Raw genomic sequence first — 144,179 nt, forward strand, 5'->3', positions numbered from 1 at the left:
AACAAGAACGAACCGTGAAGTGACAAAGATTGTTAATACATAATCATATAACTTCCCCCAGAGTCTGCCGTAAAAACTTTTATTATGAAAGTAATTAATTTAGAAGAATGCTAATTTTTCTTTTATCGCTTCTTTAGCGCCGCAACTTTTATCTACTTTGAATTACTTGGTCCCAAGCAGTTCGTGGCAAGTTTTCGGAATAATTTCAGACCTAGTAAATTGCACCACTTTTAATTAGAAAATCTCTCCTTCACCTTTAAGATTCATGATCTTTTGTTTCGGTGCAGATTTTATATTCACACTTTTTTTGGTCCCGTCATAGACGTGGTAAGTACACGTTTTGGTGTAACTAATTCAACTGCGGTGTTATTGCCATGGCAATTTTATTTAAAACTAGCTGTGCCCGCGACTTCGTATGCGTCAAAATATTTTGAATAATATTTCCCGTTTTTGCAACATTTTTCTTTACTGCTCCATCCCTATTGGCTGTAGGGTGATGTTATTATAAGTCTTCTTCGATAATGGGCTATCCAACACAAAAACAATTGGACCTGTTCCTGAGATTAGCGCGTTCAAGTAACAAACAAACTCTTCAGCTTTATAACATAACATTAGTAATTAGTATAGAAGTAATAAATAGATAAATACTTATAAATAAATGTTTTGCAATGAATTTTTACCACTTCCAACTAAAGTGAATTAAATAATGCAGTCATAGTTAACCAAGTTTTAATTAGTAACACAAACGCGTTCCAGGCAGCTAAATTGCAGTCCGTAGTAAAAAGGACTGCGTCACTTTTTATGTTACGGCATCCAGTGCATCTCGTTTGAAACGGAATCAGTGATGTGCCCAATTGGACCCGTGACTACTCAATGCAGATCAAATATGGGCCAAATTGGATCAGTCCACGGCACCCTCAAAAAGGGTAAGACTAAAATATTCTGATGTAACAAAAAGTTTTTGTGGTTGAAATCCACTATGCAAGGACTTTCCATTGATTTTCTATAGCAGCAGATTTTTGTCAAGTATTATTTTCTTTAATTTTTACAAAGAACTATGTAATAGAAAACGAGTTTTTGCTGGGGGAAACTCCCAATTATCTCAAGGAAATATCGGCAAGACAAGGGAAGTTTAAATAATAAAAATTGACACGGCCAACAATCTATCGAATAAGTAAAAACAAAAGAAAATTCGCTACATTACAGAACTGTAAGTTTTATTGCGCAAATGCTAATACGGTCCTTAATGAACCCAAGCAAGTTCAACGAACGAAATCGCATAAAAGGCAAAACGATAAACAATTAGGGCGAATCGCAACGCGAGCGCAAAGCAGACGCGAAATTATTCCGTACTCAACAGCCACAAAGCCTCATAGACGAGATGAGAAATTAAACCGTATGGAAACTCGGAAACGCTGCTTTAGCTTGCGTTCCACCAAAGCTATGTGACTGTCTAATGGAGAAAATATATTAAAGTCAATACTTTCTTTATTGTCCTGATTTTTTTTGTAAGAAATTTTAAAATAATAAAAGTACTCAGTAAATGACGTCTTTACAATCTTTTTGCTCATTTTGAGTTGAGACCAATAAACAATTTTGGCTAGTGCCAAGTGTGTCACCAAGTAATTTTCATAGTCTCGAGTCTCGATCCAATGTAGTGATCTGATGGAAGGAAACTCTTGGTAATTAAGGAAGCTGTTAGTACGTTGTGTTAAGTACTTTTTCACGCAGCTTCTACGGCACTTCACATAAGAATTCAAACCATTCTTCACTCATGTTCGATGGAAACAGATTTGTAAATAAGGTACTCCTCCATAAAATGCTCAGATATAAAGCCCATTTCTGGTGGAAATTCAGCCTTATCGTTACGTTTCTATACAATATGTAGTTTCAAATAAATACATGGATTTATGAGACTAACAGGCAGATCATGAGTTTTATAAATCAAGTGACCAACTTTTCCTAGCAACATAGATTAACTATTCTTCTTACCCATAAAATTGATGATAAATAAGAGGAATAAAATGAATGGAACATCAAAGTAGCTTATTCTTTTGATTTTGATGTTGATTTCATAGTACTTTTTCATCAACAGTTGAATAGGTCTTTTCCTGGAATTTGTTTAGCCCGCAACATTGCTTTGAATTTTGGTTTCACAAAAGTTTGAAGATTTATCTTGATCAAAATCACGGGACTATTGACCTCGTCGCTTAATCTTAATCTAAATTATAATTATTGTAGACTATAAAATTTCATGAGAGCGTAAACAAGAATTTCTATGTCCTATGCAATCTTCTTTATTAATAGCGTTTATAAAAGCGCAAACGCCCAATCTACTTTATACCTTAATAAATTTAAACAAACATAAGTAGTTATCTATTATGACCTTAGCATTTATAGGTACGTACCTATAAAATAATGTAGAAGTACTTAGGTAATACCTCCGTATTGGTCTAAATATTATCTAACTTTATTACACTTACTTAGGTAAATTCTGTTTCAAATGAAGTTGAAATTAAGTAAGATGCGAAAACCACGTAGTATCTATTGTGTAGTCAATTCTGACGAATATTCCCCGGCACGGCCATGGGTTGTTAGCTAAGACCACATTCTGAAATTCTGAATTTGCCCAAACTTTTAATGGACCACATTCAGTTTGCTCTATGCAAAACTGCCTCCTACATGTACAGCCGACTGCACATCAAGGTACTGACATCTTATGTAGTTGCAATAAGTACTATATTGCAATAAAAATGTAAAGCCCGATGTGCTAGCTGTACAAATATTAAATCTTGACGTAGGTAACGTTTTCGTCATTGAGGGAATTGTGCGGAATTTCCGGGAAGTTTGTAATTGTTACTGAAAATTTCCGTCTACACCGTTACCGCATTCATATCTTAATATCATATTACACTAACAAGCGGAACTCGTAGTGAACTCTGAATTTCTCAGAAAACTTATTTAGATGTAGGTACGTTTCCACTAAAAAGATTATCTTGAGTAACATAGAGACGTAAGATTATTTTTCAAGCATGTTTATTTCTCTTTAGTCTGGATTAATTTTCTTTCGAATTTTCAACTTTTCGTTATTGAAATGTTGTTTGTATAAATAAATACGTTAAATAATGTCTGTTAGCAACGAATATTTCGGTATTCATTATAACATAGCGCAAACTGCCACTTACTGTTTTTCAGAAGATTTTGCGAATTTCAAACTATAAATTTTGATTTGTGGAGAAAACAATGCTTCATACTGCCAGACCACAGAGCCGGACCGAGCGCGCCATCCTGAGATCCATAAATATTCGCTAATTTCTACTAAGCGCTGTTCCTAGTATCTATCATCGAGACCAAAATAGGAAACGTCTTGAGTAAATAAGCTTTACCAAGCAAAGGAGTAAGCTATGGAGTGGGGCTTCAGATTTCGAGGTTTGTAGGAAACTTAAGTAGGTACCTAATTAGGCACTTAAAAAATTCTAACTATTTTTATCAAAAAATCTACTTTTGCCAGATGGACACTGTCTTCTTTTTACCTAGCTACTGTAGCATTGGCAATGAGTATGAAACGGGCAATGTAGGTAATTTCAGAGGCAATAATCTCCGATTTAACGATAACTGGTTCGTTTTTGACCTTACAGAAAAATAACCTTTATTTTCTAAGATCGAACAAACGTTCATAGATGCTTTTACGAAAAACAAAGCTACAGAAGAAAATAGAACAACTATTGTTTCCAACTGATTGGGGTAACAAACTACACTAGTAGATTCCCAATACAGTCTAAGCTGGAACTGTTACGCTGTTTTAGTTTCAAGTTTTGTTAATTACAAGTTCTAGTTTAGTTCATAATGCCGATATACCTACCATCGTAATGGTAATAACACCTATACTAAACCTATTTAAAACTCACAGCTTTATTTATAAGCCGGCATTAGCTGTTAGTTAGATGATCACACCTCCAAACTTAGTGCAAAGTTCTGTAACAAAGTAGACAAGCTAACAACTAAGTGACTTCATATTTCTAGAGCCAAGCTACAAGCTAGAAGTTTTTTCAGCCCCGTGTAATTATCCAGCGCTGAAAATGGTAAACTTTGGATACTATTTGGCACACTTTCAAACTCCACCGTGCTTGCCATGGGCCATGTGGATTTTCCCCTCTTTTTGCAGTTCGATTAAAACATGCAGTCGCTCTTTCCGCTCTATTCATATGTGCGATACACTTGAATGAATTTCCAGAAAGGTGTGTGGCAAATAGTATACACCGGGAGCTTCCACTCTCACACAACGAAAATAGCGGCAAAAAATATCGTAAATATTATCGTTCCGAACCAGCAAAGACTTAATAAAAATAATAAACTCGCTCTACTTGCTTGAAAATAATGAAACTATAAAACTGAATTTTACTGCACGACCCGCACATTCGATTCTGCGGCTCTTCGGAAATGAAGCTAGCTCTGTGACTGCATTATCAAGACCATTCGGCAAAACGTAAAATATACGCTTGTCTAGTGTCTAAGTATACGGCGCGGCACTAATGTTTGTATAATCGCACTTACCTGCCTCTCCATACAGCGTTATGTGTTTTGAATGCCGAGCCAAATTGACTCCATTAAAAGTTTTGAAAGCGCTCGTAGCTTAGATAATTTACTAGGAGAGTTATGCCGTCTATAAAAGCATGCACGCGGCCCACTGAAAACTAATGAATTTCAGTTCGTGTTTATCTTATCGGCTTTGTATTCATGAATAAACTAAGTAAGTAGGTAAGTAGAGAGGAGAGACTTTATTCAATGCTATTTGAAAACAACTTTTATGATAAATGAAAGAAATATTTATCTTTTCCTCTTATCAACAGCTATTTATTAGAGGAACTTTGTGAAAGCTGTATTTTTTTTTTTTTTTTTTTTTTTTTTTTTATGCATAACAAGGCAGGTATTTGACCACAATCGCACCTGATGTTAAGTGTTTATATTATTAAAAAAAGGTAAACAATGAACTTATGGTTTATCTCACTGTCTTAATCTTAACATAACCATCCTGTATGCTCACTTGTTGTGACTGTCATTTATTGTTCCCCAAACCCACATGCGCCATCAAATCGAAGTTCCAATTTCATTTGGCTAACGATTTTCTGCTTGTTGATACCGCATAATTGTATCGGCAAAGTTTGCCTTTGAAAATAGGCGGTTGTGGTCTCGCAAGGGACAGTCCTATAATTGATAAGAGAAGACCGGCAGGACGCAGTAATTAGGAAGGGGAAGCAATTACGACTTTAATAGGACTGCGATGCCTGCGGCTGGAGATACTTGTGCTCTCCTTAACAATGTTACATGTTTTGTAACAGGTAAATTTAATACAGGGTGTCCTTGAATTAGATGAATCATTTTTTATGAAGGTAGCTTGATTGATCAATACAGGATGTCCTTCAAATAGAATCAAATTGTTATAAGCTTGATTGATGGCTTGATAGAACATATTTAAAACATTTTATTAATACTTAGGTAAGTACTATAACTTTTTTTTACCAGAAATTAGATGAAATTAAACTATTTATTTGAAAAAAACTCTTCATCATCATCACTATTGGCGACATTGTCTCTTTGATGGTTACCTATTATTAATACAGGAGTAACGTAAAATAATAAAGTAGTCCAGTCATTAGTCATAGTTCAAGGTACCCACTTCAGGAGCACGAAGACCGTGACCATGACCATTATCAGCTGCATCGTGATTGTAACACGACACGAACAAAAATTTATGTTTGATAAATTGGATTGTGGAAGCCTGATGTCAGAGCCGGATTAACCATCTCGGGGCCCCTAGGCACAGCTCGTTTCGGGCCCCCCCTTTTTTTGTCGCGGAGGAAATGCTTTGCGCACTTTCACCACTGCCGGGGGACAGGGTGGTGTGTGGGACTCCCGGCGCCCTAAAAAGTGAAAAGGACGGGGTATACCCACTAAAACCTCCGCGGCGTTCCGTCGTAGCCCGAGTGGGGGTGTCGTGAGTATCCGGCCGTAGCCTTAGACTTCCGCGACACCACGCTGCAGCGACAGCTCGCCTACACGGCGGACCCTACACACCCCCCTTGTGGGGGTCCGACGGGAATGCCCGAAACGCCAAGCCGTTCCCGTCAGACGAAGGTGAAAAGGGTACCCCCGCACCCCCGGCCTGCTGGCCGCCACCTGGGGGCAGAGTAGAACGGTCGTACAACCGCCTTCTCCCGCCCCCTTCTCCGCCTGCGGAGCGATGAGGCGAGAGGATCCTTCTGAAGGATGACCTCTTCGCAAAAGGAGGCGACCGCCTTCCAGCATCCTTCGTTTCCCAGCATGGCGTTGACCAGGTTTGGAAGCGAAAGATCCCGGCAGTGAGGACACGGCGCTGCTCCTCCCAGCCGGGCAGCCTGTGCAGCCCGCGAGGGTGTGCTGCACCGTGTCATCCGCCGCGCCGCGCATTTGTGGCACACGGGGATTCCTCTCACCCGGTTCTATGCAGGTACGAACCGAAGCAGCCATGCCTGGTCAGCACCTGCGCCAGACTTGGAATTTTTTCATAAATTATTTTAAGTTTTCAAAACGTTTAATTATCAAAATCCTTGAGATTATGTATTCGCAACTTTATTACTAATATTATGTAATATTAAAGAGGCAATAGAGCGAAACCAAAGCTCCAATTAATGTTCGCTAGATACAACTCTAATGGGCGAAGCCAGCTGAAGACAGCGGATGATAGTGTAAATTCAACAAAAGCTGAGGGTTCTGGGCGATATCGAAAAGTTTTTATGGACAGCTATACAGGGTGTTGATTTCAATACTCGCCATATTTAGGGAGTTGATTAAGTAGCTTATTCTGATCACGAATCAGTAAAAAAATTGACTTGGAAATTTTTTTTAAACGAACTTTAACTTTAGTTATTCAAAGAAAAATACCTATTTACACTACCTACTTTACGTTGCTTCCTTCAGTAGGTTATCCGACATGATAAGCGAGCGATCCGCGTAGCTCAATGGTGCCGCAAATGAAAACTATTGCAGTAATCCGAGCCACAGTACAGTTAATTTCGCACGGAAAATATTCGCTAAAAATTCCACTTTAGTTTGTAATTTTTTTGGTGGATAATGCGTTTATATAAGTCATAATAGATCATCTAAATAAATATGGCGAGGATTGAAATCAACATCCTGTATTATACCTCGGTCACCAAACCTGTTAATAGCTCAGCCACAGGACAGTTCCAAGAGCTCAGCTAACTCGACACTATACCGAAGATATCCCGGACATCAGCCCTTACGAGATTAGGATGGCTCTCAAACTGCTAAAGAACAACAAGGCACCGGGTGATGACGGAATAACCTCGGAGCTTCTGAACGCGGCGGGTGAAAAGCCGATACTGAAAGTCCTTCAGAGACTGTAACTCCGTCTTACTCCAGGCAATAATGCCAGAGGCACGGAACAAGACTTGGTGGTGTTTTTCTTCAAGAAAGGGGTAAAAGCCTTATTAAGGAATCACAAACACATCTGGGTTCTGGCTCTGTGTCATGTCTACAAGCTGTTTTTGAGAGCCATCACGAATAGTCTCGCGCGTAGGTTCGATGCCTCTCGAGGAAGCCGGTTATCGAAAAGTTTCACTTACTTATATGCCTGGCGTTCTTAGACTATGAGAAGGTCTATGCCTGGCTGAGCACGAGGGCAATTCCTCTGCAGCGAGCTGTGAGGCAAGGAGATGTAATAATACGTCAAATTCAACTCGGCTGGGCAGCATTTGGGAAACTACATAACATCTTTTCGACCAAAACACCTCAGTGCCTAAAGACGAAAGTCTACAATCAGTGTGTGTTACCAGTAGATTACATACGGTTCTGAAACGTGGCCTTACTATAGGCCTTATAATAAGCTGCAAAATTGCACACCATGGTATGGAGAGTGCTATGCTTGGTGTTTCTTTTCGAGATCGAACCAGAAATCAGGAGATTCGTAAACAAACTAAAGTCGCCTGACATTATTATTATAGCGATCGGATTATCAAGCTAAAGTGGCAATCGAAAGGACACATAGTAGTACGTAGAACAGCAAGGTTCTGAAGTGGAGGCCACATACGTATACGTGTTTGTCTGGAGGCGCTTTCTTTTTTTAACCAACTCCGGAACTAGAACCGGAATTCCGGAGTTGAGTGCCCAATATCTGAAATCAGTTCCGGAGTTGAAAACTATCCGATATTGCAAGCCCTAGGCCCGCTGGGGTCTGCGCAGAAGGGCAGCATTCTCTCTCTTATTAAGTGCTCTCTCGCAGATTGGAGCGCCATACAGCGCCATGCTCCTCAGAACGCCGGCATAAAGTCGACGACACCTCGTTTGTGGCCCTCCCAAATTCGGGAGAAGCCAACTCAGTGCGCCGGCTGCCTTGAGAAAGCGTGGCGCTAGCCCGTTGAAGTGCGGGCTAAAATGCCACCTCCCGTCAAGCGTGAGGCCCAGATATTTCATATGGCTTTTGACGTCAATCCTAACGTCCTCAACGCGTCGGGAGGGGCGCGCTGGCGAGGCCCCGGAAAGAAGAGGGCCTCAATTTTCTCCAGCGCGACTTTCAGGCCGAGGCAACGTATTCTGCGAGCGACTAATGTGCCGCCCGCCGACGCCAGCCGTGCCGCGGCCCCAAATGTCTTCCCCGGGCAGTGACCAGAGTGTCATCCGCATAGCATATGACACTCATGCCCGCGAGTAGGACGCCCCGCAGGAGCCAGTTGAAGCCTAGGTTCCACAAGTGGACCGAGCACCGAACCCTGCGGAATCCCGCGGGCTACGCCGTGCCGTTTGAGCTGGCCGTCTCTGTTAACATACAGGACTTCGCGGTTCCGTGAGTAATCGGCCAGCAGCGCTCAAAGGTACTGAGGCACTCTGTGATGTCGAAGTGCCTAGAGTATAGTGGAATGAATCAGGTTCCACTATATCGAAATATGACGATTGAATGTGTAAACCAAAATAAGGCGAAGTTTTGAGGTGGTTTGAGTTTTGTTGCATAAAAATAATCTTTAACAATTTTTTTTTAATTTTTTTATCGGGAGTGCTGGGCCCTTGGTCATAGTGGGCCCCTGGCCATAGTGGGCCCCTAGGCACTGGCCTAAAGTGCCTTATGGATAATACGGCACTGCCTGATGTCCTCGTTTAAAATTGCCTTTCCACGGGAAGAGATTACGATAAACTAACTAGATCCTTACCTATCAGAAAACTCTCTGAAAATGTATTTATGCTTGGCTAAACTGGCTGGAATCTTAGGCTGGGTTGCACCATCTTACTTTAACTTTAACAAACGTCAAAAATTTGTCAAATTCCATACAAAATACATCGGATTACGTTATAATTACCGTCAAAGTTGTGTGTGCAACTCAGCATTTAGGTATAATTTCATTTGAAAAATGTAGCTAATTAGTTAATTACCTACTAGGTAGTAAATTAATTATTAGTTGTTATGGATTTACTTCAATTATTGAAATTCGGCCAATCCATGCTGGAATTTGAATCCGATTTGATAAAAGGTGTTACATTACTTAAAGGTCCAAAATTAATTTACTTATTCGATCATTCGATTCGGTCGTTTGCGTTGTGGAAATCCTTTGATGCCTTTGTCCAGCAGTCGACGTCATTTGGCTGAAACAAACAAACGAACGAATAATTTTATTAGATGTAACGCTTAATTTCTGAAAGATCAAACAATATTAGGTATCAATCGCAAACTACCTACTGCAAAGTGCACAATAACATAAATTATTTACGAGCTGAGTGTTGTTGCAACATACACTATGATGGCTGTGATGATAGTGTTTGTTCAAGTCAGTCAACTTAATGATTTTACTAATTACTGCCATCTAGTATCAAAAACCAAAGTTTTGTTGATATTAAATGCTACTAGTTTTGATAAAATGATAAATAGATGGCGTTGTTTATGGCCAATTGATTCCAGGCTGAGCTGCAATTTAAGAAAAAAGAATGACAGATGTCATATTGCCAACATTAAGACAAAAAAAAGGGATGTGACAGAATCTTACGAAAGAATTTTGTCGATATCGATTCTTTAAAATCATGTAGCATATTATTATTATTAGCATTGCCAATCAAAGTACTTGATTGAAACTAAACTAAATAAAAGTTTGACAATAGTTCAAACAAATTTCTTTTCTGCTCAACCCAAAGGTAAACTGGTCGAGAATGCTTTAGTGCATTAAGTTCGCCTTATGTACAAATTTATTTTGGCATTAAAGTTTAAATAAATAAATAGTTCAAACGTTTGTCGATTGAAACGAGCATGGATCTGTAGGTAAATCAATATTTTGTTGAGTAAGATAATATAGTTTGAGGTCTGATAGCGCGGTGTCATAAAACCTAATTTCTAAAATGACTGGAATCCTTATGGAAACCATGAAATAAAAGTAGATCTACTAATCATAAATCATCAAATGTTTCAATAAAGGTCATCATGTACTTGTTTAAATATCGATATGTATGATAAAGTATTTTTTCTGGGCATCCCTATTCGGTTACTTATGTTGGCAGCAATGACGCTTAATGTCAAAATGTCTGTCAGTTTTTTTTCGCGGTCGATTGCTTGCTGAAGAAAATTTGTAAACAGTCGCCTTTTTGTTATTATTTTACCATTTAATTTTAATACTATTCAGATAAATATCCCGCCGCTATGTACGGGAAGATACATCGGTTCCTTTTGCGATCAATAGCTAGTCGCGGTGTAATAACACTAACTGATGCTCAACAAATTCTCACTACTTTTACCGGTAAGTAAACAGAAAATACTTTGCATTTCAATCCTTTCTTGTGTATACTTTACCCAGCTTTAATTTTACATCTAGATGAAGAATTGTCTTCAGTCCAAGACCTCGTAAAAGAAATAAATGACGAAATCAGACCTCTGCAACAAGCCATCAAAATAACGAACGATGAATTGACCAACGAAGAAGTGGTTATATTTCTTTCTCTGGGCTATGATGATGCTACAAAATCCCAGAATATATTTAACGCCACGGAGCTGGAGTACTTCAGGGTGCTAATTGAGCAGATCATGACGACAGAAGCGAGACAGATAACTGGTATACATGCTATCAATTTGGTTGGAGGTATGAAAGCCTCTTTTACTAAAACTGATGCCCAAGTAAGTGTACAATGTGATTCATTTTTATTAACTTACTTATCAATTGAAATTCTGGACATAAATCAGCTAATAACATAGACAATACTCTTGAACCAGAAGTAGGTAGGATTAATTATCTATTCATCATTCTGTTACCTGCCACTTCCATATCCCTATACCTTGGAGAAGGCTAATTTTGGCCCTAAAAATAAAACAGAGTGAAATATGGTAAGCTTGATATGAAAACTTTATTATTGTTACCACTCACATGACAGATACTAACTATTCAGACTAATGTTCATTTATTTACAAATGAAACATAACCATTGCATTTAAATCTCAAATAAAGTTCTGATAATTCCAGAAACTTCTCAACACTTGGTGTAGAATGAGATACCTGGACAAGGACCAGAATAACTATGCTTTAGGAGTGCGAGCAATCCACGAGTTTGAAGGTTACCTTCGTCAGAACATGCCAGATACAATCGAGGAGTGCTGTCTTTGCAAACAAATTGTTTTTAGAGTAAGTACTTACCCTATTATGTTACATAAGACAAGGTCCAAAGGGTACCAAATTCCCAAATCAAAAAGTCACTGATGCAGATTGTATATGTCAACATGAAATTGTAAACTCTGTCAGTTTATAATATAACGCGTTAGATTGTAAACTAACAGTGGGTTAGGTTAGGTTAGATTGTAATTTAACTACGTCAGATTATAATCTGACGGAATTCACAATTTTACGGTGACATATACAGTCGTGGTCAACTAATTAGGGACGTTATATGACTTAAACACAAGACCGTCTCTCCAGTCCGAAAAAAAATAATCTTCACGAGGCTTTGTAGCTTGTGCCTATTAATAACAAGTAAGGACAATGGGCAAAATGGTACCCGGCTCCAATAGATATGTGTCTAGTATCGTTTGAAAGGTCTTACCAAGATGAACAACTTTTACTATGACCACCAGCCCCAGATCTGGTTGTGTACGAAGATATACATACTTTTTTGCAGAATGGTACCCGGCTCCAATAGTTATGTTTGTAGTGTCATTTGAAAGGTCTTACCGAGACGAACAACATTTACTATGGCCACCAGCCTCAGATCTGGTTGCGTTCGATGATAAAGATACTTTTTGTGTAACCTAAGTATCATACAGTATGGAAGGCAGACGCGCTCGGGGCAGGGCACCGACGAGATGGTCGGACGCGGTGAGGAAGACGGTGGGCGGGAGTTTGCATCGTGCGGTCCACACAGCTTATGACCGCAGTCTGTGGAGGAACACTATCTGTGGTCGCGATCCTCATCAGTGAGGGACCGAGGAAGAAGAAGAAGAAGTATCATACGTGTCCATCGTATGGTACTTAGGTTATGCGAGGCAGGAAGGGTTTACTGCTCCAGCATCCTTCCTTAACTCTATTATTATTAATGGGGATAATTGTGAAATAAATATGTTTATTTAAAGAAGTACTACCCCCTTATTAATAAAAAGTTACACCTAGGAAGAAACTTGAATTAAAATGACATTTCCATACCAAATGACAATTTAAGCCAGAGTTCAACTAGGGTGTAACTTTTATTAATAAAGGGGTTAAAGTTTTATTACTTCTTAAGGGTTTTATTATGGTTTGCTAAAGCGAACAAACCCACAAGACCCAATAAGTTCACCCACAAGATGGACCGACGACCTCATAAAGGTAGCGGGAAGGCGCTGGATGCAGGTCGCCACCAACCGGCCATTGTGGAAATCATTGGGGGAGGCCTATGTTCAACTGGACGTCCTATGGCTAAAATGATCATGATGATGATGATGAAAGCGAATAAAGGGCTAATAGCTTGGGTAGTTCATCCTAGGTATAATCCTTTCCTTTTCAAAGCTTCTTTTAGTTATATTAATAGATTGTAGTCATAATACATACTCGTATACATGGATGATTGTGTTATACTTTCATTATAATACTTAGTGGAATTACTGCTTTCAAAACGTGAATTAGAACTGGCCCCATAGCAGACATTTTCCTACATCTAAAGGCCTTTTAAAATATATATTGGTTATGGCTATTGGAGCGGGTACCACTTTCCATACATTTGTGCCCATCATCCTTTGGCTAGTATTCTAAATATTTAAAGGCCAGAAAAGAAACTAGCTAGTTGCGATCAATATTTTTAAAATAAATAAATCATTGCCACCTACACATTTATTGACCTAGGGATGGACAACTAATTAGGGACACGTAACACTTTCACTGTAAATGTAAATAAATTGGAAATTATTTAAGTGTTTATTACATAAAAAGTTTTCATTAATAAATATAGAATACAAAACAAAATCATCAAACGTATTTTTATAACCAATATGGTTGGTTTTGTTGGTTATAACCATTTGACATCGGCGCGGCATGGATGCAATCAAATCATTACAGGTTTCTAAAGAAATATTATTCCAAACACCATTAAATGCCACGAAAAGCTGATTTTTAGTGCCAGTACGTTGAGCTGCAACTTTTTCCTTCGTTTCATACCATAAGCTCTATAGGGCTTAAGTCTGAGTTGTTTTCGGGCCAATCTAGTACCGTCACTGACTGTTGCGCTAGGAACGATAAAACAGAGTACGCGGTATGTTTTGGGTCGTTATCGTGTTGAAATGTTCATGAGACTGGTAAGACTTCTTCAGCATACGATAGCATCGTTTTCTCCAATATTTATTTGTAGTGGAATTGCTCAAGTTTAACTTCAGTTCTTTTTATACGTTACACTCTATGTCCAGAAAAACAGCCCCAGATTTTTATATTGCCGCCTGTATGTTTCACCTGCTTCTTCGTTTACTTTGGTATCATTTCGGACTTTACAGGTCGTCGCACGTATTGTCTGTCATCGGATGAAATAAGATTTATCTTGATCTCATCAGAAAACAGCACATTTATCCATTGAGCAAAAGCCTAATGTCCATACTTTCTTGCAAACGCCAATCTTGCTTCTTTGTGTTCCATCTTCAGTAGTGGAACTTTTCGAGGAACTCTTCCTACAAGCTTTGCCTCCACCAGTCGCCTTCTGACGGTCCACGCAGATACTCCAGCAGTCGGTTCTGGTCCAAAAATCTCGCTCTTGATCAGAACGAAACCCTTAAAGGGATCTCTCTTTGCGAGGGTGACCATTCTGCGATCATCTTGTGGGGTTGTTTTTATTGGCCTCTTCCTTCTAGTCATACTTTCTGTGGTTTCATGATTTTGAAATAAGCCACTGCATCGTAGATTCATGTTTTTGGAACATTTCAGATGATCTGCAATTTACCGGTATGGCCAACCACACTGAAAAAGATTGATTATAACTTAGCGCATTGTTGCTTTTCTTTCAGCCCATTACCTTTAATAATTTGATGAGTTTTTAACTCGCAAGATAAGAATATCGCTTTTCAAATTGACGCCGAAATTACAAATGAACAGAATAAAAGTTATTACTTTTTATTTTTTTTAATTTAGAAGGAAAAACTTAAGCGTCCCTAATTAGGTGGCCAGACCGTCCGTACCATAATTACCGATTCATGTGATTTGATTAAGATTTTTTATTAAGTTAGTAAGTTTTTTTGTTGTTATTGTATTCTGTTAAATAGAGTACTTGATAGTCAATATGTTTACAAAGTAACAGCCAGTAATATTGAATGAAGCTCACAATAATAGGATATGAACACTTAGTATTGCTTAGTATTCTATCTGTCCCTAATTAGTTGACCACGACTGTATATTACTATTTTACCTCCCTTCCATTATTAGAAAAGAATGGAGCTTTAAAACTATAGGCCAACTATATTTGTAATAAAGTTGTTATAAGATTATGCAGAATATGATTGTTCTTGTTTTAGGCCTCAGCCTCGAACTTAGCGGGCAGCGGGGCGGGAGCGGCGGCGGCGCTGGAGCGGGGCGGGCAACGCAGACCCGTTCTCGAAACAAGCGGGCAGCTCGCGCGGCGCTTTAGCGGCGAAGTGTTGTGTTCGGGGTTGTGTTGTCGAGATATTTGTTTTTATTCGCAAACGAAATGTCTGAACAACGGCGACAATTTTATTTCGATTCAAATTTATTCCTAACGCTCGATTTATTGTGGGCATAAGAAGGAGTGCGCTCTGCCCGCTCGTTGCCCGCTCCCTCGCCGCTGCCCGCTCGTTGCCCGCTGCCGCCCCGCTGCCGCGCCGCTGTTTTCGAGAACCGGTCTATTTGATTTTACGCATAAGATCCTGCCGCTCCCGCGCCGCCGCCGCCGCCGCCCCGCTGCCCGCTAAGTTCGAGGCTGAGGCCTTAGGTGTTGTTCTATCTATCCAATCCTTAGCATTTGCTATAATTATGTTATTAATATTTCTACTTAAAAACTTTCAGGGTTGCAACTGCTTATCCTGTGGGCAAGCAGTACACACCAGGTGCCTCAACAAGTATTTGGAAAAAGTGGAGAAATGGCCGTGCTGTAAAGCTGACTTCAGTGCTGAACAGTTAGAGCAACTTCGTTGTGCGGAGGTGTAAGTAAAAGTGTATTCTTTAAATTTTATCAATTTCTCTATGATTAAAGTCTGTGGAGGAACACTATCTGTGGTCGCAATCCTTATCAGTGAGGGACCGAGGAAGAAGAAGAAGATTAAAGCAATATTGCCAGTTTATATGACTTGACATTGATTAATGTTTCCTAGAATTGTATTTCATGAAATTGATATTCTAATTGGTACTCAAAATTGGTTTTGCTTAGTGTGGGACTAAATGGTGCTACGTTTAATGTTCAAGGATTAATAGATATTTACTATCAGTTCCAGGTTGTCACAGACTCAGCAGATTGATTTGACTCAACAAAATGAGGAAAATTCAACAATGCTACAATCACAGCAGTCTACGGAAGATATAACAACCCAAGATATTATCCCGGAGATATCCCAGAGGGTTACCAGGAAGAGAAAGAGGCACTGTGAGTGATAATCGCTACCTTTGAAGTAGTTAGTGTTGTAGAATGCTACTGATTTATGTGTTGATTATTCTGATACTTCGTTGAATACTCATGTACCTAATTGTGATTTAAGCGCCTAAGAAAACAATGTTGATTTTAATAAGTGATAGGTTAAAGTACAAATAAAACTTCTTTAATTTTTCCAAAAATACTTATTTCATTTTATAGTATTTTAAGAACTAAAAACTAAAATAAACTACTCATATTCTTAAATTAAAACAAACCATTTGTCTAAATTGCTAAATAGACATTTTCAACTTTCTTTTTTACAATTTTCGCTGATCTGGGATAGAAATCCAGCAAATACTTCCATTGTTCAAGCTTCAAATACACAATATCGACCACAGTCCTAGCTCGGAATGAGAAATGGTGAGCCACACCTACATAAAGTCCCTGAAATTATACATTTTATATCAATTTTACAAACTCAGGAGCAGATAAAGATCAGTCACAGTTTAAAAAGTAACTTCTAAACTTATAACCAAATTAAATTGAATAGGTGCAGTAACACTTAGACTTGTGGTTAAATACCTGTGCTACTCCAAAACTGTCTTCAGGGCCTAAAATATCGTAAATTGATTCAGTCAAATTGGGATGAACAGTTAGAACTTCGACCTGTTAAAACAAATTTAAATCAGTTTAAAAATAGGAAACTGAATTTAAATGTATCTCTATTACAACTCACTTTGAAGATACACTCTAGAGCATTGGTTCCCAAAGTAGGGGGCGCGCCCCCCAGGGGAGGCGCAAAGACCTTTATAAAAAAATTCATAAAACTAATTTATTTGCTTAAAAAAAGCACTTTTAAAGGGGGGCGGGGGCCATCTGTGTACTTAAGTATAAAAAACCTGCGGTCACTGAGATAATGCATTCCAGACTGCTCGATACGACAAATAAATAATCTTGACTGGAGGAGGGGGGACGCGGAATTTTTTGTAAGGTCGAAAGGGGGCGCGTCTTAAATAACTTTGAGAACCAATGCTCTAGAGCGTAAGAAATCGTTACAGTATTTAGTTCTTAGAAAGCTCAGAGCTATATGTATAATCTCAAACTAAAACTTCTCCATACCTCGCCTCTATGTATGAAGTAGATGCACTGGTCGGAATCCCCGCATTGGACGATATAATTCCCCGGGAAAAACACGCAATGTTTCATCCACATGGACAGCATCCTCTTGAAATCGTCGTCCGCTTTACTGAATATAATGGACTCTCTTATGTGAGACCCGTATAGTGCTTGCATAATTTGACAGCGCAGTCGGAATGGTAGTTGAAATACTAGTTCAGGCATCTGGGAAGATTATTTTAGGTTGATGGCAGGACGTCAAGACACCAGTATTGTTGACTGTACATTATACCTCATGACGTGGTAGTATTGTGATTCTAACAGGTGCTTTATTTTTTAGGAAAAAAATATAGTCTGATGTCATGTCCACTGTTATCAATTAAGTTCATTTTAATTCTCAGCAAGAATGCTTCTTGCCTTAACTTTGATATTGATACAGTTTATCCAACATAGAGAAAGAGGTAGGACTTTAAAATTATACTTCATATCATAATGTAAAATAAAATTATTATTAGACATACGCCTGCGACAAAAGGTGGACAGATGTAAGGAATAAAGGTAGGAAGCCACTGGATGTAAGGCGCCCTGAACTATACACCTACCTGCCGGCCTTGCTGTCTGTTCCACAGTTCACGAACGTAGTCCCACATCTTGTTCATTTGGTGGTCACTTAGGTCCATGTCTCGAAGCCCATCTCTTAGCTCGTTTATACCATAATCATAAGCGATCCGCGAAGACGAATGCGCTGTGATCATCGCTGACATTTCTGATATTAGAAGTCCTGAAAAAAGTATACTGTATTGATGATAAGTTAAAATGTTTTAAATAACGTAGGTAAAGCACTGCCACTGTTGAATAATTGTACAGTTGGGCCTTCAAAATAGAGGCGTTAGGAAGCGATGCAGTAGCGCGCTTGTCGCACCACTACTAGTTTTCATAACAAAATTGTATGAAAACTAATAATGGTGCGGCAAGCGCGCTACAGTGGCGCCACTGTAGCGTTACGTCACTCATCTAATATTAAGACACCCTTAGGCTAGCCATTGTGAAAAATACAACAGTTTATTAATTTAGAAAATAAGATAGAAAATACCTGTACAAAACTTGATTATAATAATGACAATGATAGTTTCTATAGCTTCAAAGTCATTTTGTGATGAGACGTCGCCGGTTCCAGTGATCGTTAGTAAGTTTATCATGTACCACAGAGCCGCCACGTAGATTGAGAAATAATTTGCCTGTAAATATATGCTTATAAAATAACTAATTTGCCTTGATTATTGTTTGACCGCAAGAGATATCGCTTGACTAGACACTTTCTAGATTTTTCAGTTCATGTGCGAAGTTAGGCTAAGAACTCATGGCGCGATTTTCACCCGCGCCCGCGGCGGTTGCGGGCCCGCAGCTTCTGTAGACAGCAGATGCTTCTGTAAAAACTAATGCACAACTCACGACGCGGTTTCAAACTAGGGTCTATCGTTTTATCTTTGCCAGTGGCACCAACTTGTGAGAAAAAAATGCAATAGTCCTAGTTTCAATAATTTTAATGCGTACCAAGTGCAAGAACGGTTCAGACCTTGAAGTCAAGTAATATTAGAATAACTGTATTTGCTTAAGTTACCTGTATGTATTTGGATCGTAAATTAAGTTCGTTTTTTGACATCCAGTTAGCCGAAGTACAGTGCACTGGAGTTAGACATGACAGTTTGAAAAATAGACATGCGTTTACGTGAGCCAGTATTGATGCCCATATTCCTATTGACCTGAAATAAAACATTAGGCCTATAAATAAGAGAGGCTTCAGTTCAGTTATATTGATGTAGGTAGTAGAATTAAGATGTAAATTGATAGGATACACTAGGACTACTCCTTAACACCCCTTTTGAATTTTGGAATCTATTTGTGCTGCTTCATTTATTAGATGCTAAATGCAGTAGCTTAAAACATAGTGTACCTACGTGAACATAAGAAACCCAGTGATTTAAGTTTTTTTTTTTCTAAATTCGATGGTCATTTTCAGTAATTTACAATTTAATGTAAACTTTATAATTTAATAAAGAAACTTCTCGATTAATTTAACAGAATTGTCATCAATCAAAAGTAAAAATAGCAGATTTATACCCACGTTAGTTTGAATAAAAGATTAGCCGAGCTGATGTTGTTTTTCCTTGCCGAGTGTACTCTGTAGGTGAACAGGTATGAGACTCTAAACAACTGGGGAGAGCGTAGGTAGACGAAAAATGCGAGTTGTATGGGCGGAAGCAAGGGCAAGCCGAATGCTAAGTAGCAAATAGGTATGTTCGCAAGGAAATCACGCCTCCGTAGGTATACTTTTGAGAAGTACCTGCAATTTCAACATCGATGTTACAACAATATTTTTTTTACTCTACAAAAATGTTTCGTTACGTACTTCCGCGAAAATATATTTTAGCGAAAAGACACTTGCGCGAACGGCATTATCGTGAAAGAAAAAAAATAAGTAATCGTTTGCGCTATGTGTTTTCGCGATCGTGTCTTTCGCGCAAACATTAATTTCCGTTTGTCCGTAGGCGCAAGCAAATGGCTTTTCGCACTTGTGTATTCACGCAAATGTCTTTCGCACAAGTGTCCTGATACGGACAAAAGCAATATAGGCCAAATACATATCAACATAATGAATCTTATTTAAAATAGAAGTTACAGTGAACTCACATCTCCCTAACTTTCTTCGGATTCAAAATATAATCGCCGTATCTGTTCATAAACCCGCTGTGCATGTCGAGAAATAGTTTGTACCAAAATATTACATCCAATGTCACACAGATGTATAAAAAGTAAGGGATTGAGAGAAATGCCATTTGATATACGAGCAACATGAAGTCAACATAGGCAAGAATCAGCGTAAATTGATCTGCAAACATTAATGGAATTATGTCATCGGTTTAGTCAACAATGTAGGTATCTAATAAAACTGAAGATGTATGAAGAACGTAAGTTGTAAATCAGAATTTCACTTTTCTAAATTCCTACTGGGTGATCCAGTATTCCTGTATCAGAGGTTTTGCTATTATAGACAGGAATTACCAATAGATACGAAAAAGGATTTACCCATGAACATGACCAATTTGCAGTCTGGCAAAATACTGCTACGAAACCACCTGCAAATAAGCAATAGGTAAGTATTAAAATGAGTATTAGCATTGAAAGCAAATCAAAAAGGTACTCTCAAAATGTAATAGGCAGGCGGGTAATATTTCAATTATTTGCTATTTAAATTGTTTGTTGTTGTTTTGACAAGGTGTATTATTATTTTGAGTGACCCCTACAATAGTATTGCATGACAGCAGAAAACTAGTTTTCTGTGGTAGAATAAGTAGAAAAATCTGTAGTACACTTGCGATAGTAAATATGCATTGACGTAGATTAATCTTCGTAGATAAGGTATATCTATATTAAATGATTTCCGCATGGTTTTTATACGTTTATCCTTATGCCCAGGTGTGAAAACTGATACAGTATTTTGTCTCACGAATGTTTTAAGACGGAGATAATAGAATGAAACCTGTGTGGTTTTAAAATCAGGAATGTAGCTCCAACGTAGTCTACATTTCCTGCTGATGTGATAGATCTTGAGCCATGGGATTCGGCTATACTCTTTTCTGGACTCTGGAAGTTGACAAATCTCATTAAAGCCCAAAGGCTTTGATCTGAAGTGAAAGGTGATCTGAAGTATTATACGAATGATGGAAGGAAACATACTTCTACAAACATGCTGAAGTCAAGATCGTCGAGTCCATCGTCTTCTTCATCGTCACCAGCTTCGTATGAAAGAGGGTATGTCTCAACCTGTATTTAAATTGTATTATTAATTTTGAAATACAGCCGGCTTCTTAATTGAAATGCAGAGCTTGAGAATTCTCATTCTCTACCTAAGTATGAACTTAAGCCTATTTTCGTTTCTGAATTGATTTGAGATTACTTAAGCTATTCTCAAAGTTGAATCTCTCAATTCAGAACAATTAAAAATGAGCACGCATTAGCTAAGAATTCTAATTCAGAATCTAGGGAATAATCTTAATAATTCTATTGTGTTTTACTCACCTCCAAACTTGGTCTTCCAGACGTGGTGGTAGGAAGAACGTAGTCTTTTGCTGCCGAGTCGACCGACTGTTTAACTTTCCTAAGTACGGACGGATAGCTCTGAAAGAACATGAACAAACATAAGTACTGGTTATTTGGTAAGTATGTAAATATTGTTTAATTTATGTAGATGACATGATTATTGCAAAATTAAGCTATCAAGAAACCTTTAGGAGAGCGTAGAAATCGTGTCCTTTAATACACAACAAATCGATGTTTCTCGATGCGATGACGTTTGACATGGTCAAATACTTGGATGCACCTCTGATATTTCCAAATATGCCGCCCGGCCCCATACAGGCTTCCACTTCATTAATATCCGATATTATGTCCACCTACACCAAAGTTGTGCAAAAAGTTTTTAATAATGTTCCACTCAAAATTTTAGTATGTTAAAAACACACACAGTTATAGGTCTAGCGCTTAAGTTAGTGCCTGAGATAATAAATAAGCGGCACGGGAGGGGTGACATTGACATATTATGACGGGTGACATATAAATCTGAAGAAGATCTGAAGTCTCGCTGACGTTTGATGTTACAAACACTTCACGTGCCGCTCCCATACCCCAGGCACTGTCTGAGTTAACAGCTACCTAATATGAGGAAATAAAACTGTACCTTCCCCCGATAGATAATATACATTGAGTTGATAACTTCGTTGGCTCTTATAACCATGTAACCTTTTTGAAAGTATTGCTCTTTGAGTTTCTTCGCGAAGGCCCTGAAGAACGAATACTCAACATCCTCGAACAAAGGTATCTCTCGCAGCGTTTTCTCATACATATACAGTACTGCATCTTCGTTCAGATTTGCATGCAGTTTACCTAGTATGGATTGGTGCTAAACAAGGATAATTAAATATACCTTTAGCTGTTATTATGGGTGATTTGATAACATTTAAAAGCAAACAAGGTGATTAGCATAGCATTCTAACTCTACTTGGTAAATTGTCATCAAGTATTTTACATACTTATTACTATACTAAACGGCGTGAAGGAAATAACCGTATATTTTGGTATTGCTGATATTAAATAGCTAGTTCCTTTGCCAGTATTTGTCAACAAACAGATTTGTATGTAAGTTTATTTAAAATTTGCTGTTTATGCAATGAACCAACGTCATTCGGAAAGGTGTATGGAAACCGCCAGATGTGGAGATTTATTTCTTTTATTTAGTGCTTTTTTTTGCGAGATTTATACACTAAAATTATCTTTCTTTTTCACTCATGCCAAGACGCTAACGTGTGCGAAAGTGATATGGATATATCGTTTAAAATTTTATTCACTGCACCAAACCAAAAAAATCCTTACCGACCATCCGCCCGTTCTCTTCCATTGATATTTCCAGTAATCTATCACAGTCTTTTTCAGTACAAATGGCACTTTTTCTCTGTTCAGAAATAATTCCAGATGCTTTAAATTCTCTTGGAATTTCGTTACCACTTGATCTGCCATTGCTTTCAGTGATGCAATTTTAGCGTAAACGTATCTGAAATAAAGTGTCATACTTATATGATTTTGCAAGGGCCATTATTGCAAAACAGGCACATATAGACATGTGCACTTTCGTATCATCTTTAAAGCCATATAAAATTCAAAATCAGATAACTAAAATGACTTTATACCCAAAGAACAGAACTCCATGTATGTTGATACAAATGGAAAGGATCATGTGGGTGTTGTCTTGCGCAGTGATGTCACCGAAGCCAGCCCCACTAAAACTCGTCGCCGCCCAATAATAAGCCAACAGGTATACTTTTGCCGGGGTTAGGTATTCTTCTAATAATGTTGGCGCGTCAACCCAAGATCCTTTGTGAAGGAAATAAATAATAAGCATACTCACTTATAATATCCTAGATTCAAACTAGTGTACGGTATGTACAGTCATCAGCTTATGAGATTGTTGCATGACACTATAAAATTACGTGAGATGCCACAGAGGAGTATTTCAATATTAATACAAAAGTCGAATTTGTTTATCTGGGTGATTTCTAGATGAACAAAGGCGCAATTCCTAGGAATCCTAGGTGAACATAGGCGACCTTAATCTTATCTAATGCGAATAATTTTAATTAACTTTTTTTTTATTATACCTCGTTGGCAAACCATGCAACCTTCAGGATGGTACGTTGTGTTCATATAAGGTCCTTTCAGGGACAATCGTGAAATTCTGTCTTCGAAATCATCGGCGTTAGAAGCTGTCACGTATCTGCATGACATGGTTATCAGCATCGATGCATACAAGTTAAGGAAGAAAATCGTCAGTAGAAAGAACTGTACGACACTCATCAAGTAAGCCTGGAATTAAAATTAATTTTATTTTATTATCATTGCTAAGAGAAGATGTTTCTATTGAAAATGCCACTGTCTCAAAGGAAACAGGCCACGATATTTTCTTAGTCGGACGACTGCAAATCCACTGAGCTACAGAGGACACAAAGGTCGTGCATTCGGTTTCCACAAGCGGCAGTCTTTACAAGTAAAATACCTATCATAATTACAATATTGAAAGCCCTAAAGCGAAATCCAAGACCTGATCAGAAAATAAGCGATTCCATTTTCGATAAAGTCGGAATGCACGCTGAAAGTAATATGTAATGTTTTATTATTACACTATCTAAAATCTAAATAAAATAAAAATACCCGTTTCAATGCTGCGATAGATTCCGCCCAGAACGCAGCGTAAAGTTTGTATATTTGTAGCACGTTGACCATTCTTAATATGCAGTGGAATACGTGATGGTTGGCTATGTGGTCCTCTTCCGTATGATCTTCATCGTGTTTAGGTACGAAGAGCTTCCATATCGCATACCAGGGAAAGCATGTCAGAAAATCTATGATGAAAGGGCCCTGTAAAGCATAACAAACAAGAATTACTTTCTTGTATTTGGCTGACAAAGGTGACTGAGTTTCTTCCGCCACTTTTTGATGTCAAGAACGAAGTGGTCTTAGGGCAAGCTATATTTGGGACGTGTATAAGTGCCCTACAAAGGACCTACGTACCTACGTTCGGTCTAGTGCAAAACTGAGTCAGAGCCTGAGGCATAGGAGCGTGTTTTTGTAATGTCAAACGTTAGCGAGACTTCATATGACGTCCCTCCCATGCTGCTTATACAGGGTGTCCCGTAATGTAACGTCAAGCCGGAACTGGGTGTTGAGACAAGTTGTGCTGGTTATCAGAAAAATATAAAAAAAAATCTATGTGCCATATTTTAAAAATAATAGGCATTTAAAAAAAATCAAAAAATTCTACTCCAGGTGACGGTCCTTTTGCTCGTGTTGCCACAAATCTTCACTTTTTCCAAATTTTTTTTTGTTATGTAACCCTGAATAATGCTTCTCTAAATTGTTATCAAAAAAAATAACATACGGGTCGAATTGAGAACCTCCTCCTTTTTTGAAGTCGGTTGATTACAAAACCAGCTGCTCCAGCTTGGACGAAAAAAATACATTATTCCCAAAAAAAATTTCAAAATAAAAATTTTGCCTAGTTTAAACTGACTGTACTGAAAAAAAATTGTACTACGCGAGTATGGCAAGTGACGTCATAATTTGGCGCATTTAGTAAGGATTCCAAAATGGTATAACACTTGGTAAATTCTTGCTGTAATTGTCGACAATTTTTGGTTTTTTGGAAATAATCCCATTTTTAACTTTATCTACCTTGGTTAAAAATTATTATTCTAATGAAACCAAAATTCAAGTTTCTGTGACTGACTACCGTACAATCAGTCACAGAAACTTTTGTCACCATGACAGTAATTAGTAGTTGACATACTGTGACAAAAGTCACCCGTGCGCGCGCGCCTTTACTACCTGCCCTGCCTGCACTTGTACTTGGTAACAGGGATAATAAGGATATGAAGTTTCGGTTATGGATACGGTTACGGATATTAGAATAATATTATACCGGTTTCGGTTACGGTCACGGATATGAAATCATTTCAGATTATCCGAAAGTCTCGGATAATTTCGGTTACGGAATTATTAGAATTTCAAAAATGTAGGTATAATACAAATAGCAAGATGCTGCGTGAGCGTGACCCACATAGCTACTTTATGTACCAACTAAGACGACACCTATGTATGATAAAGGTAAAACAGGCTGGCATATTAGATGGTGCCAGCGAATGCCAGACAAGTTGGTAACAAATATTAAGATTTAAGGTACAATTCCAAGACGGGCCGCAGACCGCAAACTGCAACCGCAAACTGCAAAACTATGAAATCGGCAGCGCGGCATTGCAGCTGCGGCGTGTATACTGCAAATTTCATAGAGTTTTGCAGTTTCGCCTTTATCCGAAACTATCCGTAACTTTTGAATCAGTTTCGGTTACGGTTATGGACGTTTTTTTATTTCGGATATCCGATAGTTTCGGTTACGGTTACGGATATCCATAACATCCCTGCTTGGTAAGATGGCCCTCTCCGTCCCGCTCATACCTTTTAAAATGGCTTCTCCACCTCACTTAAGCCAGAAACTTAAATTTTGGGCACATTAGAATAATATTTTTAACCAAGGTAGATAAAGTTAAAAACGGGATTATTTCCAATAAACAAAAATTGTCGACAATTACAGCAAGATTTTACAAAGTGTTATACCATTTTGGAATCCTTACTAAATGCGCCAAATTATGACGTCACTTGCCACACTCGCGTAGTACAATTTTTTTTCAGTACAGTCAGTTTAAACTAGGCAAAATTTTTATTTTGATATTTTTTTTTGGGAATAATGTATTTTTTTCATCCAAGTTGGAGCAGCTGGTTTTGTAATTTTGATAACAATTTAGAGAAGCATTATTCAGGGTTACATAACAAAAAAAAAATTTGGAAAAAGTGAAGATTTGTGGCAACACGAGTAAAAGGACCGTCACCTGGAGTAGAATTTTTTGATTTTTTTTAAATGCCTATTATATTATTTTTAAAATATGCCACATAGATTGTTTTTTATATTTTTCTGATAACCAGCACAACTTGCCTCAACACCCAGTTCCGGCTTGACGTTACATTACGGGACACCCTGTATACTTCAGGCACTTTCTGAGTTTTGCGCGTTAGACCTGTAACCAAGAATTTGAATTAGAATGAAAGTTAATAGTGTGGGCTTATGAAAAAGGTCATACGAATCTATCAAGCGTCAAGTATTTTAAGGTTGCCGCCCTCGTCGTTAAATTCATTACATCGCGTGAAGTCGTATTTTATTAGGATGACCTATTATTATAAATACTCATATTCTCTGTAACTGTAATTGCTGATTCAATTCTATAAACAGCAATAGCACCAGTAGACGTCCGTTGGCCGAAATGATGATGATGACGTACTTACTATCTTATTTTTACCTCCATTCAGGTAATAAAAAAACTTTCGTTATTAGTTTCAGCCAAATGACGTTCACTGCTAGACAAAAGCCCCTCAAGGATTTCCATAACGACCGATCGCGCCGCCCGAATCCAGGTATTTCCCGCGACCTTCACCAGATTGTAGGTCCACTTAGTAGGAGACTTGCCTACACTACGTCTTCCGACTACTAAGTTTAAAAAAAACTTACTGTTAAGTAATTTTTGGCAGTTAAATATGGATGGTAAATCAACTGGTTCTTCGTTCCATAATAAGCGACATGTAGCATCAGATAGAGATCAATATAGCATATTGCCTCAAGAGCTACTATTGCATAATTAAAGATTCCACATAATGGGGCCATAGACACAACTATCTGTAATTGGAAATGATTTTTTGTTAAGTTGAGTACTCTTAAACGCAGCTCTAAGTATCGTAAAAGAAGAAAGTGTAGGTAAAAATTATGTGCAATAAATCGGCGCTATCCTTCTCTTTCAATTGAGCTTTTATCGTAGATGAGTGAGAGAGACAAGGCTAAATTAAATTATAATTATATGTGATGCTCTTTCTACACATACAGATTAAATTAAACATTACCGGTACTAAAATGCATAACAGAAACGCTGTAATAATTCTGCCAAACGCCCAGAACTTCAAAAATATTCCATTTGGTTTGATCGCAATCGGCATAAGTAAATACGGTGCGAAATGGTTCAAAATGCGAAATTGTGAGTATGACTTGATGTAGCTTTCTCTCCGTTTGTGGTAGTCATCATACACATTTATGAAGGAATCTGAAAATACAACATACGATGAATAATACTGTTATTTAATACGTTTATCTTTTAGCATGCTCCTTTTAGTTGACTCAGACGCAGGTAGACTTTATTTTATCTTATTTTCATATGTGACTAATAATTTGATTACGTGTAAGGCAGTTTCTGCAACTGGCTTCTGATCTTAGAATGTTTTATTAATATTTTAAGCCCATCCATAAGTTGAACCCCCACTTAAAATATTGATAAAACATTCTAAGATCAAGACTCAACTGAATCGCGACCTCATAAAGTCAAGTTGTTACCAACCGGGCGATGTGAAAACCATTGAGGGAGGCATATGTTCTATGATGTTGATTTTAAGTCACTTACTGTTCAAAAACTCCTGAAGGATATTGGTAATCTTGACTCGTGGGGGTTTCCTAGTGAGGTTGCTGTAATGCTTTAAATAAGCACAAGCAGCGTATTGTGACTTGGCCTGCATCTGTATGCTGTTAAGTTCCTCTGGCGTTAGAAGGCCTTCATGCTCTTTCATATCAGGAAATAAGCTTAATGCTGATGTGTAGGCCCAGTGGCTAATACTTATCAACTGTAAAGAATCAAAAATATGCGATTTGTACAGTCGCGGAATGAAAAGGTTCGTCACCTTAGTGTCGGTTTTCGCATGCACTAGGTATTGTAAGAGTCAAACCTGCCAACATAACCGTGCAAGAAACAGTGCTGCTAACATTTAAATAAATATGACGTTTGCTAACGAATAAGGTTTTGCTTGTTTATTTTTCTATCCCATCAGTGCAATGTTACAAAATGTAGTTTTTTTTATTTAATAGATAATGGCAGGTTGAACCAACAAGAAGGTTTTAGTTTATCAATCATAATAATCTTCTTGACAAGTTAAATCGTCAAACAACTTTGATCTGAATAATTTTGAACTTTACTGACGAACAGTTAAAGATCATTTTCTCTAACTCGAGATTATTCTGTAACATAGTTTCAAAATGTAATATGTGCTCGCGATTCGTTGAAGGAATCAATTTGAAAACTGACGAACCTTTTCATTCCGTGACTGTACATGCAAAAAATAATTACAATGGAGTGTGTCTTGCAGATAAGATATAGGATAACTCCCACTCTTACCGTGGATGTCGTAAAAGGCGACTAAAGGGGTAAAATATTCGAAGTTGGAGTTGGAGTGTTAGTCAATTCCTCCGTTCATCAACCACAGTACTTCCACTGCTGAACCTATGTGCAATATGGGAATTCTAATGATTCCCATATTGACCGGTCGGTATAGCGGCTTGCATCCAGCGCCAGCGCCTTCCTGCTACCTTTATGAGGTCGTCGGTCCACGCTGTGGGTGGACGTCCCATGCTGCACTTTCCAAATAATCCATTGGCACTTGCTTAAACTAAATTATAGAAGGTGCAGTGGAAGCTAAACGACCTGATGAAGCACAAACCTTGCAATGGGTCAGCGTAATCACAGTACTAACAGCTGGTACGGCATATAATAGCACCAGCAATCCTAAATGGTTTCCAGGTCCGATGACGCGTTCCTTCTTAGCCTCTTTCATCTCTGGGGATGTTACTAGGCAATAACCGCTTTCTATAATGTAGAGCTCTCTAGTAACTGTTCCACCGTAGTATACGATTTCGCCTGGTGGAAGAATTATGTCTCTTGCAGCTAAAAATCACAAAAATGGTCTCAATGAGAGATATTGTCACTCGTAGCAAGTGTAGGCTTAAATTGACCTTGCGTTAAATTTATTTAATCTAAGATGTAAAGTTTCGTTGGCGTTGAATTTTTCGACCGTAGAGAGATAGATTTATTATTCTACTACTTAGACTTACTTTCGGTTAATGTTTGAATGTAAGCGATGTTTTTAACTTGGAAGAATCTTATCGAAGTTAGCGCTTTGAACCTAGCTTGGTGTAGCACTTTCTTCCTCAGCTCAGATGGTATGACAGTACTTTCTAGCCAATTCTCTTCAGTGAGTTCCACTCCCTGGAATAGTCCCGAAAAACTTTTTAAAGTCTTGGCAACGTTTTCAGACCAGCATAAATTTATATTGAGGCATAAATTATAAATTAGTCATAGACTAAATTTACATAAGTGACGAATAAGTAGATTTCGTAACGTTTACCGAATTATACTGCCACTGTAGCTCGTAAAACGCCATTATTCTGGATTTGATTGCCGGGTGCATATTGTTCTCCTTCATAAACTTGTCTATGGTTATGATCACTTCCAAGAAAGCCGTTTTGGTTCTGTACCAAATTAAGTTATTATAATATTTGAATAGAAACTAACTTAAATTATGTCTTATTCGGTGTCATTTGTGAAGGTAATAAGAAATATAAGGAAATTGATCCTTATGGTAAATAGAAACTCTTTATTTAACAAGACTGTGTGGTGTTATTCTATCTATAGTTATAGCGCTTAACTGAGTCATTGCAGGAGGTATGGGAGCGGCACGGGAGGGTGTTTTTGAGAGGTCAGCGAGACTTCGGATATGCTTCAGATATGTATGCTCAGAGAATTTAGTGTGTTTACATCAAACGTCCTTACTAGGGAGCGCGTTAAAAAATACATGTCATTTTTAGTTCTTGAAAGTTTCCGCTAGGGGCGCTGTACAGTCCGTCATACATTTAATGACATTTTTTACGCGCTCACTAGTGAGGACGTTTGATGTTAACTCACACTAAGCCCTCTGGCACGTCATACTATGTCAATGTCACCCTTCCAGTGTCGCAGGGCTATACCCTGTATGTAGAGTAAAATCACTAAATTAAAAAAATAAATTACCTAGACCAATGTGTGACTACAGCTGAGAATTCGGACACGCAGTATCCGATCAGTAGTACTCCATATAGGCTGAGAAAAGCCACTAAAGCCATGTCGAATTGGTCACCAGGCGTGTAATCACCATACCCCACTGACAGGAGGACCGTAGTTGCAAAGTATACTGACGTCACTAGTGGATATTTGGTTCTAGAAAAAAAAAGTCAAAGTTATTCAGTACTTGGGTCTTTTCCAGAGCGCATAAACACGTCCCAAATAGCTCGCCCTACCACCACTAAGCTTAGGGACAACATACTATGGGCTGATGTTGAGAAATGGCAGAAGAAACAGTCACCTATGTCAGCCTCTTTTTCAATAAAATACATCAAATAGGACTTACACTAAACAAGATATGTAATGCATAAGTGCGATCTAGGAAAATCCACGCACTCTTGTCATTATTTGATTTTGTTAAATGTTTTTCACGGTATGGGAACTATACGGAAATCTCATGATGTTATCTTATGCGACTTGATAACATTTGTAATTTATTACCGAGTAGTTAAAGTTAAATGTCAGCTTTTGTTACCTTCTTTTATTGATTATAAATCATATAATTAATAAACATTATGACGATGTTACGATAAGATTGTAAAGTAAATCTCAACTGTAAATGTCAACTAGTTTCCATTGATATTTTAATGCTTCTGATGTGGTAATTAATTGTCGAATACGTATTTACAATCTATTATTATGCCTGTTATTACGCACTTATAGCTACTCAAAGAATAAGGTAGAAGCATATTTATTTAAACGTTTCTCTGATATTTTACTAAAGTAACTTACTTGCTTGACGTCACACCACTTATTTTGTTTTCCCAAAGCAAAGCCCTACTGAACCACGAGTTTTCAGAACAACGGCTCACAAAGCAGGACTCCATGTACAATATTACTCCACACCAGTAACATAATAGACAAATGTAGACGCAGTATTTGGCCACCTTAAAATAAATTGTATTAAGAAAATAACGATATTCAAAATAATTAAGTGTGACGAAAAATATTAAACTGACTTCAAAAAAGAACACAAAAAAATTAGAAAAAGCAATTATTGTTACCTTCACGATCAAAGAATTCAGTAACAGCTTGCGTTCAAGTTTTTCAAAAAAATTCGACAGTCTCCACACTAGGCATAATTTGATACCTTTGCACAGGTAAAATAAGTGGTCTCTATAACTGTCGTCGTAATTTACAGTTTTGTGAATCGTGACAATATACTCGAACGGTATAATAGCAATCACATCTAGATAAAACCCTAGGGTGTTCATCCTATAGTTCAAAATGCTTCGTATGTTTGTTAAATAGCTTTTCTTTGTTTTCACAGCTGTTACAGAAGACATAACGACGTTTAGTAGCAGCGAGATGGTGATTAGAATCTGAGTATAGAATAGAAGGCCGCCGGGAAATTTTCTCTTGATGCCGATAAAGTATGGATATACAGTACAGATGTAAAATACTATACAGAGCATGTAATGCTCCCAGTATTTTACTAGGTAGCAATCGTGTTCCAAAACCCAAGGAAACGAGGAACTGATGCAGGTAAATAAGGTCGTCTTTTTCTTAACATGTTCAGATAAAATGTAGAGATCTAAGCAGTTACTGTCCAACTCGTCATCTTTCGTCAGGTCTTCATTAGTTTTACCTGTGAGATAAAACTTAATTGTGACATCAAAGTCAACAAGGTATTGTTTTATATTTAGCTATCATAATAAAATTTAATAGCCACGATAGCCGAACGGTGAAGGGGTCGGAGTGGCCGACTCGAGATCCGAGGAACGCGGGTACGAAACCCACCGCCGCTCGACTATCGTGGTGAGCCCACTCGTAACACAAGCTTATTTAGCTTAACACGATGGGCTAATGGGACTATTAGTAATTTGGGCAATACAAATTGCTAATAATCTTTAAAAAAATGAATTAGCACGTGACATTGACGCGAGTGGTAGCTATACAAGTATACCACGTGGCCTTAGACTTAATGTCCATAAAAGTTTCTGGAGTATTGAAATTTATGATTTTTTGTTTGAAAATGTGTACCAAAAATAACCGTATCTCGACACTGATGAAACTTTTCAACGGACATAATAACGCGTTGTTCGACGCGTCTAACGTCTTAGGCCCATCTACCTACCGGTGTCAATGTGACGTTTTAATTTTGGGACACCCTGTAGATGTAAAAGATTGCGACTTTCCATATTTTTTATAAACGCTAATGTGTACGAGAAAGTTCAGAGATACACAGAGCTAAATAGGAGAATCAGGATCTAATAAACTTGGGGTGATCGCACCTACCGCAAACTGGCACATAGCCCGCCTGTCACTCGCGGTAACAAGTAAGGTTGCAAATTAGATACAGGTATGTACCTAGGTTGGTTACCTATGCAATCGGCTGGTTTGAAATACATTGAAGATAGTCGTAACAATTTTTAACATGCCTTGAACGTATCTTAGCTTGTCCTTCAGACATTTAATGCTGCTCTTCTTTCGATCCTTCGAGGCGTAGATATTCAAGGATAAGGCAGTCTGGTCTCCCCTCGTTTTCCTTTGACGACTCCTCTCAATCCGTTCATTTATTTCTTTCTTTATCTTATCGATCATTTGAGGATACGTGATCATCAATTTAATGAACTTTGTCTTGTCCAGCACTTGACACTCGACGTACGTCGCCGCTTTTACGGTACATCGAGCTGAAAGTGAAATTGTGCAATTAATTTTACAACATTTTTATTGCAAGTAACTGTCAATTTTCTAATTACATGTACAGATTATTACCTGGTATGTTGTAAACCAGAGATATTTCTCCGAAGCACGTTCCTTTTGAAAATGAAATCATTGGACTTTCGTCATCTTCATCCGATAGTAATTCTAGAACTCCACTCGTGATACATACCTACAATTAAATATTATTTTTCCGCGCAAACGTCTCATGATCAGACAAAATTACGTAATGTTTAAATGGGTGTGGTCTCACCGTGTATATGAAAATGATACTGTAAAAAACTTCCATATTTTACGTAGGTGTATAATGTGGTAGGTAAAGTTTATTGTAATCAGTTACCATAATAGTCTTGTTATGATTGTGCTTGTAAACAATGTCGCCTGGTAAATAAAACTGGTGACTCATGTCCAGAGAGAGCCTTCTAAGGAAGGCTTCCGGAAGCTTTCGGAATATCAATGAACTGTAGAGTGGTACAGCGTTCAAGTCATAGCAGATCTCCATTTGAAGAGGATACGGCAGAAGCTTCAATAGTTTCGGCTTGAACACACCGGACTTTTGGTACCATAGATCTTCGTAGTATCTAAAACACAGATTAATAATAATAACAAGCGATAAACTTACAATCCCAACCTCAGATCATAGAAAGAGAATAGATATGAAGTCGCGCGTAACTACAACGAGAACCAGTGTCCCCACATTTCCCCCACCACAGCTCCCACACACACATTCAACTGTGTAAAAACAAAGCGACTGAGAGTCTACGACAACATGTGCAACCGGCTTAAAAGTGCTGTGATTGGCCAGAAGGCGTGCCTTATGGCCAATCAATGGCCGCGTGACGTGACGCACACTTTGAAAAAAGCAATTAGAGAGAAGAAAGATAAAATGGAGTCGATAAGATATCGATACTTTAAATCCTGGGGGCAAGGCTCGAAATTGGTTTAAAAAATGCTTGTATGAAAACCTTTTTATTATATTATTATGTTCTTTAACGATTTTTGCATAAAGGAGTCAGTTCCATTTTGTATGGACGAAAAACTCAGAATCAATTATTGGGACTAAATGAAGTTACCTTATATTAATTTACCCCAACCAAAGCTCAATGTCGTTATCGATGGAGTATAGAAGTTATACGGCCGAATACTGAAACGCCATTTAAATATTTGACGGCTTCTCAAATAGTTAAGCAGCTCCTAAACTTACATTTCGCATACTCAAAACAATATCTGAGCAGTTCTCAATTTTTAAGCACCTCTCAAATTAAGTTGCACTCAAACGCCACTTAAATGAATTTTCGCATACTGAAACGCCATTCAACGCTAAGCATTACTCAAACAACTGTCAAATCGTCTTAAGCAGCTGTTAAATTTGAGAGTGCTTGCGCGGTATCTTAAATCCTATTCTTATACCTAAATCGACCTAAATAGTGGTAAATAATGTGTGTCATCGTTATCATTTCTTTCGAGCCTCGAGGAAATACCTAGATCTAATCGCAGGAACGCAATAAGGCTGAATGAACGCTATTGAAAAATATTATTATAATGACATGCAATTCCGAGCGAGATTCCGCGTCTCTAAAGAAACGGTGTTGTTTCTGGATTCATAATTTGGAAGCTCTTTGAAACCCCTCACCAAACACCATACAACCAGTGGACCAAATACTTATTATAACCCTACTCTTCTACGCAACGGGAAGTTATGAACGTGTACTAGGTGATATCTTCCACATCTAACAGCCAACTGTGCATCGTATAGTGCACGAAGTAACAACCAAAATAGCTGCTATGAAATCGCTTCACATAAACATGCCTATTTCTTAGGAATAAGGGGACATCGCATAGCAGCATTTCCAAGAGTTGTTGATTTGTCAATTTGATGCTCTGTCAAGTCAACAATGATAATTGTCAATTGTGGGTACGTTTCGGTTCACGATCGCCACTATTAATACAGATTTCAACAATAAAAAGTATCACCTTTAAAATTATTTTTTTAATTAAATAAAAATGCAAGCATTAATTTTTTTATATGATAAAACGAGATTTATTTATATTAAAAACTAAAAATAAACTGTTCTCTGTTAAGTTGATTGAGTATATTTCCATAAAAGACAATACATAACCAAACGATGCTGCGTGTAATGGATAAAAAACGTAAAGTTATCATTTGTGTAAATGAAAACATACTTTTTTTGGTAAATGTTGCCAGTAGGTAAACATTTGAGAGCTGCTTAGCTGATCACGGCTTCAAATCCGTTGAGTGGCGTTTGAGAATACCATTTAAAATTGAAGGATACTTAAATTTAGGAGCCCGTCAGCTGAGTGACAGATTTGAGTAGTGTTTCAGTATTCGGCCGATAGACTGACAAAGTTTGTATGAAAAGTCATGGGTTAAGTAGGTACTTGCGATTTTTACCAGTATTTACAATATTGGTAATATATTATTATTTACTTTAATAATAATAACAGGATCACTGTAATTATTATTAACTACTATCGCGCATTAACTTTTTAATTATGGCGAAATTCGTACCGCCTATGTTTATCAAAAATAATGCCTATATTAGGCTTTCAACTAACTCTTATAGTAATTACATAGTTGACAGTTACTAATCCCTTCTACTATTGTTATTGTTTTTGTAAAAACTTAAAAATCGCAAGCAACTCATGATTTTTTCATTCAAAATTAGAAAATAGAAAATAATAATTTACTTCTGTTTATCGATAATAGGAAACCGTATTAGAACACGAGCCCTGCACTATGTTACGACCGGCACATGCGGCCGTACTGTGTATTTTCACGCGTCAGTGGATATCGGAAGAAATAAAATACATTGCGCAGTAGTTACGCATGACATAAAGTGGTTGCTAACTAAATCGTCAATGTACAACGTGTTTGAATTTTTATCACCACTAATTTCGATATCGCAGTAAATGTCACGGCACTGAATTCGTTCGTAAAAATGTTTAGTTTTTTTTATTTATAAGCAAAATACCAATGGATTTGCAATACTTACATGTGGTAAATGACTTCATTGTTCCTGTAGTTCTTCGTTTCACTTATGTTATTGCACGTTACGACGCATTATTCAACAATATCGGAGAACATTTCCTCAGTACGACTGAATCGCGACTAACCTGGCGTCGCGGGCGATGTTCGTTTCTGGGCATATCGCGGAGACACGCGCCACGCCCCCGTTTCACATCTATTCCCTTCTATGATCTGAGATCCCAACTAATCCCAACTAATATTATAAATGCGAAAGTAACTCTGTCTGTCTGTCTGTCTGTTACGCTTTCCCGCTTAAACCTCGCAACCGATTTTGATGAAATTTGGCATAGAGATAGTTTGAGTCCCGGGAAAGAACATAGGATAGTTTTTATCCCGGTTTTTGAAACAGGGACGCGCGCGATAAAGTTTTTCTGTGACAGACAAAATTCCACGCGGGCGAAGCCGCGGGCGGAAAGCTAGTTAAAGATAATTATTGCATAGATTTTTTTACCTTATGATTCGCTTAGTGGTGTCCGGATCCATTTTGATGAGCGCAAGGTGATTTCTGATTTTCATCAACTGTCTTACATAAATGGAACGTCTTGTAGTAATAGTTATGAACTGCGAAGTCAAAGACCCAACAAAAACGATTGTTGTTAGCAGAAACCCCAACAATATAGCTGTGATTGCTGTAATCCTTTCGGTTGTGGTCACAGGGTACAAATCACCAAGCGCGTTCGTTGTTAGAAACATTACAGACCAATATGAACAAACGAAGTACCAATCAAAGGTGACCTCTGTCGGCAAGTATATTGCTGCGGTCGACCACGACGACCTAACTTTATGTATATCGAAATTTCTGTCTGAAAATAAGTACCAAACACAAGTCCAAGTATGAACAGACAGCAGAAATAATATCAGATATTGGAATAGAAACGTCGTCCATTGATTACTTCCTGCTTGAGATGACTTGTTATAAAAGTACTCTATGATTCTGTAAACACGGATCAGGGCCATAATTGGTGCAATCGCGTAATAGTTGAACGAAGTCCTTTCGTAGTTTACTAAGTAAAGAAACGCGTATGGCATAGCTAGAACAACATCTAATATTACTCTACTGGTTTCAGGCTCTACGAGATTGAGGGTTTTTCTCCACTTCCTGAAGAACTTTAGCCCGAAAACGATCGTTACATCCAAAGAGAAAATGAAGTTGGAACATATCACAAGAATGATGATCCAAAATGGCCGGTCCTTCGGTTTGCAGAAAGTGTACATGGATGATTCTAACAGGTACGAGATAAAAAGTATCGTCAATATGAACACTTTCCACGCAGGATTCGAATATATCATCAGAATATTCCGCAGCTTGCTATTTGTGAATTCCGTTCTGGTTTCTTGTAAGATTGTGTAGGTTTTGTGCTTCTTTTCTTCGTCGATTCCATAATTGACATCTTGCTTATCAATGTCAGAAATTCGACCAAATGTAGTAGAATTCAAGAATATTTCGTCCTTGTCAGCTCTTCGCCTATATTTGTATACGTCTAGTGAACCTTTATCTTCTTCGTCACTCTCTAAAATAATTTAAACTTTTTAATATCGAGTTACATAGCACATAATTTTCCACTGCAGAAAAACTTACCCATTTTATATACGCCGTTAAAGTCAAAAGGAAGGCATAAATCAGCTCTTGATTCTAAATCTGTTAGATAAATTACGTCAATACTGCGATTATAGTAATTGGCAAATCTAGTTGGCTGTAAGTAAATTTTTCATGGAGATGTGACACAACCAAGACATCTTACGATATATGCTTTATACTTATCAATGTGTAGGAAGGTAAGGTGGGATGAATGTTAAAGCTTATGTTTTATTTCCTCGTAGATAACGTGGAATTAGGCATTCAATTGATAGTTTACACCAAGCTTGTGATTTTAAAGTCGTTCTACAAGGTAAATTACTTTAGAAAGTTTTCTTGATCTTGTTTTATAGCGCAGACTCTAAAGCTTGTTTTATATAGCGACATCTGTGTTCGGTTAAATGATTCGAAGTTGTAATCAAAGTTAACTGTCATAAAATCGATTAAGGACAATAGGTGTAAATCGCGTCACTATAAAAGCTAGAATTCTCATGCTGCCTTAATGATATACTGATCTAGTTGGTTTATTATGATTAAATCTAGTAACTTAATGCAAATCAGGTTTGCGATACATCATTGAATAATTTACTGGAGTTGCCGATAGTTAAATGCGTAGTATTTAAACCAGCCGGTGATTGTACGAAAATACTCCGTTTTAAATCTTTTGCGAAACGTTAGTGCCATCACATTAGGAGTTAAAGATGTTTTAAAGTTGGAATGATCACGTTGAAGTGACGCAATGTTTCCTCGGTTCAAATCGTAGGCCGAAAGCCGGACATCGAAGACTAGCTGTGCGCACGGCACTCCAACCTACATACATGAACATAAAAATCTTTGCGGACTTGACGTTATTTTAATTTAACATTGTGTATACTGTAGTTGGGTCAGCTGCCGGCAAAATTAATTAACAACAGCGTTTATGAGCATATTAAATGCGGCATCAGTTATAGCGTCTTTGTCTGGAACTAACAATATGCCTTCGATTATAACTCATAAGTTGAAGGTGTTAAATGCATAATGTAAGCCGCCCTTGTCCTCCTACTACAAGCTAAGTAGTTATGTTCCAAGCGAACTTATCTAAAGTACTTAATGTAGGTATTGCAATGCGGAAAAAGTAGGCGTCTAATTAATTATGTAACTTTTTATTGATTCCTTTTCTAAGTAAATCAGTGAAGACTACTGGTTGAATGATTTTATCAACTGTCTTTTTCACGTAAGATGATCCGTATGACGTTTCGAGTTTGAAAGTTATAGAGATGTCACATAACTAAACCATAGCGATTTATCTATCGATTTTTTTCTAAGAGTTAGTAAAACCTACTTTTAGATAAATATTTTGTATAGGTGTCATTTAACAAAAAACATGTGTTTTTTAATTACAAATATTTTTGTAACAATTTTTTATTGATAATATTCAAATTCCATGGACTTCGTGTTCAAAAAAACGATTCCTAAATAGTACTGGTTCTATTTCTTTAAATTAAAAACTATTAATTTATTTTCAATGCGTTTATTAAAGTCAACAATCGAAAAATATAGTTGATTTTTGTGATGTTTTTAATAACTAAGTATTCACTGCAATCGATTAATGAAACTATTTTGTAATCGATTTTGTTATACATCAAATACCCCAGCACTAAATCTATTCCGTTTCACACATTGCGTAAATTAAATAAAAAATATTTTTACGTCGTATTTAATTAAAATATAATCAATAGACTCAGATTTTACTATATATTTCAAGACAAGTAGTTAATTTTTTTTTATTATATTGCTAATAAAATACAAATATTTTTTCAAAAATATTCTGCATATGTAGTATGCGTAATATGGATAACCTTGAAGTGTCATACGGATCATCTTAGGTGAAAAAGACTATAGCTTACGATCAAGCTGTAACCAACTGTCAGCATGTCTGTCGAAGCACGAATGCTTACAGAGGATTTTAAAAATGTTTCATAATCATACGATATTATGTAGCTGTGTTGCGGAACTTACTAAGTGCATAAAAATTCATATTAATATTTCCTCTACCATTTTAAATAACATAACTAGTATGTCGTTTTAAGACGCTATTGTTTTTTTCTTGAACATACATTTTTACATCCGACGCATTTTGTGCTTCACGGAGCGTGATGAGCGTTCGCCGGTCTTACTCCCGAAAACATCTAAATGAACTAGGAAGTACTAAGAACTAATAAGAAAAACTGGATTATTCCACTTTGTTCACCTGGCAAATTAGAAAGAAAGATATGGTTCTGAGGGGATATGAGGACACTAGAAATTCTACTTTGTTCACCCAGTAATAATCCAGAAAAACTATTAATATAGTTGTTTGATCATTTGATGTCTTCGTATATTCGTGTTTTGCGTTTAGATAATTAGGCTCTAGCGAGCTTCCATAGTCGGATCGGCCGCATAATCGCGATGCGTTTATGGAAGTCGGACCTGACTATCGGTGAAAAATGTCGTCATAAAACGATTTTAAATTCCTTTAACATTTCGCAGTACATTCAGTTCACTTTAGCCGCCTTGTTAGCTAATGGTGCCCATTATGTATTTAATGGAAAATCGTTTATCTAAATAAGAAGAGACAGGAGCATCTTGGCATACTAATTACGTAACTGGTTTAATATTTGCAGTATGCTGGTACAAATACCTCGATATGAAAGATAATAACTAAATTATTCGACCCCCAGCCGGGCTAGGATGTGCGCCACTGTGATAACATTTTATCAATGATTTCAGACGGTAAATGTATGGGCTTATCACGTAAAATCGACAAATTGGTGCGATAAACGCTCATCGTGGCGCGTACTTATCCTAGGCCTACAGGCGTTGATGCTCCACCGAACCGTCGCCGACGTCCAGGACACCGCAGGAGACACTACCATCTCCATGCCCCTTCTTAAGGGTCCTCGGCCACTAGACACGGGGGTGTTTGGTGGCCGCTAAAGGAGCACGCGCACCGTTAGCGAAGAACAGGGGAGGTACTGCTCCCCTGAAGCCAGTCGTCGCTTGCCCAACAGAGCGAGCCACAGTCTGGGGCGGAGCCGCGAATGAATGTCTAGACCGTCTAGCTCGGACAATAACTCGCAGCTCCGTCCCAAAGACTTCGGGAGGACACCGTCACCGTCCTGCCCATCTAGCAGGGAGAGCCTCACATAACCCACTGGTTCCCCCGGGCCAGTGGGTATGCAATTTCATGCATTTCCTGACGAAAAAAAAGGCCTACAGGCGTGGTGGCTTTTCAGTGCTAGTTGCGGTTGCTGGGTTGAATCCTGTAGGTGTAATTAGCTAGAGCTCATTATTGGACACCACTCTGGACCATTTGGGCATGTCCAAGGTGGTATCCATAGACAATCTATTAGTGTGTTTATTAGTATCTTATCTAGTCAAACTAAGTATGTTTGCCCTTTATCTAGTCGCCATAGTAATTATCTCTGCTAAGTTGAGGAACATACGTCTTCCTTGCAGCGAAACTGTTTGTTTTAATAATATTCAGCATCATTAAAACAGATAAAGTAGATTCAATTAGACATAACTATGTATTAATAAAAAACGGAAACTTTTCTCACATGAATTCTGTTTGTCATAAAGAAAATCACGATTAATGGAAATTATCCAAAACGACTAAGGTCCGATTTGACCAAACTTTTATTCGAGAATAACTCCTGGTATAACTGGCACATTGACAGTTTCAGTATGGGAAATATGTCAAAACTGACGATTTGTTCTGAGATTACCCGGGCCTTCAAACGTCCGACCGGTACCGAGGTTGCGTACTGACTGACTAACGAAAGGTTTTCCTCACGACGGACGGCAGCCTTTTCAGGTAACAAACGTACAACAATGTAAAAATAACACGAAGATACAAACAAAACAATTAGTTAGCATGAAACACATGGCAAATGTGTTACTTTTGTTTGGTTGAATCCACCCCTATAAGAATAAGTAGTAGATTCAATTACCGTCTACAGAAAAAGACACTACTGTGGACAAAAAACAACTTAACCTCTATTTACTGAAGATCTTTGCACAATAGACAATTCCACAAATAGCTCGTGTACGTATTTACCTATTTGTTTCTGGAATGTAGAACGTGGAACCCCATCTCTGCTTAATTCGTCTAATTCGATAGATCCACCAAGAACATCGGATAGGGGTCAATTATCCATTTATCCTTTTAACGAAATTGATAAAACGTAACTAACTCGGGTGATTTTAATTGATGAAATGTGCAGCTTCAGTTAAAAACGTATTTTATCGGGGCCGCGAGCCTGCGTTTATCGACATAATTAAATAATGAATTAAAGGCGTTAAGATTATCAAAGTAATTTGTTAAGACTTGCTGCAAATTGAGCTTTATTCCCATAGTTTCGCCACAGTATGTTTAGCTGAAGTTAGGGGTCATCCATAAAGTACGTCACACGTAAAGAGGGGGGGAGGGGGTTGACAAAGTGTGACATGGTGTGACAAGGGGTGGGAGGGGTCCTAAGTTTCGTGACATCACATTTCAATTGTTTCAAATATTTGATATAATGTTGATTTCATAAAAAAAATACTTAATTTAAATGGAAATAAAACTAATTTTGGAACTGCTGTTAATTTAATAATTTTTCGATGTGAAATTGCAAAACATGATACGTCACACTAGGGAGGGGGGGTCTCAGAAATGTGACCACCTGTGACAAGGACGGAGGGGGGGTAAAAAAATCATGAAATTCGTGTGACGTACTTTATGGATGGCCCCTTATAGGTTCTTAATTAAGTTCTAAGGTAATAAGGTGTGTTATCTGCTTTACGTCTATATTGAATGGAAGAATGGTTACGCTGAATATTCTGCAAACAAAATAAACTATGCACAATAATAATTAAATGTTTTATTTTAGACATAAATATTTGTTAAAAGTTAGTGATAATCTTATCTTTTTTTTAATTAATACAATGTATTCCTGGAATATGAAACATTATTTAGAATAAAATATTTTTGTATTTAGGTAGATCAGTGATTGAAAAGCGACTTAGACATGCATTTTTAATATTTTAATTTAAAAAATATTTTATCAAATTCGTAGGGACATTCTTGTATGCAAAGTTATTATCTTAATTTACCAAGTTTCCAAACCTTTTAACTGTTACCTTTATTACAATTAATATCTCCATCTAAATGACTATTTCATTCCTTACTGGTGACACTTTGTTTCTAAACCGATTAATCAGTGCCGCACTTAATGAATGGCTTCATAGTTACAGTTGAATTGGCTAGATGGCGGTACGTTCGCTTGCCGTCTTCCAGTAAAGAGCGAGACAGCTCCGCGGGACAAACGAGCGCGAGCGAGATAACTATAGGTTATTATTACGCCTACACAGCGGACAGAAGTCGCACGCGCTCACAAAAAAGCCATTCGACAAGAGCGCGAGCGCAGCGCTATATTCGCCCACAACTTCAGTTCGGTCAACTTCGTCATTTAGTGGTGATCGAAACTTCGATGTGTGTGGAAGTGAATTTTAACTTTTCTAACAAAATCTCACAAAAATAACAGTAACCAGTAACTAAAGTACAATTTCTTATTCGAACGTGTTTGAGTATACATTTAACGTGTAATTAGTTGTTCAAATTGTATTCAAAATGTGTGATAATAACAATCCATCGACGCAAAGTATAGCGGACTACTTAGCTCAGTTGCTCAAAGACAGGAAGCAACTGGCTGCGTTCCCGAATGTTTTCATGCACATGGAACGACTTCTGGACGAAGGTAGGTCAAAATCGTGTCGAACTATTTATAATACATCGGCAGGCGAGTGTACTAGCAAACATCGCCGTTTCTTGTCACCACGGCGATCATAAATCGGATGCGTCGACAAATGCTACAACGCACTCGATATTAAGTTTATTTTTGTCTTCGCCCCGCCGAGTTATGGTCCAGTGGTGTTTGTAACGCGATCCTTCGAAAAGCGAAATAAAGCAGAACGTCTCTCCGATTACGATTTGCGGTCAGCGGTCGTTAGATTGTCGCCGACGAAAGAGATCGGTGAAATTGATGCAGTAAACGGGTTTGGTGTTCACATTTCGCCGACGCAGCTGTTGTAAATAAATCTTTCTCTCGATTGACCGAGTTAATTTTGAGGTTATAATTTAACGGAGTCGCTTGATGCGAAGGATCTCGAGTCCTGGTGGTAACCTGTTTAAGGGCCGTGGTCGTGCATTCCGTGCGAGTTGGTGGAATGTCGCCACTTCGCATAGGTAGGTACCGTATGTCCACGATTCTCGGACACACGAGATTTGTACGCAGCACGGCGCGGGCGCACGGCTCCTTGCCGTAGCCTCGTTTTATTGCGCTAACCAGTCCGCGTATAGGCACTATGTCGCGTAGCCCTTATCTCGGCTACCGAATGCCTAACTACTAGACTGGCATGTCAAGCTCTTGCATGGTAGTATCAATTTAGAGAGATGAGGTAATTTTAAGTTGTAAATATCTCAAATAGGTATTCTGCTTTACTGCATTGATAATGCTGCGTGTGTAAGTAAATATACCTACATACAAGTACTTTAATGTTATAAAAACAAGAATACTTATATTACAAATGACCCTTAATTTAATCACTTAACATAGTAAGCAATTGGTCAGAAAAGACATTAAGTGAGTGGTTTATGAGCAAAGGAACTTTCCTATGGCAACTCCAGAACATGGTAGAAGTAAAAATGTAAAAGTTATTATGTACCTATTTCAAATCATGTTTTTAATTTATTGATCTGATAAACTAAGAATACAAGTTTATATTCAATAAGTAACAACTAGTTCATGACAACTTAGTCTCCATATTAAGTAGATAGGTACCTAACCGTACCGGCTATGGGAATAGTTTATAAACCGGTCAATGTACAGTTTGCTGTAGACACAGAAGCTGCTGAAAATAAAAAAAGTCTTTGTAAGTACAGTTATAAAGACATTGATCATGTCAATCTGATTAATTAAATTATTAACTTATTCATGATCCGGCACGAAGGACCACACCGCAGTGCTCTGGGATAAAAAAGCAAAAAGTCTGCTTTATCCTTGTCCAGAAATGAACAGAGTAATTTTTCTATTTAACATGCAATCGCATAAACGTTATGATAACGAAATACACCAATGTAATGCACTGAATTTTGATAATTAAATCCTTCTGATTCTGCATTATTCGAAAACACTCGATGACCGTTTTGTATGATTAGCATTATTTAGGAGCATTGCATTATAGCTCTTGTTCCTTAATTAACGTTTACACAGTAAATAACATTGCCTCTTGATATGCTATAATTCATGCTTATATGCAATAATATTTATTAGTATTAGAAACAGCAGCAAAAGTCAGCGTCAAAGACAGTAAGCGGCTTGAAAATTCATTAGAAAATCTAGTCACGTCGCTTTGCAAAGCAAGGTCTATTCTACCGATACTTCTAACATGTCTTGTCGCAGTTATAATACGGTTACCTTTTCACTTGGAAGAATGAGAATTCGGCTCTGCTTAACATTCAAAGTATCTTTTCTTTCAAATGTCTAAAGAAAAAAATAACAATTTCCTTTCAGTATTCACTCCTATTTAGTATTGTTTAGTCTAACTATATTATATTACGCATATCTCTCTTGATTTTAAAAACATTTTACGTTAACCAATGTTTACCGGCATATAAATGAACACTTGCTCCATGTGGCAGAACTGAGTGGCACACGAAGCCAATAGATTCGTCAAGGCAACCAAGACGACATCTACAGTAGCTCAAAGGACAATGTTCGTTCTCCATACATTGTTCGCCTAAGAACCAACAATTTTGACATATTACTACCCGAAAGCGAAATAATACGATTCTGTGTGTAAGAACAATGATTCCTGATGGACACTTGCCATAAAATTAATGATTAAGAATATTAAATCACAGCGATTTTATAATATGTCGTTTATGACAACATGGCGTCTAATGTATTGTGTCTAATACATTCGTATGAACACCGATTCGCGAAAAATGTTTTGTATTGTCGTCACGCCGAGTCGCAGCCAAATAGTATAAAATAATAGAACAAGTTTTAGAAATACAACTCGGCATTCCACTTTTATAATATGCCCACATATTGCACGTAAATAAACAACATGAATCGTAGGTTGTTTCCACCCTTGTCATCTGACACATGAAATAAACTCCTATTGTATTATAGATATCGAAGCCGAATCGTATATAATAATAGAATGGGTTTTGGAGATCACTCGGGGTTCCACTTTTATAAAATACCTACATATTGCATAAAAATAACACGAATCATGAGTTTTCTTTTCACCATTTACATCTGACACGAGATAACAAACTCCTATCTCCATGACTACCGTCGTAGTCTATGCCAAAGACTACAATATTTTAAGCAAGAAGTTTCAAACCTTAGCGGCTACGGTAACCCCTGGGCCACATACATCATGATAACATTCGGTCGTCACCGGAACGAAGTCTTGCGATTATGCAAAAAAGCATCGTATTCTAGTGCGGCTATATAACGTTCAACCGGGGTTTTAATTCGACTAAAGTCCTGACTAAAGACTGGAAGAAAATACGCCGCATTGTATGAGCACTTCGTGTTCGTTAAAGCAGCTTCAGATCTAGAGCCCACATAGTTTTCTTTCCAATAATATCCGCAAGTAGCGCTGCATGATCTTTACAACAAAAACGGCAATAGTTATTAAGGTGCCAAAATTATATGATTACTTTGGCACGGTATTATACACGTTCGAAGATTTGTCATTTTCATTCATTTCATCATCATCATCATCATTTCAGCCACAGGACGTCCACTACTGAACATAGGCCTCCCCCAATGACTTCCACATCGCACGGTTGGTAGCGGCCTGCATCCAGCGCCTTCCCGCTACCTTTATCAGGTCGTCGGTCCACCTTGTTGTGGGTTGACATTGCAGAATATGACTTTTGATAGGTTCATCATAGAATTCGGCGGGGATATCCTCACGGAGGAAGTTCGTAAAAGGGCGGAACAAGATCTTATAATAATGCAAGGCCGAAGCTGTAACGCGCGTGCTCCTACGTGTAATCCGGCGAGTATGCAATAAATAGTAATGTCTGGTAAATAGTGGTAATACGTATCGTTCGTTCGTTCGTTTCAGCCGAAAAGACGTCCACTGCTGGACAAAGGCCTCCCCCAAGGATTTCCACGAAGACCGATCCTGCACCGCTCGCATACAGGCACCTCCCGCGACCTTCACCAGATCGTCGGTCCACCTAGTGGGAGGCCTGCCCACGCTACGTCTTTCGGCTCGTGGTCGCCACTCAAGAACTTTCCTGCCCCAGCGGCCATCAGCTCTACGAGCTATGTGCCCCGCCCCGTCTATGTCTATATGCGCTACGATTACAGGGTATCATTTTGCATAGTCGCAAGACTTCAATCCGCTGCTGTCAAATCAATGTCGCATAATGTTATCGCAATGTGTGTGGCCCTTGGCCAAATCACAGAAGCCTATGCGAAGAAAGAGCACTTGAATGACAATGAAAATCAGGGTTACCATTTTATAAGATCTCCTCACTATTAAGGGTAACAAAGTAACATTAATAATCTAGCCATTAATTACATTTATTACCTATACGAGAAAGTAAAGCAACATGCGGTTTTATTTTAATTTGTAAAATATTTGTAACAGTTTGTTCCAAGTTTAGTTTTACAACAGTATTGCTGTTTCAGCTGTCACTGTGAAGCTTTGGGAAAATAAATAAATAGAAAAAATATTAACATAAATATTTATTTAAGTTTTTATGTTCATTATCATAATATGCCAATTTAAGTTACACTGTGTGACAGTCTTTGACACTAAAAAAACTCTTCAGCTTAATAATACCTACCTACAGGGCGTTTTTATAGTTACTCTTGCTGATGAAACAAGAAGGGTTGATTCTACTACTGAAATACAACTACTTTTCTTACAGGACCAATATCAAATTCTCAAAAAAATTCACATCCTCGTGATGGTGATAATTTCTATGGAGAGGTTTTTTTTATATTCGGTCTCTTGGGATAAGTTATTCCATTTGAGCAGTAGAATTAATCCTTTTTATTTGATCACATATAAAAATAACACAAGTGTTTAGGAAAACTTCTTCTTTGGTATGGTATCACTACGGAGTTATAATGTCGGCAACTCTGTATCACTGACTTTTAACTTTCAAACAGTATGAATAATAAGGGCACCACATTGGTTTTCTTTCTGAAAAAAAGGCTTTCACTTTTAGTACTAACCCTTTAGCACTATTTCATTGAAATAAAAATACAATAAACGCACAGAAGACTGAAATTGAGTCAACTGACGTGACATTTATAATTTGTTGACATTATGACAGTTTGACAAGACTAGGGATTGAAGAAGTTTTAATTGAAAAAGTAAAATGACAATTTATTAAAACGATTCACAAGGATATAATCGATTAAAAATATTTATAAAATGTTCTGATACTTGCCTGTAGCGATTATCCAATCCTGGTTTCTACTGAAAAACTACCTCGTGGCAAGATTTTAATAAAATAATAAAATATTTATCTTCTCTTTCACAATCTATAAAAGTTCATTTGGTCTATTATTATACATGTGCTATGAATGAGGGTTTTCGCGATTGAAAAATCCGCGAGATGGCAATACGTAGACGCGAGGTCCAAATGCTGCATGATTGGTGGATATCTGTCAATGTCATGTCAAAAATAACCAATCATGCAGCATTTGGACCTCACGTCTACGTATTGCCATCTGGCGGATTTTTCAATCGCGAAAACCCTCATTGGCATAGATTATGAGAGACTGGCAACTATACTAGGTCGATATATGTTTCTCACACTTCAACTGGCATTGGATTCAACATCGGATTCTGACACTTTTACAGTTATGATACCATGAATATCAGTTTATGGTCCTAATTATTTTTATTTTATTTACGACCTTCGACCAGTTGGATACTTTAGATAGCTTCTTGTAATAGTGTCAATATCTTTTTAGCTTTTAACGCAAATCTAGTCTTCAAAGCAGTTTAATCGATTTATTTTATTTTCAAAATCGATATTTTATTGTCTATGATGGCCGCAGGAACATCACTATACATGGACTCCCAGCAATAAAGTACGGTAATGCCTCGTACAGATTTTATCGGCAAAAATTATGGAACTTGATAGGTTTTAGACCATGCCACGCACCAAAACGTCCGGAAGTTGTAATAGTATTATAGAATAAACGTTAAAAGACTTATTTATTTAATTTTTCAATGCTTAAGTGTCCATTAGAATGAAAGGGTGCTTAATGTATTAAAAAAAATAGAAAATAATTATGATGGGTTAATGTTTTTGGGCGGTTTTTAGGCGGTTTCTGACAATGTCCTTTACACGTATCGCACAAAAATAACAAAACTTTCGTAAATGACACGTTCCAGAGGTGATATTTTATGAACTTATTGCAGCCAAATTGCGTGGACGCAATGAAAACATGTGTTACTTGTAATATTGTTCTTGCATCATTCTCAGAAACTTGTTGATTTAACATTTGCCATAAAAAGCGAGGGCCCTCGACTCGAGAGCCGAGTCTTTTCTTTAATTTCATTTTGATATGACAGGGTTTGCTTCGAGTTTCACAAATCAGATTGAGCAACTTTTTAGTTTCTCTCGGTGATGGATCAAAATGTGTTTTCGAGTCTTCGCTTCTGACGATAATGAGAAACGTGGCGTAATAAAAATTGGTTTATGGATTATTTGACACGTCGCCAGTCCAGCGTGATATGTGGAGACTTGACGAAAATATCGACGGGGAGCTGACAGCCGACAGACGTGGCGTATCGAATTACGCCGAACTAAGAAATAACGATAGCTATTTTGGACGCTGGAATATGTACGCGCAAGAATAAAACTACAAATCCAGATTATCTGAAGAATCTTGATATTTATTTCTACCAAGTCCGTTATTTGGAAACCACAATCCAGAATCAAGTTAAAAATACATAAGCCGTTGTTGGATGAAGCAGTCCGGGTTGAAACAATAAAGCTTAAAGTTCATCCCGCATAAAAGTTCAAGTCGTGTATCCCACAACGTTTGCTGACATTTAATAACACAGAATATTCGATCATCACAAGCAATTTCATCTGATCATGTTTGCATATTAAACTGATTATTTGGATGTTTGCATTCCAAGAAGAGCGCTGTACATCAATAGATAACAATGCCTTAACAAAAGTAAACATTCAAATTAATCAATCATAACATACAATATCGATAAAGCATGACATGGACATACCAATACAACAATATACAGAGACATCAATGAACTATCAATTTGTAATTTTATGATTAGAAGATATGGACAATAGAGGGGCAATAAAATACCAGATTTACTGATAACCTTATCACGGCATGTTACACATACTTGCTTTGCAGATATAAGAGATAAAGTGTAAGTTTAATAGCCTTAGATAAGTTAATCAGTAAAATTGAGCGAGCACACCTTTCCAGTATCAAAATTACTCCATAATTTAATCTATTTTTTAATGAAGAAATGTATAACGACATCTTCATCATCTCGGACAGAATAAGTATTTCCAAACCCTTTCAATGTGATGTTATTACTGCATAAATCATAATTCTTCGGCCTCGTTGACCGCGTTAAAACGAAATCAAATTACAATATAAATAATAATATTGAAATTATTGCGATTTGACGCGTAGGCGCCACCTACCTTTGATGTTGACGGTTCCGCAACCCTGCAGCAAAAGTGAGTCTTAGTTGGGTCATTATAAGGTTGCTTAGTTGGTGATTAGGTGTTTGCGCCCACGTCGATGACCAAATGAGGGTAGTCGTGGGTAGCGTGGAGGTGTAGGAGCCAAGGCTGTTCCAGCCGCTCTCCAACACGTTGTAGCATGCTGTGGGTTGCTTAATTAATATGATTCAAACAGCCATCGATATTAAGATGTTATGGTCGTCGGATAATGAGACCCAAACGCGACCGGATTGCCCTATACGGACTTGACTTCGTACTGAATCATAAGCAGGCCCACATTGTGAAGGCGACGCTTTTTATAAAACGCACATTTGCTTTCTCCCTTTGTCTCAAGTCTTGTTTCAGAAGACTGTGAACTCAGCTAATATTGACACGCGACTCTTTATCACAACGACCTCGATAAAGATACGCTGCATCTTTAGAAAACTGGATCACGCGATACGTCTATTCTTCACCTGTTCCCACGACACTGCTTCTAAATAAGTATCTGAACTTCATCTTAAACTACGTGATCGTTCTGCTAATGAGATATACTTTTCTAAGGTCGTGAAAACACGTACGCGCCGTAGCGCGTAAGTGCCATTAGTAAATCCTAAGACAATACCCCTAATCATTACGTTCACATGAACGTCACATGTTTTATACAACTATGCTGTCTCTTGATTACATGTTTTGAGGTTTTTTCATTGTATGCGACTCGGGCATTAGAACAATGCCAGAGTTGATCGACAAAGTTTTCTACCTTTTTCTGGACGTCGTTTCGTTGCTCGCTCTCAATCTATTTGCTTGGAATGTTAATGAAACTGGGGTGACCAACAAACGAACTCTGTGTACTTGATCGTACAAAGAATGCGTTCGGGAAGGGCGCGTAGGCGGCGCAAGAGCACTGTAATTTGAAATGAAAATCGATCGCTTCAGAATGCTGAGTTGAACCTGTCCTGTGGGTGGAACGTCGAGGCCTACGCATAGCGCCAAACAATCCTAATATCGCTTTTACATTTCGGCTGCCGTTCCGTAACTTCGTAACCATTACACTCCTACGCGGGTCATCGAATGATTTATTGCATTCGAAGCTTTTCTATGCTTAGACTTATTGTTTGTAAAGTTTTCTGGCGCCTAACAAAAATAAGTTGAATAAAATTCCTTGCCCACACACGTTCAGAAACGACTGTATATCGATTCAATCAATTTTATTTAAGTTAGTTTAAGTAAATCAAAACTAGTTATGCTAAATTATAAACGAGATATTTACGATAGTATAGCCGTACCTACCTTTTATGTGACAACTGGCGAGTTTATCTAGTATCTTAGGTACATTACAATTTAAATACTTATACATACATACTGTGTATATGCATTGTATATGCAATGTTGCGAGCTGAATTTAACATACGTGAATATTCAGTGAGTGCAATTGAGCTAAGAACAAGACTGATTGTTGAACGCTTGCCTAAACAAAGGTCGGAATAGCGTGGGAGCAGCCTACGGTTGACGAAGGTGATTTGCTGGGTGGACCTGCTTACTTTAATTGTGGCCCTCGCGACGCCTACGGCTGACAGTGTCGCAGACTTTGTCCAGGTCAACTTGCAACCCTGAAGTCAGTCAGAGCTGTGCAATTTCAAGATATGCCCGTATAGAGATTTTAGTTGCAGCTTGTGTTTAAATGGTTTTCCATTTTAATGGGGCCATCTGCTCTTTGAACCGCCCCGACTATAAGTCTATATCTAGACAAATGTATGTAAGTGGATATTTCAAAGTCATACGTGAAGAAAGAAAGATGGAAGGAAATAATTTGTCTTGGGTATAGACATAAATATGACCAGAAGGGATGATAAGCAAAATTAATGAGTGGGAGGAAGTTAAAAGGAAAACTGAAGAGATGGACTATCTTAAAGATATATAACACAAAGGTTGCTAATTTATTCATTGTTTTGCTTGTCACGTATGCAATGAGATCTATTTCAACATTAACGTCTGATTATCTACGTGTTCCTTGCATAAAATATGTAATACCTACCTGATTAATATTGATATCGCAGTATAAGCAACGTAATGACAATCGTCTTAAAGTAGCAAATATCAATGGGTGGCGATAACTAATCTTTTCTTTATATGTTACGTTTTACTATCTAATTTAGACATGTAACGAAGCAATCACGACACCGGAGAGATAACATCGAATGTTACATTGTCAAGAGGCCCTACACGCATGCCTTTTTAGGCAAAAAAATAATTGTTTGCCGTCAGCTGTTCAGGCAATCTTGCAATGCTGGAACTGATAAGCTAAGAACTTCCCTAGCTTTACACAATGCGGCGGATGTCTTCTCGTTATCTGTTCCAAAAATGGAATGCTGTGGGTGCGTTATATGAAGAGCCTGTTGGTTACCGCCCGAGGCTTCAAAAGTTAAGGACGCTCAAAGGGAAACGTCTGTTCATCAGACATAACGGTTCTCACATTCGATGCCATTAAAATTAACGGAATTTCTTTATTATTTTGTAGGGTCGAAAGAGACTAATGATCTCGTTTGCATTTCTGACATTAGTTAGGTACTTTTTATTTAATTGACCTTTACTGCGTTTTCCGTTATCGATGGCATTATCATTAGCAACATGAGCGATATATTTGTGCTAGTTTTTAGGCATTACAATGCGCGTTGGCGGCTAAAGTAAACATAACGAACCTATGCAATGATGGAAAACTGTTGACCCACATTGCACAATGGGTGAATAAATCTTCATGTTTAGACAAAAAAGGTTTTTGTTGAATTATTTTATGCTTTGTCGGATGATTGATTTTATCTTTATGGTACTATGACCAAGCTTTTGACTGATTTATGATAGTTTACTGTACAGAGTCGACTCTGCGTTTTACTTTAGATTGATTTGTCAAAATAGCTTTTATCGTATTTTGTTAAAATAAAACCCACTTGAAGTTTTAACAGGTTTCACCATTTCTGAGCATGATTAAACTGCTTCAGCGAGTTGTATTTCTTATTATTTATTTAGCCGTTATCTGCACGCCAATTAAGTGTCTGATGTAGATGATCGGATAAGCCGGTTGTTTAAATTGTAATGTCATGAAAGGTGATTCCGTATCTGCGCCTACATTCAGCGCTGGGCTTTCATATGATCAAAAACATGAATATGACGTTTTTTATTGTTCACCTTATTAATAATGGGCTACGCTACGATAACGCGTTGGACCGGCCTTCACGCTTCGCACTAATCGTGCTGTGTGTGTACTGTGTACCAACGAGTACGTCGCGGGCGCAGCCAGGCTTGTTATTTAATTTAATGTTTACATTTGCGACAATTTCCAATAAACATTATTAACTCTACGTATCACAATTTAAACACAAACACACTACATGGTCAACAATAATGTTTATTCTCTCCTCGTTCTCACGTAGGTACTGACTGCTGACTTTTACCCGGCGTAAATGGGCAGCGAAATTATTCATGAAATCGGTGCGAATTTCTAAATTTGTCCATGCCCGCACCCACGTGTTATCGTCATATACACATTTGCTTCTGCAAAGTGAAAATCAAAACAGTCCGTGTGATTCTGCGTTATTTCGTAATTTGTCCAAACTAGGCCGGTCTAGTTCGTCAACTTTCTACGAGAGGAGGTACGTAGGTGGCGCCGCTCGGCGACATCTAGAGATAGGTAGAATGACGTCGCACGCAGTGACAGTTTTACTTACTGCATCGAGTCGGTCTCCACCAGATAGATTTATATTTCCAAGCAAGAAAGATAAATGAAAGTGTAAGAAAAATCTTACATGATTTTGAGTTTTGGAGGAGTTCGGAGAGCTGCCGCTGTCAACATTTCCTTCATTCATTTCCAAGCCTTTTAGGTGGCTGAGTTTTAGTCTAAATTCTGCCTATTTCTTTGAAGCGAAATTCAACATTATCTGTTATTCTCATTATTCCAAGTTAGAAAGATGACGTTAATCAATGTGCATACTTGCACTCAGTTCTAAAAAGTAATGTTGATAACATAAACGATGCTGTTTTTAAACATAACCCCATAGATTCGCTTTCTTTAATCGATAGACGAGGCGTTACTAACTAGCAACACAAACACAGAATGTTGAAAGCACTTCTGTTGCGCCACACGTGTGGGATGCGCGGGCGCCAGCATGCTGGCGTCAGCTCTAGTGTACCGACTTGAGGGTCCCATTCATTTCGCGTTAAGCAATTTGGTGAACGCATAACGTTTACAGATTCATTCATGTGATTGGCCCATCGTTTATATTTGCATTTGATGCTCTTATAGTAACATCCATTAATAGATCATTTAATTTTATTACTTGTACTTGATTGGATAAGACTATAAAACAAATGACTGCGGTAGTAAACTCAAGTTTCCTTGGATTCGGTATAAAATCTTGATACTAGTAGCGTTTTAGCAGATTTAAGTTATTTAAATTACTTCATTCAGACATCTTAATGAGGTACGAAAATATAGACAACAAAAAGTAGTTCGAACCGGAAACCTAAGAATTGAGCTAAATCAATCAAAATAAATGTCTTGTTCTAGATTGTAGCTACTAAAAAGGTCGCATTATGTGACTCACTGCTGTGAAGTTAGCTGCCCGCACTTTCAGATGATTGTTATCATCTCACTCTTACTTGTCTGTTGTAGATATCTCTGTCACTGTCTGCCTCGGCTAGCACATCATTATTTCCTCAGTCGCCTGCGACGTCATCTGTTAATTTAATTACTGCTACTTTAAACGGCTTGTAAACCTTGTTGCCTTCTATAAATGTGCCATCGATGGTGGAACTACTGTTACGCGACTATCCACTCTAACTTATGTTTAGTCAATCGTATTTTTAGACAAAAAACTGGTCCCCCGCAAAGGATCATTTTAAAATGGTTAAAATATTTGGTTTGACAAATTGTACCTGTTAGAATTTACTTAAGAACGCTTAAAAAAGTATCTGACAATATGATTATTAGTGCAAGTATAAAACAAGATTCTCTCATTAACATATTTGTGACTAATCATAATCTTGTAGATATAGCATATGATTGCAAATAGGTAGGTACTAATAGATAATTCCTTCATCGACATTGGAATAGGATGATTCTAACACCGAATACTTATGCTGTTTGTGCTTAGAACCTGTCTCAATGACGAGGAGGTCACAACTTAGGTATTCTGAGGTCATTCGTATATAACTTGTGATTTCTTGCGTAATAAATTCAACGACATATTTCTAATGATTATAACAAATCAGTCTGGTACACAAGAGCATCAGATTAAATTACGAGAATTGTTCTGCTTAAGTACTAGAAATTCCTCCATCACAGCCTAGTATTCAAGGAGAATGTTGCAAAATATGCAAAATAACAGTTTCAATGGATATTTTAAATACAGAGAATTGCAGCGAGTCTTGATTCCTGGATCTGGGCCAATTCATCTAATTGGGTCATTTATATTACGAATTTCTTAGATTCTTAACGACACACATTCCCAATTAAACTCTAGAAAATGAATTGCAAATTGCAATAATGCTATTCTTAGTAAAAGTCTCAGTAATATATTTTATAGCATAAACTTCTACTTTCAGTGCTGAGTTGTATACTGTGTTTTATTTAGAACTAGAAACTGGAACATAATTAAAGCCAATGATTCTTTTAAATAAAACGCCGTTTTTCTCATATCGTCTATATCATCATTATGTTTGTATAATAATCTCAATAACTGTATAAACATTGCAGTAGCTTTCTTTAGAACATTAAGTATTACTGTTATCAGAGTTAACTGTCCAACTGATATTGTATTCGCCTAACCCGCATGTTTTGTCATCGACCATTCCTGCATTGTGTTTAATTTTAACTGTTTGTAACGCTTTATTCAATCCTAAATGACTGATAATTTCTCCCCTATTTTTAACCACTTTGTTCCTCGTGTCTCAAAAACAGTATAAACATAGTACTGATATTAAAATATACATTTATATCAACTTTACGACATCTAACAAAAACACATGCAACTGAAAGGTGTCGCTTCTGAGTCATAAAAACTCTTTTAAAACAGTATTCAAATAAAAATATTCGTAAAGCGAAAATATCAAACGCACGCCGGAACCCCTGTAACGAGTTACATAGGCGTCTTCATGAATCTACTGAAAGATCGTTTATTCCTCTGTTCGTTAATCTGCCTTGCTGACCATGTTTTAGGGTTGTGTTTTGTGTGATGGCCTACTGCAAATAAGACTTGCTACGAATTAATTGGGTATTTTTAATGACACGGTGGTAGTTATTTATATATCATCTGAAGTCGTGCCTCGTGGATAAGACATTTGGAAAGATATCGAGGCAGTCAAGTTGAAAAAATGTTTTGCAGTAAATTAATAATTTTATTGTTTGTTACAGGTAAGATCTCAATCTCCAAGAACATTATTCGTCTCAGCTAAATAAACAGTAAGTGTATACGAATCGTGCTTAATGCGAAATACAGCGTGTATTTTATTATTCCTGTTATGAATAGTAATCAAGAAGTTTTCAATTAACGTCATAATTTCTGATGACTGTTATAAAACGTGAGCTTAATTGGAATTATGCGATGACTAACTTTTGCTGAACATTATTGAAATACTCATTACAACATTATTATACAAATGTCCTCAAACTAGTAAATGTATTCTCCTGACAAATTATGCAGTTACCTTTTGGCCTGATTTTTTTGCAACCAAGCAAAAGGTTCTATTATGATTAGTTTTTGTACCAAACAGGCAGAAATATCTATTAAAGGTTTCCTTAGAAAATTAATGTCACATCCAGTGATTTGTTGTTCTTTGGCGATCGCGCGACAGAAATAAAGTCAGGCACGAGTGTACGCTCATTAAACCTTACAACAATGCAAGGCGGGGTCCCTTGCTATAAAAATTACAAGACGCTCAGGATGGGAGCGCCTAATGGGCCATACTCGCCCGATGGACCGAGATAATTTGGATCTTAACGTAACATATTACACCCTAAACAAAAAGTTGACATTTATTTTATTGTTATTTTAAAGCAACTAATGATCTGTAGTAACTTTTTTGAGATGTACCTACTCGCTTTCTTGTCAAACCATTATGCTCACCTTCATTAAAAGCAAATCTGTATTGTTTACAGATTTGTTACGTGTAGTTTTAACTTTACACGAATGAGTAATTACGATAATAATGACTTAAGTCTGGGGAGCCCCAAAAATGGAAAGTGACTTTGTATTTAGAAAAACGACCTCGTCTATTCGTCTATTAATAATTACTCGTAGATAAACGCTCGTTGATTCGAAGAAAATGACGAATAGCGAACGGATGACGTGCGGCATGAATGAAGCGTAGCGGTGGTGGCCAAGTTTTGGGCTGGCGAGCCAATGACGCGAGGATCCGCAGCGTTTCCGCCGCGCCCGTCCCGTCACTCGCGCGTAAACAATCGCCCAGATTCGTTTGTTCGTTGTTGTTCAGCGCTCCCCCCAACTAGAGGAAGCTTGCTGCAATTAAATGCAACGTAATACTGCCGATGGACATTGGCAGGTTGAATATGGCACGCATGAGCTCACTGGAGAGACGTGATGGCGATGAAGGAATAGCTGGAAATCTGCCATTTTTGGACATGTGCATTCCAAAGTCTATGAGTTTTGATTTAGTTTGCAAAACCCCAGTCACGATATTTTCTAGAATTGAACAAGGTGGCCTGAAATCTGTCTGATAGGGCTATTTACCGGCCATTTGCAAATGTGGTATAATTATTTCGACCTTAAGTTTTCTCTTGCACAGATCGCGTTTCAAGTTGCGCAACCAGAATGCGTCGGCGCTGATTTCGTCACCGCGGAAAGCGCGCTGGCCCATTAAATTGTTTTATTATGAACCCGACGCCATCTTGTGTATTTTTGGCTGGGGTTTAGGTGTTTATCTTCTGGGACTCTGTCCAAGGAGTAATTAGTTGGTGTAACTTTATTTTTGATGCCCGTCGAGATGTTTCGCTCGAAAATCCACGAAAGATACACATTGTACGCTATTTGTACCAATTCTCTTCGATGTTTTGTCATTGTTCGAATTTCATCCGGAGATTTATGCGTCGTAACTTATTTGAATGTCAGAAGTTCACTGTGTGTTAAAAATAATCAAATGTTGGTAAATTAAAACTGTAACGTAAACGCAGGCATCTGAAATTCGTTCAGACGTTTTCTTCCTGCGAGAGAGTTGAACGACCTTAGGTTGTTTGTCATCCAACGTCTTGCCTACACACGTTTCCATGCGTTCCCCGCATCACCTGTTTCATTTTTCACTATCGTCTTGAAGTCGCACTCTTTTGCTATTTTTAATGCCAGCTAACATTATGAATGAGTCGCCACAAATGTCACCAGACTCGGCATGCCGTCGCTTTAAATAAAACATCTTGTTAGACCACGCGGCGGATTGGTATCAATAGTGTATTCTTTATGGCACCAAAAGATTTACAATCGGCTGATTAAATGTCTGCACATAAATGAATATAAACTAAAGTAACCCGAATTATAAATCAACTCAAGGATAACACATTAATATTTAGTAATATTTAATGAGCATTAAACTGTTGCCACTCTTTTAAAACAATTCTTCATTATTTACGAACACAATGAGATGGTATTTAAATATTGCATGATATTAACATTTTTAAAAGCACAAAATCTTATAGATTCGCAATTACAAGAATTTCAAGCGGTCAAACTTATGAATATTTGTGTTAGTTACAAAATTATGCTAGGTCGTAAATATGACTTGAAACGTTTAGCCGAGTGAGAAATTACGTTCGAGTATAATAAATTGCAAGAAAATCCTATCATATTGCATGAGTGTGACCGACTTGGGAGCTGCATAATTTATTTTCCCCACGCGCTTTCATTAATCACTGGCAACTTTGTCTCCATACATTGTCATGAGTCAAGTCAAGATGTCCACACCGCACCACGTGATGTAATCAGCGTTTTGGACTGGGGCTCAGGGGTCATAAAACGTGGCTGCGTCCAATCTCCGTAATAGGCAATGCACGAACTGTCGTTGCATTAACAAACCCACTTACCTGTTTACAACTTTCCAGTTTCGCACCGCTAAGGTACCTACTTAGTTACAGCGCGGCTATTAATCAAATGTAATATCTCACATATCTTTGTAAAGTATCATGACAATTTATATTACACAGCCCGCCCGTGGCTTTGCCCTATTTAACGAACGGTTTAGGTTACAAGGATTATTTCGTCACGATCATTCGTTGACGTTGACACGTATCGGTGTCTCGGACTTTTATTTACTGTTATTATTGCAGTTTAAAATTATGATGCTGGCATAAATTTAGATAATTATTCCCATTCAAACTCATAGATCCCATCGCAACCCGTGGCAAGCGCAGCGTGGGAGATCCGAGAAGAACGTCGACCCCGCTTCCAACTATAAATATACCACACTCTCCTTTTCAACCATCCGAATCAAATTGATAGCCGACGTTTGTAAAAATGCACGAAAATGTTATTAAAATTAAGCAGACCAACCGTTGAAAAACAGACGAGTCATAAACGCAGTCAAAAGATGAAGTTTTATATGCAGTTGATTTGATTCATTTGAACATAGTCTGAGTTACAAAACCATCGTTTAGTTAGTATGAACGCTGAAGACGACTGCATACGATAATTCATTCATTTGAATAAGACAGAAATATATTCGACGAGCCAACTGATACAATTTGTTTCGACAAAAGGTCAATGCCATTTCTAGATGGATGATAACAATTGAATCAGTTCCACTTGCATCAAATTAGTGTTCATTAAGAGCGAATGATATGACACCACTGACCGTCTTTGTAGTAATAATAAAACTACATAAGTAAAGGCTTGTAAATCTAGTACAAGAGCCATTAGGACGTCCTGCGGTGTCCGTATGACATCAGTGGTTTGATTTCTTAGATATTATCATAAACGTGCAGCATGCAACGTGTTCTTTCAAGAAATTCAAAACTATCTTTTTAACTTCTTCATTAATGTAGAAGTAGCAGAAAACTATACGGTTCTCACTCAAACAAAGATAGATATTGACTGATTTAAATTCCTCATAACAAATAAGAATGATAAAGCGTCATATAAGCTGGTATTTGTCCCTCTGACAAATCATAATCGCTCTTCGACGAAAGAGAGAAAGTGTAACGGTGGTTTTAGTTTTAATTAATGTTAAGGAGGGGTGGAGATGAAACGTACCAAAAAAAAATATGTCGATGACCTTCGGCATCTAAAGCTTTATGAAAAAACTTTATTAAGTGGTCTCGGAAAAGATGATTGATCGCGATATTGGGCTCACGAAACTGACTGCTGTCCCTGATACTCGCAGCTTTCCCGGCACTAGGTCAGTTTTGCGCTGCTCGTGTAACGGTACAAAATCAGGTTGTTGCCGTCTGCGCCACGTAACAATGTGATTGCAGTTTTGAAACGTTTATCGTGAACGACCTCACGTTCCAGCTGCGAATCTGAACTCTAAAATTCACCGAATAAGAGCGAAGAAACGCGCGCGAACACTGTCGGCTTTTAATCCGCCTTGAACTTGTGATTGGTACGGTGTTCGAATGGTTGATATTGCTCACGTAAAATTATTTCTGAATCATCACGAAATTAACGCAGACAGTCTTTAATGAAATATCAAATGTTAGACATGATTTTTTATACCACATAGTTGGATGAACAGTAACCTTAGGCGTGGTGAAATGAAATTTAAATAATCTCTGTCCTTAGTCATCAATTTAATCTATTATAAATATTTTTTTAATATGAAATTTGACCATCGTTGCCGCGTTGTACACCTATATTCATCCTTCAAGTCGAATTAAAACATGTTTCCAACTGTGCGCATGACATCACTTTTCGGATGCTAAAAAGATTAGTAATAATGTAAACAAACAGTGTAGTTGCGTCTTGTAAGTTGGGTCACTCAGTCTTGTTTATCTTACGTTAGCAAACGTTACGAAAATATCTGGTTATAAATCTGAATAAATAATCAAATGCGATTCATAACCAAAATCTGTGCAGTATCAGATTGGCAACAAAGTTGTATAAAACGTGAACGTATTTCTATAACAGCTTTGATTTTCCTAGCTTATTTCAGAAATGCACTATGATTTATACATCAAAATTGTAGGTAGTAGATTATTTTCACCTCGTATTCCAACCGAATTTGACCTACAATTTTAGATGTCGAACAATATACTCGTATTTACCTTGTAGCTGCAAAGATAATATCGACCTAATCTTTTTTCAAAGCGGTTTCATATACCTGCAGCCTTTGTCAAGTTTGTGCGACAGGTGCCTTTTTGTTATAGTTTGCAAGTTCATTTTTATCCACCTCATTTCTATTATAATACAGGGCTCTTTGTATAGTGACGTCATGTGTGGGGAGCGTCATATCAAGAATGAGGTAATCTCAAAAAGACCTCATAAAAAAGTGTTAGGCAGTTTTTGTGTCGATCCTCTTCACAAATCTCGGAATCTATTACTCATTCAACTATTAACATTCGTATGGCGTCTTTGTCACAATAGTGGTTTCGTGATTGGAAGGTTTTATAGTTTATACTTCAGTTTATTGGACTGATGGTGCATTTTGATAACGTTTGATTTTTATTTTGATACCATTATCTTTATGGTTGAGCTAGATTGTCGTCTGAACGTTTTTCTTCCTGTTCTCTCGTCATTAATATTTTAGTAGGGTTCATCAGTAACATCACATTGGAATAAAGAGCACATCGATAGATACGCAAAACTTGATCCTAAGTTAGTTTAAAAACCTTTGATTTATGGTGTTGTGTCTTATGAAATTTAAATCAGTTGTAATTAAACCCATCGTCGATATTCATTATGCGTTTCAAATGATCTTAAATTTTAAATTTGAATATTCGGATGTGCATGACTGCGACGCTAAAAAGTCGTCAGCACGTCAGACTTTAAAATTTTGTTTGAAAATAGTACCTATTGCAACTCCATAAGATCTCGAAATGTTCCGCTTAATATGCTGTTGCCTGTATACACAGCATCAAACACCTACTAATAATGTGTCCGTGAACTAATTTAGGCATGAATTATGATTGTTTTCAAGGAAAACTGCAAAATAATAAGCTTATTGATCTTATGGCACATACAGGAATATTGTGACGTCTAAAAGAGGTAAAGATACATTATGACTAATTTTTACCGTGTTTACAGAAATGCAATGTGTAAATCTAAGTATTGAATTTGTGCAAATAACATTATTTTTGCTTTAATCCTACTAATAATAAAGATGACGGATGTTTGTCAGACTTTCACGTAAACTCTCGAGCTAATTTTGTTGAAAATAATACTTTAAAACTTCAACCTAACTATCAAATGTAAAACACAAGCAACATGAGAATAAAAATGCATTTATTCAACATTTGTATTGTTTGATATGCTGCAGAATCGCAGGTGTCTAAACGGGCAAAAACACATTAGATTGTACTATTAGTACATACTTCATTCATTTTAGTGTAGTGTTGCGAAACAATTGTCTTTGCACAATGATTTCTTCTACTTGTGTAGACAAAGGGATGACCGTTAGAGGCTTTTTCCCTTTTTTGTACGTCCTACGTGCTTCGTTTAGTTGTCGTTCTACATTTACTACAAAATTCTTGTCAGGCACTATACAAATTCAATGACGAACCATGTATTACTTAAGCGATTTCCTACATAATGCTTTTAAGTTAGAGTGGGTATTGTAGTTCTGATATTTAGTAATTTGGGTCAGTTTGAGTTTGTACTTCAACAATGCGTAAATTAAGTAAGGTTTTCTACGTTTTGTATGTCCAGCAAGAGTATTATTATCAAACACACTGTCTTGTTTCAGGTTCGTACTGTGAAATGATGCTTAAAACTAAATTCTTGTTACTCAAAGGAATCGATTGATTTTTCGAAAATTCGAGCCCATGATTGGTAAATTTTCAAGTATACGAATCATCTACTTAAAACCGTACATTCTTATTCGGACGTCGTATTATTAAAATGTTATCAACAACATAATCGAGAAATCTAGTAATTGTAATTTTCCGTAATTACCTACGACAATGTTTTCTGATGCGTCGCATGGCCTTAACCGCCTACGCCTAATCTACCGTAACTGCATTTGCTTAATTGAAATCAAATATAAGTACGCCTCTTTGTGGTCTCTGTTTTACATAGCAATCAAGTCATAAAATAATCCGTAAAAACAAAATTACTGTTCCGTTTCTATTGTGGCTTCAACCACAAATCCTTTGCGGAGTATGAACACTGTTTAGTCTTACAGCATCTTTAGTCTATGTTGGACCTAAGCTCCATGTTATTAAGATCTACATTGAAACTGGGGCAGTCTACAAAGGGCATTATTGTTTCAGTTACATCGACATTGAATTCAATTGCTCTGGCAATAAAATCTATATTAGGAGTTCGATTGTTTACAGCTCTAAGTGTGTCGGCAGTCGGAGCGGTTGCAGGCATCTCGTGTTACGGAGGTATGGTAGGTGTTAGCGTCCGATGATCAACGCTCTTTGTACGAAACCACTTTAATTTACCTACTTCAGCATTGACTATTGTGTTAGCTCAAACCATTCGCGTGCCTGATTATGAAATTGCAGACGATAAACTGTTCTTTGTCTTTATTGGTGAAGATTGAATGAGCATCGTTTGTTCGGTTATTTCCGTCTTATTTATTTATCCAATTAATGATAAATAATAGCGTCATTTTGTATTAATTTTATCTTATTTTTTTTATTAAAGACTATTATTAGCGCTTTGTCAAGGAAAAGTTCGAGACATACGCGCCCGCATTAGAAAAACAACCATAAATACACGCATTAAATAGCAGCGTAGCTACGGCTTGACCATGAAACCTAATTCTAATAAACATAATAAATGGTAATCCAAAAATCTTATAACGATCGTGAACAAAATAATAGAGGATAATATCTTTTCGTGACATGGCAAAGGTGTGGTTAAGGTTACTGTTAGTTTATATCGGCAACTATGTGCATGTCACAGATATATCAAACACGATTGCTTACAAACAAGCAGTGCAAATAGCTATTGAAAATTAAAAACATCGTCTTTTGTTGTAAACACTACCTATGTATGTAGTGACAAATTATGTAGCCTTTTGTGTGACTGATTCTTTATGGAGATTCCAGTCAGCACGCATTTTAAACGTTTAGCTTACTTACGATGTATATTTAACTTAACTTACAGTGAAATAAGAGTTTGATCGCTTTTGTTTTACTGATCCTGCAAAATCTGGCTGATACTGATATTAACCGTATATTGAATCTGTGTTGAGCATTATCAAACCAACCATATTGTCTGCCTCACGACTACATATCCGTTATGATTTGTCACTTGGATAGATACAATAGGCCATATATTATCTGAAATATAGCCTCTTGTGGTTGACTGACGCCCATCATTACTGTTACTTGCATGAATGTATTTGACGTTTTGATGCATTAAGGATATCTCGAGTCTTGCATGGAATTATCCAGCCTCTTAGATGCAAATATGCCCACTGACTGACATTCTTCGCTGCCAATAATTCTGAATACTGTTCTTTCTTTACCATTTCACTCTACGCATCTATGCCCTTAACTGTCAATTTACCTTGATGATAAACGTTGATGTATTTCTGTCAGCATAATACATAGATCGATGAATGCGTCTTTAGCATCAGTTATCTATTATGTAGTGTCTAAATCATTTATCATTAAATTAATTGATCGATATCTGTTTGTGATCTGTAACATTGACATGTTTGTTTCTTTTAATAGGCACCATTTGCCACATATCTACTTGCTCAATACATCGCGATGTAGGTAAACGTTTATATGTCCACTAACACACGGACAGACCACCGAGCAAGTGAGCTGTATATAATGTAGTAAAATATTCAAGTACTTACGACAATATTTACCTGGGTCACAGCCAAACCGCAATTTTGTTGGTTCTGCCAAATAAATTTAAGCGAAATGGAAGGAAAGAATTTGTGATTTGAGAAATCATGCGTGGTGGGTCTTAAATTTAATTTGTGTCTTCATAATTATCACATTGTTTCAAGCGGTCAGGTATACGTTTTGCTGAAATCCAGTCTAGTTTATACCAATGAGTTGAACCTAAAATTAATAGAATGTCTGGACTTGGACTATTTTTATCTTCTTTAACAATATTTTCTTTCTTGTGCCTTGCCAACTGTAACTACGTTGTATGGACAGTGATTTTCTCTTCCTTTTTTAATAATTATTTACTTTTCTCCGTGACGGCATTCAATTAGCAGTCTATTTGTCTCTCAGTCACGTTATTGATCCAGAAATATACTTGACTGAACGTGTTAGTTCATAGATTTATATTTCACGTGACCTTATATGGTTAGGGGCCGGGTTCTATATACCTCCTACACGCAGTACATAAATGTCCATATTAGTTATTATGGGCGGCTTGGCTGAAGCGGCCAACGAATCGGCTACCTTTGTTAGAACCAACTTGATGACTGTTTTCCACGTGGGCGATTCACCTTCGATATTAAGATTAGCTGGGGTGTAGGTGGTGCCTTGTACGGCTGACGGCAAATCAAGCTAAGTACTGTGGCATCTTATGTAATTGGAATAGATGCTCTTTTGCAACAAAATTTTATAGTCTTATGCCTACTTGTTGCATGTTCTTAAGAGTGTTTAGGAAGTGCCGTCACGTTGTGCCACGGTTTCATAATAATACGCGTAGTTCCGACTTGTGTGGGATGGCTAATGTTACTTTGCATTAAATTTTTCATGGCTACACCATAATTAATATCGAAACAGAGCACAAAAACGTCAATATTTAAATATACGCAACATCTGCCTGCTAGTTAACGAACAAAAAATCAATACTAAGTAAGCACTTAAACTCAACAGCATAATTTAAGAGATCACCTTAATCTACATTAGGAAAATTGCAGTGTCCGTCTTGTTTAGAGTTCAACAGTTGTTAATACAGAAAATTATGTTATTATGTTTTCAACCTATAATTTTGGTTTGGGACTATGGAAGTCAGGTGACCTTTTGAATACGCTGTAACGGCCGACTTAAATAACCATACGTAATGGCGTTCTACGCGAACCAACTGAAGTGGCGTTCAAAACTTCCAGATCTGTTTTAATTATAATTCCTCTTGTTTTAAGTAGGCACTTGAACATTTTATGTACCTTACTGCTTAATGTTCCATCGTTGTTCATATTTATAAATAAATAGATGACATAACGTGGGTGCAAGTACGTTTAAATAACAGCAACTATTTAATAAATATGAGCATTTAATGGTTTATTTGCTTAAACAACTTATTGTTAGCCGTCTCGTAAAGATTAATGTTTGCTCAGCGAATGGGCAAATAGGCTTCTGTTTGCGATAAAACGATAATTTGATTGATATTTCATTTATTAAATCACATCTATTAAACAGTAATTTGCTATAGTTTTGTCGTTCAGCAGTTTTTTGTGCTTGAGGAAGGTCCGTGTTGTAATCTGTTTAATTTGATTTTTAAACCACTGTTGATTTTGCGGTTTGATTTATCGTACTCTTTCTTCTATCAATAATAAGGATATACCATCTAGCTAATTCTAGTTCTTCATTTGCCAAGTGTCAAACTCATTTGTTGCCTTTATTGTCGTTAATGACGAATGATGACTCGATGATTTAATAATCTTCGATACATCGCTAATTTATTTCAAGTTTTTTCACTATCCCTTGAGTGATGACACCTTTGACAAAAAGTTTGATTGGCATGTAATCGAAAGACCTCTGAACTTCTTTGGACAATGGTGTCTAAGTTCAATTAGTAGGTGCTGCGTCCTCCATGGGTGGTCCGACGTGTTCCTTTGCCCTATAATCAATAAAGAAAGGCAAGCACGTTTCAAGATCACTCATGTGAGGTTCCGTATCCATGGGCATTAAAACCAATGGGCGTATATTAGTACCTACCAATAACCACGAATTACAGAACTCAAAACTCGATTGTATTTCAAGCATACATAAAGGCTTTTGACTGGCTGAATTTCAACGTTTTCGACCAATCACAGAAAAATCTACAAAGTATGAAATTGAATCTACGTTCGACGTTGTTTTGAGAAAAAATATGGCTAGCGGAGTCCTAAATAATAGATTTTTTAACGTTTAGCTTATTAACTAGAAGTATAAACTAAGTAGAATTTAAGTATTGATGGTAAGTAAACGATTATTTCCACAAGAACGAGTAGGCACTATAAGTAGTAGGAACTCCGATAAAGAAGGTAATAACAATTGAATCTGCAAATGTAATCAGCAATTTAATTGTGCATTTCTTGCTAATGCTTTCGCAATTGAAATCAGTCATCAGTTTAATTATGCATTCCGTGCTTAGGTAAAATATGAAATGCAGGCTAAGTTTCGACTTCTGATTTAGCTTACAATCGGGAAAAACGGTACTATTCCCACCTCTCATTCCCACCGCTGCAAGTCCTACGTAGCCAGGGTAGACAGCTTGACCGCTAATTAGGCAAGTCATAGTTCTAATGACATAGTAAGGATATAGAAATGAAAAAAAATATATTGAGGTCTCGTACCCTAAACATGTGCCTCCACTCAGTGTCAGGTGAGATGATGTCTTGACGGCCGTAGGTCAGTTGGTGTTATAATAAACGTATTGTATATGTGATGTAACTCAAAGCAACGCCGGCGCCAGATTTAACACTTCTTTTTGTTGTTCTATTATCACTTGAAAGGGTTGTCTTGGGAATGAAAATTGTAAATATTTGATATAATAAATTCATTAATTGACTGCGCGGAAATTGTTTTTGTTTAGTTTTCTATAGTTACATTGTCAGTTTTTTTTTTCTTTTTGTACGAGTAAGTAGAATATATTATTTCTATTGCTTTATTTTATACTTAAATTCTTTTACTGATATTCGCAGTTTCTCTTTCCGTCCAATCAACCACCAACTTGATTCGTTGATTACAATGACATATTAATTGTCTTAGGCCGAATAAAATAATAATACGATAAAAACTATTTAAGTTTACTTATAAATGTAAGTAATTAATTAAACTTAGCTCGTAAATTACGTGCCACCTACCGTTTGAAATTAAATGAGTCTTACTATGTTGTTAATTAACACGTCTCCAAGAGCAATTAAATAAATACGACTATATTTTAATGTTACATAATTAATCTAAATGTATCCCTTCGTTCGTAGGTTCTTAATCGTTTTAATATTTTAATCGGATTATTAATATAATAGAGTCTAGTGAATTGTGTTGCAAAATAATTTCATAGAAATGCCTAGTTGAATTTATATTATCTGTTGGGAGTCTGGCCAACTACGATCTAGTACGTGCACCCTCGTTAATGCCAAAATAAATAAAGGTTTTCGACACGTACTCTTAGTGAAATAGATTTGAACCGTTTAAAGAGGCTTACAGAAAGTACCTACATTTATAAATGATACTAATTTAGCGCCTCGTGAATAGTACAGTAGGAACAGAACGTGCTGTAAGTATTGGCAGTGGCGATAGTAATGAAATTCTACACCGTAGCTTAAAGTCTAGTTTAATAACAGTCTATACTGATATAATTCCAATTAGTTTAATAAATAGCCTAAGACATTATGACGTGTAATTAAAGCCAGACGGTCTTGTTGATCACAAGTGGTATAACTATTATCAAAAATAACTCCATACTCTACAGTGCGAATAAAATCTTGGGCTGTTTTCATCCTTATTATCGTGATGGTCCATCTATCTAGAATCTAGATAGTACATTTGATGCTGATAACTGAAGCCAATTTTTCTATCGATACCACAGACACAGCGTATACTCCATCTTACAGGGTCTTATCGATATTTAAAATCAAAGCGGGCAAGATACGGTACAACTCTTACGATGTTCCGCATAACATCATGTGCCCGCAACAGTAATTACAACAGAAAAGCGTGCCACAAAACTCTAAATCGAATTTTCAGTGTGTATCGTGACGAAACGAGTCGTCACCACCATCGAAGAATGTCCGTCACAAACAAAGCTATTAAGCGGGGTATGTTTAGTTTCGGTTATTATACCGATGTTTTCTAGCGCATTGCCAAGACTCGCTAATGCTCGAAGATACATGGACGGTCATGTTTCATGGTGAAACCTTTATTATTTTCGTATTATGGTCTGATGCGGCCAAGTTTCTTTAAACTGAGAACAAAGGGTCTGAGGTCTTCTGTGACAAGTCTGTTTGTGACCACGGCTGTAGCACCTCAACCGAAACGAACGAATGGACGACCTGCATAATATACTGAGATCCGTTGTTCCCAGTTTTAATTGTGATAGGGGCGCAAAAGTTTGAAATTGTATCTAAAAATAGTTCACAAAACCTACGACACAAGCTCCGATTGTTCATCGAAGTCTTAAATTGATTATGAACTTTTAACTAAAACGACCGTGACCGTCTTTATTCATTTTACATCTCCGCTTAATTCGCTTAATTGATCTCGTTTCCCAATTTCCCACTAAGTCTCGATTTTAAAGCATTCGATATTACGAAATATTACTGTTTCATCAATTGGCTTTTACGACATCTGTTCTGTTCAGTGGTGTAACTCCAGACGGGGCGAAGTACCCAGTTGCAGATTTGCAGTAGGCATTGCCAGACAAATACTAAGTGGTGTCAAACTGCCGTTACATCATATGCTAGCCACATACCAACTGCAAGTATCTCACGAAGAAGTTTTACCCAATAATGCAAATTCATTGTCATTGTTAAATTAAGATTTCTATTCCTAATAAACTGGAAAATCTTTTCTGTGTCACATTCGAAAAACATTTTAAAAATACTTTGGTAAATGCAGATGCCAAATATAATTGCGCGTGTAGTGTCAGTATTGTGCAACATATTTTTTTCGTGGTATTCTTTATTATTGAATTAGGATTCTTGCACAGTAACATGCGCTTTGAAATGTTTTGTCACCTTTATACTATACTTACCGTATTGAATATTTATTGCTATATTCATAACAGTACTTACAGTTGCTGTTAGTATGCAGGTTACGGGTAGTGCGACTTATATTCAACGGAACCTACGATACGAAGAGTCAGTAAGAATCTAATAAGGGTGTGATAAGTGCGATTTTGCAACAAAAATGTAGAGTCGTGTGCTGGCGACTTTACAATAAACAAACACATTACATGGGCTATTTTTGCGTTTTTATTACACCATTTCCCTCGAAGTGAGATATTTTACTTCTCTATCCACAAATATCGACTTTGTATTAAAAACAAAAATGGTGCACGATATACATTGAGATTTCAGAGATGAAAACGACATCATCAAACCCATGGCTTGAGAAAGTTAAAATAAGTAAGACTCTCACAAACTTACAAACGAAGGCATATTAAGAAAGCACTTTACGTAGTTGTAACAGGTTTGAATTTGCAACAAAAATGAACCATCTGATGTGCCGTCGACATACTTGGCCTGCATAATATATTCCACTCGAAATACTTTACTCTTCTTTCAGCAGTAAGATAAAAAGTAAACAAGACTTGTGAGTCGCAATCAACATTTCTCTCCACTTACACAAATTAAGGTCCTACTTCCAACGCCCGTAAATGGCAAACACTTGGATACTGAAAATATTTATTTTGTCACGGGAATTAAACTGGGAAAACTTAATTTAACTAAAACCACAAGCTGGTTAGGGCTATTATCCAATTAAAAACCTGTTTCCCCAAAAATCTCGGTGTCCGTAGAGCTTCTTCACTAGCGGTGACACCGACAGCAAACATTCGAATATTAATGTGTGTGTTTTCATGTCTCCACTCAACATTAACGGTAACTGAATATTAGTTAACAGCCTACGGTGATAATATATGGTTATTATTGATCATTTTAATAACAATGGCATATTATTTTCAGGTAAGACTCGACTGGCAGCAACCGGTATTCGGATGGTGAGAAATTCAATAGACCCACGTGAGGTTAAAGTTATAAGAAATTTCAACACCTCGTTGTTGCATTGTAATTGAATAACAATATCTCCGGTTTCAGTGTGTGTTTTTATTAACACTACTAATATTTCTTCAATTACTTCAAATGGTACAGGTTTCGCTCCTCTAATGTAGTTAAAATTTGCTTGTTTGCTTTGCTTGATCCAAATGAGGCTTTTATAACTTGAAGACTTATCAGTTGTGCAGCGTTTAAAATTGTAAATAATTGAGGCAAATAGCCAAGTTGTATTTTGATATTTGCAAACTTACTCGTAATTTACTAGAAATTAACAATTAGAGGACAATAACATTATTAGCAATATTAATGTCCAGTAATAGTAGCTAGACATAGATTTAAATAATTTATTTTTAACGTTTCAAAATTAATATCGCGGAAAAGTAATTAGGTGTAAATGAGCATCCAAAGTTTTATAATAATCAGTAACATATTCATTACATTACGCAATTGATTAATTTGTTTATTTGATATAATTATTCTATTATTTGTTTTATTATGATTGTTTAGATAGTGTAGGTATATTTTAAATTATTTTTCTAAAAATAGCTTAATTAACAATGGCATTAAGTTAGACCTATGAAAATAGTAAATGTGCGCGTGTGTAAAGAAATAAATATCGGAACGATCAAAGGGCTAACTCTTATTGAATATTGAATGTATATTGCACTATATTGCAAAATAGTCATTGTTACCTCTCGTTACGTTTTCCTTAATCGTATAGTTTTAGCACTCGCCAAGCGTCGCGGCGTCTTTCCGTTCTATACATGGCCAGAACGCACCCATAGGAAACTGCTCGTGTATATTTCGGAGTGCCTGTTTGTAAATCTGTGACTCCAAACTATACACGAATTTTGCGTACTGATCGTGTATAGTTTGGAGGAGCTTAGTAAAAAAAGTCATCTCCAAACTATACTCGATTAGTTTCTACTACACCACTTACACTTGACTAGAGTGTGTTTAGTTGATATTGATTTAGTAAAATTCAGTAAAATATGGAACTATATTTAAAATTACATTTATTTGATATTATTACATAAAATATTTTTATTTTACTGAATCTATAATAAATCTAGATTTTTAACACTATTGTAAGTGGTTTTTGAAATTAAATTGATTAGGTAGATTTAAAATTAAATAACAATTTAATTAATATGAGAGAGAGTGAGAGAAGAAAGTTCAACGCGCATTAAATACAATATTATGCGAGACTTTAAATGCTAGGTTTGTATTGTCGGCCGTTTGGTGTAGTGGTTCGAAGTGGTAGCGGGTTCGATTCCCGCACAGTACAAACATTTGTGTGCATGAACATATTTGTTTGTATTGGACTGGGTGTTTTCTATGTATAATAAGTACGTATTTACAAAAAAAAGTATTTAATTATGTTTATATCCGTTGTCTAGTACCCATAGTACAAGCTTTGCTTAGTTTGGGACTAGAAGCGCAGTGTAAAATGTCTAAGGATATTTATTTATTATTTATTTTATTTATTAACTTTTATCTCAAGAACAAAATCATTTTGACATATTTCCATACCTACAATTGGTGAAATATCAGCCCCAAAACAAATATCTTTTCTATGGCAGAATAAGAAACACCAAAAAATCCTTTATCAAAACAATGACACGTGTCGAAAGATGATTCAATGTTTAAAGTAGACACGCAGATATGAATTGATCTATCTATATAAATAAAAATGAATTGATGTTCGTTAGTCTGATTAAAACTCGAGAACGGCTGGGCCGATTGAGCTGATTTTGGTTTTAAAATGTTTGTCGTAGTCCAGGGTAGGTCTAAACGGTGAGCAAATACGCGCGCGATAGGTATTGTTTTTCTGTAATAGACAAAATTCCACGCGAGCGAAGCCGCGGGCGGAAAGCTAGTATGTAATAGAAAGAGAGGTCAATAAGTCAAAATGACTAGCATGCAACTACTCGCGTATAAATTGTAATCACGCACTTATTACAATACATACATGATTAGTCCGTATGCGTACTGGCGGTGTATATTTTGGAGGAAGATAATTGACCTAAGTCACTACAAAGTATACGCGAGCAGTACGCAGCGTATGCGTACTGGTCGTGTATAGTTTGGAGGAGCTTAGTAAAAAAAGTCATATCCAAACTATACTCGATTAGTTTCACACCCTTGCGTTCTGGCTATGTATAGAATGGAAAGACGCAGCGTCGCGCATGTCAACTAAGTGCGCGTGAGCAGCGCAATATGGGTATGAATGTGATGCAATGGACCAAAGCTTCTTTTAAGGGCATAATACGTGGTCTTATTTGCATCATTTGCATCAGATATGAATGAATCTAACAACGTGTTTAATTGTTCAAAATGCTGTTAGTGTGTTATTGTTTAGTAGCGCCAGGGGCGCTTACACACAAGGCGTGAATTAGCAAAAGCTCAGATGCACCTAAGCTATGCCAATTTAGCATACAATCAATTTCATGCGAATATCTATTCTCAGCTATATCTCTCCGTTTGCTAATGATATTTCTTTTTAATAGATATCGAACACTTGTGCGATGTTGAAACTTGGCGTTCTGTATACAATTGACCAATAACAAATCGTCGTTCATCGGACATGCTTCATTGTCCCTTGGTTACTATTGCATGCGACATTTTCCTTTAATCATTACGAAAAGTTTTCTTGTTAATTCTCTGAGTCGGGAACATAATACTTAGTACTATCAATTACTACTTATTTATCAGATTTAGCTATTAAATCTGCAGATATTACTTGCGCAAAATCTGACTCCACTCAGGATCGGAATGTAAATCTAAAACCATTCCAATTTATACTAGGTTAGGGACACTGAATTCATTACTAAAATTAGATACACAGTGACAACTTGACGCGTACTCTGTCCTTATGCTTTATTATTTATCCCAACTAATATTATAAATGCGAAAGTAACTCTGTCTGTCTGTCTGTCTGTTACGCTTTCCCGCTTAAACCTCGCAACCGATTTTGATGAAATTTGGCATAGAGATAGTTTGAGTCCCGGGAAAGAACATAGGATAGTTTTTATCCCGGTTTTTGAAACAGGGACGCGCGCGATAAAGTTTTTCTGTGACAGACAAAATTCCACGCGGGCGAAGCCGCGGGCGGAAAGCTAGTTTAGTAATAATAGTAACGTGCTAAGACCAATTTTGGGTCTCAATTTATTTACTGTCTACAAGTGAGTTTTTTCCATTGTTCGGGTATAATATGCTAAAAGCCAGCTTAATTTTTTTAAACTAGACCGTATTCCGTCGTTTCACTGCGTGTTCTTACCTTGTACCAGAACTGAAAAACAATTCCCCATAAAACTCCTAATAAACTTGTTTAATATTATGTTCCTCTCGATGATCATTCACGGACGACTGCACATCAGGCTGTAGAATCTTATGTAGTTTTAGTATATGCGAATTTGCAACAATTATAGTCCATTGTTGTACCTTGTCATTTAAGTTGAGATGCGTGGGCGCCTGTCTTACACCAACGTCATACTTATTTACATTTGCATGCTAGGTTTAGTTCACTTATTTCATACAATGGACGTATTTTTAGAAAAAAATGGACTAGGTTTGCAAAAAAGTTTGAAAAGAAGCGTTTGCATATTTCTTATTATCTATCTATTTACACTAAGACCAAAAAATCTTTAAAATAAATATCTGAGGGGCCGACATTCTTATCGTGTTCCACGCAAATATTAGAGTTTGTTTAACCACCAGCTAGTATTTTTATAGGCACTACATCCTGAAAGTATACTTAGTACACCACATAGATGGTCTCTTAGCCGATATTTTGAAGTTCTGGTCTAAAAGATACCATCAAAATTTTGTTTTCAATCTATTTTGGCTTCTTATACGATAAGAGATACATCAGCCGCAACATTGTATTCTACAAAAGCGCTATCGTGTGCTGGGGGCGTTGCCTCTGACCACACCAAGAATGTGTTATGAATGGTCGAGCTGACAGGCATTAGTCGATCGTACGTGCCAAGAGCTGCTGCAGTTGGCTCATGTCGGCAAATGTTTGCTCTAGACCAGCCTCAGCAAGTTGCAAACCCATATTTGTTAATACCAACGATTGCAGATCGCTATCGCTCTAGCGATCAGTGATCAAGTCGGTGATTTTGAAGCCCATCCTTTGAATTTAAACCTTTTAATATCCTACCTAAGGTCATTAATAATGTTTATTCTATAAACCGGTTGAACAGCTTCTTCTGCAATTTAAACATTTGATCGCTTATCACACAAGTTCTACTGTTCTGTCTGCAACTTGTTGATGTTTACGAGGCCCGCCTACCAAAGACTCATTGAATAGTGTTCTGCCCACTGTAAGTAGGTGTTGACGTTGACGGGCCTCACTCATTGTCCCCGAAACGCCTATCGAAAGCCAATGTTGTTCCTTTACAACAACACTGTATGGGCGCTGCGCAATTAATCATTTATACCTTCCTTCTGACACTAATATTTCGTGGACACCATACCGGAGGCAATAAACTTTCTATTACCTATTGAACGTTATAATGGTGCATAAAAGTTGCAAACTGCCACACAACACACAAAACCATGCGCAGTAGCTATTTTTACTATACCTACGAAAAGTTATTGCTGCCGCGTCAACTTTTGGCACCGTTGTTCAAACTTGAAAGAAAACCATATTTTTCTCACCATCCGCGCTCTATTTGTGAACCCGTGTTGTACGTAAACCGTGAAAAATAAATATTTGACGATAAATCAGCGAAAATCTCTGGTTTACTCCAGCTGCTTTTATAGCTATAATAAAAGAACCGTCAACTGCGGATAGTGTTCAGAGAATAAATAGTATAGGACGTGGCCTGCATTCTGAAAACTCAACCGCGTAACGCACGCCCATTGGTCCGGTTTCAAATTCGACACATTTAGGCGCTTTTAACTGGCACTGTTATTTACTCGAGTCGAACACGCGTAAATTCTAACGAATAGCGCCGTAAATCTAAGTCCAGCTTGCACGAAAACACATTCGCTAGCAAACAGTCTTGGACAGTTTACATGTTTCTATTCTCTTCATATTTGTAAAGATATTCTGTAATGGTCACTACCTCATGCTCAGGCCGTATTATCATGCACTTCGCAAAAGTACGCACTTAAGGTGCCGTTAACTTTTGTGAAACTCGCCGTAAAAGTAGCTGTTCCACCAAGACCAGTTATTGGAAAATTGATAAAAATTTTAAACGATTGTAAGTACTTGTCCGTGGTTGTACTTAATATGAAATTAATTTCTTAAACAATATCATAAGCTACAATTTTGCGTCACATAATTATTATTAACTTTTGTCTTTTATGTGTTTTAAGGAATATTTATAGCCGATGGCAAGCAAGAAATGCGAAGTAGGTTGTAACCATACAGTGGAGATTTATATCCTTCTTTTCAGTTTTGTGAATATTACCATACATAACATTAACCGAAAAACGGTATTCGTTCGTAAATATTTATGTAAGTTCGAGACATGGATCTGATAAATCTTGCCGTTTAATTTATTGCTGGACCTGCATTATAACATTTCTATGGTTAATCAGGTGAAGAACTTTGTCTTACAAGTTGTTCATCGCCTTCGCTGTAACTTGAATCTATACATCTTGAGCTCATAAATATTCTCTGACCATATAAGCAGGAAGGCCCTAAGAATCTACATAGATTAAGATATCATGATAAAAGCGTTTCAATCACATAGTATAGACACTCCGCGCTGACATTTCCAACTGGTTTCCATTTTGAGTTCGTTTCGTAATAAGCTACCAATATCTGTAATGCTTCTGGCAGAGATATATGCATTTAGCGTTTTGTAATGCGCATCGTATGAATTGAAACGTATCCTTACATTGTGCACCATGTGTTCGTCAAAAATGAGTCATCGATTTTTGTTTCGTCACTTTTCTAAGAAGAATTATAGTCATCCATCCCACGCGTTACCTTAATGTTGTAATTTACTTGTTATTGTTGTGCTCTAACCTATGTCATTAAACCGCTTTGAACAATAAGCTTTGACAGATGTGTATCTAGGTCAAATAGGTCGTAGAATCGGAGTCTCGATATATTTGTTGAGTTGTGTACCTACTTCATTCAGCTTTTCTTGTTAAATTGTCGGATTATTTGATGTTTATAGACGCGGACAGCTGTGCATCCGCTTCACACTTCCAACCATAGTCATACATAATTAATGGATGCAACTGCGCATAGATCTACGTTTAACCCTTGACGTGGACGACAGGAAATTTCCTCTGGTATTGACCTAAAAGCTTTTTCTGATTTCACATTTCCTTTTAAATCTTGATGTAAATTATTTAGCTTTATTGTAGGTATGTTGTATGTCTTCTCGTAGTGTAAATATCTGATCAATTTCTAAATACAGGCATTGTATGAAAATAAGAATAGTATGAAAAGAGAAATCTTAGCTCTGTTTTCATGGCCGTCGGCAATTACTTACTTCCAGCTGCATTTTGTATCAACAATATACGTCGACGTCGCCGATACGGCGTCTAGGCGCGCTGATACAACAGTCGGATCTGCTTTATTGTTCGAGGCTACTGTGCCGGCAACATGACTTAATGCTGCTGCCTCGCAATTATCGTTCTTTCATTCATCATTTAAGACTGTTAGTAGATGGTTTTGTGTATTTATTGGTAGTCGTTATGTTTTTACTTCCAACCCATTACATTAATTATTCAAAATTATTTTGTTTACTTTTGACTTTGTCGTCTAAAACTTGTATGAATCTATTGTCGACTCGTTATCCAAGCTTCGTTGTCCATCCTTATTTGATGACCGTGACGGGTTACCCTTTACTCGTTTTTCCTCGTCTCCTTTGTTAATATTGCCAGCTACTGTTTCAGACTAATATCCTTCGAGTTCTTATACTGTTACCTAAATTATAATTAACCTTCATTTTGTTTTATTGTCATTAATGATCGTAGATAACGACGTCCGGCTGTATTTCTTATTAATTTAATTTGTCAAGCTGTATCTCGAGTACAAATTGCTACATGTCTGCGAACACAATGCAACAATAGTTCCCTCGATATTTAGAAAACCGAGACTGTTTATTTCCCACTATTTCAAAGACCTTTTTCAGATATCTCCAATCAATTTACTTGGTGCAATTGAATTTACAATACGCTGTATCTTTTACATAATTATTCGTACCGCTAACTAGGATTTCTACTAAGAAATATTTTGGTAATATTGGGTAAATCAATCACATGACAATGTAAGACTTTTAAGAGCAAAATTTACAAATTCAATTAGTGTAAGAAAAGAAAAAATGATTGATTTTGATTTTTAAAAAAGCCAGTCTTTGTTCTTTCGACAGTAATTCGATCCACGAGTTTTTCTTGATTGCTAAACTTGGTAATGTATCTATGTTATTGGTTGCGTGATTCAAGTTACTGTAGTTCGCCGACGCAAGTCAGCCAACGCAAACTAACCGTAGCGCGGCGTTTACGCATCGTCGCTCGTCGTGTGAATATTCCCTCTAAAACTACATTGTTTTAAATTCACCCCATGTTTGTAGCGAAGACGGAAAGTAAATCCCGACGGTTTTAATTGTGCACCCACTGAACTGAGACCTGGGAAATATTTCATACTGCTGCAATATGTCATTGCTAGATCATGCAACAAATTGTAATTTATTAACATTAGAAGATTGGACTGATATGATAAATCGGTCTTCCTTCTCAAACATGAATGAATCTCAGTCATTTATGCTCCAAATGGCAGCGTCAGCTGTAATTAATGCACCACCTTGTAATTTCTTCGTCTAGACAACACGACCGGCGTGCCACGCACGTTATTATGACTGCGTTTGCGTCGTTAAATTACAAAATATCAGCTGGAACATCGGTGATGAAAGAGTTAATCGTTTCCGCAATATGAATCTGAAAATGAGAGTGATTTTGACATTGAATTTGTTATGCTTTGCGTTTATCACTTCATTTGCAAGTCTCAGGAATACGTGTAATTTGTATACGTTCGCTATGAATAAATTGTTTTATATTTTTCGTTGAAATGTGAATTTACTTTTATCAAAAATTGTATTTTTTTTTAATTCAATCTCATTTCAAAGATTACAATCACAAAGCCAAAGGTGAAGTGTGCCAGAAAATTGCTATTGCATTAACATTATCAAATATATTTTATTTGAGAATCCAATTTTATTTTACTCTTACAAATAGTCTTTTAGAATTCAACAGAATGTCTTCGTACAGCATAATGAATCCAATCACGTTCTCCAATTCCGTTGATGTTGTTATCTTTCTTCCTTATAAGTCTCTGCCTACGTATGACGTGTATTAGAATAGAATACGGGAGACAGGGATTATGACCCAAAGCGACACGCTGGCTGTACCATTGTTACTGCTGACAATAGAAGTGAGATCGCATTGCATTAACTAGTACTACTAACAGTACTAACAGTAGATAGTTCAGTGTCGCAATGCTCAGGGGAGAAAACTGTATAATAAACTGTCCAATCAAATGTTGATCTAGAACCGTGTAAGTGCAAATTTAATGCTTGTCCAATTCCATGTTGAATTATATTGTTTCACGATACAGGACCGGAATAGCAGGTAGATATTTGTAACAATAAATAACTATTGGTTCTTTCTGAGTAAAATTGTTCTACTTTATTTATTACTAGATCTAAAAGCAAACCCACTTTTCAACTATTTTACAGCACCGCTTTGCCTTTCTGCGTTACTTTATCCTAAACCAACATTTAAATCGTCGTTTTCTGCAGGATTCCAAGTAATCTGCATTTGAATGCAAGTCTAACGACACAAGTAATAAGATACCATTTAGTAATCCCACTAAAAGCAAGGTTCGCGTGGTTAGAATTACCTGCAATGAATGATCGCTATTGCGGTTGCAGTAACTCGAGTAAATAGTAAAATTAAACCTTGTTAGTGATCTAACTAAGCTGTGGCTTCTCAGCCCTTATCATGTTATCTTTGAACTATTTTATCCCATCGTATAATTTCAATGTGCTAGTTTAATCAATATCACGATCAAAGCATTTTAACAGCTGAAAAGTCGTCGGAATCAATTTATCATTCAATTTTATTCTCTGACCTCTTTATAACGGGATTTTGTACCGGTGAAGCGTTATCATTGTAGTATTCATTTTTTGTAAAGAATCTTAGCCAGGCAAGTAGCAGACATGTTCAGAGTCTATTAAAAATTAGAACGCCGACCACCGCGAGCGACGACTTTTTGTTTTGCCAGGACCTACCACACGATTGCATGCTACTTTACCATTGGTGTACTTAATCACAAAGATCATTTTAGTCTTCGATTGAACAGGTGCAAATGGGAGGAGTCAAAGTCTATCGGTTAGTTGTAGTTGTAATCAAGCATCAATTGCTGGCAATGTCGTGTCAAATTGAGCAAGATTCATCAGGCGACAACCCAGATCTAGTTCATGTCAAACTCGTACATTAATCAAATCCACATAAGTGGAGTGACGTACAGACAGCCCTCGTATCACCTGTCTCGTGTGCCTCTATTATGTACGGCCTTTGTTTTTGTTTGGAAGACTCATTTGCCGGCACAATATGCCGTATTGTTCGGACGTCCATTACAAGTGTTTCGACACCCGTCAGCGTCTCGAGACAAATTTCAAAAGGCTTTTTTTCTAAACTTGACGCAACCTTGCAGTTGACCAGTTTCTCAGTCCGTCAAATTGATAAATGCTATCAATGTGAAGTTCTGATGGATAGTTTTCCAAGGCCATGTCTACAAAAGTATTATAAATGTTTTATCGTTTATAACCGGTATCCACTTGTTTTATTTTATTTACTTCATAATAAAATTATAAATCACGCCAGCTATTTACATATTGACACAATAGATGATTGAAAACATTATGATAACACTAATACATGTCCTACTGAAATCTAAACAAAATTGAGCAAGTACTTTATTAATCTAGATATTTTATCTTGCATGCACACATAAGATCAAAGTTCGATGACTTGATGAATCCAACGACTAAAATATAGCCTCATAAAGTACAAACTTAATACAAAATTAAATGATGTCTGCGTATGTAATTATCATAACATCTCAGAATCATGAATTATTCTCGCAAATGGCTTTATCATCAGCAGAATAAATAATTATAATCAGTGATAAAATTATATTGTCTTGCTCATTATTATAATTATTACTGCCCTTGAATGCAACTTCAATCTTACATATTTCAAGTGTAATAAAATACATAACTCTTTTGTGTTTAATTTGCTGCTGGATTTCTAAAACATTTCATTTGTTAAAAGTTACTTTGTACCGTTCTGACTCTTGATCATGTGATACCTATATTATCACACTTTCTTTTTAATGCCGCTAATAAATTAAACGATTCATTGCAAAGAAGCGTCTGCAAATCGAGGTTCATTTACCAAGAAATCAAACATGCGCTGCAATTCCTTACCTTTAAGAGCCAAACTTTTCCATCCTAAAAATCTTCCACCATCAATATGCGCGAGAAGGTAGCAATTAAATACATAATCCATCGGTGGTCACATGGACCCGTGGCTTGTTTACTCACTCGGCCACCCTTATATGGCGTGAAAGCTGAGCATTGTCGCCAACTCCCCGTTGGGCCCACTTTGGTGAGGCAAAACGTGCGCCGGCACATGTATCGTCTGCTACACAGATTAACGAATCCACAGTAATCGAATTAGCACTCATGTTAAAGAGGGAAACGTTAGAGAAAGCAGCATCTGGCAACTGATTAGTCCGCCCTCAACATCTACGAGTAATTCCGATCCCGTGTGACTCAATTGTAAGCACAATAACAGATGCCCGTCTTGTAAACTGGACACGACTTTGATGAAAGTACCGTAATACTGTTATTATAACCTTAACCAAAATGGAACCGGATTACTTTTGTCCATGTAGTGTACAAAGTGTGCTTATTATAACATACGTACAGAAATCTTGTTTGCGATTTAAACAGCAGAACAGTCACAGTAGACCCGGTTATATTGTACTCGTGTTAAGACTTGACACATTTTTTATGCATGAAGCAAAAACAGATGGTCGACTGATTACGCAGTCCGGATATTAGCCAATGAGTCATCGTGTCTTTATCTGGATAAGGTAGATAAAATGTGACCCCAAACTTAGCAATCCTTGAGGGGAAATCCGATGTGGGTTAACAGTATTAAATATTTTTACCATTAGTGATTAGAAGATCACTGTTTCCAGGCAAATTACCAACTGGCTTTAACCTGATGTTTATACTAAGTAATTGTGAGATTTATCTCAAAATGTTCAGTCACGAGGACCATCAAAGAGAATATCTATTGCATCAGCTCGAGGCGGGAGGCTAGTAGATGACAGTGTGTCGTATCATTAGAGGTGCAGCTCATAATCTATCAATAATACCTCTGTCAATGATGTCATAACCATCTGCGTATAGCCTTCAGGCGATCGACAGACTGCCTTTATAGCTCACACAATAGTTACAGGAAAATTACTTTGAAGTAACGCCAATCAAAGGAAAAATATCTCATTGGTTAAAGAATAAAATTTGAAACAATTTGCTGATTAATTTTATTACCACAAAGTATGCATTTCATGTACTATTTGTACGCAAACTTCTTCGAAATAATTCAATTAAAAATTTTCTTTCTGAAAAGGCTTTAGCTTGTTTTATGAAATAACATGCGCAGTAATTTAATATTTATTGTGTGCGTGCGTAATCATCTAATTTACAACACATGAATTAGTAACTTGTAAAATACTCGTTAGGAATTCTTATGTTCGTGTCAACTTTATTATGATTTAATTTATTAACATCAGTTTAAAACAAATTTACTATTTTGTTGTTTATTTTGTGTTTAAAATAGTAAAAGTAAAATAACTCGATGAAGATGTTTTTAGTATTGTAACTAAGTATTAACATTTCATTTTCAGAAATTGCAAAAGTACGAGCGAGTTTATTCCAAATAAACGGTGTCAAGAAAGAACCGCTCGTCTTACCAGAAGCAGAAGGCATGGTCACCACCCTCACAGAAAAAGTATACGTGCCAGTCAAAGAACATCCAGATGTGAGTACTTTATTAACTTTACCTTGACTTTAAAGACTTTTGGATGTATACCATCATCATCACTTATTATTATCAGAGATTTTACGTAGCCATACCTTACAAACATTTATTTCCGCTTCTGGCAGCAATAACTCAATGTAAATGTTCCTGCGCAGCTTCTTAAAGTAACCGTCTTACGTTTCGTGAAAGTCCAATCGGAATTGTATCTTTTGAAGAAAATCGATCTTCGAAAGCTTATCGTCAGTTAAATAGCTTCCATAATTTTTTTGATTATGGTCTGTGATTTCGCCGACATGAATTAAAAAATGTAATTTGAGATGTTAACAAAAATGAAAACGGAATGTCAATTACTATTTGTAGATGAGTTAGCAACTTACAATGCAAGTACCTCGTGCATCTGGCGGTTTCTTATTTGTCATTCATAAAACATTTCTGATGTGAATGAGAACTTTCTGTAAGCACACAGTGAAGTAATTATCTACTCATTCATTATTCAACTGTCAAAAGTCAACTCGGATTACGGAGGTGTTTAGAAAGACGTGTGTAAACACGATGTTTGAGACCGTCTTGCTCCTGATGCTTGATTGATACTTAATGTGATGTTATTATTAAAAGCTCTTTACCATTCACAGGGCACGGGCCTCGCTCATTTCATCTCAACTTTTCTTACACTATTAAAAATTACGTCACTATCAGTCAGTAGCCTACATACTTTCCATTACCACTAGATTAATATAATTTTGTTTCTTTTCATAACATTTAGTGGACATATTTACAGAACTTCAAAAATACAAACAATATTCTTTTTGTTTGAAAATAATCTAATTTGCTGTAGTACACGTAGTACTTATTATTATTCTGTGGTAGTACGAACTCGATCGAGATAATTCTCGCAGGTTGTGTCTATGTTACAACAGGGAATGTGTGCGTTAGTCATACCAGATAGAAAGACAAGGCAGTCAGCATGCTACATTTGGCGACTTATGTCAGGGCTATCTCGGCTTTGGAGTGGCATATGAGACTAATTGAAGTATTAGACTCGCAGTGATAGCTTCCATTCATATAGTACCAATCGTGTTCCTTTGCAAATGAACACGTTCTCTCACACGATTCCATTTTCGGAAGGGTTCAATGATCTGTATGATTCATTTATTGATATCAACCATAATTTTCTAATACCAACAGTGTTAGATCTGTTCCGATAATGAAAATATTGTTTGGTAACTCCATGCTGGCGCTTCGTGATGTACCTACCATAAATCTTTTTTATTTTTATAATAGTGCAATCTGTACCGAGCAATCTGTTTCTGATTTGTTTTAGAAGTAGTTTCGAAATTGTACAGCATCTTTGCAAAATTAAATCCAATGAAGATGGCAGCAGTATACCAGTCACTTAAGAGTCATTTACATTAAGAGGATTGGCCTTAATTCGCATTTTCTGCCTAATTAACTTAACTCAGATTTTCCTTGACTCTATAATGAGAATGACAAACCTCTGGCGCCATCCACATGTCCACTCACGCGCCGTATAAGGCTTTATTTGAAAGCTCCGGGTACTTATGAATTCATTAACTCATCGCCCATACGTCTAGTAGCCGTTTAGATGCAGCCGACGAGTTCACACGTTTCTTATTTATGAACTGTTAAAACGCTTACAATGTTATAAAATCTTCTGTCCTAGCCAATATAAATAATAATTTTCGCTCTAAAGAACCGCTGGTGATAAATTTCGTTTTATTGATACTTTGTCAATGACTCCTTATTTAGATTTTAGCTACCAAACCCAGCTCGCCAATCAATCTCAAGTTGTATGACTTATTGCCAAAGTGACCTAAGGCGGTTTTATAAATCATCATTGTTACTGCATGACATTACCCTTACATAGATCCCATGATAATTGCAAGGAATTCAACAAAGAGAACGTAAATCTTGAGATAAATTGAATGGTGAATAATATTGATTGTCGATCAAAAGAGCCGTACCGAGACATCGGTCACGTACGCTGAAATCATGATAGAAACGTTTCTTTAACGATGCGAATGTCATTTGATCGATTCCTAGAATCATCGTAAAGACTTAGACCTATTTGAATCTACGCAATTATTGCGGTAATTATAGTAAAACCAGTTAGGATTTCACATCGCCGTCTTTGGATTTAAAACTATACGTTTTTGCTTTGGTGTGACAAATAATATCTTTGCAAAGTTCGATTGTATAAACAACGGCAGATCAAGCTTCAAATTGTGTTCATTTTGTAATCAAAGAGACTGCAATGAAAATGAAACGTCTAATAGTTGCTTCTAACTCCTGATCTTTGCTAAAATTCCAGAATACATAAAAGCTTTATTCATGGGTGCGCGTAATTTTTGTGTTTTCTCCAAAGCATTCGTCCGCAAAAACTCCAGTTGTACCAAATGTAAACGGTAACCGTTCCAGAAATACTTTGCCAGTATGCGTTTCTTATGTCGAACGTACTGTCGAAACAATAGTTTCGGTACGTTCGCTGTGACTAATCCGCACTGTTTTAATTTTGTGACTTTAACGTTCGCCTTTATTGCTAAAACAAACGGTAACGTGTGTTGATTCTTTGATTCTCCATCATTGACGCATTTCTTGAACTATTTCTATTCGCTTGTTATATTTTCTTCATTTTTAACAACAGACTCTAAGCAAATACTGTTTGTTTTCAAAAGGCCATTTATTCTTGACTCACGCTTGCCTGAATCGGATCTATTTAATACACACGTTTTTCAATAGTACCATGTTCCAAAAAATAAAATTACCATGCATGACAATGTTCATGCAACAAAGAGGTTATAAATAGCATGTTTAATTGACATGAAAAAACGATTAGCATTTACCAAAATGACTAATGACCGATTGCATAATTAGAGCTGTTAGTGTCGACTTCTCTTCAAGAAACTGAGAATATCTTAGTCTAAGGCCTCAGCCTCGAACTTAGCGGGCAGCGGGGCGGGAGCGGCGGCGGCGCTGGAGCGGGGCGGGCAACGCAGACCCGTTCTCGAAACAAGCGGGCAGCTCGCGCGGCGCTTTAGCGGCGAAGTGTTGTGTTCGGGGTTGTGTTGTCGAGATATTTGTTTTTATTCGCAAACGAAATGTCTGAACAACGGCGACAATTTTATTTCGATTCAAATTTATTCCTAACGCTCGATTTATTGTGGGCAAAAGAAGGAGTGCGCTGCCCGCTCGTTGCCCGCTCCCTCGCCGCTGCCCGCTCGTTGCCCGCTGCCGCCCCGCTGCCGCGCCGCTGTTTTCGAGAACCGGTCTATTTGATTTTACGCATAAGATCCTGCCGCTCCCGCGCCGCCGCCGCCGCGCCCCGCTGCCCGCTAAGTTCGAGGCTGAGGCCTAAGTGATTCTGGTCCTCGTCACTTATGGAAAAAAAGTCTTACCAAATGCGGAACTCCCTAGATTCCGCATTGTGGGTACATCGATAGGACGACGCGTGCGCAGGGAAGCGAACTGTTCCATCATAGTTGCATTCTCTTGACGGCGTCGGGTTTGAAGCTCATTTCTATACTAGTTTCGCAGGTTCTTTTAAAATAGTGACGAGGGTACTGTTTAAGATTATCGATGTTATACAAGTTTTAGCAGAAAAAATACGTTACCTATTTATTATTTTCATAGCATATTTCATTGAATCTTCAACTAATTCGCTCTAAAAATTAATAATCTGTATTGAGCATCGATCATTCTAGTCATTGTTAGGTCACTCACTACAATACTTACTTTTAATTAATCATTTTGGAGTAAAGATGCCAGTAAATTCAGTTTATGCAATTGAGCTATTGCGAAATTCACATATTACGCTATATCCTTTCACTTATTCTTGATTTCTTTCAGTATTTCATTGTGTCACCGTTTTTCATTTCCCGGGTATGTTACGGTACATCGTTTTTAGGTTAATGCAGCAGATGTCATGTGATTGCGTGGCATCGACATCGATATCTCAGACCCCTACCAAAGAATGTACGTTAGGCCTTATAGGGCTGGAGGCGTTATTAAATCCTGCCATATCGGTTCGGACCGTTACCTCTTTTTGCTGGACATCACGAAGTAAGTATACCGCGATAGAAACGTGCTGGGTGACACGCTGTGATCTCCGCAAGAGCTTTAGGCTCGTTTATTCTTGCTTATCTAATCATGCTTAGCGGGAAATGTACCATGGATAATGCTATTATAGCGGTTACTACATCATTTTGTATTAAAAACAAAATATTCATTACCAACCGTGCGATGTGAAAGTCATTGGGCCTCCCCCAGTTCTGCAGTGGACGTCCTGTGGCTGAAATGATGATGATGATGATGATGATGATGAATTTTCATCAACTCAAAACTATCGGATAAATGCCTGGATATGAGATATTATATGGAATTGATATGGATTCGTTTCTTCTTCGATTAAAAAGCTGATGTTCAATTGTCTTTTGATGAATTTAAGTTCCATAACCTAGGACCTATCAAAACTTTTCAATTTTACTTATCGCAAACTGCATCTCTAAAGCTAGCTCCATTTTTATGAAGAGGAGTAGGTACAGTATAACGATATTTGCCGACAGACAGGCATTGGATTGTATAGTGAAAACAAGTCTGGCGCAAGCGTGTGCTCTATCATTCGTGAGTGCAAACATCAGTAAAAGCCGAATGTGTTCTGAAAATATTAAACAGCGGATCCGATGCAACAATGTGTTTACACTGGCCACATATAAATTGCAAATCGTATAGCATTTGCTTATGCTACGTCTCGACCATTAGTTGATGGGCTTGATGTGCTAGCTATTATAGGTTCAAAGCTATCCTTTTTAAATACACGAAAATGCCTACAATAAAACAAAGAGAGATCTATCTCTAATGTGGCGTGCTATTAAAGCTTCCCAAAATCTAGTTAGCGTGCGTTTATTAACAATATTTTTCGTGATTTCACGAGCATGCGTGGGCGTATCCTCTTGTTTATCTTTGCCGTGTTACTTTGTGTTTTAATGTACTTTCTTATGACACAAACGCTATAACTTGTGCAGTAAACCCGTGTAGGTGTGCCACATATTTCCGCTCCATTTATCCTACACAAACGAACCTGGACAAATGGTGGTATGTCGAATTCAATGAACTCTAATTTCATTACTTTTCACAAACACATCGTTCGTTGATCCGGCATTAAAATACATTTGGCCATCGATGCTTTTGAAAGCTTTTATTGTGGCGATGTCAAACTAGAGCTGGAAGAAATTTTTGTCCCGGAAACTGAAACCAGAAACATTTATCTTAATAACGCTATAAAAGTGTCAACTGAATCGTTACCAAGAAATAATAAGTAGATATCGACGGTATTTTCTTAATCTATTTCTATAATATAAAGTATTTTTCTTCTTCAAATTGGGTCGCGACTTTTACATGAATCTTAGGCATATTTTCGAGTTGATATAACAATATCTCCTGTAGCGGAAACTAATGTCTCTTTAACGCATCTAGGCAGTTTATATTTACTTGTAAAAGTTCTACATTATTAACATTTTTATAAATATCTTTTTTAATGAATTCAAATGAGATCAGGCTACTAGTGTCCCAAATATGAGGAAGGGAATAAATATTTCATGAAAATTTTAAAATTGATGATAATCTGTTGAAAATAATATACTGGAGTCTGGAAATCGTAAGTTTGTGAAAATTTTTAGTTAGTGAATTTTTTTATCATTATTTATATTTGTTGTGCAAGATTTACTTATTATTCTGGCTACAAATTACTGATTTGTTCTTCAATGTTGGCAGTTAAGACTTACAATGACATAGAATACTGAGTGTGTGCACAGTACAGTACACAGTACACAGCATTCCTAGTCGTCATCAGGCGGCTAATTCAATAGGTGCAGCATACGCCCTGGACCCCCGTAATGGGGCCGATCGCATCGGTCGCGCTCCGCTGCCCTCCGACCTCCGGGTCACGCTAGCGTAAGCGAATCCTCAGTCTGAATGCACCTCTGTATGATGTTTTGAAATGGTTACATACATTTTCTAGTTTATACAGACGGGATATTCAGATTTTCTCTCACATAAAGTATTTTGTCTGCCGACTTAAGGTGATTAATATCTAATATACCTACCACCATAAATAACGTTGTAAATAACCGCCTAAAACACACATGTGGCACAAAACCGAAGTATTACATGGTCAGTCATGTGTGCTGCTAAGATCACCAGCAAATGGCAGTAGATCTCTACTAATTTGTATCTCATTCTTAATATGATTACCTACCTACATCTACAGTAGGGAATATCATTTTATTCTTTATTTATTTATAGAATCAATTAAAGGACAATGGGCAAAATGGTACCCGGCTCCAATAGATATGCTTCTAGTGTCGTTTGAAAGGTCTTACCAAGACGAACAACATTTACTATGGCCACCAGCCTCAGATCTGGTTGCGTTCGAAGATAAACATACTTTTTGTGTAACCGAAGTATCATACGTGTCCATCGTATGGTAGGTGGCACTTAGGTTATGCGAGGCATGAAGGGTTTACTGCTCCAGCATCCTTCATTCCTAGGGATAATTGTGAAATAAATGTGTTTATTAAAAAAAGATTAAAAAGATTACAAGATCATTTATTCACTATTATTTGACGAACTACTACCCCCTTATTAATAAAAAGTTATACCTAGGATGAACCTTGGATTAAAATGACATTTCCATACCAAATTACTATTTAAGCCAGAGTTCAACTAGGGTGTAACTTTTATTAATAAAGGGGTTGGAGTTTTATTACTTCTTAAGGGTTTTATTATGGTTTGCTAAAGCGAATAAACCCACAAGACCCAATAAGTCCACCCACAAGATGGACCGACGACCTCATAAAGGTAGCGAGAAGGCGCTGGATGCAGCCCGCCACCAACCGGCCATTGTGGAAATCATTGGGGGAGGCCTATGTTCAACTGGACGTCCTTTGGCTAAAATGATCATAATGATAATGATGAAAGCGAATAAATGGCTAATAGCTTGGGTAGTTCATCGTAGGTATAATCCTTTCCTTTTCAATGATTCTTTTAGTTATATGAATAGATTGTAGTCATAGTACATACTCGTATACATGGATGATTGTGTTATACTTTCATTTATAATACTTGGTGGAATTACTGCTACGTGAATTAGAACTGGCCCCATAGCAGACATTTTCCTACATCTAAAGGCCTTTTGAAATACACTCGACATCAAATAAATCGCACCTCCCGCGACAAGCATTTTCAAACGTATGCTTCCCCACTTCCTACCAATATTGGCACCATTTGAAAGCCTAGTTCTAACCTTCATTTCATTAAAGGAAAAGTTTTTACCCCAAAAATGTGTCTTTAGAAGGATCCAGAGTCCCTTCTTCAAAAAATAGGTAGTTACGCTAGAGCCAACTTTTATGGCTATAAAACTGTTAAGTTGGGATTAATCGCTATCCATCTGTTAAAGAGGACACATGAGATCATTATTTGGTTTTATAACCATAAAAATTGGTCTAATTGATCCCATAGGTGGGCCCAAAGTGAGGTATTTTTTCAAGTCACATTTATGGTATATGTTAATCATTTATTAAGAAATTAAATGTGTTTTTCTTTAAGGGTATTTATTGGGCTTTCAAATAACACCAATATAGTTGGGGCACCATGATTGTGTCAGAAGAAAATCGTTAAAGTTCGCGTCGCGGAAGGTGCGGTTTATTTGATGTTGAGTATACAGTGTGAGTCACGTTAAAGTGTACATATGAAAATAGATAAAACTAGACCTATTTTTATCGACAAAAAAGAGGTCAAAATTTTTTTGAGATTTTTTTTTAATTTTTTTATAGAATTTTTTTTCTTCCAATTACTTATTGTAAAGAAAACGTAATAACTTTTTAACTAAGCGGTATATCCTGATAAAATAAAAACAATAATAATGCTAAATAACAGGCAATACTGAAAAAATACAAAAAATACCCAGAAAATGCCAACAAATAATAAAAAATGAGACTTTTTGAAAAAAATCTGCTTAAAAATTCGTATTTTTTTGGTTATTTGATAAATTTCTCAAAAAAATGCCCCTATAACAGGTGGTTTTTATTACTTTGTATTATTGTCTATCGTATTATCTTTGTAAAACCAAAAATCGCATGTCTCTATCCCTATCACAACATTTGCTATGATCGTTTGAACAAAGGCCTGCCACAACATTATTCTCCGCTACAGGTAGAGACAATTGTAATTTTAACTAAAATGCTTATTTTACTTCGAAATCTTTTATTTTTATTTGCAATCTAACTTGTCTTTATCAAAATTACAAATCTAGAGCCATATTCAGTTTCGTTGTTAACGAAGCGTTGAATATGGTGCGCCCGGAGAGGCTTAGTTCAAACAATCATTGCAAACGTTGTGATAGGGATAAAGACATGCGATTTTTGGTTTTACGAAGGTAATACGATAGAGAATAATACAAAGTAATAAAAACCACCAGTTATAGGGGCATTTTTTGGAGAAATTTATCAAATAACCAAAAAAACACGAATTTTTAAGCAGATTTTTTTCAAAAAATATCATTTTTTATTATTTGTTGGCCTTTTTTTGTGTATTTTATGTATTTTTTTTAGTATTGATTGTTATTTAGCATTATTACTGTTTTTATTTAATCAGGATATACCGCTTAGTTTAAGAGTTATTACGTTTTCTTTACAATAAGTAATTGGAAGAAAAAAAATTCTATAAAAAATTAAAAAAAAATCTCAAAAAATTTTTGACCTCTTTTTTGTCGATAAAAATAGGTCTAGTTTCACCTAATTTCATATGTACACTTTAACGTGACTCACACTGTATATATTGGTTATGGCTATTGGAGCGGGTACCACTTTCCATACATTGGTGCCCATCATCCTTTATCGATAATCACGAAGCATGCAAAGACACTTAACGTTTAATCACAATCGAACGCAAAAAGCATTGTTCTCAAAATGCCCTAGAGTCATATCATATGTCTGCTTGATATAACTCATAAATAAACGACTGCTTCGGGCAAGATTTATTATATACGTCGAAATTCCAATGAAAACGCTATAAAGTAACATTGTTATAAATACATAAAACAATGTTTCGTGACTAATTCCGGGGCAGAGCTTTATTAAATCATTAACTTGCAACTTGCAATATTGATTTATTAATCAATACTTTGGAGGCAAGATACGGCAATAGCTGCTATTATTGTGCACCCAGTGGTTTCCATGACATCCATATTAATCATATTATCCATAACCGTTATGGTCAATAACTATAGATGAACGGATGAACCATTGTTATTAACAATTAAGTTAATTCTAACTTATTATCAATTTAATTCAACCTGTCAAATATTTTCAGCGTAGTTTATGTTTATGATGTAACTCGTTCACGTAACTAAAATCATATTCTTGTAGGCAGTTATATGTGAGCACTTAAAATTATCTCTAATTGGAAAAGTGCGAATATTATTATGTACGAGTACTTACTACGCACACCGAACGTTGCAAATCATTCTAGTTCGTAGGCACACAAAAAATAACAGATAAGTGCAATGTTCAAAGTCAATGGGTGTTCTTTACTGTCAAATAAGTTTATTAAAAATATTAACTGAATTTGAGTTAATATTGATAGAAATCGGTTGCCTCCTGCTGTCCCATAAAAAGTCACATCAATTTATTGTTTCAAACTTCAGATCAATGGGCTGCAGTAGTTCTGATGGCGTAATTTTGGAACATTGAAGAGAAGATAGCACGCCGCGGTATCTGACTCTAGCCTGTTCCTTGCGGAATCAATTTAAAAATATAGCCCAAGTCAATAAGACCTCTTAAGAACTGAACTTGATTTGTCCGCGTATAGCAATATAACGCAGCTTGCGGTGTAAGAGCAATGATTGAAGACAAAGTTACATTGGTTTTGGATTCGATGGTTCGTTTTATATTATAGTCTTTACTCGTCTGATCGCATACTCTATAAATGTGAGACAGCCCCCGCGGCTCGGTATCGCACGTCGTGACCAATCGCTGTACGACAATTATGTTTGAATTAAACCATCAATCAATCGCAGTATCAGATTCGTAATACCCACCCACCTGCAGTCATCCGCACGGCGTAATGACGGGCAATCGCCGGTCAATAGTTCACTGCTTACTATGTTTGCTTCGTTATTACTATGGTTGCTTTAGAGTTAAAGCTTCTGATCGCGGCGTCTTTGAAACGTAATTGAATGCTGTCTTAATACTATCTAATAGAGATGGGTTATACTAGGTAAATTTGATACTAGGTGCACCTATTCCTAGTATTTATAAATACTCGATCCAAATACCTATTCCACCTAGTACGTAGTAATTTAGCATACTTGACGCGACTAGTGCGGACTAATCCACGTAATATGACTTTAAAATACATTTTTTTTTTAAAAGATACAACCGTAGTATGAATAATGCAATTTGAAATTCAATAATAATTCCTCCCTTCATATAATACTTCAACAGGCTTAGGACTGTCAACTTAAAAGTTGGCGTATTTAAAAGATATCAATTTCATAAAAATATTTACATATTTTTTCTTATTTACATGAATATGGTTTGACTACGTTTGTGTGCGTTTGCTTCGTCGCGCTCAAATTTGTTTGGTCAGACAGAGACGGAGTGAATCTCTACGTTCGCACATAAGCTTAGCGAGAAATACTAGGTGCGCGTAATACACGACTACGGATTACGCAATAATAATCTCTATTACTTTGATTATAGGGTCGGAAATCGTGTAATTTATAAAATACTAGGTGGATCAAGTATTTAAAAAATTGGAATAGGTGCCGCCTAGTACTGTAAAATACCTAGTGTGCCAATATTTTAAAGACTTAATATTGCTGTATTTGGAAGTACTGTTATTTTAGCCACAGGACAACACTTCTGTGTTCTCTTTTTTATGTTCTGCAATAGCCAAATGTCATGTTTTTAATTAAAATTGAATATTATCAGTCTGAACGCGACATTTATTATGTAGCACATGATTTACAGTACTTACAGACCCGTATTTCTCAATGTTTATTGTAATGGTATGAGAAATCATCAATGTTATGTCATCATTTTAAGCTGGATATATCAGGAACCAGGTAAATATTGTGTTTAGATTTTCGAATTGTTACTGATTTATTTTGATCATAAAGCGTATAATATATTTTCTTTATACATAATCGAAATGATAAATCCAACCACTTTATAGGTTACATTATACAATGGCCACATCAATTCAACCAGCATGCCGATTCTACCGATACACTATTTCAGGACCGCCCCTGTTCGGTTTATTTCTATACTTAGCCTTTGAAAACGGGTCTAATTTAAGATCTGCTTGTCCAGAATCTGTTTTGTTTCGTAGTTTGGTCTTTATCATATCGTTTCAATCCAGACCTGGGTACTTATTTTGACTCTAAGTCCAAGAGAAATATTCGTATGGTAACTGATGGATGAGTAATAAATAAAAGACCTGTATGAACTTATACGAAAATGAGAGAACTCCTAGCAAAATTATGACGAGTCGGGATTTAAATAAATACATTTCAAATTATGTATACAGAAAAATGATGTTCAAATCAGTATGGGCTCCTTCCCTCTTAATATGTTAGGTAATGTGGTTTTCCAATTAAAATGACTAGGTATAGCATATAATAAGCTGAGCATAGAATATAGGTTATCATTTTTATCCATAGTTAGTGTAATAATATTTTTCTACTATTCAATAAAGATTGCCCCTTAAAGCTCAACCACCATGCTTTGGTGCACTTGGTCTGCGGTGCACCAACTCCATCATTACCCGTTAAACCTGCCAATTACGGACAAAAACTGCACATTCTACAACGTAAACACAATGTGTATTGGGGGGCGATGTCACGATAATTTAACCTATATATCCGGGTTCTGGTGCGTTACGTGAATGAACAACTAGCTAGCCATTACCGTAGCAATGTTATGGAAAATAGATATTGAAATGCTGGCCAGGCTGTCAACATGGGTGTGTCGGATCAGTTGACTGTGCAATTCCTAGATAGGCAATGAAAGGAATCCGCTAGTGTTATGTGAAACGTGGGGAGAAAATAAATCACACATCAGCATTTAAGTGAGCTTTTTCAGTTTTCAAAGCCAATAAAGACTTCCATTTCTGTTTTATGTTCTGGGTTCGTGGGGGTGGGTTAGTCAGGTTCATTCGTTCTTCGTTTCAAACAAATGCCGTCGACTGTTGGACAAATGTCTCCCTCAAGGATTTCTAATTTAATTTCATTTCTTACGTGTTTTTTTCCTTTCTATTTATGTATGTACTTCGCAATAAAAACGCTATGTCGCAATCACATCGACATACATTACAATATTTGCAATAGTATATCCTTTAATCACATTTCCGTTCGATTTGTAATAATAAAATTAATTTACAGCTATAATAAGATCGGATAGTGAGATTTGCATTAATAATGTTCACAGACTAAATGCAATGTAAGTTAACCAGCGCAAGCGCCGCCTCAGGCTTGAATTGGTAAACGTTTATCGATTAGATGCTCCGAGCCGATTCTTGAGATAAAATTTTATATATTGTTAAAGTTTGAGCAAGTTAATTTTCTATTTGGATGTAAATGAGGTGTAATTTAACATATTTTAAGGTAAATTATTAACGCATCATTCTAAGGTAATAATGATCTAATGATGCTGCAAGTTAAATAACAAATGAGAATCGCATACATTTTAATAATTACATACTTTTTAACAAGTTTAATTTATTAATTTTAGAAGGCTCTACATAGCGTTAGATTGATGATAAATATTTTGTAACAGATAAAAGAAAATAACTCGGTATCTATACTCATAAACTTCACTTTTGCGATACTCATATTAAACAATGTTGCTGAGAATACTCCGAGTTTAATGAACTTCATCAATTAGATCAAAAGCCCGCACCGAGATAAGAAAGCCGCGTTATTATACGGTCTACAACTTCAAAGGGAAATAACTAATAAGATACCACATAGTGCTTAGATGCAAACGGCAAGCCGTAATGATTTATTTACTCACTCCATTATCTAACTGAAATTAATAAAATCATGTTTTATATGAAAGCCCTTAAATATTATATTTTATTGTAAAAGGTGGACCGACGACATTATAAAGCAGGAAGGCGCTGGACGCAGGCCGCTACCAACCGGGCAACATGGAAAGCATTGGGGGAGGCCTATGTTCAGCAGTGGGCGTCCTATGGCTGAGATGATGATGATGATGATGATTTGTGCTAACGCCAGCAAATCACGCTAAACATTGAGATCTTATAAGAGTTGTAACAGATACTTTGCAAAAAAAAATGTGTGTGACGTTGACTGTTGTACTGTCTTTTAAGTGGACTTATTATAACCAATTATACGAACATTTTCTCTTGAAACGTTGAAAAACTTTGTAAGCCTAATGGCCTCTTTTGTAATTCACATTTTAGTGCATCATCTGAATTTTTCGTCTCATTTAGTTGCTGTAATGTATTTTAGTTGTATTTGCTAGAGTTTATGATATGAATTTTAAAATGCGAAAGTCTATATTGGTATGCTTACTTTTTCTTTCATGAAGAAATAAATCTGAAGTGTTGAGGTGAGGTAATAAGTGCGTGCTGACTTTGAATCGAATCTATCGTTAAGTGTTAAATTTCATTCCAATCAAAATTACTTATAAAAGGAATATTTTTAGTTTAGCATAGGATGTAGTAATTTTCCAGCACTTCTCCGAGACATCACTAGATCCTATACAACATTGTAATAACTCCAGCCGGTCTCTAAATCGTTACTAAATCCCAATTAAATCTTCTAATTAATCGTAAATTGTATCATCATGAATCATTTTACTATTTTAGTGGATTTACTCTACTAAATTATTAGTTTTGTCGTCAAATGTTACGTGCTGGGGAAATGCAATGAGGTGGAAACGGGCACTGGGCCAAGAAGCGGGTCGCTATTTCAAAATGTCGCCGACCGTCGTCCGGTCAAGAACAATACTATCCACGATACTGAAAAAACAAGAAAAACAAATTCACTTTTTTCAAACCACTTGACTACGGCCCGTAATAGATTCTCGAAACAATAACAGATTCAATTAAAACTGATAGAACACGACAAATTCACTGACAGCGCGAGAATTCTCCCGTAAATTTTGTTTTATCATGCCAGATGCTGTAGGTCTTTGCCAAGCGGTAGGACTTACAAAGCTTAAGTTTTGTATTTACGCGACGCAAATAACACGGTGTTAACAAAACGAATGTTGAGGTATTTACGATATTTAACACTCATTACTGCTTCGAATGTTAATGTTATGTCATTATTTAATGTTCGTTCTTTCATGTAAGACGTTTATGGTTCCTATAAAGGTAGTTTACTGCGTTCACACGCAGACTAGTTGATAGGAAGTTGATGATAGAGGAGATGCTGGAAAGCGAGCACAAACGAGGCGTTTTGCGGGAAACCACTAAACACAATTGTGCCTTTAAGATTGCGTATGCGCAGAGATTACAGACATTTCGTGCTGCTAAGAAACCGCGATCGTGTAGCCTTAACTAGCGTCTTCTATTATGTTTTTATTCAACTTAGTTCTAAATACGACCATGGCAACTAAGTAATAACTTAAAAACAATGTAAAAAAATTAAGCAGAATCGCACATCTGAAAAGAAACTAAGATAATCAATAAGTTTAGCTAGATACATATTTAACCGAAAGAAAATTTGCTGTACCTTTCAACACGCAGGTATATTTCAATTTAATCAGATAGGTCTGCCAAATCTCGATCCAATTGTTCTTTCAGTGATTTATTATCTGTCGTCTATCACCGTCGTAATTGCTAGACCGAAACGGATAATGAATGCTGTCCCAGACTTGTTAGGGCCGGCTATTTCCGCATCTCATATTTCTCATTAGACCACATTGACACAGTTCACTTAGTGAATCCATCGCCGTATCACCTAGAAACTTACTTACACAGGTTTACGACCTTCGAGCAATATCCAATTTGCCATTGATGTCACATTCTACTCGCTCGAGTGTACCTTTTAGTCGCAAGTAATAACATCGTCAAACAATTTTCACGCTGTCACGCAGAACAATTTGGCATGACATGTGACGAATTAGTAGCCCACATTTCAGCTATTTATTTATCAGTGTGCATATTTTAACGAACGTTTCGGCTCCTCTGGAAAATCCCTTTGGTAAAAGAATGAGTGAAACTGTCGGTTGGCTTTATGCCAACTGGTCCATTTCTTGGTCGGTGGATGGCGGAATGATATTAGTTCACAGTTCATGTGCGTTCATCTGACCGGAGCTGTGAGGCTTAGATATTGAGGTTAACTTTATGTACATGCATGTACACAGGAAACGTGGTTTATGTGAAGCGATGCGAGTAATTAATCTCGCGGCTAATGGCGTTACGTATTGCCTGGCTTAATTTAGAGAGAGACATTTGCGTGTTGATATTTCATTTCTTCAAGACGTAGCCAAAGAATTTTAAACTGCCATTTAAAAATCGGCATGCATTTCTGGAAATACATTTGGCATATTAAGTATCCACCCTGAGATGATGATGGTATGCTGTAAATAGCAGTTGTGTAACAATAATAATGACTTTGTATAACTGTGTTCTAATAAAATGTTTTTATTGCTTACAGTTCAACTTCGTGGGAAGGATTTTAGGGCCCAGAGGCATGACAGCAAAACAGTTAGAACAAGAAACAGGATGCAAAATCATGGTTAGAGGCAAAGGATCCATGAGAGACAAGAAAAAGGTATAATCACAGCTTCACTTTAAACAACTTGTTCTAATAATATCATGTGCATTAATTTTGTATTTAATGTGATTTTCGTTAACATCTCTATTGTTTTCACGCAGCCTCAAAATGGATTAAAATCAGGTTTACTGTTTATTAGTCTTGTTCTAGAATGCTTATCAATTTATTTTTGTGTTCTGATGTATGTAGGGTTTCATCATTACCTACTTTTTGTAGGTAAATGATGTAATAAGTTTTCTTTATCATGATGATCAACCTTGATCATTCTAAGGACGTTAGATCACTTTTATCTGCTCGTAGATCTCACTATACAATGGTTATATTTAGCCATGAATTAGTGAATTAGAGGCTGCACATAACAAAAACTAGCGATAAAATCTGAACATCAAAACATGAATTTATCCATTTCTCCTATTAACATATTAGTATCTAAACTAAAGCAGCCATTTCTTTTTTCAATAAATACTTTTGAATAGCTCAACAAACCACGAGCTTTTCTAGACTTCGTATTAATACAACATTGCTGTTCTTGGTATTACTGTATGATGTACTCATGAAGGAACTGTTTCGGACATTCCAGGAGGATGCGAACAGAGGTAAACCCAACTGGGAGCACCTGGCTGATGATTTACACGTCCTTCTCACAGTTGAGGACACCGAGAACCGGGCTAAGATCAAGCTCGCCAGGGCTGTCGATGAAGTCAAACGTTTACTCGTACCTGTAAGTATTTTATTGATACGCTTGATGAATACTACCAAATACCGATAAAAAAGACCATCTTGAAGATTTGATCTAGATTGTCTAAATATTGAATAAAAAATTTGCAAAATATACAAAACGGCTACCAAGATAATCGTACCAACGTAAGTTTTCCTTTCTCGATAGTATACCCGTAAGTTACTAGTTATAATCTACATTGACGATTTGAGTGATCGGTGATGAAGCAAAATATTTTGGGAACATTACTTATTTAAAAAATATAAATTCTTATTCATAAAACTCTTAAAACCAATAAAGTAAATTAGTTTTAGACAGTTATTGTTTAGACGTGTTTTGTCTATGTTCCTTTTGCTGCTAAATAAAAAGCAAGAACAAAACATTTAGGAATATTTTAAGTAATTTTGTAATAAGCTTGTTGTCTTTATAATCATAAATCATGATAAAAAAACTAGCTACAAAGATATTGATCTCATTTTACATACAAGATTCTCATTATTTTATTGCTGCGCTATTATTCTTAAAGCCATGAAGCGTGAAATGTATGCATCGGCAGTACAGATTTCAGGTACACTGACATCTGACATCATCTGCCGAATTTTTATTGCACCGTTATTGAGTCCGAGCCGTTCCCATTAATCTACTTTAACTAATATTACCTTGGAATCTGCTCTACTGTAGTTTAAATTTCGCATTTGTTTGATGTTTTAAATCGCACCATAAAATTTCCATTGTTTACGTCTAAAATGACGTCATAATAAGATAGGTAGCACAAGTTATAGTCCTTTAATACATAGTATAGGTACAATAAACAAAAAAGAAGCGTAATTTAGTAATATTGTTAGAGGTCGACGATCAAACAACGTCATCGATGTATTTTTTAGTAAATAATAAATACAAATGTCGGTTTGTTTGTTGCAACTATTGAAGCCGTTTTGATGAATTTGGCTATAATAAATACTAAAATAAAATACATAATTATCTTTAATATTGGTTAGAAATTAAGAATTATAAAGATTTTCTACTTATATCAGACCAAATTCTACGCGTGCAAAGCCGCCAGCCGAAGCTAGCTAAAAATAATTTGTATTTAATATTGTCTTGCAATACCTACATTTGTAATTTGCTAGTGTAGCAAATTACGAATAGTAAAAACGGATATTAGTAATCAACGAGTAACTTACCTTATGATGACAAATTCGTTGCGGTTCCGCTAAGCTGTGTTTAGACATTCATAAATATTGTTAGTAATAATTCATTATTTCTGTTCGTAGATTCATACTTGGAAATGATATATTCAATTTTTGTTTTTCTACTTTCAAAGCTCACCTTACACAAATGGGCAGGTCTAAAAAATTTCAGCCCACACATTTACCTTACGCGAATGATTTAAAGATATGATAAGTAATTTCTGTTATTTGACTATTAATTATTTTTTGCTGACGTCACGCAATATCTGTCCAATTTAATTTTGATTCGCTAATAAATATTGGGTGTGCCGTAAATCGTTGAATTAAACTTCATGTTGAACTTAATTAATTTCTCAAGCAATGACGTAAACTTAAAGGTTGTAGGTACGATTGACCTCATACTAAAAGGTCGTGTTGACAAAATACTTCGTGACCACAAAATAAATAATCGTGTCATCTCGTTAAGGGCTAATTGAAAAGAAAACGTTTTAATGAGGTTATCTTATCTCATTATACTTTTATTAAAATTAAGATAAAAGCGTGCCCTTTACAATCTTCAGTGATTTAACTAATAGTCACACAGAAAGCGAGAATCATTATCGAATCAATATTTTTAACATGTAAACATACTCGTATAATCTTCAGTGTGTGTAATTTACTAATTTCTCGAATCAGAATTTTTATGCATTTACCACATAGCTTTGAGATATTTCGCCGGTTACAATATTTATTTACCACATAGCTTTTGAGATGTTAATCAGTATTAGGAATGTTTAAAATGTTGTTCTTTTCAAAGCAACTAAAAGTTTCCAACTTAATAAAAGAAACATTTTGATAAAGGTTGTAGGAAGCCGCTGGATGCATACCGCTGCCAATTAGCCAATGGTCAACAAACGTATGGTCAGCAATAAATGTCCTATATCTCAAATTATGATAAACAGTTATGTTATTTATTTATTTAACTCACGATCCCTTCACCATATTGTTCCAGCAAGCCGACGGGGAAGACGAGCTGAAGAAACGCCAGTTGATGGAACTGGCCATCATCAATGGCACCTACCGCGATTCAAGCGCGAAGGCCGTCGTGCCCGTCAACGGTCAGTGCCTCATAAGTATGGTCGCATTCATGTTTTGTAACTAACATACTGTAAGTCGCTAATACAATTGGGTGTGGGTAACGGGCTCGTATCCGATTTTTAGAATAGACTGAGTATATTTTTGTTGCAAATTAGCATCTATGACAAAAGCAGAAAATGCCATTAGTGTTTTAGCACACCAAGCTGACGTCCTTACATAATATGATTTTTACTATAATGAGATAAGAGAACCTAGACAAAAAGTCTTTAGGTGCAATCACGAATGTAGGGTGAATTTTGTTATTAAAACACCATTTATGAATACTCAGTTGAATGAAATGATTTGGATTATGATTGAGAACCCATAAATAAAAACTTAGATCCAAGTGACCAAGAAACGTAGTGTTGTTTCATTAACCTCAACAGCTTTCTATTTGTAAAATAACACTGTATTTTAATTATAATCGGATACGAGTCTGGTGTCAATGCCATATTTTTATTATAATTTATCAGTGAAATCTTGGGTGATAATACTGTGTTCTGGGTTGGATCTGATCTCTAAACGCGTGATTTCAAGCCGTTTGTCCATCAAATACATGTACCATACACCATTGTTTGCTATGAGTCATCACGGCGACTTGAGATGACTAACTTAATTGATTTGCCGCATGTTACGGTTGTTAACTATTAACACGAGATGACTTCACATCACCCAGTTCCTTATCAGAGAGCTTGAGGGACCGTTTGGATTCAAAACGTTTTATTGGTGAATACACGCTGGTTTACTTGTGTTAAAATTATGTGATGCTAACACATTCATTTACAAAATGGGTTTCTTTATGCAAATTGCATATTTGGGTATTTTCAATTGAATGTTGCTGATACTATAAATTACGATATTGTATATTTTTTTACTTTATAGCATTTATTTCACCAGAATCAATTAAAAAGGTCATTCATAAGTATAAACATTGTAATATTTATAAATGTTAATATAGCGAGATAACGCGTACATGATACAGAATAAAGATAAACAAAAGTTTATGAATGGCCTTTAAAAATTCACTAATAGATGCCAACTCTGCCGCCGTAACCACGGCGCAGAACCCAGCGATACCACTTCATTATGCCCTGCTACCCGGACCTGCTCTTTTCCAGTGGCATACAATGAAACAATGAGTGACTCCACAGCTGACGAGGAGTGGCGGAGGGTTGCGGCGGCGGCCGCCGAGACGCAGCGTCTGCTCGCGCCAGGGGGGGGCGTGGGGGGGGTGGCTTTGCGTACACAGGCCCCCCTGGGGGCGCCGTTGATTCTCTCGCCGCGTATGTCGGCCGCGCCCGGCGCCCAAGCAGGGCTGCTCAATGGCACCGGCGGGGCCGCAGCTGGCCTCCTGTCGCCCGGCGAACCGGCCCATCAGCTCATCTACGCGTCTCCGTACGCTGACTACGCCAACTACGCAGCGCTGACCGCCGGCAACCCTCTGCTGACCGCCGAGTACGCCGCGGCTGACCATACGGGTGGGTTGTTCGCCCGTTGATCTCACACGAAGTTTGATAACCCCTTTTTTATTTGCCGTACCGTTGTTTTGTTTCTTTTTTGTTTTTTTTTTTTTTATTGTTGAAACTGCGTTAAAAAAGGCGTTATATTATTATGTTATGCAAATACGTATTATATTTAGGTGTTATCAAACGTCGCCGTTCAACATACGTACTAACTGATACGGTACCGGGTTTTAGTTTTACCTAAATTCGTCCATAGACTCGAATGTAATAATCAGTCATAATTATAGATTAAGGTCGTAAGAAAGGAGTATTTAGCGAAAAATCTAAACAAATATTTTAATGATACGACTTTTACGGTAAAAGATAACCGCATGTTACGATCGAGTGTTAGTTTTTTTTTTCGTTATTCGTTGCATGCTTATTGTTTTCGATTGTCGTTCAAGCTTAACTAGTCTTGCCTTTTAACTTTGGCTTCAAAACTACCTTACAACGACGGTTAGTATAACAAAATAATTCACATATCAAATGTAGGCAGCGACGAGTTTTAACATACACGACCGCGACCGTAGTACTAACCGACTAATTTAGCGTATCGTAACACATGGTGTCGTTGTATTTGTACTGTGTATGAAATAAATTATTTTCATCGGGTTTGCAGCGTCGAGATATCTACTTGCCGGTTTTTGACAATGGCCGGAATCGAACCAGCCTACATTAAGATACGGCAGGCTGCAAGCGACATATCGCCCGACGCAACATTATTACCGTCTTTGACACTATGACACTATACGCTTCGTAACTCACAGGACGCCTCTATAAAGTCATAATAAAGCCATGATCAATCGTAGAATAAGGTTAATGATTAAGTACGTTTAGTCTAGTGACTCAACATTTTGTACCTACGATGTTATTGTCTTATTTCTTGTGTTTTTTTTTCTTGCTGTTTTGTACAGTCTCACACAAATTATAATTTTGTTTTCGAACAATCAAAGATATATTGCTAATTTATTTATTATATTGCAGATTTTTTATATTTATTAAATAATGAACAAAGTATTTATTTCAAATTTTATATTACCGTTGCCTCTTGTTAAGGTGATGGCAGTTATGTTGAAGTAGAGTGTTTAAGTTTTGTATCTGAAACTGCCAATTGTAGAACTCATAAGTTACCGATGTTTCGTATACAAAGACATAGAATTTATATGTTTATTTATTATTCTTTCACGTTGCAGATGTCTATGGTTATAGTAGAGTCCAACATTTTATAGTTCTTGTGATAACCCTTGCTTGTAACATAACTAATCAATTAACAACATTGTTGTAGAACCAATTTTCATTAAAAAAACGAATCGGTTTTTGTACGCGAATAAATTTTACATTAATATTTTTAATACGTTATTACACAATAACTTAACATTTATTTACAAGATAATAGAGTCCATAATGAACGAATATAAAATATTCAGTAAAGTGAAATATAAAGTGCAAAATTTTGCTTTGAAAAATAATTATGAATTAGCTGAAGGCGTAAAGATAATTGAAAAAAAAGTTCACCGAATATGTACTTAAATCAGAAATTAATGCCGTTGATTGAAACAGTTTTTTACGCGTTAATTTATAATGTAAAACTCATACGTGTACGTTAAACAAAAAATTCGATTCGATGTAGCGTTCTCGTAAATTGAAAAAATCTACCATTTGCATGTTGTTTTCTTACATTTTCAAGATTTCCTGTGAATCTCGTGTCTTTTATTTGTAAATAACAGAAACTTATTAACCGTAAAATCTCTGAATGACGAAATGAAATGCATTAAAATTCAGCGATTACAAGCAAAAGGGACCAAATACGATTTGAATGTACACGATACAGCACTTATTTCTTTTTTTAACTTTTAACAACACTGACAAGATTAATAAACAAATTTATACACACATAGCGAACAAAACTATAAAACATTCTAGGCGGTTATAAAATGCTTATGAATTGTAACAATAATAACGAAGCGATATCGAACATATGTTATTGTTACAATCACAACGTAATTTATTAATTTATTAGCCATACTATATTTATAAACATACCATAGGTTAAGTATTATTTTTATCTTAAAAAGATTTAGATAGGTTAGAAAAGAGTGAGCTTTATGAAAATATTATACATCCGTATATTATTGTGTAGGTTTACTAAACCGCAGTATACACTGTAGTCAATTTATTTAAAATGAAATTAAAGCCAGCCATTTTTACCTGTACCTTGACCGGGCTTTCGGACCCGCGATATATAAATGTTTTATTTTGTTATATTTCCAAAGCAATAAAATAGTTAATCTGTAGGCATTAGCATAATAATAGTGGTTAGTGTTACTGCCAAAATAAGATTCTTTAAAAATTTTAGTATAATCGCGACATTGAAGAGTATTTGGCAGTGATAGTTAACTAGATATTGCGATTTGTTAAGTCTAGAAAACTAAGAGCTTCTTCTTTATTTATAGCAATTTCATTTCTTTTCAGCATTTAAAACTTTTTAGTCACCCAGATCTATGTTGTAAAAACTGATTAAAAATTGTATTATTGAAATGTTTCTTCAGCAGCCGTGTTAGTTGGAGTTTTCAAATGTTTTAATGGTTGTTACGACACAGGTTTTTAATATGTATATGCCGCTAGGTGTCGTGCGGAGGGCGGGTCGGCTAGCGCAAGTGAGGGAGCACCCTTATCAGCGCACCGCCTTACCGGCGCCTTAATTCCCGCCAAAACGCTCTCACGCCGCCATTTTGTTTACAAGGTGAGAAGCGCGCGCGCGCATACGCCATGATGAATACGTTTGCTTGCACTGTAGATTGTTGTCCAGGAAGCATTGAACTCTAGTAATTTATACTTGGATTTTAGACAATTTTGGTGAAAATCGACCGAAAATTTTTGAGTAGGACAAAAACAGTCATTATGACGGTTTCTGTCTTTCATTGACATTAGTTCCTCAGCTTTATAATCTCGGTCAGTATTGTGCCATGTGGTATTTTGTATGTACAGCGCCCCTAGCGGTCGCTCGAGGAACTTCACTTGGCAAGCTATTATGCATAAACAATCCGCAGTAAAATATTAACTATCATATTCGCGATGGAAAATAAATGAGTTCAGTGTTTCTCTGGATTTATTTGGTCACGCAGTTTTAATGTTTTCCAGCAACCATATTCGTCAGCGAGAATGCGTGGGTGTCTCTGCTTTACTGTCTCTCTGTGTCCTTATTATTTTATTTATTTTATTGTGTACTTATTAGTTACGTTAGTATGATGATAGGATGTATTATGTCCATCGCTACTTCATACCGCATCTGAAGTGACACTGCATAATTTGAAAACTGTGATTTTTATATATCTTTTTTTATAGATTTTTAGATCTGTTACATGTTGTGATGCGATGCGATTATAAGAGTATTTCTATTTGAATGTAAACGTTATCGATATTGTGTCATTGCGATTTGGAATCACAACATGTGCCTTGAACAGTCACTGTTCTTCGGGTAACATATTAATGGGAGGAAGGATTGACGAACTATGTTTTAGAATGTTCGAGATAGTTTGTAGAGCTTACTTATGTTGAGTCCAGCCAAATGAATCCATGGCGGTGCTATAATAGGGTTGTGAAATCCTTCTCCCATCTCTCGCCCAGTATTAGTCAAGGGATAGCATTTTCAGAATTCGTGCCATCAATCCAGTATTAAACAAAATGTCCCTCCTTTGACTTCACACTTTCGTAATCATCACAACTTTTCTTAGTCAATATAAGATTTTTATATGAAATTTTTAAACTAGTTGTTTCTATTTTGCCTTAGGTATTATTAAACTTTCGTATTTGAAAGTGTTATTTTAAGATTGCACTTGTGTCCTTGTGGATTTAAGACGGCCTGTGCCGCAACACGTAATCTCACGCTTCTTATATTGAAATGATTATTAGATAAAAATGCTATTCGTAATTTTATGAAATGAGTTTATTTGAGCGATGATGTTTTTGTAAAGATATTGTTTCAATTGTTGATTGTAAATAAATGCATTTTCAGAAGATATACATGCAATAAATTTGTCTGAAATTTGACTAAGCGTTTTCTTTATTAGCTCGCGGTTAATGTTAATTAATTATGTTAAATTGATTTTTTGTTATAAAGTCGATAAAGTTGATGACGTGCAGTCATTGGTCAATAAAATTGTAGCCTCACACGACTAACACGCAACTCCACAAGGCCAAGTCCCCCGTTTGTTGACATAATAATAATTATTAAGTGCACTATCATAACTGCTATTGTCACATTACAACTTGCAGATTATCTGTAACTATGTATTTATATTATATGAGTCACTAACATGCAAATATGTAATGACATTGAATTATGTTATCACAGTCTTATTAACAAAATTAAGAGAATGCTATTATATTGCAATTATTGAAATTTCGCAGCAAATGTGTTGAATAACTTACATACTTGCATCTGGGTGCTATGGTTATACATAAGTGATAAAATTTATTATGCTTGTTTGTTGAGCAATGCTCGAAGCATGGACATCGATATAATGTTTCGAGCATTGTTCGTTTGGGAACTATTGGGCATTTAATCCTATATTGTAGATTATCATTATCATACTAAATTATTTTAACATTTTTCAACCATTAACTGCGTAAACTAATGAGTAAGTATCCGTTATAATAATAAATTAACCGGGCCCCGTGAGTCGATGCCGCGGCGCGAATGCCTGATAGCCTCCCCTTAATACTTGTTTTATCAGAATCTCTGTTATTATGACAATATCCGAACACCAGTCACATCAATCCGAGTTCACGGTTTATAGCTTTTGTTGAATAGCTGCATGCCGGTCCCACATTAAACGACTATTCACGATTTATCGAACGCCATTTTAATATATCCGAAAGCAGACCTTTTAGAATTGTCTAACCAACCGTTCCAAGTTCCATAATGCATTTTGATATTCATAAAACTGCTATGATATTGTAAATCTACTTTTATGTAATTAAAAGTTCCACAACTGACATCTTTTTAAGCATAGAATACCTGGGCGCACAGTTGCGCACCACGCCAAGTTGTCATATAAATAAATTATCAGGCATTTATTTTTGTTCTGTCCCTTTTTATCCATGATGAGTGTTAATTTTGAATCGGTCCCCAATCAATCTACAACGCCGTTTATGAATATCAAAACCCGAGACCGCCGGCAGCTCAACAACAGCGTTAAAGCGTAGCCCGATTGTGCTCGTGTAGTCGGACCATGACATTTTGATCGATACTAACATTCTGTTTTTCTCTCTTCTCGTTAACCCGGCTAGGTGAGTGCTAACGGCGCTGAGGAATTAACAGGAGACGCGGCCGCCCGCCCCGCCCGGCCCACGTCGCCGCGTAACATTCTCATCGGAACATCGACCACCATGTAGCTATAGCTGTTGGGCCTTTCACGTTAACACATACTATGTATTATAATAGTCTAACTATTAACATTTATATGCCTGTTATGTTTATAACATGATGAACTTTATTAACAATTATATATTTACTTTTTTGATATGGCACACGCCATCGACTATATTTACTATATTGTAACTTATTGTATTTCTGTTGTCGCTTGATCGTGTTGTTGTTAGCACGAGTGTTGTTAGGATATCCCAGACCTTTCGCGGTGTTAAATGTGGCATACTCATCTTAATAGTGTAAACTCTTTAGTATTTTAAATTTATTATGTTTAGCCTTTGAATGTTTATGGAAAACACATTTAACGCCGCCTTTTTTATTTTTTACACTATCTTATTTACTAGGAGCAAAATCAAATTTATTTGATATATTTTACAAATCTCAGAAAGGAGACAATATAATCTCAAGATTATTGAGGAAAGTTTTAAGGCATCTCAGCTAAATCGCAAGATTTACATTTATAATGTAATTTTGTTTATCTACTTACATTGTTGTCCATTGTGATGCCAATAACGCTGAATTGAGAAGAAAGCATCACACCAAACATCTTGATCTAGACAAGGAACCGAAAACAAGAACGCGACCTTTGCATGGTAGCCAAAGTAAGTAAGTACCTATGTATCTTGATGTTTTTAATTGATTGCTCCAAGATCTTCTTACATTGGACTGATATGAAATTTCCCACGCACCCACTAGCCCATCATATATTTTGGCAATAAATTATTTTATCTTTTAAACCAAAGACTAATGTAATGTATTTTTGAGAGCTATATTTCAAAACAAAATTTATGTCTTCCTTGCAAAATTCACTTTAAATCGGCCAACGAGTGCGTGGAAAATTTATGAGGAATATAACATTTTAGAGATATTATGTTTAAAAATATTGTATTTTATATTATTTAAGTGCTTAATATTTATAGGAAAAATAATAGATCTATGTGCATCTAAGTGCCTTAATAATGTACAATCGCACCGTCTTGGTTCTTCTATATAAATTGTTAAATGCTTATTATTGATAGTTAAGATTTAGGAGATATTAAATTATTGTTAACATTGCTAAATGATAATTTTAGACATTTGTTTCGGAAATTGAAAGTTAGTTAACGAAAAATGTCCAAATATATTCATTAGAGTAGTTTTGGAAGCATATTATTAATATATTAAGTGCCTTTGTTACAATCTCCATGTGAATCTCTAGTTCTTTAAATCTCATAGTACTTTCAAACTATTTTTGTCTAATGTTTCTCACAGCCAGTACATAAAACCAAATTATTTTCTCTTCATAAAATCTGCTCCGATGATCAAAAAAGTAACTAGGGCAATCGAATAATTTATGTAAGTGTTATGTATATAGCTTACATATTATATTATGTAATTAGAAGCAATATTCAATAACTATAGTAAGTTAAGTGCAATAGAGATGTTATAACTAAATGAAAATATATTAATGATAAATCTCAGTGTAAAGTTTGATGTTATACAAGATTTAATAGAGATCTGAAATGTTGAGATTAATACATTTAATAAAATATTATCACAGATGTTGAAATTCTTGAGTGAAATATATTATTTACGAGTTCTTTAAATGTGAACATATTTTAAGGTTTAGTGTTTAAATTTTTATAATAATACACTCGGGCTATGCATTTAGGTGCTTCCTTAGATCACATAATCACGTTGCTGAATTCACTTATAATATTTAGGTTTAAATATTTTATAAAGAATTATATTATCAGTTATCCCATTTGTTTAAAATCCTACATAATATCACAATATACATACATAAATGAAGTATGTTTAACTTCCCTGTCATTATTCATATTCTATTGTCGCAGTTGTTAACACTCCGTCCATGATATTGTCGTTATAAGTACTTAAATTTTGGTCTCTTACTGATCATGCTTAAATGCAAGCGTATTTAAAACCCATAACAGCGTGTTAACAAAAAAAAAATACTTTTCTCACCAGTTTCTTCATTTCAATGAACTCAAATATTTATTTATAAATATTCCAAATCGTCTTGGCGATGCGCACTACTGTGCTCCCCGCTATGTTTTGGTATGGCCAGGTGCACATACATGAATTTTTAAATCAAGATAATTCTCTTTTAAAATAATTGATAACTTGACAATATTATTATTTAACTACCGCTGACTTATCGTCACTTTAATGTGTTCATAATAATATTAGGTACAAGGAGTTTATGATTTGTACAAATAATAACTAATAAACACATTTAATACAAAATCCAGCATTTAAAGATGAAATCATAAAATGCATATGCCATAAGAAAAATAATTCTGTGTAAAAAATGTGAGAAAAATCTTTATCCGCATTGTGATGGAAGAAATAATGTACAAACTAAATGTAATGTCTGCTTATATCTAGTTATATTATATTGTGTTTCATAGATTTAATAATGTATTTCTTGAAACATGGTTAGTGCCATCCGCAGACAAGCTTATTCATGTCATTGTTTTTTATTAATTTGTACTTATTATTCTTACATTACGGCAATTCACTAAACAAGTGCCTTAAATGAACTATGTACATACTTATATTATATTATTTTTCAATTAAAGTATTATTATAGTGAAAAATAACAGATTCTTACAAAATTGTTTTCGAAAAACAAAAAAAAAAGAGAATACTTCTAGTTAAGTGAGATTGTGCATATTATGTCTGTTTTGATGTGTGTTTAAGATTGATTTTGGCATTAAGTAGTAAATATTTGGAAAACGTAAATGTTGTTTTTTATTAATTTACCTACTACCTATCTTCTCAAAACCTTAACAATGAATGGATGTAAAATATTGTATGAAATGAAAATCTACATTATGTAGGTAAATACAAACTAAAGAAAAGGTTACAAAAAGGTTTAAAAAATTAATCAAAGAAGTTATTATTCTTCCTAGAAACTTAATGACGAAAATAATAATTAAGTAGGCTTTTTAAAAAGTTTATTGCCCGTTTTCACCATCAATTCTTAATTTTTAAGCGACCCCTATGGTAACACATGACAGGAATTTTGTTTTCAAAGGAGTCACTTAAAAATTAGGGATTGATGGTGAAAACGGGCATATGTCCTATTAAATATAAATCTTGCTTGTGACGAAATAACTTTTGGTTCAAGTTCACTAATCACAATTTCCTATTAACGTGCCTATACCTACTTTAGGTGGATATCAAAATGTAATAAATATTACCTATATTCCACGAAAACGCCATTTGATGTAACTTTTCCATGAAAAAGCGCCATGTTTTGTTGCTTACTGGTACTTGGTGATAGTCTACGAAGAGCTACGCCGTATTTTCCGCGTGTAGCGTAGCGTTTTCATAGAGACATTTCACGATAGAGGGCGCTTTATAGAAGAGCCTGCGCGACAGTGCTGCCACCGTCCTTCCGTAGTTTATTTTTGTCCAGTGTAGAATCACAGTAGAATTTAGTTTGACGAATGTTTAAATTGTAGTGCTAGAGCTTTTGTTAAATTAAAATATAGGTAGTTATTTAACGTGGAAAACAAATAAGTAGGTACCTACTTAGGCTTATTTAAATTTTGCATGATTATACGTTGTACGGTACAACTTGTACCTACAACAAAAAAAGCACTAGGTAGGTGTATCATTCCATTAGATACCAAATAAAAAAAATCCTCTGCAAAAGCATGCAAGAAATAATTTATTTTATAACAGACATAACACCATTAATATTTAAATCTGGAGAGCTCTGTCCATAGTAAATTATAGGTTAAGTCATTTTAGACAACCATTAATTTAGCCCGTAGCTGCAGTTAAAACTTTTTCACAATTCCAGGAAATGGAATTTTAAATCCGCCTGCGCTCTTTTCTCGGGATGCCATACTTTTTTTAACACTAATTTACGCGAAAAGTGCCCTTAGTGCATTTGAATAAGACAAAAACTCTACAAAACAGCCATCGCAGACATGTGGGAATCTGCAGCTGTAGGTGGATTGTACCTAAGGTCATATATTTGCAGTTTTCATGGTTTTGCTTCGAGCAAGCGTAGTTGCTTCTTTTTCGTCACTTTTTATACACTATCGTATCGTGAAGCAGGCAGTTAAGTACCTACTACTTGGTACACTTACCGGCTTAATGAAGTACTTACATAATGTCATAAGACTATCCTATGGGTGGAAGAGAAATTACTAATTGTTCCAAAGGACAATGGGCAAAATGGTACCCGGCTCCAATAGATATGCTTTTAGTGTCGATTGAAAGGTCTTACCAAGACAAACAACTTTTACTATGGCCACTAGCCTCAGATCTGGTTGTGTTCGAAGATAAACATACTTTTTTGCAAAATGGTACTCGGCTCCAATAGTTATGTTTGTAGTGTCATTTGAAAGGTCTTACCAAGACGAACAACATTTACTATGGCCACCAGCCTCAGATCTGGTTGCGTTCGAAGATAAACATACTTTTTGTGTAACCGAAGTATCATACGTGTCCATCGTATGGTACTTAGGTTATGCGAGGCATGAAGGGTTTACTGCTCCAGCATCCTTCCTTAACTCTATAATTATTGATAGGGATAATTGTGAAATAAATGTTTTATTTGAAGAACTACTACCCCCTTATTAATAAAAAGTTATACCTAGGATGAACCTTGGATTAAAATGACATTTCCATACCAAATGACAATTTAAGCCAGAGTTCAACTAGGGTGTAACTTTTATTAATAAAGGGGTTGGAGTTTTATTACTTCTTAAGGGTTTTATTATGGGTTGCTAAAGCGAATAAACCCACAAGACCCAATAAGTCCACCCACAAGATGGACCGACGACCTCATAACGGTAGCGGGAAGGCGCTGGATGCAGGCCGCCACCAACCGGCCATTGTGGAAATCATTGGGGGAGGCCTATGTTCAACTAGATGTCCTATGGCTAAAATGATCATGATGATGATAATGAAAGCGAATAAAGGGCTAATGGCTTGGGTAGTTCATTGTAGATATAATCCTTTCCTTTTCAATGTTTATTTTAGTTATATTATTAGATTCTAGTCATAGTACATACTCGTATACATGGATGATTGTGTTATACTTTCATATAATACTTAGTGGAATTACTGCTTTCAAAACGTGAATTGGAACTGGCCCCATAGCAGACATTTTTCTACATCTAAAGGCCTTTTGAAATATATATTGGTTATGGCTATTGGAGCGGGTACCACTTTCCATACATTTGTGCCCATCATCCTTTGATTAGGAACAGGATTTAATCAACCTGTCTGAAAAATAAAGGAATACTCACTTAGATTTCATGCCTTGGAGGGCACGCTGGGCAAGAGATTGAGCCTAGCTCATTAAATCTGTATGTTTGTTGTTTCAATGTGTATGTTGTTTCAAGTAACAGTATGTATGAGACATCACATGTTGTTACAGCTCGCACGATTGAAAAAGAGGAAGCCAATTTATTAGTCCACCCAACACTTCAGCGAACGTCAAACAAATTTTGTCAACTGGCAATCTCGTTAAACGCTCGGTCGAGAAACGCCGTCGTCAAAAGTGTCAAATGGGAGGAAAAGCGGATGAAAGTGTAAGAAAACGAGTGTTGCCAGCAAACATAGTCTCGTAACACAACCTACGGACTTAGGGGAAGTAGTTTTTATGACCTCGCCGCACCCCTGACTGCTATAAGTCCGGGTTGATTTCTGGATGACACAGTATAAGGTAAGTTTTCACATAAAATACTTGTTTAGAGCCAATCAATATGGCTTTTAAAATAACTTAATTCTATTGCCTACTTAGCTACAGTGATCACATTTTAGTGACGTTGAAAAAACTCGAATCTACCTCTGTGATCACAGAGAAAAGGAAGGTGCATGTGATTCCGGCTACCAAACAGTCCAAAAATAGTTCCAAATCTTCAAATTCCACATCTGCTAAAATAATTGATTTTTAATGTGATGACTAATTAACATTGCTAAGTTAAATTTAGATACAAAATGTGATTTTAATCATGTTTTTCATAGTAAGCCTACCACTTCTAGCTTTTACTAATTACCTACTGTTAGAAATAACACCTATCTTAATAAGATTTTTAACGAATTACCTAGGTAAGTTTGTATGTCAGTTTTTTCTTCTGGATTCAGTTGCCATTCCTATTACCGATTTTAAATTTTATTTATCTTCGCAACTGCCTTGTACTATGCAAATAAGAATGCACAGGCGTCTTGAGACGTCTCCCCCAGGTCGGGTGCAATTTTACGAGCGACTGCCCCTAGCCGGTGCACGCACAGAAACAATCCAAGAAAACGAACCGGAGCATTTATTATTGAAAATTCCGTTGAAATCGGTCCGATGCGTCCATGGCGATGGATTTTCCACTGTTTAGCTAGATACTGTAAGCTTGGATTGCTTTGAAAATTGTGCAAGTGGTGGTGGTCTGTGGCTCTAATTGGGAAAATTAAAATAATCAAGTATTACTAAGTAGGTACTTACTATCTGTAGGTATTCTGTGGTTAACTTAAAAGCAGCAAGCAATATGAATACTTTATTATAGAAATTATTTTCCTTTCTTATAGGTAGAGACACCTACTTAAGTTGTTGTTATATTTTCAGGTAAAAAGTTAGACTTTTAAATTTTATTAGTTAGACTTTTATTTTTTATAATTTGTTTACCAAATTGTTCAGAATCAAAGTCATTATTTCCAGAAACGTCTCCTTCATCGTAAACCGCTTTATTACTCGTCATGGCGAAGATTTATTACAGGCCGCCTAATAACTTTAAAAATAAAAACGCAAGGCCAATTATGCATCATTTGGAAAGAGCTCATGCATATAAATCAATGTAATCATAGCGTATGCGATAATAACAGGGCAAGCCCTGCAAGAACCGCGAGTGAAGGCCTAGAATGCCATTCGATGCAACACCGCTTATTATTGGAAAAATACTACGAGTTCTTAGAACTGAGCCAAAAATGACCAATAGGAAACTGCATTTTTATGTTCTATCTAAGCAAGCTTAGCTTTTTCAGTCAATGATTTTTTTATGAGTAAATAAGGAGCATGATAGTCAAACGAGAAACCAAAAAAAAAATGCAACCTAGCTCCAAATGCTCTGATTGAGGCAATCCCTATAGGGTGACTTTGATACATGCGTCTTATGCCCGTTTTCACCATCAATCGCTAATTTTTTAAGTGACCCCTATGAAACAAAACTCCTGCTATGTGTTACTAATATGGGTTACTTAAAAATTAGTGAAAACGGGCATTAGTTCCCTTGCTTGACACTTAATCCTCAGTTGAGGAGACTGGACTCAGCTGGACTGGACTGGTATGACTACACTCAGATTGGGACACAGACCTAAGTAAAAAAAAAAAGACCAAACAAATTCAACTTGCATTGGCACAATCCGCATTTTTAAGCTCTAACTTTTATCAAAAGCCCCATTCACATCCATTATATGAGTAGCCCCATGCGGTTTAACTTTCCAGTCCATCATGACGGCTGTCTCATTTTCCCTCTCTCCTAGTGATTAATGCCTCTCCTTTTTGTCAGGTTCTATTCCAATGAAAAATTTCCCCTGAGGCGGTCGCAATTTTCAGCGCACAAAAATTGCAGCTAATTGCCCATTGTTTTGGGACATTTGGAAAATTATACCTTAGAGCATGAATAAGTAACTTATTTTGTAAGTTTTCTATTATGGATTCTTTTTAAGAGTTTTTTTATTCGTCCTTCAGGTAAATACTTAGGTACTTACTTATTCAAACACCTGTACTCTTAAAAGATTTACTAGATAGTTACTTAGATAAAACGACTTCTTCGATTTTATTAGTGTATCAACTTTGGTACGTAAACGTGGGGTCAAATTATTAAAATATTCAACAACATGTCCGACACATGGAACTAACAAACTATAATGCAAATTGTCTCACAAACATGGTGGTTTTACAAGCCTTTTAGTAAAGTAAAGTTGTATCATGTGATAAGTATGTTGCTACCACAAATAGATACAGCGCAGATAGAACCGCCAGCTTTTTTTTTGTAAGATCATGAGATACTTACTTATTTGCTTTATACAAACTCAATAAGAAATTGAAAGTCATGTCATCTCGTTCTATCGCAAAGAATCGCCATTTGATAGTTAACAGTGTGGGCGTGTGTACCTAAGCCTACTTGTTATTAGCTTACTAACACCTATGGATCTATGTCTGAAATAAACGTTTTTTATTTATTTATTTATTTAAGCTAAGCTCATTTAAATTGGCTTGTTTCTTAGACATTATTTTATTGATATAAAAAGTCAGTCTAGTATCAGTTTTACAATGATGGAATAACGGGAGAGGTACTGTAGAGGTACTTAGTTAATAGTCAAGAGGTTTTCCTATCACAAAATTAATTTGTCTAACGGAACTTTGTATGAAACATAAGGTATGACAAACATTAATTAATTAATTTTAACGGTAAGTATATTAGTACTCAGTCAGTTAATTAACTACTTAACTAACTGTTCTATTTGCGCCGTGTCGACTGCAACTGGATCCCAAACTTGTTCTTATAAAGATACAAGAATGACCGACAGATAGTTCACTAATTAATGGTCTTGTCGCCTGTGCAATTAATGGACATTTGCTTAATTGACCAACGTCTTTAGTTTCGCCACATCTTAGTGTTTACAACGTTGGAGATAAGACCTAAGGTTTTAATGAATATAATTGTCATTTTGAGCCTTTAATTATTTTTAGGTCTGGATAAGTTACAGTACAAGTTTATATGCAATATTATTTTCCACTAGCAGAATCGGCTATTTTTATTTTGATGAAACTATTCAGTCATTATTTTTTGGTTTTATATGTATTTTTTACGGTAAATCAATAAACCATTTGGTATAATTATGTACTAGGTGAAAATATTAGGTGGTATTTTTTCAAATCCAAAATTTTACGTTCTAAATGCTGTACATAGGCTGAGTTGCACCACCTAACTTTAACGAGAACCGGTATTTTTTGTATGGAGTTTGACAAATTTTTGTCAAAGTTAAAATAAGATGGTGCAACTCAGCCTGAATGTTTTATATTTATTTTACATAACACGTTAAATTGTTTTGATCTCTACGAAAAATGTATAATTGCTAGCAACATTTCCGTGTTCAACCTTGCATTTACTAATGCATTCCTGACATTCGTGGCCATGGTTCACGCCTGCATTTCCTTTCATTTTTTACTCTGAAAATATTTTAGGTCTGCCTCTAAAACAATTTTTAATAGCTTAGCCTCGTCTAGCTACGAACAAAAGCATAGAAGAAACACAATTAGATAATATTTTGCACCGTAAACAAGTTTAAGATAAATATAATTATTATCTGACTGCAAGGGTTTTTTTTAAAATAAGTAGATAATTTTGAACTTAAGTTTACTTGAACTTAAGAGTTATTTAGTAATTTGTCCCATTACGTCCTCGCCTTTCATATAGCATACCATGTTAAGTATGACATTTATGACGTGTCCTTAGATGCGTTATGATAACTTGAGTAACGTAACCATCATCATTGTTTACTTCCTCAGACGAGACATTTCAAATGTAGGCTCTGTGTGCTAAAATATTATCATGTAAGGAACTGTGTTTTTGTGTTACCAGATACCAGACTATGATAAAAAAACCATTTTTATTAACAACCACTTAGTTCTTCGATAGTCGTCAAAAACTGATTACCTTAAATTCTATGCTTTTTCCTTTCACCATGTTTGTCCGTGTCAGTCCCTGTTTTCTATTCTCATACATGTAATTATGGAAGTGTCACTTTAATTAGAAACGCTTTAGATTTCGGCTCGAGCTGTCACTCACGATATTGCTGAGGATTCTAACTAATGCCTTTTAGATGAGTTAAATTGATGATCTTATTTTAGATAAAGGTGACCTGACCTAAATGACAGACAAGGAACATGTATACCTACTTACTTCTTTTAATCTTTTATAGAGAATATTAGTAACATTGCTTTGAGCGTTTTCTTCATACTCTGTTGTTTGACGTGAAAAGAACTTTTGCAAAACTTTTTTTAAGCTTTTATGGTTAGTTTTAGTCGTATTTCATATTATTGTCTAGGTAAGTAGCTGTAGCCACTCGTAGCGGAGTTTTGGTCTAAGATGTATAGGTTTGTTGTCGATACGACAAGAAGAAGAAGTAAGTTTATTCAGCCGCGTGCAACTAGACATATCGTAATCAATCTGCTTCCTCAAAAATATAAATAAACACCAAGAAAATCAGCTCTGAGCATTTCTCTAACGACGCCAGGAAATGACACCGGCGAAAGTGTCTCGCGGCGGCAAAGTGCTAAGCCGAACTTGAGTAGGAAAAACATCATCGTTCAGGGGGAAAACGTGTGAAAATGCCCCAAGAAAAGGCTGGTCGTTAGAATGATTTATGGGGCCCATGAAACAAGATGCTTCGTAAATGCGTTACTCTTCAGTTTTAGTGGTCAGGAAGATGTATATTGTGGCGATATTTAGGCTGGATATTGTGGAGTAAGATGAAAAATTATGGTAAGAGGCTTTGGTGATAAAAACACAACGATAATCTAATATTAATATCATTTATTTATTTATTTATTTAAACTTTTATGCCAAAATAAATTTGTACATAAGGCGAACTTAATGCACTAAAGCATTCTCGACCAGTTTACCTTTGGTTTATCATAATAAAAAATAATAAAATAATAAAAATCTTTATTTTTCTCCACAATGTAACTGACACAAAATTATTACAATAAAAATAGTACATCATGTATATAATAGATTGTGAGAGACTGGTGTCTGAGCTAGGCGAGGAGCCTGTATTACAGAGACCAGTACTCTCAACTCTCGGAGGATCCGTTTGTACATACAATGTTAGAAACACGCAAAAAAGTCTACAAAATTGGAGATAAAAAGTTACGAATTACAAAATATAGCACTCTAAGAAAATGTTTGAGATCGCGCTTGTGTGTGTGTGTGTGTGTGTGTGGTGTGTGGTGTGTGTGTTTTATGTGTTGTGTTGTGTTAGTGAATTTTTCTTGTCTATCTAAGTGGGAGAATAATATTTTCTGTTTCTATATAATTTAATGATTGCAAATATTTTGTTAGTTTTGATTTCAGTTCAAATTTTGTTAAAGAGTATATATCCAAGTTACGATGAATCTTATTATACAGAAATGGACCCAAGAAACCGAAAAAACGTTGTGAGAAAACAGTCTTGAAGGAGGATGAGCGAATTATTATCATGTAAAATCCTTACTGATAATTCACTTTAGTGTTAAATAGGTATATGTAAGACGTAAGTATTGTATTTTTGTAAGTATAAATTACCTACCTACGCAATTAAAAGAAAAAAAACACAATACATACTTGGCACTTTACGTAATGCTACTTGAAAAGCCTACATTTCACGTTTACTTTTAAGATTGCATAGCTATGATAAACAATTACATACGAGAAATTACCTACTAAGTAGGTGGCGCAATAACTTTTCCAACGCAGTTTTTCCGTCACCTACAGCAGACATTTTCAGAACAACTTTAACAAGAATTGAAATAAATTTTACACATCCCAACACGAAATAACTGAAAGTACATTTAGCAGAGCGTCGCCTGCAGGTGATTTTTTTCATTAAGCCGGCAGACTATAATAATTCTCCGGAACATTTCCTCATTCAAATGTTAAGTTTGAATTGACCTACGCAATTTTGGAAAGGGCACACATGACATGTAACACAGTGTTAAGTGACTAATGTTTTTATAACTACCTAATCTGAAAGTTGACCTGCACCGCAATGTTTGAAAAGATTATTCATATTTTGTTTTAAAACTACATATTAACGCAATAACTATTCAAACGCAGTTTTTCTGTAGTTAAGTGCAGACATTTTTCGAACAAGTATAACAAGAATTGAAATAAACTTTACACGAAATAACTGAAAGTACATTTAGCAGAGCGTCGCCTGCAGGGTGATTCTTTTCACTAAGCCAGCAGACTATAATAATTCTCCGGAACATTTCCCGGTCCATTTGCACTCGTTTGTATGTGCGGCGGGACTCGTACAAACTTTGCTCCGCCAAAAAGCCTTCGTCAAGTTTCTTAGAGTGGCTCGTGATTGGAATACCAAGGAATACATCCTGAATTATTGTTAATATACGGAAATGTAACAATGCAGTTCTTTGTCTAGTTACGCCAAGATTTACGGACTTTTAAATAAGTTTAAATCTAATTTTCTTCTATCTTTGATCACTTATACTTACTTCTTCTTATTGTGTCGACAACAAATCTACACAGTGTCAGCCCAAAACTCCGCTACAAGAGTGGCGTTGTCAGCAGCAGTCTTTGATCACTTTTCGAATCGGAGTGGCGGATTTTAGTCGTACTTTCTTGTCTACAAAATAATGCATAAAGTAGGATAACGGCACATCAAATGTTTTGTTTTGTTTCTGAAGCAGCTTATGGCTTTGTAATAGGTGCTATTTTTCAACAAATTGTAAAGTATGAAGTGCTGCAAATCCCAACGTTGCCCCTTCTGTTTTTGACTAGGGTCCAGACCCGGCTTTGCAAGTATTAGCAATGATATTACCGTTGACGCAGGTATAACGAATAAAGTTTTGCAATAGTATTTCTAAAACCACGAAATAGCATACCAAAAACATGTCTTTTTATTAATGCGTTTATCACCCGTACAATTTAACAATTAAACAATTATTACAATCTACTATTCGTACCATCACTCATTGACGTCATTTGATTAACTGATTTTAATATAAAAGTTCTGATTTAGTCGGTATTTAATGTTGCATTTCGTATTAAAATAGGCAGCTTTGTTGAAGTTTCCTCAAAGAGACCACTCGTGCTCTGGTTAAAGAAGATAAGCCAGAATCACCAGTCGCTATGGTTTTTTGTCTATCGGATAACCGTATCTATGGATACAGCTCCCCAAACAAGCGAACCCTAAAGTTTTACACTGTACCGTGTCATTTCGATCTTTACAACGTGCCATATTCAGTTTGGAAATCCTCAGTCCATCGATCTATGGTAGGGTAAACTCCTTCGTAATATAGTAGAAAGGACCGGGACCACAGTGTAAAAATGTTCAGCTGAGAAACTCGAATTCAATGCCACGTTATTTACATTGCAGGTTGAGAAATGCCCAGTTACTGTGGACGAGAACACTATGAAGTAATAGAGAGCACTATCATAGTGATGAATATCATTGTGTGGTGGTAAAATATGAAAGCAGTTTTGTTTGCAAAAGAACTAATAGCTGGGAAACATTGAACACAGCCGCTGCATGAAGGTTGGGAGAGGTAAGTGCACATCACGTTTATAATCATCATCATCATTTCAGCCACATGACGTCCACTGCTGAACATAGGCCTCCCCCAATGACTTCCACATCGCACGGTTGGTAGCGGCTTGCATCCAGCGTCTTCCCGTTACCTTTATCAGGTCGTCGGTCCACCTTGTGGGTGGACGTCCCACGCTGCGTTTTCCGGTACGTGGCCTCCATTTCAGAACCTTGCTGCCCCATCGGCCGTCAGTTCTGCGTACTATGTGCTGCCCACTGCCACTTCAGCTTGCTGATCCGTCGGGCTATGTCAGCGACTTTAGTTCGTTTACGGATCTCCTCATTTCTGATTCGATCTCGTAAAGAAACACCGAGCATAGCCCTCTCCATAGCACGCTGTGCAACTTTGAGCTCGTTTATAATAAATCAAGCTAATAGCGATCCTATCAAATCTCGTTTGAGTGCTGAAGACGAGAAAAATTCTGAAAAATTCTGTCGTAGCAGTGAAGATTCAACTGAAATCTTAGATTCAACCCTATAGCTATGAACTTATGATGCACTTGAAATTGCTTGCCTGGCATATTTTTAGGCTTTATGTAGGCAGACTTTACGAGGCGAGCCTTTTGTATCCACGTATATTATAACGGGGGTCCCGAACAGTTCCCCTGTTGGGCTGTAACTATTTTATGGCTGCAAGTCTAATGCTGACGCTTCATGTTTGGGCTGTTGCAGTTTTGTGGCGTGTGTGTACCCTTTATAGACCTTCTTTGGTGCTTAATCAGGCAGGAGAGGCTTTGGCAGTAAATCCTGTAGCGATAAAAGCTTCATAGTATGTGTTTGTGGATATTGTTTCACAGTTAGTCGTCCAATTAAACGCGTCAGAACATTTTTAGAATGTATTGACGACAGCACATCGGATTATAAGTACCTAACTCACAAAATAACTTATATTTCTAAGTATGTAAGAAGACACCGTTCTTAAGTCTTTGCGACTTGGTGATCTGCATACAGCCTGCAAATTCATAGGTTACAGATTCATTTGAGGTGGGTAACTTAATTTATTCCAAATTCTAATTTATGAACAGTCATTAAAAATGGCTTATGACTAGAAATGTTTTAAACTTGGACAACAAATGAAACCCCGCCCAGAGGCTCCCCAGACACCCTCTAAACTAGGACAAAGTCGGAGAAACCCGGACGGATGGCAACCGTAATCTACACTCAAAGCCTGTGATTGATCCAAAATGCAATGCAAGCTTGACTTTATACGAGTATTTAAACTAGCGGCCGCCCGGGGAAAGAAGAAGGGGGTTGAATTTTGCAAAATCCCGTCTTAGTGAGCAGTTTCGTAATGAGTGAGTGAGTGAGTCAGTGACCTTTCGCTTTTATAAGAATAGATTTAGAACATCTGTTAGCAAAAACCAATCAATCCCATACCTAGATACCCCTCGCAATCAAACTCTATCAGTACCCGCAAAAGCCACGGGCTTAGTGGCGAAACAAACGGGCAAATTAGGCCTTCGCCCGACAGATCCTGATTGATGGATGAGGCCGCGGTCTTATGCAATTAGCTTCTCAACGAAATCCGTCCGTGCGTTGACTCCGGCTGGCAGATGGGGGCAGATCGCTCAATGGGGTAAGTGTACCCCGTTAATACGAAATTATGAAAAATGCTTTACAAAGAACTTTCAATTACTAGGTGAACCACATGAGTTTAACCTGCTGATGTACCAGATGACCTACTGTCTATTTTTATAACGTAACTTGGGGACGTTATGATGGATTTCGATTACGACATCGAAATAAACAGACTGTCATTGTTGCGCTTATGTTGTGTCTGAAGTGCACAGAGAGTGTACGAAGTAACGTTATAAAAATTGTGGTCCAAAATCAAGTTTTCTTTAATGGCAGATGCGTATATCCAACCAATGTCTTAAAAGTGCTTAGCCTAAACATAAGCGCGTGAATAGACGATTGTTCTTTGATCGGCAAAAGCAAGTAATAATAATTCACAACTATGCAACAGTAGCCATTGAATAATAACTCGTAACATGACCCAATACATGTATGATTAATCGTTGACCTGCATGGTGACTAAGCCAAGAAAGAAAATACTTTTAAACGAAGGCATTTGCGTTAAGTAAGGCGGCGTTTAATTTCATAACAAGGCGTTTGTTTCAAACAATCGCACGGTTCAGCGTTCGCCGATAGCACTGACTCAACAACGCTATGACTGGACTAAAAATATCTACAGGATTTAGGTTAATGACCACCATTCAATGCGATCACCCCTTCATAAAGTATCTTTCGACGGAAACTTCGGTCGTTTATTAAGTATCTAAAAAGTAGAAAGTTTCCCTTTTTATTCGGCCCTTAAAAAGTTTAGAACATTCTGTTTTTTCCTGGAATTCCCATTTCCATTTCAATTTATTGTCCCAAGTCCGTCTTAACTGTGTCTGTTTTAACTCTGTATTTATATTAATCAATTTATATTAACATAATACTTATTAGTTTAACAGTTAGTCATAAGTATTGTAACTATTTTTAAACGAAAGACAGACCTAATTTACAGAAGATCACACGGCGGCGTCGCATCAAAAAGAATTATATATTATTGTTATTATCTCGAAAAATTTATACTTCATATTACAATAACAATATGGCTCACATAATCCCGGAAAAATCTATCAGAAAACAAATTAGTATTTTTCATCCTGAATATCCCATTTCGTTTATTGACGATGTTAAGGAAAAATATCCATTACAGAAGCAATTTACTTTTACTGCGTTCGACTTAACCCCCGCGAAGTAACGGTAACATAGCTTTGAAAACTGGAAACTCTTTCGAATTTACCTTTATAGAATCGCGAAAGTATCTTTGCAAAGTTTTTGCTACATTTAATGTGATATTTCTGCGGTTGGGATAGAGGCGCTTTTTGAATGTTTGGTGACAAAAATAAGTGAGTTTGAGAAGTATTATTGGAAATTCCTGAACGTACAAAGCTTCGACGAGAAAGGTAGACAATAGTGAAGGCCGTGATTACTGGAACCAGGAAGGTTTTGGACGTGGGGACGTGAAAAGCTTTGGAACTAGGTGTCACATTTATAACTTTGAAATAGCGTCTGTTGTTGTAACAAGTTGTACTTTCATTCGTACATCTGTTGTTAAGGCGAGTTTTCTTCAAATCTTTTTAACTATAAAACGGTTCTAGGAACAGTTTAGAAATTAAAATAGTTTAAGCTATGTTATAAGTTTGTATGAATGAACAATGTGCGTCAAATATTTCATAATACTAAGCAATGAGGGTTTTCGCGATTGAAAAATCCGCCAGATGGCAATACGTAGACGCGAGGTCCAAATGCTGCGTGATTGGTGGCGAAAACCCTCATTAAAATCAAATAGTAGGTACCTATTTCATTAGTATGTCGTTCATAATTCATTTGTCATCCGATTTAAATGACTTCTAGAATATTAGGTGCTAAGCAATTGAAATGCGTATGAGTCACTTAAGAATCATATTTTATTTTTGAACCTGGACTGTTTTGCCTATGTTACTTTATAAGGTAAATGAATAAATTTTATAATAATACTTATATATAATAATTTTATAATTAACTTAAAATGACTTATAAACTAAAATTTAAAAATTACTAATGATAAAAGCTATTTACAAAATAAAAAATACTTCACCCCCAGCGCCGCACTCAGGAATGGTGCCCAAAAGGCTGGCAGCATTGCCACGTTGAATGGCCAGGCTAATTCTCTGACCAAAATAGCTGCCAGCCTTTTGATCACCGGTCACCTCGGTGAGCCTCTTTGCCAGTTCCTTATAAAAGGAACGAGCGCTTGGACCCCATGGTCCCATAGTCTCAACCCCAAACGGCACAAATATATACTCAACATCAAATAAACCGCACCTTCCGCGACGCGAACTTTAACGATTTTCTTCTGACACAATCATGGTGCCCCAACAATATTGGTGTTATTTGAAAGCCCAATAAATATCCTTAAAGAAAAACACATTTAATTTCTTTATAAATGATTAACATATACCATAAATGTGACTTGAAAAAATACCTCACTTTGGGCCCACCTATGGGATCAATTAGACCAATTTTTATGGTTATAAAACCAAATAATGATCTCACGTGTCCTCTTTAACAGATTGATAGCGATTAATCCCAACTTAACAGTTTTATACCCATAAAAGTTGGCTTTAGCGTAACTACCTATTTTTTGAAGAAGTGACTCTGGATCCTTCCCTAGATACATTTTTGGGGTAAAAACCTTTCATTTAATGAAATGAAGGTTAGAACTAGGCTTTTAAATGGTGCCAATATTGGTGGGAAGTGGGGATGCATACGTTTGAAAATGCTTGTCGAGGGAGGTGCGATTTATTTGATGTCGAGTGTATAACTCATTGAGAGCTGCATATTTGCGCCGCTTGGAGCACTCAGCCGAGGCCGCCGCCGCGCCTGCGGCAAGGGAGGTACCTCCTATATGAGACGGAGCAAGCGTATCCGCGCATGTTGCGTCCCACACAAGAGGACGTCCCTGCTTCCAGGGTATGAGCGTCATGCCGTCAGGTCTCTTGCCGTCGTCACGGAATATGCCATTAGGCTCTAAAACTGCTGGCACATTGACGGCGACAAGAGCTCTGCGGATGACGTCATTGATGCAGGCGTGTCGGGAGACTCGACCAGCGCTCATTTGGCATGAGAGGCCATGGTGTCCTAACTCACCGACGCGAGTACCGCAACGACAGCGATGGGGATGGTTTGTCTTGACGCCAAGTCTAAGGGAAATGGCAAGGGACAGTGTACTCCTGTCAAGCAGAGTCCCGATATTGACCGAAGGAAGAGCATGTAGCCAATAACCGGACTCTGCCTGAAAGACCGCTAGTAGGCGAGCACGCTCTGCAGCATTTTCGGAGGAAGCCAATAGATCACTCTGAAAACGCAAACAGAGCGGCTCGTCCTACTGCCTCTGAGACGATAGAGAGGTAGGTGGATCGGCTCCCGGGCATGCCCTAGTCCAAGCGTTTCTGGCCTCTGCGAGGTGAGCCAACTCCACTACCCCTAAAGAAGGGGATAGTAATTTATTAAAGAGTTCGGCTGTGCCATACGCAGAAGACAGAAAAGCTGGAAGGGCAATATGCGATATCTGACGTGTGCCTAGTCCTCCGAAACGCACAGGGAGAGAGGCCTGTTTCCAGGCGTTATCGCTAAATGCACAATTTAGAATTTTGGAGAGTGTCTCCCTGAGCGAACTATCAATGGTTGACAGTAGTCCTGGAAAAAGCCAAAAATGGGTACTACGTAAAAAATATATAAATTTTGGGGCGTATGCGCAAAAACGGATTAAATACAAAGCCATGTGAGGGTTTATCTTTAGCATATTTTCGGAGGACTGCTGAAATTTGGAAAGGACAATGACCAAAAATGTATGGAGTGTGGTCCAAATGTCCACCACTAACGAGACCTATGTAGTAAAATAGTCTACTAAATACTGATTCATTATAACCAAACCGCAATCAAAAATATGCTGTCAGTAAAAAGTTATGACTGAATGAAAAGTCTGTTTTTTACCTTTTCATCCAAAAAATGTTCTTGATATCATTCTATCCATTGCACATTTTGGACTAATCTACGCATGTTATGTCATGTCGCATGTGGCGCGGGGTTATAGATGAATTTTATTAAATATTATACTAGCTGTGCCTACGACTTTGTACGCGTGAAAATAGTTTGAATAATATTTCCCATTTTTACAACATTTGTCTTTACTGCTCCGCCCCTATTGGTTGTAGGGTGATGTTATTTATCCTAAAACCATCCTTGATAAATGGGCTATCCATAACAAAAAGAATTTTTCAAATCGGACCAGTAGTTCCTTAGATTAGCGCGTAAACTACTACAATTTTTCAAACAGTCATAACTTTTTACTGACAGCTTATTTTTTTTTCGTCCCATACTGAAAGTTAATCTCTATTTAATGGACTATAATCCAATATGGGTCTCGTTAGTGGTGGACATTTGGACCACTTTTGGTCATTGTCCTTTGTTCATAAATAAAAATCGGAATAGCCTCGTCAAAAATAGGGGAACCTAGAAGACGGAGTGACGTATTATTGAGAATTGTTGCAGTACGAATTATTATTTTGAGTTCCTCTTGTAAGCGACGAAAAACTGCACCCTGTTTAATTTTCTGTGGAAAAGTCTCCACAATTTACGAATCCAAAATTTCGCGCTTAATATTTTACACCGTTAATTAGTAATTTAAAATTCATAACCGGGCAGCATCTTTTCGCTCTTCACCCAGCAAGAACAAACTAGTAAAGTAGGAACATGCATAAAACAAAGTGTCAGTTATTACATTAATAACAAGGATGGCAAACCCTACCCTTTTTGTTTATCCCTGGGGCACCAGGCTTCCGGGTTGTTGTGATAAAAACACCGGTTTATACATCATACTTTTGACGAGGTTTTCCTGTTTCGAGATGAAAAGATATACGAGTAAAACGGCCAATTTGATAATATTTTTATTTTTCAGGATTAAGAGATACAATTTGAATTCTTAAAAAATTCGACCTATGAGTTGTGCCGCTCCATTTTTGTTTATTTTGCTACTTTTTACCTAACATAACTAAGTGCCCAAAAATTTTAAAAGATTGTTTATAGATATATCTATGAATGAAAATGTAACATGCCTTAAGTATTTCCCGTCGTCCCGTCCCATAGAATACCTAAACCGGGAAATTGTAGGGTGTTTTGGATACAATATGGATTTTAATTTAATTTATTTGTAATAGAAATAGGTTATTTTATTTGTAATACAAACAGTTTACAGTTAGGCTTAATCGAAAAGAAACAGCGTTTACCTAATAAATTACAATCTGGACCGTAGGTAAGCCTAAATTTGTACGAAGGGTGAAATATGCACTATATTTTCAGATTAATAATATAGTTTCTAAGAATTGTTCAGTTTATTCTTACCCTTATTGACACTAGGAAGCATCTGCTTTCACAAGTTCGTATTTGCACTGACCACAGTGGTTCCTGATTTATCGCGGGTTACGCCGCAAAACCACGGAACCACATCGTAAGCGTTTTGTACGAGCTCGTAGCCTACTTTTGTTTAATCTCGCTTTTTGTTACATTGATTTATGAGTTTTGGTTCTGTAGAACCATTGTTTACGATCGGCAAATAAAAGTTTTTCAATAGATGTTCTCAGTAGGTTTTCAGATTTATTTGTTTTATGATTTTTCCGGCAACTCTCTAATATTTTTGTAACTTTACCAAAGTCAAATGTAAGGGAACTTTTTAAAGAAATTGGGATTGGGAACTTTCTGGTTGTGAAGTTATTATTACATAACTACGATTAATAACTAGGATTAATAACTAGTACGCAAGTAAATATTACCTAGGAATGTGTATGGTGAGCGAACGGCGCAGTACTTGATTCTAATTTAAATGAAAATAACATTAAGCCCAAGCTAAGGTCGTTTTTTCTGGAACACATTTCATAGCGGAAATGCATTTGCCTAGTATGGTTACAACTTATACGAATATACTAACCTCTTGGTAAATCGGCTCGGCAGGGATGCCTATCTATAAAAATTGTAACTCTTATTTTGTTTTTTGTAGAACGCAACTGTTTGATTACTAATATAGACTGACCGCATCTAGCATTGCAAACAAACCTCAGTGGTTTATGCCAATGCAATAAATTGTAATAATGTTTAAGAACTTCCTTTGTAAAATGATAATAAATGAAAAAAAAAACCTGATATAAATTTTTGTTTTTCATGTCTTCTGTCAGAACGTTGGTGGAAGTCAACGCTACAAAATTTATTATTCAATTAACTATTATTATAACCTTTTGCCGTATTTAATTCTATCTACACACACTCACCAATCATATTTTAGCGAACAATAAAATAACTGTCGAAAGTTGACAATGTTAACCCATTTAAGTTTAATAACCTCTTTCTAATCTTCACCTTTGACAGCTCCAATTTCAAGATAGCATCAGAAAGACAAATTACCCGATCGCTAGTCCATAACGGTTTCTCGGATAATACAACAGCGGGTTTCAACACACGACGTTGTTTTCAAAGACCGACAGGCGTGAAATTAACTTTCAGAGGAAATCTGTTCGGGACTTCCCCGGAAAAATGCACGGACGACAATAGTCAGATACGATTATTTTGTTCAGACGCATCATGTGTTGGGTAGATGTTATTCCCCGGGATAAATTAATTTCATGTATTATCTGAGACGCGTCATGTATGTTACCTATTTGGTATTGTAGCTACATATTATAGTTACCCTGCGAAAATTAGTTTCATAATTTAAAACGTTTTTTTTATTAATCCTTCAAGCTCCGCGAATCTAGACACAATAGATAATCAATTGTTATGACATTAACCCTTAAATTGTTTTTGTCCGTTTTAAAGGACATGTCAAATAATTGCTTACAGAATCTAAATTAAAGCAATTTATCGACTTTCAAGAGATATTTTATAAAAAGCATGATATTTTATGTGAAACACGGGGCTGTAGTTCAATAAAAAGCCGCGAATTTTAAAAATAAAGACAGTTGAATGAATGCAACAGCAATGTCAAGTTTTCACTCTTGATAAATGTGGCAATACTGTAGGTATTACACTTGTTCCTGTGCTTTATTGATTGATTTTAGAATATTAACGAATAAAACTGACGGTTATTGCCAAAACTGTAAAAAAATATCGTTTTTTTTCCATTCATTTCAAGGTTACAAATGTTATGTCACTTAAAACGGACAATGCCATGTATCAGTAATAAATACTCATGTTGATTTTTAGACATTTTTACCCAATTTCCCCCTTTTAGGGGTTGAATTCTGAAATAACCTGAAACACGTGTTTATTCATTTATCGATAGGAATGTATCCTGTGAAGTTTCGAATTAAATAGTGTAACTAATTTTGTTTTGCCCTACAAACTTTGGACCCCCATTTCACCCCCTTAGGGGGTAATTTTGGAAAAATCCTTTCTGATAACACCCCTAGACCCTAAAAAGGAACCTACATGCCAAACTTTGTGTCTTTATACCCACCGGTTTGGGATTTATGTTGATAAATCAGGCAGTCACTTAATGATTTTATATAACAGGGTATTTTTTGATAAATTTATGTAAAATCAACAGTAAATAGTCCAGATGGATTGCAAAAGGCGCTGGATTAGCCAGAGGATGATTATCAGGGATTCCTGTATTGTTATTAAGAAAAGTTGTTTTACCTTTGTTTTTCTAAACTGGCAATGTCCGCCCTAAGTGACATGGTTGTAATGCTAAATAATTGGCAATGTCCGTTTTGAGTGACATGTCATAACTTCTATACTAATTGAAATTTTTTCAAAAAGTAAATATTTTTTTCTTAATCTATCAAAACAATACCTAAATCCCAAAGAAGAACGGTCACGCCCCATACAAAAAAAACCCAGACCCGACAGAAACGAGACATACCTCAGTTTTTTTGTCATGTCTTAATTAGTTAAATTATATATTTTTTATATTCGAAATCTATGTATAACACCAAAATATTACCCTTTGTTTTTGTTTAGGCGTTATACAAAAACTAATACAAAATGCTTATTTATCACCAAAATTGGTAAATGTATGTACCTAAATGTCTATTACAGCTGCTATGGAATGTATCTAGGTGACCTGGAGATACAACCGGATTATACAGGGTGGTTATACATATGGAACGATAAGTGATCTCACTCGATTATTTCTAAACTATACAAGATGCACCTGTAACGCCCCTGGGTCTGCGGGTGTCTATGGGCGACGGTAATCACTTACCATCAGGTGATCCGTTTGCTCGTTTGCCTCCTATCACATAAAAAAAAAAAAAAAAAAAGATATCGAAAAACTAGTTACTGATTCTGAAAGTGCTTCACGAGCTCTTTCAAATGGTACCAATAATAGGGTACAGATTATGGAAGCTGGTAACATTGAATTTTTGGATTTTGTAACTTATTATTTTTTCCACCCTGTATAATCCGGCTGTATCTCCAGGTCACCTAGATACATTCCATAGCAGCTGTAATAGACATTTAGGTACATACATTTACCAATTTTGGTGATAAATAGGCATTTTGTATTAGTTTTTGTATAACGCCTAAACAAAAACAAAGGGTAATATTTTGGTGTTATACATAGATTTCGAATATAAAAAATATATAATTTAACTAATTAAGACATGACAAAAAAACTGAGGTATGTCTCGTTTCTGTCGGGCCTGGGTCACAGATGACCGTTCTTCTTTGACCATTTTTGAAGAAAGGGTTCAATGAGTGCCAATTTAAGGGTTAATTAATGCCGTCTGGGACTCAATCGGTTAATGAATGTGGAACAGTGGAAGGATGCTATACTTATTTGGGACATATTATATACATTTTCTGAAAAGGGCCTATGAGTAGATATACTTAACAAATACTATGATTTTGTGGTGAAATTAGATTATAATTGAAATATTGTTGCCAAAGTTTAAATTAACGCTGTGTGAAATTGTCGAAAGATAGTGAAATTATATATACAAAATAAGATATTTAAACATCATTTTATTAAAAGTAGTATAAATTAAATAGACATAACAAGATTCTTTTATAATTAACATTAAATCACATTAATTACATAAACTAGCATTTCTACGATTATCACAATAAATTGTCCTTATGCTACATTTTATTAAACAAAAATCAGACCTATTAAGAATTCAAGATTGCATAAGTACAAATAATATTTATAGAGAGATACTTAACAGACCAAAATATTACGACATTCTATGATTCATAATTTACTGTAATTAGGTAACTTATCATTTAAAAAAATCCTACATATTTTATTATTTGATATAGTTACAATTAGAAGTTAAACATGTCTTATTACCATCTCGTTTTATACAATTAACTAAGTATGTTTTGCTACAAAACTTATGACATTTAAACTTTGGTTATTTATCTACTCATATACTAAATATTATAAAAATAAACAATATTTGTTTTTGTTCAGGTAGGTTCTTAATTTTTTTTTGATATCATGAACCGTTCAAATGGTATCATTTTTATTAATTAAAGGCAATAAACATCAAGTAACAGGTACTTATTTTACGACTAATCACTTTAAAAATTAGTTCTTATAAATATGTTACTTAAGCTCCTTTATTTACTTATGTTCTTCTAATTTGTAGGTAAATGAATATGGAATTGAGATATAAGTATGCATTGTTACTATGTTAGCTAGGTACTTTTAAGACTTTAGTACACTTTTTTAAACAGGGGGTACAAAGTTTCAAAACATTATTATGATACATTAAACAAAAAGCAAATGTTTTTGAATTTGGAATTATAGTGTTCCAAATTCAAACCACGTTCGATTTTTAATTTTACTATCAGGGTCTCAGATGTCATATTACTTTTTGTTAGTGGCTGACAGTCACTTGTCAACCACTGACAATAACCGTTAATCATCTGTTATACGTATATTTCGACTTCGAAGTTCAGCGGGTGGTGTCTTTGGCTCTTCATTCTGACTGTGACGTGTGAGTAGCCCACACCGCCATCGGTGATATTGGCGCTGGCATGAGAAAAGTCGTTGTCTATTGCTGCTATGCCCTGGAACAAAAAGTCGAGTCTATTAGATTCGATGAAAAGAGGGATTTTTGTTTTAATAATAGCAATAGGTAGTCGCTTAAAAATTATCACAGTGTGTAATTAACGCTCTTTTGGCGTTTTTGATAATGGCACTACTTATAGGAGGTATAACTTATACGATGATGTGAAACCATTTCTATGTGAATGCTATTTTTATTTCTAGACAGAGATACATCGATGGTTTGGTGGTATCATTTTCAGTTTCAAGATTTTTTTAAAATGTTGCGCCCTGTATCTTAACATACGATTTTTGCAATATCAATCTAGAGTTAAAAAATTTAAATAATCCAATGTATCCAAATTTTGACACCGATAACAGAAATGTGGAACACAAATTGAAATTTATTTAACGATTTTGTCGAAACCAGAGCTGATTACGTAAGTTGTCAGTTAATTACATCCAATGATTTAATGATCTGACATGACATGACTATAGATAGATATATTTACGTCATGTTATCACATAGAGTTCCTTGTTAGCACAATTATCTAATGAAGTAAGTTTATTATTGCAAAACATACTTATGTATTTATTCCGAGGTCAATCATGATGGTTCGTGAATTAGATTTTAATATTGATAACGGTGTCTATTTGCAAAACTAGGAGTCGAACTAGACACACATTAATTAATCGGCAGGCACTTAATATTGAAATCCTTTTTTTGTTTAATTATTATCAGCACTTCTTTTTTATGTCGAAAAAATATGAGTAGGTGTTTGTTCTGCATTCTTAATTGTTTGTTTAGTGTTCGTTTTAAACCTACATAAAATATTGGATGTACTAACTACTCACACAATACATTACATAGTAAGTATATTATTATTATGTATACTGCACATAAATGAACATACATTTATTTGTATACCTACTTATTATGGTTTACACCGAGCACGTCCGTGACTTCGATCACGTGAGCTCACCATTATCATTATAACTTATTTATTGTATTCTGATATATTTTTGTCTTCTTCAATAGACATTCAGTTTTTTTTTTTGTTTAAAGAGTCACGAACATCTAGCTATCAACCTTCCCAAACTTTGTCTCTTAAAATAATTTCATGAAACCTAGGTAAATCATCAGATATTCATCATATACTTAGTTAAATAAAGATGTGTAATATAATAGAATTTAATACTGGGAACAAGAAGCTAGTTAGTGCGTAACAACGTTGATTAAAGAAACTCAAACAGTTGTATAAATAAAGTTTTAGTAGGTATCTTAATGAAAAATGATTCATATTAAGCAAATAAGTAATTTACTATCATAATGGCCACAATGCCGATCAGCATCTACTACAAAAATAAATCATGAATAGGTACTTATAAAACCTAAATGTTTGAAAGTAAAAAGGATAATAACACGTTTCAAGGTTAGGTCGAGTGTTTGTTTAGCAGTAATTTATAAGAACCACTTTTGTTTTCCATGAAATGATCAAGAAAATAAGTAAGTAAAGGAACCGGTTTTACACATTCTTATCAAAATGTACTCCAACGTAAACTTAACATTGAAGCAGTGCACTTTGAAGGTGGAATGCAAATTTATTTCTTGCTTGTTAAGAATCCACTGCTAAGTATAGACCGGCTGATAAAAGCAAGATTTATTATGGAATTTTTCAGCACAATTTTTTCATATTTTGTAGTTATCAATATTTTGAACTGTGACAAAATTTTAAATAAAGATCATCTTGTAATTCGTTAAAAATATATAATTTTGCTATCAGAATTCTATGTGAATTTAAAATATTATCACGAAGTTATAATATCTGAAAGTTATTGTACAAAAGTGTATTTATTCGGCAGTTTTCGAAAAAAACCTACAGGAAAATTCTAGAAACACTGGAATTACCTTTATAATTCGTTTCTCTGGATCCGTGTAAGTCATCGTTTTAATCCTCTTCTTGAAGGGTATCGCGAAGTCCTTGATCCTCTGATGGAAGACCATCTTCTTGTGCACTGTGTCTCCAACGATCATGTCGTAGCCTGCACACACACACAGACAAGTTAACACTGCCAGCAACACAGCACGCATTTCCAAGCCGAACTCATTTCACATATTGCACAAAACTTGACTCGACCAGCGGAGACCGACGAATGTGGCTCCGAATGACGATAACCTCACGATAACGTCACTAGCAACTTCTCGTTTACACAAACCGACTAAAATGCAATATTAACGAGCTAAATAGTATCCGCTAATGGTTTTCGCGATTGTAGTTCGAGACAGTCTTCGAAAGGTCGTAATTTGTTTGTTTTCGCGCCTCAATGGGACAATGGGTACACACAAACATTTGTTATCATAACTAAAATCATATTTTGGTTCGTGAACATATTTAGACACCATTTTAAATGCTGATGATAATGTAATGTGGCGTCGTTTTAAAAATAGTATTAAAATGTAAACAGCTAAGGATTGGAATTTGCTGCCTGCTACTGTCTTTCTCGAACACTACATAATAATCCGGGTTTATTTCAAGGCGAGAATGAATAGGCACTTATGGCAGGAATGTACCATCCTAGACTGCATCTCACTTAGTCTTAGCATCAGGTACGATTGCGGTCAAATACCTACTACTCATTCTGCATAAAAAAAAGAAATAAAATAAATAATTTTCGATACTGATATGAAATATTACCAGCGGAAATTAAAATCAGCTTCTGTTTTTGTGCAAACAGAATGATTAATTTGCTCGTCAGTCCCGAGCTGACAAGTGGATTTTCGCAACTTCTCGAAAGAGTATTAATTTTTTTATTAACTTTAGGGAAGTGTCAGGCGTTGTCAGGTAATCATACAACTTTTATTGGGGTGTATTAAAAGCGAATTGAATGTCTTACGTATTGTTTTCTTACCAAATGTAGAAATGTAGGAAAAAACTAATGTTATTCTATAAAAATGTTTGAGATTGTATTCTGTTGTTGTACCTATAAATAAATAAATAAATAAATAAGTAAGTAATTTTCATGTTTTAGACTAAATAGGTATTAATAAAAAAATAATAATGCAGGACGCTTAAAATAATACTTACTGTCAGTTTCTTTTTTAGTTCGTTCTTACATAAATATCCTGGAAAAATACACTTTTACACATTGTTATGAAATAAGTAAGTAAATACTTTTATCTAGTTTTAAAAGTCATTAGTGCATTATTAAAATATTTAGATATCCAATTTATATTATTTATCATTTCACAGGTTGACACAAGTCATTAGTAATCACGTCACATACTTACATTAATGGTCACGATATGACGTCAAAGTATTTTTTAGGTCTAATTGAAGGTAAACGTGGCACTATTATGTCAAATTCCGTTCCAAATACAAATAAATTAATACGCGCCACGTTTCAGCAGGGAAAGGGTTACATCAACGGTTTAATTTGGATTAATCGCTCGTCTATCCGCCTCGACGTTTTAGACCACAGCACAATCGGTTCAGCCAGAACATGTTCATTATAAATAAATTTTCGCGACACGTGTGTGTATCACAACTTTTGTAATCTACAGAGATTGTTGTAATTTTAGAGCGGATAAAAAACCTAAACTTTTAAACTACGATTAAACCTGTTTTCAGAGAGGAAAAGAAAAATACATTGTAGTATAATCGATAGATATGTATGTTTTATTGTCTATGCTTACAATTTAGTAGTCGAAGCATGAAATAAGTAAGATCCAAAATTAATATAAGTAATATGGGCTGGCTGTTTTATTCGTTACCGAATAAAACAAAAGGAAGTCTGTTGTTTCCATAAATCAAGTTAATTTAGAATGTTTGTGAGTGTAAAAGGTTTTTGTTTGTATTATTCAAAGTTGCAACCTTTGATCAACGCTGGGTGATTTTGTTTGTGTTACTACACGTACTGGCTGATACAAGTTCGAATGTTCAATGGAATTGAGTCTTGTTTGACATTTTGGTTGTCGACGTTTTGGTGTTAATCATGGCTATTGGTTTAATTAAGGTTTAATTTACTAGTATACACATTTCTTCTTACAATCAAAGTCAGGTAAAGTCGTGGTGTAGGTAATTATAAAAAGGAAAAAAGACTGAAAATTATTAAGCTTAGCATCAACAGTCTCCTCCTCTATCAGCCCAATCACATACTTGTCTAGTTATTTCTGTGTAATCTAACCGTCATTATAAGTTCTAATAAAACATCACTTTATACATTATACATAGTAACTGCTTATACATAGATTCTGAAATAAACGTTTTATTAGGTAGGCACATTTTTCATTTCAGAATAAGTATAACCCATGAGAAAATTGTCATTCAATTTGTGAGTTTTTTTTATTTGAATGGTTTTTGACTCATTTGACCATAGGTACTATCGATTTTCCAGCTACTGGCAATACATTTTGTTGTAGGTCCACATAAATGACTGACTCGGATTTACTGTAAATCGCCATTTTCCTTGCAAAAAGAGGACAATAAATACTGCAAAGATCCAGAACTGTCTCTCACCCAGCGGGATGGTGACGGTAAACCCAAGGGTTAAGCCATAAGCTCGCCTTAGGCCCGAGTAGCTCGATGTATTTTAATGTCCCTCCTTTTTAGGGTTCCGTGCGACTTAAAAACGGAACCATTAGACCACTGTGTCTGATCGTTTATCACAATAACAGAAGATTTTTTCAAACGTATTGTAACCGTATTTTAAATTATAATGCTTCTATTCTTGTAGTCCAGACATGAGTTTTCTTACTCGTGTAATCGTAGGTCAGACCCGATTCGCGATTTTATTCTTCGAAATATGGTCAAATTTTATAGAAAACTTACTACATTACGTTTATTTCGACAGAAATTCTAAGCTTTTATTTACAAAAATATCTTTTTACGAATCTTTTAAAATTCTTTCAAAAAATTCAAATAGGATATGTAGGTAACTACTTCTTCTTCATCAAAGGACGAATCAAAACTTACAAACGCTGAACGGTATCTAAACAATTTGGCAACAACTAAGAAGGCAAGTATCAGAGACAGGCGGGTAAATCCGGAGTAAATCAGACAATCCGGGTATTCCCGGGTAACCCGCCCCCACTGTAAATAAGGGGTGAATAAGTAAATGTACCCAGATCGAACGATTTTTCCATAGTCGATCTGATATGTTTGCTCGAAGGGATTTATATCTTGAAAATGTTTTTGCTCTTTTAATAATTTTGTATTTTGACGCCCGTATTCACAAACGATGCTTGCTTAAGAGAATCAGAAAATCGAACGCACAGCGTTGAATGGAGCTCTATGATTGGTTCGTGTGTCACCCTGTGCGTCCACGCGTACTGTGAGACCTCATAGTAATGTTTGTGAATACGGGCGTGAGAATGACTTGGTTTCAATTAGTATTGCAGAAATAAATCTTGTTAAAAGAGGTGTGTTAGTAAATTATAAAATTGATTTAAACTAAATCAAATGTAATAAAATCAAAGGCAAATAAGTGAAGTCGATGGCTAGAATTTACTACTTATAACTTGACTTTATAAGATTCCACAGTGTCTTAGATTGAAGTCACAATAATGATGTCGACATTGACCTACTAGAAGATGTCATACAATAATAAAAGTAAAGAAGTCCATATTTATCTCTCAAGACTTATTTTACATGGAGGAGGTTGATACAGGATAATTTCAGGCCATTTTTTGACGAATCAAACATTATTATATTCAGGCTAGGTTGTACCATCTTACTTTGACTGTAACAAACGTCAAAAATCTGTTAAACTTCATACAAAAATCACCGGTTAGATATCGTTAAAGTTTCTGTCATTCTTAATTCATTCAAAGTTCATTCTTTGGCCGATTTTGGAATGTTACTTTTTGATGAATGAATAACGACTTCGTGATGACGTCATAGACCTATTATCATTAACTAGCACCTCGCCTTTGCGTAATTATATTACATTAATGATGATCGGCAAGAATAAAGGATACATTTTATAAATATTTACTTGGCAGGTATTGTGAAAATTAAATGCGTAAATTAAATTATGCTAATAGCATTTTTGCAATAACGAAATTAACTAATGGGGTGATGGCAATAGTCTTATCATGGAGGTCACCATACTGATAACTTGTTTATTTCTTGCGTAAGGTCAAATGAATTTATGGAAATCCATAGTTTTGCAAGCTAAGAAACGCAAAATTGCACGCAATTTATTGAGGTTTTTTTATATAATGATTTAGGAGTTCTTATAAAACTAACAGAATCAATCATATTATAATAAAAATAAAAAAATTAAAAAAACGTTTATTGCTTTTTACCATACTTTTTACACATAAAAGGAATTACAAGAAACAAAAACAACTTATATGCTAAAAGAAAAAGCAAATGGAGGTGGCTCATAAATATGAAATAATGATATTAGAAACTTCATAGTAAGTTACACTAACACCATTTTACTGTTTTGTTTGTATTAAGTACACCTACAATAGCGATCAAATATTGTAGGTAGGTATTTTGAGGAGAACGAACGATTCATATCGACTGTAAATTAATTTTGATTTTTTAATTGAGAGCAGAGAGTTGATTTTTCAGTTTGTTTTTAGACACGCGGTAGTGTATCGAGCTAAGTCCAAGTAACAGAACTGGCGAAACATATTATAGTATTTGTTCAATAATATCCCTTTAAAGTCAATTTGACCTTAGGTACGTCTGCTCCTCAGATCATAGAAGGGAATAGATGTGAAACGGGGGCGTGGCGCGTGTCTCCGCGATATGCCCAGAAACGAACATCGCCCTCGACGCCAGGTTAGTCGCGATTCAGTCGTACTGAGGAAATGTTCTCCGATATTGTTGGATAATGAATGCGTCGTAACGTGCAATAACATAAGTGAAACGAAGAACTACAGGAACAATGAAGTCATTTACCACATGTAAGTATTGCAAATCCATTGGTATTTTGCTTATAAATAAAAAAAACTAAACATTTTTACGAACGAATTCAGTGCCGTGACATTTACTGCGATATCGAAATTAGTGGTGATAAAAATTCAAACACGTTGTACATTGACGATTTAGTTAGCAACCACTTTATGTCATGCGTAACTACTGCGCAATGTATTTTATTTCTTCCGATATCCACTGACGCGTGAAAATACACAGTACGGCCGCATGTGCCGGTCGTAACATAGTGCAGGGCTCGTGTTCTAAATTTCTAATACGGTTTCCTATTATCGATAAATAGAAGTAAATTATTATTTTCTATTTTCTAATTTTGAATGAAAAAATCATGAGTTGCTTGCGATTTTTAAGTTTTTACAAAAACAATAACAATAGTAGAAGGGATTAGTAACTGTCAACTATGTAATTACTATAAGAGCTAGTTGAAAGCCTAATATAGGCATTATTTTTGATAAACATAGGCGGTACGAATTTCGCCATAATTAAAAAGTTAATGCGCGATAGTAGTTAATAATAATTACAGTGATCCTGTTATTATTATTAAAGTAAATAATAATATATTACCAATATTGTAAATACTGGTAAAAATCGCAAGTACCTACTTAACCCATGACTTTTCATACAAACTTTGTCAGTCTATAACTTCTATACTCCATCGATAACGACATTGAGCTTTGGTTGGGGTAAATTAATATAAGGTAACTTCATTTAGTCCCAATAATTGATTCTGAGTTTTTCGTCCATACAAAATGGAACTGACTCCTTTATGCAAAAATCGTTAAAGAACATAATAATAACGTATAATAATAAAAAGGTTTTCATACAAGCATTTTTTAAACCAATTTCGAGCCTTGCCCCCAGGATTTAAAGTATCGATATCTTATCGACTCCATTTTATCTTTCTTCTCTCTAATTGCTTTTTTCAAAGTGTGCGTCACGTCACGCGGCCATTGATTGGCCATAAGGCACGCCTTCTGGCCAATCACAGCACTTTTAAGCCGGTTGCACATGTTGTCGTAGACTCTCAGTCGCTTTGTTTTTACACAGTTGAATGTGTGTGTGGGAGCTGTGGTGGGGGAAATGTGGGGACACTGGTTCTCGTTGTAGTTACGCGCGACTTCATATCTATTCTCTTTCTATGATCTGAGGTCTGCTCCAATTTCACCTCCATGCACAAAGGTCTGATTTTTGTTAGTATAATGCTATTCCTCTAAGCTTTACAATCCCATGTACCTTACCCTACTTATTGAATCAGTTGATCCCCCAAATGTATTTGAAAGAAAAGCTTGCTGGATAGTGTATAATGGCATTCCTATATAGTATACCTCAATAGTTAACACCTTAAGGCTGGGTTACACCATCTTACTTTAACTTTGACAAACGTCAAAAATCTGTCAAATTCCTTACATAAAGCACCGGTTATTGTTACAGTTACGGTTAAAATAAGATGGTGCAACTCAGCCTAAGACTTTTACAGGTCAAATAATATCCGTTTATAGTCGTCTTAGATCTGCTATGTTAGGGACTAGATCCTAACCATCACTATGTAGTGATGGCTGGAATTATTTAATTAACTTTTATACCTATAAAGGTACTTTTTAATCGGTGGGTCAGAAGTCAGAACTGAGAAACGGTGTGTCTGTGGAGGAATACTGTCTGTGGTCGCGATCCTCATCAGTGAGTGACCGAGGAAGAAGAAGAAGTCAGAACTCAGAAATTAATTGAGAAACGTTAAGTCCCGACTCATTTAACTAATAAAAAAGGAATAAGTTTTGTTTCATAGAACGAATGAAGTCCCTAATAAAACGAATAAAGATATAGAAATGATCAAGCGCGAAATGATTACGCAGCCTCCAATCCTCCATAGACATCTCGAACTAATGGATCCAAATCTCCCTGGATCTTCTAATGATATTCACCTCCTGGAAAATCGCTTCCTTGATCCATCCATACACTCACGTTCGCCGAAATTTGCGAATGCAGAGGGCGTTGCCATAGCAACCAGACGGAGGCTCATGTGGCCTGCAAACTTTAAATTGTATTACCAGAGGCAAATATCCTTACAGCCCTCTGTAGGCTCTATCAATCTTTCATAGAAATCTGAGATTGAATTTCCTATTTTGACTCATCGAGTAGCAATAAAACCCTTTGACAATATGGGTGGAAAAGATGAAAATGATCCCACTTTGATCTCAACACACGTTAGTGAGCAATTGAGCAGGTAACTGTACTGATTTTCTACGAGTATTGTAGTTTTGGATAGCTTATTAATTTAGCATTTGTCATGCCTTCCTAATTTTTGGGATCTTGAGACCATTATATTTACAGCATTTTGTTCAAGACAAATCATATTTCATAAACTACCCTTGGTTGGGTATGTGTTTCAATAAACGTATTTCTGAGAAACAAAATTGATTTTTTGTAAGACATGTAATAAAATTGGCCAACACAGGATGAAATTACATTACAATACCTCATTCTCAACAAGAATCCTGCTTAAAATACGAAACTCATTTCGAGGGTGAAATTCAGTAGGTACCAGAAAAACGTTTTCACGAAGCTCAAAGTACATCCGACAAAAATTACAATAGATAATTCGATCAATTTATACACCGAGACCCTTTTTAATCCGGGGGAAATGGAATTACGGGACTCTCACGAAAATCCGATATAGCGAAGATGCAGGGCGGGATACAAAATATTAGTAGGGTTGGCTGTGTAAAATCAAAACTGAAAAAGTAAAATTAAGGAAAACAGAGAAAATGAAATGTGGAAAAATAATGCTAGTTAGTCTGTGGCAGAAAATTTGTTATAGCTTCTAGGCGACGTGTTCATTGCTATAAGTATCATTTTGACTAATGGTCTAAGTCCTCATAGAACAATAAATATTTTTATTTCGTGATCTAAGTTTTTTTTATTCTCTTGCAGCAAGTGTTCGAAGACGACTGACCAGTGAGCAAGAAGCCAGAATATGTAAGGTAAGTTTCAATGTATGTCTATGTATTAATCATAACACACATCACAAATAGCTAACTAAAGGGGGT

The 144,179-nt window shown here is 36.2% G+C and overlaps 4 protein-coding genes across 9 annotated transcripts; 2 read left to right on the forward strand and 2 right to left on the reverse strand.

Annotated features, from left to right (window-relative positions):
• Nucleotides 1–10,573: 10,573 nt before the first annotated feature.
• LOC135076905 (non-structural maintenance of chromosomes element 1 homolog) lies at nucleotides 10,574–16,253 on the forward strand. Its single transcript, XM_063971416.1, has 5 exons — nucleotides 10,574–10,772; nucleotides 10,848–11,146; nucleotides 11,490–11,648; nucleotides 15,492–15,628; nucleotides 15,911–16,253. The coding sequence occupies exons 1-5, from the start codon at nucleotides 10,676–10,678 to the stop codon at nucleotides 16,071–16,073; spliced, it is 855 nt and encodes a 284-aa protein (XP_063827486.1). The 5' UTR covers nucleotides 10,574–10,675; the 3' UTR covers nucleotides 16,074–16,253.
• Nucleotides 16,246–37,690, reverse strand: LOC135076906 (uncharacterized). Its single transcript, XM_063971417.1, has 29 exons — nucleotides 37,589–37,690; nucleotides 36,461–37,520; nucleotides 33,301–33,541; nucleotides 33,015–33,132; nucleotides 32,676–32,929; nucleotides 30,290–30,319; nucleotides 29,252–29,405; nucleotides 28,861–29,084; nucleotides 27,774–27,990; nucleotides 27,223–27,419; nucleotides 26,837–27,001; nucleotides 23,932–24,138; nucleotides 23,382–23,586; nucleotides 22,914–23,097; nucleotides 22,600–22,777; nucleotides 21,908–22,129; nucleotides 21,456–21,623; nucleotides 21,250–21,348; nucleotides 20,908–20,994; nucleotides 20,711–20,814; nucleotides 20,257–20,306; nucleotides 19,861–20,059; nucleotides 19,295–19,513; nucleotides 18,791–18,932; nucleotides 18,263–18,407; nucleotides 17,772–17,950; nucleotides 17,173–17,394; nucleotides 16,636–16,719; nucleotides 16,246–16,497 (listed from the first exon to the last, which is right to left on the reverse strand). The coding sequence occupies exons 1-29, from the start codon at nucleotides 37,590–37,592 to the stop codon at nucleotides 16,336–16,338; spliced, it is 5,520 nt and encodes a 1,839-aa protein (XP_063827487.1). The 5' UTR covers nucleotides 37,593–37,690; the 3' UTR covers nucleotides 16,246–16,335.
• Nucleotides 37,691–42,988: 5,298 nt separating this feature from the next.
• LOC135076909 (protein held out wings) lies at nucleotides 42,989–112,023 on the forward strand. Of its 6 annotated transcripts, XM_063971422.1 has the most exons (8): nucleotides 42,989–43,344; nucleotides 83,362–83,495; nucleotides 99,202–99,318; nucleotides 99,902–100,042; nucleotides 102,221–102,341; nucleotides 103,464–103,823; nucleotides 106,473–106,590; nucleotides 109,140–112,023. In XM_063971422.1, exons 1-7 carry the CDS (start codon nucleotides 43,218–43,220, stop codon nucleotides 106,547–106,549), a joined length of 1,077 nt encoding a protein of 358 aa, XP_063827492.1. In that variant the 5' UTR covers nucleotides 42,989–43,217; the 3' UTR covers nucleotides 106,550–106,590; nucleotides 109,140–112,023. The 6 variants fall into 6 exon arrangements, with proteins under 6 accessions (XP_063827492.1, XP_063827495.1, XP_063827491.1 ...); XM_063971425.1 differs by lacking the exon at nucleotides 109,140–112,023 and having other exon boundaries at nucleotides 104,467–107,897; XM_063971421.1 differs by lacking the exon at nucleotides 109,140–112,023 and having other exon boundaries at nucleotides 106,473–107,897.
• Nucleotides 112,024–133,143: 21,120 nt separating this feature from the next.
• Nucleotides 133,144–136,355, reverse strand: LOC135076529 (uncharacterized). The gene is made up of 2 exons (XM_063970978.1): nucleotides 136,098–136,355; nucleotides 133,144–134,211 (listed from the first exon to the last, which is right to left on the reverse strand). The coding sequence occupies exons 1-2, from the start codon at nucleotides 136,278–136,280 to the stop codon at nucleotides 134,071–134,073; spliced, it is 324 nt and encodes a 107-aa protein (XP_063827048.1). The 5' UTR covers nucleotides 136,281–136,355; the 3' UTR covers nucleotides 133,144–134,070.
• Between the last annotated feature and the right edge of the window lie 7,824 nt (nucleotides 136,356–144,179).

The sequence above is a fragment of the Ostrinia nubilalis genome, chromosome 12 (genome assembly GCF_963855985.1).
Source record: "Ostrinia nubilalis chromosome 12, ilOstNubi1.1, whole genome shotgun sequence".
NCBI classification, from domain to species: domain Eukaryota; kingdom Metazoa; phylum Arthropoda; class Insecta; order Lepidoptera; family Crambidae; genus Ostrinia; species Ostrinia nubilalis.

Bases quoted from the DNA above. Each gene is read 5' to 3' on its own strand.
- LOC135076905 (XM_063971416.1), top strand. From the start codon at position 10,676: ATGTACGGGAAGATACATCGGTTCCTTTTGCGATCAATAGCTAGTCGC. The intron at 11,147-11,489 runs GTAAGTGTACAA...TGATAATTCCAG, and splicing joins TTACTAAAACTGATGCCCAA to AAACTTCTCAACACTTGGTG. The intron at 15,629-15,910 runs GTAAGTAAAAGT...ATTTACTATCAG, and splicing joins CAACTTCGTTGTGCGGAGGT to TTCCAGGTTGTCACAGACTC.
- LOC135076906 (XM_063971417.1), bottom strand. The intron at 29,085-29,251 runs GTAAGTCTAAGT...TGTGATTTTTAG, and splicing joins CATTCAAACATTAACCGAAA to CTGCAAGAGACATAATTCTT. The intron at 18,933-19,294 runs GTGGGTATAAAT...GTTTTATTTCAG, and splicing joins AATCTTTTATTCAAACTAAC to GTCAATAGGAATATGGGCAT.
- LOC135076909 (XM_063971422.1), top strand. From the start codon at position 43,218: ATGTGTGATAATAACAATCCATCGACGCAAAGTATAGCGGACTACTTA. The intron at 83,496-99,201 runs GTGAGTACTTTA...TATTGCTTACAG, and splicing joins CAGTCAAAGAACATCCAGAT to TTCAACTTCGTGGGAAGGAT. The intron at 102,342-103,463 runs GTATGGTCGCAT...GCTCTTTTCCAG, and splicing joins CAACGGTCAGTGCCTCATAA to TGGCATACAATGAAACAATG.
- LOC135076529 (XM_063970978.1), bottom strand. From the start codon at position 136,280: ATGCGTGCTGTGTTGCTGGCAGTGTTAACTTGTCTGTGTGTGTGTGCA. The intron at 134,212-136,097 runs GTAATTCCAGTG...TTTTTGTTCCAG, and splicing joins CAGAGAAACGAATTATAAAG to GGCATAGCAGCAATAGACAA.